Consider the following 134,344-nt stretch of genomic DNA (forward strand, 5'->3'; position numbering starts at 1 on the left):
ACTGGCAGGTTCACTTGGGCTCCAGCAGCCCGGGTAGCCAGCCACCCGAGTCGCCTACCTTAAATCCAGCCCTGATGAAGGAAAAGCACTCTTTACATGCTCTAAGGAAAGCTGAATTTGATTGCTGCATCCTGAAACCAGTGTCTCTGTGTTCCTGGGAAGGTTTTTAAATCACAGTTGTTCTTGGGTCTGTCAACATCCAACATTCAGTATCTGACTGGCTTGTTCCCAGGCTGCTAGTACCTGATGTTCCTCACCATGGCTTCATTCCAGAACTTCTTGCCATTGGCTAGTTCTGGAGACTTTTAGACCTGGCCCAAGGACACCTCTTGCCCTGCTTCACGGGCAATGCGGGCTTGCTGCTTGCAGAATTGTTGCTAAAAGTTGTTTGTGGTGCTTTCCCTTCCCCGATAACCTCCAGAGAGGATGGGAGCTGTAGGTGGGGGAAGGTGTCAAACGGCATTCCAAGTTAGCATAGCAAAACTAGGGCTATGGGCTGGAAGGAGGCTTGGGTGGTTACAGTGGGATCGGGAGCCCCTGAAAATGCTCCACAGAGGGGCTGCGGAGGAGGGGGAGCCCTAGTGAGCTCAGGATGGGGTATGGGTTGAGGGGGGTGAACTCCCTGACGATTGCATGGCGGCACGTTCTGCAAGCAGAGAGCTGTTCCATCCATGGCAGCAGACTCTGGATCCGACCACCCCACTTCCCCACTGCGTGCATGAGCTTTCTGCAGGAATGCAGACCAGGCCTCTTCAGCGTTACAGCTTTCCACCTGACCACTCACAATTTCCATACTACCCATCTCTATAGGGAAGTTATGTCATGGATCAGACAGGCTCCACAGCAAACAGTGTTGCTGCAAGACTTGTGCCATATTGCAATTTAGGTATGTCTACTCAAAGGAAAGGCTTAGTGACTCCGATGGGGCCCGATTCCAAGGGAATCACGGCTTTGGGATGCATCTTAGGTTTGTTTAGCCAGAAAAAAGCCCTGCTGGGAGTGCCACCAGTTGTAAGATTCTTTTCCCGTCTCACCACTCACAGAGCGGTGCTCTTAGCCCTTAACTTGAGGATGGGATGTGGAGTCATTGTTGGACTGCAACCTTCATTATCCGTCCACCAGGTTCTTCAGGTTAGGGCTAAAGCGAGTGACTTTCCCAAAGATGCAGAGGAACACACATTCCTCCTGAAATAAGATTCTTGCTTGTGTGTGCTGCAGAAGACAAGCGAACTGCCCCTCTGAAATTTATCAGATAGGCCAACAAATGAAGTCCGTTGTTTTTCTCGTGCAAATGCATTCCTCTGCTCATCGTGGGACACGGGAAAGAAGCTGCCAAGCAATCAGACCTCTTCCCAGTTTCCAAATCGATCCCCATGCCACTTTTTAAACTAGGCCCATCAGACTATTTTTCAAAAATCCTGCAGGCATTTTTTTTATCATGGAAGCTTTGACCATGATTTTGGTTCTACTCTGACCCTAGATCATATGGAAATTTTGAGTCTGCTTTCACAGCCTTAAGGATTACAGACTCATGGTGCTAAGTGACAGAATTCTCCAGATGTAGAATTCTGTGCCCATTACCAAACTCCACAGCTTTGGGATGCTTTTGCAGAACAAAGTGCCAGCTTTACCACCATTTCTGGGACAGGAACGGAGAGGCAGAAGTAGACGGACGACTAAGAAAGTCACCTTGGATCATCTGTACTGATGCAACCAAGTCTGCATTTAAGCTTTCTTTTATTAATAAAGTTTAATTTCAAGATCTGTAAAAAGAAACCGTCCAAACAGAAACAAAACCAAAACATCAAATTAAAAAATAACCCAACTTCAATTCTTGCTAATATACATAACTCCTCATATATATATCTTCCATATATAATTATAGGCATTTTCTTCACCCAGGTGGGAGGGGAAGAGACATGTTCTCGCCCTCGCATACTGTAACAATGCCAGGCACCTTGGGAGTATGAAAGACATGGGCGGGGGGCACGGGGAGCAGAGAGAAAGGGTTTACACTGGAAGTGAGGGACACCCTGACTGGAGATGAAATGGGCCCACTTACCAGATGAGAACGACCGCTTACGTCAGATCACCAAACAGGCCAGATCTCCTGTGTTATAACAGAACCACCCTCCTGCTTCCTACTCGGCTCCCTCCAACATGCAGAGAAGGGAGAAGCTGCAGGGAAAAATGTGGGCCCACCTCCAAGAGGACCACTGTGCAGACTCTTCCCCTCCTATTCTGGAGGGATCAGTTTTAACCTCTGTCCCCAGGACAGAGCCCTAGTGGGAAGGCTCCAGGGAGCCTTCCCTAGCCTGGAGCTCTCCAAATGTGTTGGATTACAAGGCCCAACATATTTGGGGCTCCCAGCAAACTCTCTTCCAGGTTCAGGATCCTGGAAAGGGAGAAACCCAAGAGCAGGACCAGCTGTTGGGCCAACTTGACCCGGTGAGGCCGGCCCTGCCGGTCCTTCTACGGATCAGGGTGTGGTTGTTTTTTAATTTGCATTTTGACATGAACGGTTGGAATCTGTCACTCATTTGCTTAAGAGGTCTAAAAGAAGTGAATCAAGGTGGGAAAGGCTTCACAGCTTTGATATGCTCGCCAAAGGAAGCAACTCTTTTCTTTTTGAGAGGAAAGGCTGGCTGCTTCCGTAAGTCTGGCTTTCGTCAACTGGCCAGACTGCAGGGCCAAGAGGACGAGGGCCTCTCCACTCACCGGTCACATTTCAACTACTGAAAAGAGAGTAATACGCTGTTGCTCTCACTCCAGTGCAAAAATATGGTTTTGACCAATTTAAAGAGGAGGAGGAGGAGGAGGAGGAGAGAGAACTCTGTATAGCAGTGTTTACTAACTGGCTAGATTTACATGGCTCACTGATTGGCTGGTTGCCCTGACCAACAGGAGTATACAGCTTACAGTTCCCCCAATTCCAGACAATAAAGCAAGCACTGCTGTGGTGAACTGGGGAGCTCTCAGGCAAGTCCAGCCAACAGAGAGATTGGTCATCAGCAGCCCAAGTTCTCAGGGCTGAGCTGAGATCCCAGTCCATGGGGCAAGAACATCTCGCGCTATGCCTAGGCTAGCCAATTGCTGAGGGAACTCCTTAATGGAAGGTACCCCTTTGAGTCTCACCCATCCCAGCCAACAGGAAAGCAGAGCATCGTTGCAGCCCCAGCCCATGAGAGCAGAGGAGGGGTTCCTCAGTCCATCTTGAGGTTGACGTAGATGTAGCGGATGAATTTGAGGGAGGCGAAGAAGGAGATGGTCCCCAGCATCAGGAAGAAGACATAGCCCGTGAGCAAGGAGTAGCCGAAAAACTCCACCGTCTGCACCACGCCCGACATGTTGGAGCGCCGCGAGTAGTAGAAGACCGAGTAGAGGAAGATGAAGAGGCCGGTGGAGCCGGCGCTCAGCACGGAGCGCCACCACCACCGGTAGTCCTCGCCCGAGAGCTGGAAGTAGGTGAGGGCGATGGAGATGCAGGCGCCGACGCTGAGCAGGATGGCAAACACGAAGAAGAGGATCCCGTAGAGCGTGTACTGCTCCCGGCCCCACACCGTAGCAAAGATGTAGTACAGTTCCACAGAAATGGCACTGCCGGGAGAGGAACACACCGGGAGTCACGCAGCTTCCAAATCAATTCACCCGCCAGCCTCAGAACAACGGAAGACTCTCTTCTGCCATCCCTTTTCTAAAAAAGCAAGGCTTGTTCTCATTATGGTTTTGCGAAGCAGGTTGCTCTCGGCAACTGTAATGATACGGGGATTTTTTACATCCAGCTTTCAAGGGCTCGCAAAGCAAATGGTATCACTAAGAAAATGCGAGGGGGTGATTATAACTACACCCGACGCACAGCAGCAAGAGGAAAAAGCTTTGCAGCACTACATGCAAACTGGAATAAAAGTGTCTCCGGGGCTTTGTTTTGCTTTTTTTAAAGCCGGCAATGATGGAGCTGTGTGTATCTCTCACTTGGGAGACAGAGCCAAAGGAATGGGGCCACCACCGAGAAAGCCCTGCCCTACTGCCTGGCAGCACAGCCGTTCTTGCTATGGGCTGAAGGTTGGGAGGCTCTGACATGCTTCTTCGTGCTGTGACAACCTCAGGTAATTTATTTATTTATTTATTTTTCAATTTATATCCTGCCTTTTTCCTGCAAAGGGCTCAAGGCAGCTTACATCAGTCTCCTCCTCCATGTTATCCCCGCAACAACAACAGCCCTGTGAGGTAGGTTGGGCTGAGAGGCTGTGACTGGCCCAAAGTCACCCAGGTGGCTCCATGGCTGAGCGGGGACTCGAACCCGGATCCCCTGAGTCCCAGTCCCGTGCCCTTCACCACTACACCACACGGGCTCTAATGTGACCAAAAAGAGGGCATTCAAAGCGAGCATCTCAAACAGGCCCAGAAACGTCACCAGGAAGCCAAGGGAAGTGACACACTATAGGAATGACAAGATCTGAAGGCCCAGAGTTCTAGTTCCACCTTCTCTACCAGCTGAATAGTCTTCAAGGGCAGCCCTGTGAAGAGCACTCTGTAGTACTCTAATCTGGATGTAACCAAAGCACAAGTCCCTGTGGTTAGGCTAGTTTCCCTGGATCGGGCTGTGATGGCCACCAGCTTCATCAGATTAGCATCAGGATTACACCTGCTGTGAATGTAAAGGAGCAAGGAAGCCCACAGCTTCCATGACTGATGTCAACTCGCCACGGCTGCTTTCTAGAGAAATGGGGACGTGAGGCTGCTTCCTAAAAAAACAGGAAGCTGCCAGCTCAATTAGGTTTGGAATCTTGCGACAGATCAGAAGTATCAACGGACAGGAAACCAGAAGTATTACTGGGCACAAGAAAGGTAGTGAGATCCATGAGCATGTCTCCCATCACAAGTGGGTGGATACGAATTAGAGATAAAAGCCTAGGGTGAAAGAAACAGAACATTTGGCGGGGGAGGGCGAGTTTCTTGACATTTTCTTTAGAATCTGACTTGCTGTTCCTCCTGCCCTCTGTATTTTTCTCAAGCCTCCATATTTATCATCTCGTATCTCTCTCTTGTTGTAAACCACCCAGAGAGCTTCAGCTATGGAGTGGTATAGAGATGAAATAAGAAGAGCCAAGGGGGGTGGGAGGGAGGGGCCAGAATGACAGGCAGCCAGTCCCACCCGGCCTCCCTGCTGTCGCTCACCTGAAGGGCAGGAAGCCCCCGATGGTCATGTGCACCAGCGTCGACTTGTACCAGGGCTGGGGCGGGATTTCGCGGGCGATGTTCTTGGTGCGGCAGGGCGCGTCGAAGGGGCCGGCCCGGTTCTTGCCGAAGATGCCCCCGATGACGGTGAGGGGGAAGCCCACCAGGAGCCAAACCGTCAGCAGCAGCAGGATGGTGGTGGCCGGAAGGGCCTGGGTTGACCCATTCGCCCAGTGGACTGAGTTGACCACACTCCACGTCAGGAAGAAGGGAGCTGAGCGGAGAGACAGAGAGTCAGCAAGCAAGTGCGGGGCTGGTGGGCTGAAGAGACCCCCCCCCCCCGCCCGCAGTTGAAACGGCGGAGACTCAACTGCATGGACAGCGACCCTGACGGTCTCCACACCCTTGTCCTCCTGAGTGGCACATGGCTTCTATGACGGCCTTTGAGAAAGCCACTTTCGTTTTACAAATCAATTGCTACTTTAGCCTTCCTGGGCACATAAATGACTCCCCACCTGGAAGGCAACATTCCCCAGTGTGTTTCTCTGTGACAAATCAGCTGCCTGGAGGTGCCACGGAGATTTCCCCAGAGTGTGTGGGGTGCACAGGCCACAGAGATGACCTGCCGGACTGCTAGAAGGGGAGGCAAAGGATAGCGAGCAGCTTGCACTGCCCTCCCACAGATTTCAGGTATTCCAAGTCGCTTTGCTCAAAAAGTCATGGAAAGCTGATCGATCCTTCCTATGAGCAAAGTGCAGAGATCCTAATCCTCCAATGGACCAGAGCACACTAGCTCAACGGTTGCCCCCAGCATGGATGGCTAAGGCCCCTCTGTCACGGAGGAAGCCAGAGGGAAGACCATACCACAGAGATGCTGGAGCAAAGAGGGGCCAGAGTGTCCCGACGGGAGGGCCGCTCACCAGAGAAAAGGCTGGTGGTGAGGAGGATGTTCCAGACCCAGCGCTCGCCACCGATCTGGCGGTAGAAGTTGCTGGACACGTAGCCAGAGATGCAGCAGGTGAGGGCGTAGAGGAGGATGGCGGCCGAGTTGATGGCGCCGTGCCGGTGGACGTTGAACATGCCCATCAGGGCCATGACGATGATGCCCGTGCCCAAGGCCAGGAACTGGCTGCCCACGCCCAGCACGGCGCAGAGGAGGCTGCGGCACACTGGGAAGCGGAAGACGTCCGTGTGGATGATCTTCCACCCATTGTCCCCTTGGTCAAAGTCATCGCCCGAAGACGACGAAGAGGCCTCCTCGTCCAGGTTGTAGCGGGCCAGGTCGTTCTTGAGGACCCGCATGAGGATGACGACCACAAAGCCCACCAGGAGGAACACCAGCACCATGGAGTTGATGATAGACAGCCAGTGGATCTCCAGGGTGCGAGGGAAGAAGCCGTTGTCCCCGCTGCGGCTCCCCCGGCGCTCACCTCGCTGCTCCGAGCTGGTCTCAGACCAGCGGACGCTGTAGGTGTGGGTGACGGAAAGGACACCCTGAACGTCGTCCAGGCTGGTGGGCTTGACGTTGCGGATGCTGACGTTGGCATAGATGATGCGGTCCCCGTTCCACTCCAGGTGGAAATCCAGGTGGGTCCAGAGGCCGATCTTGTGCGTGTGCGGCAAGAACCCGCTCTCTTCCATGTAGCCCACGAAGCCACGAAGTGGCAGGTCATCCACCACAAACTCGAAGTAGTAGAGCTCCTCAATGGCTTGACGCAGGTGCTCCACCTACCAGAGAGAAAAGCGCCATCACCCCAGAACTCGGGGAGAGAGTGAGGGCCCAGGCTGTTGCGCTTCCTGACTGCTTTCATCCCCAGGGAAAAGCACCAAAAAAGTGAGTCCAGGAGACTTTTCCTCCCCTCTGCTTACCTCCCAATTTAGCCCACCAGCTTCCCCTTCCCTCCCAGAGCTGAGAAAAACACCCACATACCCACATTCCAGCCTGATACGCTGTCACTCTCTAGAGCTTGTGCCCAATATTAGAGTAGCTTCACTGAAAGGAATTGAACTTATGTTAGACATGATTAAGACTTAACAATCCTGCAGTGAGAAAGTGAGACTCCAAAAACCGGTTTTAAAATTTGAAAGCCAAGCAGGGCATCCCCCAAAGGAAATATTTTATTTATTTAAAATAGTTCTATACTGTCCTTCATCCATATAGGATCTCAGGATGGTTTCCCAGAAACATGGATAATATGGAGAACACACTCCACCCCTAAGTCCAGAAGTGATATTGCAATCAAGACGTTCTGCCGGGATTTACCTTCTCTGGTGAGAGCTCCATTTCGCAGAGGATCTTCTTGTCGACATTCTCGCGGAAGTGGATTTCGTACATGGATTCGGCCATGCGGTCTCCATCCAGAACTTCCCCCAGTGTAAGGCTTTTGTGGCGGATATTAGGCGGGGAGCACACGGGAAGCTGGTAGTAATGGTACGTTTCCTGTGGGTTGTGGTAGGGCCCAACTTTGTTGACGTACAACATCACCTTTTCCCCACGCTGATAGTGAGACTCCGAAGAAGCCACGGACAAGAGGGAAAGGAGGGAAAAAAGAAGGGCTTGGGACAAATGCTGGGCCATTATAGGGTGGTAGTGGGATAAGGGAGGGGGTGGGAGCTGGGCTGCAGTTTGGGAGAAAGAAAAAGAAATATTTCTTCAGTGAGGTATTAGTTGCATGAATATTCACAATTTATCTGGGGTTTTAAACTGTCATTAAAACTAGTGCTAGCTTGGTAGTTAAGTGCTCCTCGTTAGGTAACTCTTCTCTTACCCTAGTGACTGTCCAGTTACTCCCCGATTAGGAACATAAGAATTTAATAAGCCAGAGAGCAAATGCACCTAGTCCACAGTTATCAACAGATCCTGGCGGCTGCTCTCTCTGAGATTTCAGGCAGACTTTTCCAGCTCTATTTGGAGACACCAAGCATTGAACCTGGAATGGTCTTCATGCAAAACAGGGACTCTAACACCAAATTAAGGCCTCCCTCTTGCTTAAGGATATGATGCTATTCCATTCACTTAGGTTCTTTCACCCCAAAATCAGGCATCCATCCGGATATCATTGCAGACATCATTGAAAGACAAATAATATCTTTAAAAAGCAATGATGCCATACACAGAGACATTGCGTTGTATCTATTGGTTTGGGCCACTTCCAACTCACAGGCTTTGGTGCTCCAACATCAGTGCCCAACACATCCCCACCTGTGACTTCAGAGAGGGCGAATCAAGGGTTGCCCAGGGAATGAACGACGTTTCAGAGAGATCAATTTGACCAGGGGAAAGTGTCAAACCACAGACATCCACCCACAGCGAGCTTGACCATTTGGGCACTGCCAACCAGGGATCCTCGCTTAAGGCTCAGCACCGCGGTTGGGTAGCCATTGCTGTAAGCCATGCCAAGCAGAGGAGGTGGAATTATTTAATGCCCGGGCCTTTACTTTGGCGGTGCTCTGCGTGTGCGTGTGTATGTGGGGGGGCGCTTTTGCGGGGGGGACCCCCTCTCTGCCCCTTCCCATGCCTTCAGCCACTGCCCACCCTGGAAACCCGTGACGTGGCTGAGCACTGCAACTTCCTCGCCCCCGCCCTCTTAGGCAGGCCAGCGCCCCACGCCGCTGCCTCGCCTCCCCAGCCCCCAGGACGCCCCCAGACCACGGTGGCACCAGCCCCCTCCTCCCCCAGAGCCCCCTCCTCCCCACTCACCTGCCTTCCTAGGGCTGCCCGAGGCGCTGCCTGCAGGTCTTGCAACTCCTTTCGCCCAGGTGGGGTGGGGATAATTAAAAATAAAAATAAAAAGAGGAGGGTCGCCCTGAGCAGCAAACCGGGCTGCAAAGAGAAGGAGAAGAGTGGGCTCTCGCTTAACCCCAGAGGCCGCCCATCGCAATGCCTGATCTCACCGCCGCGCTCAATCTCACTCCCGGCCCTTTTCCTTCTCGAAGCCGACGTTCTCCGGATCCCGACCGCTAAGGCTGCGCGATTCGTAAAGGTGGGGATGACTCCTGCGAGGAGCCGCGGCCTCACTACTGCTCGGGGTCCTTCAGGCGATCGGGGAGAACAGCCTCGGCCACGTCCGTCACCTACTTCCGCCCTCACTCGAGTGCGGGGGCTTCACTGCTCACGTAGAGACGTACTTCCGGGCGCGGGGCTTGGAGAACTCCATAGAGACAGAAAAACAGAAGAGCCGCTTCTGCCCTCGCCCCGCCCACTTCTTAAAGGGACAGGGGCGGGCTCAAGCCAGAGTCTCGCAAAGGGGGTCAGGGCTTTATTTTCAGGAGGGGAAACTGAGGCAGGGAATGGAGAAAGCATGCAGGAGGACTCACCCATGAAGCGATTCTGTCCGGAAGCACTTGCAATCACAGGAGTGTGCTGTGGCTCATATTCGTACCTTGACATCCCAAAGACTGACCTTACCGTGGCCTGAATTAACCTCACATTTGACCGTATCCTGGAAATTACTGACATATTCTCCATGGGGCACAATCCAAGCGGGTTTAGGTGCAGAAAAGTCCTGCATTGCTTAGGACTGGGTTTGATAAGGGAGACGGCACCCCTTAGCCATTATTTCAGAACAGATCCACAAGCTGAACAGCATGGGGCAACAGCAGGAACGGTGCATGGGGGAAGGCAGGCGGGAGAAGCACAGGTAGAGTGGATGCTTGCAATCAGCTCAGCCGCTTGCGAAGCCTTGGCCACAGCATTTACAATTCCCTCTTCCAGGTTTTTTAGGGCCCTTCCACAAGACACCCTCCTACTTTCTCACTACCCGTCACCACTCCTCATCCTCATTCGAATATGGCTGCCGCTTGCTTGCCTTCCCCTCCTCCGGCAGCTTCCCCTCCTCCTCCTCCTCCCTACCCTTTCCAAGGGCTTTTTATGTATACTATTGCTAGCCCCACTGCCGAATTCAAGGTGGCTCCATGCAGTTCCAGGGTGGTCTCCCTTCCAAGCTCAGGCCGGCCTCAGACTTGCTTAGCTGGCCCAGGGTGGACACCTGATGTGCCTTCAGACCAGCCTCCGGGCCTCTTCAGTGAGCCCCTGCTGGGGCTCCATCACAGACGCCCAACCGGGCCTACCCTCCATCGTGGCCCCGCTATCGAGCACCCATTCATGCGTCCTGTACCTCCCTTTCCTACCCACTGTGGAGAGGTGTGTAAAGTTCAAAAGTGGCAACCAAGCCCTCTTTGGTTTCACGAGCCTCATTTGCTCAAGGTGATGAACCTCCACCAAGTCGCCTGGAATTCTGACTCTGGCTGCGTCCTTTGACATAAGACAATCCCCATTACCTCCACAGAAGTATCCCTGCGGTAACTGGAACCCCACCGGCCAATGGGTGTGGGCAGAATGGTGGGCGTCATCAGAGGCTGGGGGGTGGGGATCCAGGGGGTGGGGGATTCCAGTCCAGGCCGTGGGGGTCCAGATGGCTGGGTCCCATTACTTCCTCCAACGCCATTACCAGAAGGACATCGGTTTGGATTCTCCCATCTTGGACTCAAGTAGAGCGAGAGAGGCAGCTTCCAACTGGATCTGCCCACCCTCGGAAAACCGACAGAGACGCCCATCTGCCAGATCCGTGAGAACCGGGATGCATGGTGGGAAAAATTGACCATACCTTCCTCGCCGGATCGGTTACGGGGTTCTTGCTGGCTTCCCCCTTGGCGGTACCTGCCTGACTTTGGCAGCACGTCCTATCCAACACTTCTGGGAGCCGAAACCAACCCGCACCCCCTCCACAAAGCCCACCACCGCATCGAAGGAGGGTCAACGCAATCAACTGGACTTCCACCATGGTGGAGCGCTCTTCCTCTACACCATACGTGTCGGTGATGGACCAGTACGGTTACCAAATCGGCAAAGTGATTGGACACGGCTCATACGGCACAGTCTACGAGGCATACTTTGCCAAACAGAAGAGTATGGTGGCCATTAAGATTATCTCCAAGAAGAAGGCCTCGGAGGACTACCTCACAAAATTCCTCCCAAGGGAAATTCAGGTCGTAACCTCCGTGGTGGTGCACACGCATGCCTTTCCTTTGGCCAGGAAGAGGGTTTTGAACCTACTGGAATTGTTAGCTTTGTGTAACTCTTCATTCCTAAAATAGCCTTGTTCATTTATGTTGGGCAACAATTGGCTGGTTGGGGGGATGCTGGGACTTGGACTTTTCCCTGCTGAAACATTTCTTTACTCTCCGTTACTCTTGTTTGAAATTCTTTAGACATTCAGTCTTTTCAAGTAGTTATTGCCCATGTCTTCCACTCACCAAGCTGCATTTTAGCACATCTCAAAAGCTGCGCATTCTTGGATACCTTTGTGTTAGTTTAATGAAGGTGTTACCCTAATATGGCTTTTGGAATCTGCTTGTGGCCATGAGAATAAAAGTGAAAATATGGCACATGGCACTTCCTTCACCCACCGATAAACTAACTCAATAAAGAGCAGCAGAAACTAGTTTAATCCAAAGCGGGATAGAGAAAGGTGCATTTTTAGGCAGAAAAAAGAACGTTGAGCACTCCCTGGCTGGGAAACATTAAAAACTGCGGAACACTTTTTTGTCTAAAACATATATTTGATTGTGTCTAAAAGGGGTTTAAAGAAAATCGAGGGCAGCTCCTGGATCCGCAGTACCTCCCCTGGTCCCGTCTGAACAGGAAAGCAAGAGGTCCAAACCTCTTGCGTTTCACAGCTTTTGACTCTCTCCGCCTGCAATTCACCTGCCATTCTTTTTCCGTACTGATGTCACGACATGCTCCAGATGGGTTCTAATCCCAAAAAGGCTTGGTGAGGACAGTCAAATATTGGGCCTGTTTACTCAAGAGTAAGACCTGATGACTCCAGAGTGGTCACCACCAAGGGGAGCAGAGCACACTCGGGCAGGAAAAAAAGCCCCACGATCCCCAGCATGCCCCAGTCAGGCCGAGATGGGGCATGCTGGGAATTGTCCGGCTGTCTTCGGTGTACACATGCACGGGACGGCGCGATTTGAAGGGCAACACACGTGGGAAGGTGCGCGCACACCCCGCCGGGCCCAGGAAAGTCTGACCTGCTGCTCTGCCCGTTGCTCTCCAGGTGATGAAAAGTCTGCGCCACAAGTACGTGATCAGTTTCTACCAGGCCATAGAGACGACCTCCCGGCACTACATCATCATGGAGCTGGCGCCCAGCGGCGACGTCCTGGAATGGATCCAGAAGTCCGGCGCGTGCACTGAGTCCCTCGCGGGCAAGTGGTTCTCTCAGCTGGCTCTGGGCATCGCCTACCTGCACGGCAAAGGCATCGTCCACCGGTGAGCGAGCAAGCGAGCAAGCGTGCGAGGCAACTGTGGGACGGGGCTGTCGGGCCCAGGCCCCCGTGCCGCGCTTTCGCCATCGCGGGCAGCCTTCCAGGCAAGAAAGCTCAAAAGCCGACCCAAGGACCGCTTGGGCTTCCACCACCGTTGGGTTCTTTGTTTCGGCGCCTTGCAGGCCAGGCTGCCATGCAGCGGAGCCAGCGTTCTCCCATCGTTGCATCTCCTCGCCTGGGAAGGCTTCACCTACTGGTTTTCTGCCTGCCCGTTAGGCCTGGGGAGGGCCCAGAAGCGGGGCTAGGGAGGAGAGGCGGTACCCTCAGCTCTGAAACGCCAAACTGCAACTCACTCAGGGGAATGGTGACGTCCAGCCCTGCTTGTGGCCTCTGTGGTCAGGATCCGTGCTTTCGCCGCCCCTGCCGTGTCTCTTGCATCGATTTGGCACTCGCCCCACCCAGGGACTTCTGAGCAGAGAGGGGATGCAGCCTATACAGAGCGGTTTTAACCAGGCCGGATTTGGATGAGGCTGCCCGCAAACAGCAGCGTTCGGAGAGAGCGGCCCGCTCTGCTTGGAGCCCCGGGCCCTTCCTGTGGAGCCCCGACTCTCTCGGAGACCACCTGGCCCACAGTCTCGTGCAGATACGGTCACAGGTCATCTGTCACCTCTCCTCTCCGCAAGATCAGCATCTCCTGCTGCTCTGTCCCCTGAAATGAAGGGTCCCCCCTGACATGTCCTCCCCATCCTGTTTTACACCTGGGGGCGTCTCTACGGGCTCCTTTGGACACGCAGACTCTGCAGCACGTGTAAATTGCCCCATGTGTCATCTGTGTGTCGTTTCCTCCCCGTGAACTCACCCCGTCCGTCCCTCCTTCCCCTTTCCTCCAATGCCAATGCCTTGCGGGTTTTCTGCCTTGCATGGGCAGGTGTGCTCCTTCCTAGCCACGTTGGGCCTTAAGAAAGGAGGGGAGTTTCTGGCAGTAAAATTAAAACATGCTCATTTTTTCGTTTTTGCCTGGGCAATGGATCCCTGAAGGCTTCGTCAGAACTGAATTTGCCCCCTTCAGGTGGAAGAGTTCTGTCATCCTTGCTCAAGCCCTTCTGGGTGAGCAGCCGAAATTACCTGGTGGTACTTTTCTAGGGGGAGCAGTGAGGGGGGAAGCTGCACCGGTTGAGCATCTGCCTCGTGCAGTGGCCGGAGGCCCACGAGTTGCTAAAAAGAAACTAAGGTCGGGAGGAGAGGGAACGGGACCACCCAAAGTGGTGCTCCTTGGCTTTCTTCTGCTCGCGGTGGAGCCCTTTGAGTCTCCCAGGATCCATTCAGCCAACCTCCGAGCAACCCAGCACTCTCCCAGCCTCACCCTGGCCTTCCCGCCGCCCCGGTTCATCCCCACAGGGACCTCAAACTGGAAAACCTCCTCCTGGACAAGCGGGAAAACATCAAGATCTCCGACTTCGGCTTCTCCAAGATGGTGTCGGGCCAGACGCAGCCGGCCACCACGGCTTCGTACCGCATGATGAGCTGTTTCTCCCACCTCAGCCAGACCTACTGCGGCAGCTTCGCCTATGCTTGCCCGGAGATCCTGCTGGGCCTGCCATACAACCCCTTCCTCTCCGACATCTGGAGCATGGGCGTCATCCTCTACACCTTGGTGGTGGCCCACCTGCCCTTTGATGACAGCAACCTCAAGAAGCTGCTCCGGGAGACCCAGAAAGAGGTGACCTTCCCGGCGCATCTCCAGATCAATGAGGAGATCAAGGCAAGCATGCTTGTTGGGAGGCCGGGCCAGGCGTCCCTCGACCCTACGACGTGGGGAGGTTGGCGGTGGAGCGACGCTTCGGTGGCTTGGCTTCTTCCGGGCAAGAACCCGGAGAGAGCAAAACCGGGGGTTGAGCAGTCCGTTTTCTTCTGGCCAGGCTTCCCCTGGGAAAAGCAAAGCTGGCTGAAGAAAAGCAGCTTTTCTCTCCCTGCTTAGCTGGAGTTCTGCTGATGCTTTGCAGGAGTACAGGATAGTGCCGGGGTTAGTGGTGCAGATCTTATGTTGCAGGCGCCCGATATCCTTGGGTGCCCAAGCAGATTAATCTGCCATGCGATTAGTCTGCTTGAAAAAGTCCTTGTAGCCTTGGAAGGGGCTGAGTAACACAATCACACACCCTTGCAGGCTGAGTGCAGGTTGTCGCCGATCCCTGGATGGTTGTATTGTCTGCACCCAGCAGAGGCCACAAACCGTGGCTTCTCTCCCAGGGTTGTTCATGGCCCACGGGCCATGGCTCGGTAGCACAGCTTGGTTCGGACAACACCCACAGGTCCTGCAATCCACACACCACCTGTGACTGTGGGTTATTGTGCTGTCTAAACTCAGTCATTGCTTAAGGCTCGTGTGATTCAGGGCCGTGTCCCCCCTAAGGGGGCTGGGTGCGTCCAGCTACATTCCTCTTTGCTTGGGCAGCCCAAATTTTAGTTTGCAGAAAAAGCCATGGGTCTTCTAAAGCAGGAAAATAGCCAGCCAGGTTGGATCTCCACACCATTTCCCACTGAAAACCTGCCACGGCTTGGCAGCTCTTATTTTTGAAGGTGTTGTTAGCTACTTGCCTCACTTCTGAAAAACCGACTAATGTTCGGCAGGCCCTGCTTAGATCACCCCGATTCTCCGAAGGTCCTTCAGGGCAGACCTATGGGGTGGCGGGATCCAGCAACACCCAAATCCCAGGGACTCTCAGCCCCCTTCAGTACTCTCCTCCTCCTCCTCACCCCCTTGGCATCTCCTTTGCTGTGGGTCGCCTTCGCCCTTAACAAGGTGTTATCCAAACGGACGGGAAAGAGGGAAGCATCCAACACCAGGATAGTTCAAGGAGCGTGAAGACCCTACAGCTGAGAGTTAAAAGTGGACAGGCGCAGAGGAAACGAGGGCAAGGAGCTGTATTTAAGCTGCGACCCCCCCCTCTTGTCCCCCGCAGGACTTGATACACCGCATCCTGCGCCCAGCCTCAAAGCGCCTCAACATTTTGGAAGTGCTGAAGGTCTCCTGGGTGCTGAAGTTTCTGGTAGAGAAGCCCACCACCGAGATCAAAGCCCTGGAGGCCATCTGTGGCCCGCGCACCACCGAGGGCGCCAAGCACAACACGCCCAGCACCAAGTCGCGCTCCCTCACCTTTACGCCGGACAAAAAGAAGGCCGTCAGCCGCACCCGCAGCACCGGCCAGATTAAGGGAAACAAGAACCCGGACAAGCCCAGCTGAGGGCTGCCGTGACATGGGCGACCGCAAAGTCGAAGGTGTGGCTAGGCCTGCCTGTGCTCAGCCCGACCCCTCCTCTGTGACGGCTGATTTCTGGATTTCCTGGTGGGGGCAGACGGCGGAACACGCACCTCCACAAAGGACGGCGGGGAAAACCCAGAGAGCTTGTTCAGACAACCATCTTTATAAGCAGCCAGAGCACATTTTGGGACGTTCCACTTGGTATGCACAACTGTCCAGGAGGCAGAATCTGAACTGGAAAATTATTAAATCCGAGCGAGATCGTTAGTTTACAGGCGTTCCCGGTGGGGTGCCGGCAGGACACAGAACTCCCGGCGTGCAGCGGTCGACTAAGGGGCAGGGCCAGTCCGGGGCTGGTGTGGCCTTCCCCAATCCTGATGTCCCCTAAATGTTTTGGACCTCAACCCCCATCATCCTCAGTCACTGGCCAGGATGATGGGAGATGTAGTCCAACACACCCAGCAGGCACCAGGTTGGCTAGGGCCTTGGGAATGTTACTAGCAGCTCATACACGTGGAACGCTCTTGAATATACCATACAATAATTAAGCAGCATTATTCGTACCAAAACCAAGGATCCAAACCCCCTTCCTGCACGTCACCCTCATTTTGGATCTCCATTTCTTTAGGAAAAGGGTGGGGAGAAATTAGCAAGCAGCCTTCCCCAAGCTGGTGTCCCCCATATACATTGGATTCCAGCTCCCAGAAGCCCTGACCACCGGCTGTCCGGAGCGGGTGGCACGATCTGAACCAAATGGAGGACACCGGCCCGGATTCCACTAGCCTGAGATTTGGGGGCTATTTCACTGGGGGCAAAGGAGTGCTGAAGCGCAACTGAGGTTTATAAAATAACGCATTGTGGAGGGAGGGAGCAGTTCTTTTTCTAAAAGACTAGATCTTAATGGGCCCAAGGGCTGCTGGGTAAGATTGGGCAAGCGACTGCCCTTCTGCACACAGAACAGCATTTCTTAAAATCAGCTGCCATGGTAGGAGGTCAGGAAGACCAACTGGGCTGGTTTTGGGAGGGGATGACCCATCTTCCTGGAGGAGGAGGTGGAGGAAGAGGAGAAGGGCTCTCTTAAAAGGGAGAATCACTCAATCCAGGCTCCACCTTCCTGGACAGTCTGTCTCTCTCTCTCTCTGCCTACCAGAGGCTAGGCCTGAGCTATGGACAACAACTCCCATCCAGCCAGTGCTGCCAGTTTCAAGGCACAATGGTCCAACCACATCTTGGGGGCTGCTGTTCCCCATTCCTTCGCTGGCCACATTTTCTCTCTCTTGGCAACAGAAGAGCGCTGCCAGCTGACTTTACATGACCGGGCAGAGAGAAGAATGGCATTAAAGCCCACGAGGGCAGGGGTGTGGGTGTGTGGGTGGGTGTGGGTGTGTGTGTGTGTTGGGGGGGATTCCCTCTCCACTCCTGACCACAAGGAGACACAAAGAGAAAGAGAAAGACAGAGAGAAATCTTTTAAAAAATTAGCGGATTAGCAGAAGCCAAGTGTAAAAAGAGAAAACATGGAAACGTCAACCCAGGACAAATCGACACGCCGCCAAGAGAGGAGAGAAAGACAATAGGTGTCACACACACACACACGCACACACACACAAACCTTGCAGCTCCACATGCATCGTCGTCGCCCCCCCCCCCCCCCCAAGAATCCCCCTTTTTGGCACAGTTCTGCCCCTGAGCCCTTTGGTGCTGCCTGTGTCCACTTCAGTCGCATGCTGGACTCTGGCGGGAAGAGGATCTGCTTCCTCGGAACAGTTGGGGCAAAGAGAAACACGGGGGGACTCTAGGAAGGGTGTACCCCAAACTGCCATATTTTAGAGCCCCCCACTCCACTCAGCAGGCACAAGGGCGCAGCAAATCTCAGCAAAGCCGGCAAGCTTTGTTTTGGGGGAGTCCCACCCATGCCTTTGCCACGGAATGGGGTTATCCTCAGTTTTGCTGGAAAAGGGGGCAAGAACTAGGATTTGGCCCCTGCTGGGGGGAGCTGCTTTTGAGCGCCCAACACGCCTCCCCCCACAATACAATCTGTTCTTATATATTTATATATATATAGAAATCTGTCTATAAAACTCTTTACATTCGGCACGTAAGGTCATCTTCAGGCAGGACGTGCATGTACGCTGCCCCTCCCTGGCCTCTGGGATGGAAGGGGGGATGGATCCCCCTCTGGCTCCACTCCCCCCACGATAGGAAAGGGAGGCAGGAGGGCATGTTCCCACAATGCATCACGACACCCAGGCGGCGAGCTGCTTCATTTCTTCGTCATCCTCGTCTTCCACAGCAGTGGCCAAGGCCGGGACTTTGGAGGCTGTTGGAAGAGGTGGCAGGTGAGAGAGGGAAAGGTGATCCCATGCCCCCGGGCTTGAGTGGTGGCCCCAGCTGTCCAATGGCTGTGCTGGCTGGGAAGGCTTGGACTGCCTCCCACACAACTGGAAGGGGCCACGCTGGAGAAGGCCCCGCTCAAGGCAGCGTTCCCATGACTGGCCCCCGGATCTCCACATACCTGGCACACGGGGGATCTGAGAGGCAGGCACGCTGGGAAGCTCTGGGGTTGGCTCCCCGACATTCAGCAGCTCCTTGTCCAGGTCCTCCTGCTCCATCTCTTCCAACTCGGCCAGCAACTCATCCTAACATGAGCAAAAGGCCAGATGGGAAAGGGCAAGCGCAGCGTCTGGGGCCACAGGGAGCACGATCCTGACCCCCCACCCTGCTCTTGGGAATGGCCCGGCCCTTTGGTACCTCATCCACGTCGTCCCCAAAGCCGACAGGCTTGGAGATGGCGTCCGAGATCTGCTGAGCGATGTCCTGCTGCTCCGTGATCTCGGCCATCAGGTCGTCCACCTTGTCGATGTCCCTGCAAAGGAAGCAGGATGCCTTTCAGCCACATCCGAAGCGATAAAAGGGGGAGCCCGAGGGTGGCCGCCCTGCCTCTTGGAGCAGGGGCTCCACAAGTCAAAACTGCAGTGTTGGCACTTTGTAATAAATAAGAAGGTTTTGGGTTGCAGTTTGGGCACTCGGTCTCTAAAAGGTTCACCATCACTGCATTAGGGTTAGAAAAACGAGGTGTCCTGGGATGATTTTGATGGTTGGGATGTGTTAAGCATGGGCAGAAGTGATGAGCTGCACAGAAAAAGCTACTCAAGGAAGGCTTTTTCAAAATCGCCCTATTCTCAATGGACCTTTAGCCCTCTATTAGGGTTAGGGGTGTGCACCAGGGTAGGGTTAGGGTTAGGAAAACGAGGTGTCCTGGCATGACTTTGATGGTTGGAATGTGTTTAGCATTGGCAGAAATGATGAGCTGCGCAGAAAAAGCTACTCAAGGAAGGCTTTTTCAAAATCGCCCTCTTTTCAATGGAACATTAGCCCTATATTAGGGTAAGGGGTGTGCACCAGGGTAGGGTTAGGGTTAGGAAAACGAGGTGCCCTGGCAGGATTTTGATGTTTGGAATGCGTTTAGCATGGGCAGAAATGATGAGCTGTGCAGAAAAAGCTACTCAAGGAAGGCTTTTTCAAAATTGCCCTCTTTTCAATGGAACTTTTGCCCTGTATTAGGGTTAGGGGTGTGCACCAGGGCAGGATTAGGGCAGTGGAGGTGAACCTCTGGCATGCGTATCACAGTGGGCATGCAGAGCCCTCTCTGTCGGCACGCGAGCCATGTCGGCCCAGCATCGCCCCAGCAGCCGAGCATCGGATAACGAGGCGCATAGGGGCCATGTGCGTGCTCGGAAAGGAACAGCGGCGCCAGGCAATGATGTCATGAGGTGAGACTCATTAGCTGCGACTTGTCCGAGCTTTCGCATGGCCGGTTAGTGCACTGCCAAGGATGTATATAAATTTGTGTGGACTGGCTGTGAGTTTTTTCTAAACTAAAACCTCACTTTTCAGGTTTCATCACAGCATTGGCACTTTGTGATGAATAAGTGGGTTTTGAGTTGCAGTTTGGGCACTCGGCCTCTAAAAGGTTCACCATCGCTGGTCTAGACAGACCTTTTTCTCCCTCTTATAATGTTTGAGCCCAAAGGGGTCATCCATAAAGCGGATGGGTGGGAGATTTGGAACAGATCCAAGGAAGGCCTTCTTTGTACAACACAAAATACAGGATTCAGAAAAGGTTGTGGAGGATGGCTTGAAAAGGGGGTTCAAAAATTCCTGGAGGGGGCTGTACTCCCTCCTGGATCAGAAGGAGGATGCCTGTATGCACCAGTTGCTGGGGAACATGGGCAGGGGTGGTGGCATCCTTGGGTCCAGCTTGTGGGCTGCCCAGAGACACTGGGCCAGCTGTCATGGAGGCAGAATGCTGGACTCGAACGGCCTTGTGTCTGATCCGGCAGGGAAAGGGAGTTCCTCTCTGGTCATGGGTCCCCCAGTCTGTTCAGTTTGACCCATATTAAAAATGTTTAAATAAATAAATAAAATTCTGGCACTTCCCTCCCACCGGGGCCGGGAACATCCTCCTGGAAAAGCTGCAGCTGCCGCCGTGGCCACCCCCCCCCCCCAGAGGGACCCACATGTGCTGATGGGCCTCTTTCATGGCGCGAGCGGCATCCGACATGGTCTTGAGCACTTCGGTGTTGGTGGTGGCGTTCTCAAGGGCCTCCCGCTGGAACTCGATGGTGGAGAGAGTCCCGTCGATCTGGGACAGCTGTTGCTCGTAGCGCTTCTTGCGTTTGAGGGCCTGCAGGGCCGCTAAAGGGAGAGGGACCGAGGTCATCGGTTACTCAGCTGCCAGACGAGCAACGCGGTCAGAGACCGTCTCAGCTTTTGTGCAAGAAACAAACAGAGCTTCAAGTTTCTAGTCCTTATGAATACAAACATGCATGCAGAAGCACGCAGTGGTTGTACTGACAAAGACTTGCAATGCAAGAAAGGCAGACGAGTCACACACACACACACACACTTAAAGGGGAGGTCAGTGAGAAGCACCGAGTAATCAAGAAACCTTGACAAAAGGGGAACGCAAGCAGCCACAAATAGTGAAAAATAACTTAAGTCGTCATATCACATGTGCAAATATGAGAATGGCGTCAGCCCCACACAAGGGCTAAAGCCACAGGCCAGCCTTCCCCAACCTGGTGCCTTCCAGATCTGCTGGACTGCAGCATCCATCACGGACCATAACCAAGCCAGATGGGAGTGATGGGTGTTGTAGTTCAGTCCTTGTGGAAGGCGGTGAAAGTGTTGTAATCAATGCAAGAAGAACTTGCCAAATGTTTTGAGAAAGCCAGAGGCAACGTGAATCACTCCTGTACTTCAGTCTTGTTCTCACAGCTTTGAGCCACACACAAGAAGTGGAAATTCGTAGCTAGCAAAATCTATCTGCATCTCTTAAATGCCACCTGACAGGTCAACGGCAAAGTAACCGAGAAACCCTGACAGAAGGGGAGCCGAGGGGGGTGGTTCACCCAGTTCTCCTCCTGCTCTTGGTTTGTCCTGACGACAGCCCTGCGAGGCAGGATGCTGCCACCACATCACGGCACACCAGTGCCCCAACTCTTGGAGCCCCCACGCAATTGCCTCCACTTCCCACCCCCAAAGTGGGGGTCCTGCAGTGGCTGGAAGACCAGATCACCCTAGCTGAGTTTAGGCAGAAGGCATCTTCATGATCTGGGGCCCTTCAGCCCCCAAGCAGCACGCCCCCTCCGGCCAGCCCGGCCCTCCCACCCAGGCGCTCTGCCTCACCTCTTTTGTTCTTGGTCCCATGCTTCTTGGCCGACTGGAGCTCCTGCTGAATCTTTTGCTCCAGGAATTCCTGCTTCTTGACCAGAACCTCTTCCGTCTCCCGCAGTTTCTGGATGGCTTCCTGCGGGGTGGGTGCTTTGGGTTTCTTGCCTGCAAAGGGCCAGCGGAGGGGGGCAGGAGACAAAACAAAGAGGAACAACATGGGGGGTGGGGGAGGCACGTTGCGAGACCCCGACTAGCAGCAGCCCCCCATCAAGCCTCCCGCTCTAACTTAAAACCAGGCGACAGAGGCACGCCCTGAAAACGACTACGGGAAAGGAAGATCTATCACTCCCCGAAATCAAACCACCAATGCCCAGGTGCATTATGGGCTACTCCCACCATCCGTACCCCGCCCCCCGCCTCTTCACCTGGTCAATCCTCTCCCCTACTGCAAAATGGAGGAATAATGCAGCCCTTCACCCAGAAGCTGAGCACTTGGGAGAAAGAAACACACACACACACACACACACACACACATTTTAAAACCCGTGTAGCACTCTCCAAAAGGTATTCTGAAACACGGCCCAATGCAGTTTCCCTCTCAAGGAAAAAAGAAATCTGGAACACACCCTTCTCCTTATTTAAATGTGTGTTTTTCCTCCTCCATCAGGGTAAATTGCCCTTTTCTCTTCTTGCCTCCCCCCACGCAACGCTTGGTCGCTCCCAGCTCGTCATGATGGTCTATAACAATTGGGCGATACCACCCGCGTCTTTGGGGGGAAAAAAGAAAAATAGGCTCACCCTTTCCGAAGAGCTTCCCTAAGCCACTCATCTCGGCTGATTGGGAATTCTCTGGGTTTCCTCTTCCGGCTTCAACCACCTACCTACCCGGCCCCACCTCCATCACATGACAATAAGGAAATCCATTCCAAAGGGCTGTAGGCCCTTAGTTGCCCAAGCTCACCTACATGTTCCCAATAGTAGGCTTTATCTATTTATTTTCAAATGTACAGACCCCGACAGGTCTCTCTAAGCAGGGGACAATATTAAAAAACAACAACAACAACAACAGGCCACCAGTACAATTTTAAGGGGAGAAAGAGAGAGAGCGAGAGAGAGAGAAAAAAACGTGCTGGTAGCAGAGTGGTAAAATCAGATCTTGAAATATCTTCAGAAGAGGAGAGATTTTGCCTGGTGCTGAAATGAAAGCAGAGGCGGCGCCAGGTGATGCCTGTTCCAAGGGCGGGTGGGGGGGGGGGTGAGAGGGGGCTGCCACAGAGAAGGCCCTTCTTCTGAATCCATCCCTTTTACTTCCTTTAGAGATTGCTTTCTCAGAAGGACCTCAATTCCCAGATTTCAATGGGAGAGTAGGAATATATGGGAAAAGGCCATCCTTCAAGGTCCCAAGCTTGATATAGGGTTTTATATGTTGAAACGAGCCCGGGCTTCACCTGGCAACCAGTGGAACTTATACAGAACAAGTGTTACATGGACATGTGAACTGACACCCGACACCGGATGAGCGGCCCTATTTGAACCCGTTGACACCTCCGGGCCGTCTTCGCAGGCAGCCTTAGGTAGAGCCCATTACGGTAATCCAGTCGGGGTGTGAGGAGGAGGCCGCAAGTTGGTCTTTGCTGCGTTCAGCCGTCGAAGCGAGGCGCCCTTTGGAGGGGCGAGTTCCGATTCGGGTCAGGATTAGGCCAAGAGAGCGCCGCAGACACGCCTCTGCCGACCCCTATTGCCCCGCATAGGACTCTCAATGGAACCCGGATGTGAGTGTTGCACGCCCTTTGGTCAACTCTAGAGATACGGGAAAAGGATTTCTGGAGCCAGAGCATCATATGACCTACGGCCGCTCTCGCTCCTTCCCCCTCCGCCCCTCTTAAAGGAGCCGCGTCCCTAAATCCCAATTTTCTCCCTACCGTTCCTGAGCGCTCCCGCTGCTTCGCACCCATTTTGAAAAGCCACACACACCTCTCCGGGCAGTTTTCACCCCGGCCCGCGGGGCGCAGTGACTTCAGTCCCCATCATTCCTTTCTTGGGGATTTATAAGTCTTCCTTCCTCCAAATATATCCTTCTCCCTTGGTGGTACTCCTTCCTTCTTAAAAGACTGTGGAAGATCCAGAAATCCAACAGGTACAGCTTTCCACTTACCCCCCCCAGGCCAGGGCCTATGCGATGTGCAGGACTACAAATCCCATCACCACAGCGTGCTGGGAATTGTAGTCCATGGTATTTAATGGACGCCTGCTGGAAGGACTCGTGAGGATGCAAAAGGTTCGCCTGAGCAGGGGGATTACTGAAATGACAAACCGCTCTGAAACTGGGAAAGAATGGCAGGCCAGCGGATCACCTCTCAGATGCAGACTGCATCCCTCCTGCCCCCAGAAGGTGCAGCCACTGGACAGGACCCCCGGCCTGCCTCTGCGGTTTTTATTTTCCGGAACAAGATTCCCAAGGACCATCCGGTGCCCAGCTGCCAACGAAATCACTGCACAGGCTGAAGTCAAAATCCAGTCTTAGGGAACACTGGGAGCGTCATCCCACCCATGGAACGGTCGGCTTGTGCGCATGATGTCGGCTTAGGATGCCATAATGCAGAAGAGCAAGCTTGCCTGCCCCTTGGGGCGATGCCCGAGCCTGCAGGGAGCTGCAAGCCACCCACCTCCGTGGGGTGCTGTTCCTGGGCTAGGAAAGCGCTCAGTGCAAAGAACAGCTGGGGCCGCGGTCCTGTCCCAGGAGGCACTGTGGAGAGCAGCCGTGCCGACAGCCTTTCCATGGTGGCCTCCCAGACACGCCATGTGGGCCTTACACACATCAGGACACTGTGAGGGGAGACATGGAGGGTTTATTTATAACGCAGACATGCCTCGGTGCGTCCCTCACGTACGAGAGAGGAGAAGGGATGCCCGGCTTCTGCAGTCCAGCGGTGTAGCAAGAGGCAGCCCTCAGGAGTGAGCAAAGGCCTCTAGGCCCTGGTTGAGAACGGCGAGGTTCATGCCACTGGGGACCAGGACACATGTGACTCCTAAAGTGGAAGCAAAAGCGGGGAAATTAATGCGACATCCCTTTGAAATGATGGGAAGCTGCCCCAGAGAGACCAGTGGTCCCAGTCAAGGGGATGCCTTGACTCCGAGGCTCCGTTTCTCCAAGGGTGACGGGCTGAGGTGTTCCTCGGCTCTGAAGAAGGGGGAGAAGCCAAGGCCCGAGGCCTGGGGCTGCTGGCATGCTACGGGGGCTTTCCACCCTGGAGGTATGACCCTGCTGCTCAGGCACAGGGCTGAGAAATGGAAAAGCACTTCCAATCATCACCGGAGTGAGCAGCATTCTCTTGGAAGGTTTTGATCCTGGAGGCAGAGCTGGCTCGGGGAACCTCAGAGAGGCTGTTTGCCCAGACAAAAATCTTCCCCAGGAATCATGTCAGCTAAGAGCCCTGTGAGGGAAGATCAAAGGTCTGTCTAGCCCTCTGTGCGGATCACAGGATGGGGAGTCAGCTGCCCATGGAAACCCAGCAGCAGCACCTCCCCACCCATGTTCCCCAGCAACGGAGGCACATAACACGTCCAAGAGGGTGGCCAGCGCTGCTGCTTCTGGAAGCAATCTGAACTCTGTGCCAAAGCCTTCCTTTGATCTCTCCTGAGCCTCCCACCCGCCGGCTCCTTTGGCAGATGCCAGTGGAAAAAATAAATTGTGTGTACGTGCTTGTGTAGAATGTGTTGGAAGAGTTCGGAGGGGTGGTTCACACAACATGAAAACCCATACTCAGCGGTTGGGTATGGGTTATCTTGGAACCATGGCTTGGTGTTGAAACATGGGTTAATGTATCATCTGAACCCAGCAATGCAAACAAGCCGTGGCTTGTTAACCATGAACAACCCATGAAGAGAACCCATGGCTTACTGCTGGGTTGTAAACTCTGGGTTGTACACCATGTTTCTTTTAAATTTCAGCTGGGTTTAGTTAAGTAGGATGACCTACGTTTCAGCAACAACGCACAGTTCAACAACCTGTTGTCCAAACTCAGAGGATGCCACCCTTGGCTGTTAGCTGGAAACATCTGGGTGAGCAGCCTCTTTCAGAGGTCATTGGTTCAAGTCCCTCCAGTTTGGACTAGACTGGGGGGAACCTCTTCAAAACTGGGACTGCCCCAGAGGATTCAGGGGAGGGGTGAAAAGTCACACACACACGTCTCTGGGTACCTAATTTGCTAACGTCATGGATGTTGCGGCTTTCGTCGTCAAAGAAGAGCATCTGGCAAAGAGGAATGCCGCTCTGCTGACTCAACCTGAGAAGCAGACAGAGAAGGGGTAAGAGCTCCTTCCTGCCGCCTCGGCCTGGACTGCGGTTTCAAGCACCACATGTTTCCATGTGCACCTTGCCTTGGGGGCCAGGTTCATTCCAACTGTACCCACATTAATGACTGTGGATGCCAGAACCAAGGCGGGAAGACTTATTTTGGTGGAACTCTTGCTACTTACTCTTGATTCGATAGCCGACAGCAGCTAACTGATAGAAGCCCACATATCGGTAGACTAATGGTCAGTGGATTTGTTTTTAAATGTAAAGATCAGGAGAGAGCCCGTGTGGTGTGATGGTTAAGAGCACGGGACTGGGACTCAGACGATCTGGGTTCTAGTCCCCGCTTAGCCGTGGAGCCAACTGGGTGACTTTGGGCCAGTCACAGACTCTCAGCCCAACCTACCTCACAGGGTTGCTGTTGTGGGGATAAGATGGAGGAGGAGATGTAAGCTGCCTTGAGCCCTTTGTAGGAAAAAGGCAGGATATAAATCGCAATATAAATAAATAAATAAATAAATAAATAATAAAACCCTCAATGGAGACTCAACATCCATTTTCTAAGCAACCTGCTTATCTATACACAACTTCTAAATTTAAGAACGACCTAGGATGCAATTCTATGCATGTCTGGACAGGAAAAATCCTCCAATTCCCAGTAATTGCCAGCCAGAAGAGGATTACAATTTGAAGCATTCTTTGTGCTTCGAAACGATCGAGACAAAGGCAACAAGAAGTTTTGTGGTGCTATGAAGAGGAACAACTTGATTACAATATAAGTTTTCCCCAAGCTGGTGCTGTCCAGCTATGTTGGACTGTAACTACCATCATGCACGTTACCTGGGAATGATAGAAATTGCAGTCTAACGCCTCTGGCTTCCATAGACTAGACTCCCACTTTATAATATATGTTAAATATTATCCTATGTTTGCTTGTGTGTGTGTGCATATATAAGCCACAATAAAAAGAACAAAAAGAGAAAAGGAAATACAAAAAAATAGAGTGACATTAGTGTTGAGATGTAAAGATAAATACAGTGATGAAGACAGCAAACTTCCTGGCATTCGTGACCGAATTTATGCTTGTAGTGGGGAAAACAACTATTTATTTAGGTCACCTGTGAAATAGTTGAATTTTGTAACAAGTTGCAATTTGGTGGGTTCTTACTGGAGATTCTATGGTTATTGCCTTCGAAGGCCACAATCTCATGTGGGCTTAGACAAAAAGAAAGATGTCTATAGCTTCCTATGCATGCTATAGGCCTCTTTTCTGTCTAAACTCATACAGAAGTGTGCCTTAAGTTTTTAAAATCAAGGTGACCAAGGTATGAAGATGGTTACTGTACAGGGAGCAGCAGGAGAGAGCGAGCTGGAAAACTGGGATTGTACATGAGATGGGGTGCCCTGTTAAAGCAGTTCAGGCTTGGCTTACCTCTGGAAGTGGGAGACTTTGCTTCCGGGGTAAATCTCGGTGTAGCGGAAATAGCGCTTCATGCCAAAGAGATCCAAGAGTTGAGTGGCCCCCTGGATCTCACCTGTCCTGGGAGGGTAGACAGAGAGGGTGGGAGGGAGGGAGGGAGGGAGGGAAGAAGCCAATTAAGGAATGCAGCTTGAGTTGAATTAATATGGACTGCAGCATTCATTAGCACCGGCTGTTGTTCAGAGCATCTCTAAGGGTGCCATCCGATCGTCTTGAGATGGAAAAGCCCTGCAGATTCGGTGGGCTCTTGAGTTCATCCAGCAGCGATGCTTCAGAAGGGTGGGGGGGATAGGCTGGAGGATGCTTAGGGCAATTCCGCTGCAAAGGGGGGTGAGGGTGAGGGACGGGGTTGGATCTCGGACCCCGTCCCCTCACCCAGAGGGGAGATCCCCGCAGGCAACGTCGAGGGATCCTTGGATCTCATCCTAAAAAGTTTGCAAGAAAATTTAGACATTTATGATACACGTTAAAACAGCATCAAAATACATGCGCATTGCTCCATTTTTTTCCAGCATTCTAAAACCGGCAACCCCAGTATTGCAAGCAAACTGGTTAGCAGACGCAACTCAGGGGAAGCCTGGTGAGAGACAAGTCTTGAACTGGCACCTTCCTGGGTTCCAGGACTTGGCCAGAAAACACGTGTAGCTGCCACTTTACCCCCTGAATTCCAGGGGCAAAGTCCTTCCGCAAGGCGGGTGCCAACACGGGGAAGGCCCTGCTGCTAGGTCGCCACAGGTCACGATGCAGCTACGACGCTCCTTTGGCTGATCCAGATGTTTGCACAGGTCTGTATTCAAGCGGGCAATCCTGCCCCAGGCAGCTGATGGCTTCCCAGGGCAAAAGCAAGACTGCTTACTTGGGCTCAGTAGCCAACGGAACCGGGGCACTCGGTCTCGCTCTCGGATGGGTATCCTGCCTCTTTACCCCTTGCGAGGCATCCAGGGTGGCTGTGGATTTCCCCCTCTCTAGGGAGCTCTCAACTGATCAGCAAGGTGGACCCAGTGGCCTGACTGGCCCCTTCCCACTCTGCTGGGCTATAACTTTGTCCTCACAACAACCCTTGGAGGTGGGTTAGGCAGAGAGTGAGCAACAGGCTCACAGCTGAGCGGGGATGGGAACCCGGGTCTCCTGAGTCCCAGGCCAGCTCTCTGTGGCAGGTTTTCTGTTTTTTTTAATGGTTGTACCCCGCTTGGCAGAGAAGGCAGAACGATTAGTGTAATCATAAAATCAAAAGGATACAGCATTTTTTATATGCATGCTCAGGGGGACGGGCAGGTATCAGACCGGTACGGATTTCCCGTATCCTGTTGCTTCCAGGCAGGTTTACATGAAGCCTGGGAATGGTGAGTGGGGAATCGGGGCGAATGGAGAGGATGGGGGGGCGAGTGGCCTCGGGAGGGGGCGAGACTCACCGTGAGGCAGCGGCCATGGGGATGCCTTCGCGATGCAGTCGCTCCAACACAGCGAGGGCTTCAGGGTACAGCTGCACCAGTCGCCTCTTACGGTCCCGTACTGAGCCATCACTGGGAAGAATATGGACAAGCATCATGGGCTTGGGCGCTGCTTACCTTTTTTTTTTTTTTTTTTTTGGTGGGATGGGGAGGAGCAGGTAGGAGATATTTATGAATTTTTCTGTTTATTTTATTAAAAGCTTTTCTATCCCGTCCCCTACAGAACGTCTCGGGACAGCTTAGAATAAACAAGAACAAAAGAAACCCCACGCAGGATTTAACGCAGGGGTGCAGAACCAAGCGCTGAACTCCGTTTTGGAGATGCTCTCGGGGGCCGCACGGCAGTGGTGGGCGGGGTCAAAGGCAAAAGGGGCGGAGCCAGAGAAACCAGCACTTTTCGCTTAAAGCGCTTTCTGCCAATAAGCAGATCCTGGGGAGGCTGGTCAGCCTTTCAGTGGGGAAAAACCGCTGTACAAAATGATTGGTGGTCAGGGAAAGGTGTCTCGGGGGACCTCAGTGGGACTGATACGGCCTCCAGACTTTAATGTCATGGGACCCATCCAATAGGTACACCTCTGCCCAAAGGAAAAGGTACCCATTCTGTGTCCTTCCAACCTCCCAGTCCAAACCTGTTGCTTGTGCGCCAATCCATGAGATTGGCTCACCCCATCCTCTTTCCTACTCCCGCTCCACACTCTCCTTTCCCCTCTCTTAAAACAGGAACAAAACCCCATGCATCCACAAACACACAAATGCGATGCAGATTAGCAGGGTCTCTACTAATCTCCCAGTGAAACAGAAGCGATTGCGCTCAGCCAGGACAGATAGATGCAGCCTGGATAATGATTGAAGGCCAAGTTGCTGTCTGAGAAGATGGAAAACACAGTCTTAATTTTTGCTGTTTTAATATGACTGTATTTTCAAATGCTGTCAGCAGCTTCACGAATCTTGAGACGGAGAGGTGAGACAACATTTTTCAATAAGGTAAATTAAGGCAAGAGTGCCTCTGAGCATGGACAGAGCTTCTTTCCCTCACCACTGCATAACTGCACAGAATCCCTTGCACTGGAGCTCAGGGGGAAAGGGCTTCCTTCCTTCTAGAACGTATTAGGCAGCATCCTTATGAGATTTCTTGGACTTGGATGGTCCCCCGTTTCTTTTGAGGACTAAACCATCTCTCTCTCTCTCTCATCCATCTCGCAACCACCTCGCTGCATCCTTTCACATCCTACCTGTATTTGCTTCCCTTTGGCTCACCTGTCTCGTTGGAAAGGGGGGTCCACATGAGTGTCAACCCAGAAGGGCCACAGGGTGTAATCTGCAAGGGAGAGAGGGAATGGATTCACCCGGAATGTCGCTTCCCCCATGCCCTTATTGCACTTGGGCACAGGAATGGGCCTTGCAAGTACAGGTTAGGGGACGAGGGGCTGGAGAGCAGCACTTGCGAAAGGAACCTCGGGGTGCTGGTTGACTGCAGGCTAAGCGTGAGCTAGCAGTGTGATGCAGTGGTCAAGAGGGCGAACGCCACCCTTGGGTGCATAGCCAGAAGTGTGGCTTCTAGATCGAGAGAGGCATTACTACCACTCTGCACGACTCTGGTGCACCCGCAACTGGAGTATTGTGCTCGGTTTTGGGCCCCTCATTACAGGAAGGATATAGCCAGGTTGGAGTCAGTGCAGCGCAGGGCCACAAGGTTGGTGGCCGGTTTGCAGGGGAGGCCGAATGAGGCGAGACTGAGGGAACTGGGTCTCTTCAGCTTGGAGAAGAGGAGACTCAGAGGGGGTCTGTTGGCGACATACAGGTATGTGAGGGGGTGTCACATGGAGGTGGGGAGAGACCTGTTCTCCCCTGCAGAGGAAGGCAGGACGCGCTTCAGCGGAGCAAAGCTCAGGGAGCCAAGGTTGCATTTAGATGCCAGGAAGCACTTCCTGACAGTCAGGACCCCGAGGGTGTGGAATGGGCTTCCCCGGGAGGTGGTTGAGGCCCCATCGGTGCGGGTGTTCAAGGACACGCTGGACGTCCACATGGTGGGCATGTCGTGAGCGGAGCTGGCTGGTGCCGGAGGTCAGACTAGATGGCCCGGGAGACCCCTTCTGACTCGCTCTGTTTCTATATTTAGACCCAAGTGATTGCTTGGAAGGTGACTTCAGCAGCCCTGCTAAAAAAAATTAAAAAGCACTGGAGCCGCGTCCCTCATGCCCTGGTCCCATATACCGCAGCTTCCTTCTCAGTGGCCACCCTGGCTGGGGATGCTGGGAGCTGCAGTTGAAGATGTCCTTTATAAGCCGTCCAGAGACTTTCAGTAATGGGACGTCATAGAAAAACTTTAAATAAATATAATAAATGTCTTGGAGAAGGCTGGTGGGAAGTGGGCCTACAGATGTTTCAGACATCAGTTCCCAGCATGCCTGAACATGGGCCATGGGGGTGGGGGCTACTGGGAGCTGAAGTCCAAGGATTCTATACTTTTTCTGTCAGGGTCTGCTCTTTTCACCTAAGTTTGGCGAACCTCCGAAGTATCTCTGATGTGGGATTAACCCGATGGAATCAGACCGATTCAGAAGTCAGTCCTGTGGAGTTCAGGGGGAACAAACTGCTTCTGGTTCAGTGGGTACCAGGTGGAAGCCCTAAACTGCCCTACTCTTAAAAATTGAACCTCTCGCCCTCTGCAGAACAGGTACCTAGGTCAAACACCACCAGCGAAGGCCGTTTGCACATCTTCTGTATACTCGGCAAAAGAAAATCACACAGGAAGAGGCTGGCGGCAGAGCACTGCTTCCTAGAAACGAGAAATGTTATTTTAAAAAAAAAACCAGGGCAAGACTTTGGGGCAGAGGTCTAGGCTCCCACCCAGCAAAGGGGGCTCCCAAAAGAGTCCTCCAGGTGGGAAATCCCCAGCGGGCCACCCCCGCCGAGAAGTTCCCTCCCTGTGCGCCCCTGCCTCATCTCACCCGTGCGCGATGCAGCCCGAGGGTCTCGATCTCCACTTGGGGAAAGCGGCTTAGCCGCGCCGACGGCCACCCAGGCTGCAGAGCCCCTTTGCACGGGGGCGACAGGTCACCTGTCCGTGCCGCGGGCCGGGGATCGAGGCGCCCACCAGCTCGCTTCCCGCCGGTGCCCAGCGCTGCGCCAACGGGTCCTCCAGGGACGAAGGAGCGATGCCAAGCACCCGCTTTCTGCTCGCCTGCTTTCTTTCTGGCTTGCTGCTCCCGACGAACCACGTGCCGCCGGTTGTCGCCAGACGGTTCCGGGCCCCGCCGGTTAACTCCTTCTGCCCCGCACGGGATCTCTCTCTCCTGCAGCCGCTGCGGCGCTCTGCAGCTCCCTGCGCGTGGAAAACTGAAACGCATCCAAGGGACGGTGGCTTGCGCAGGAAAATCGCCCCACAGGCGCCGAGATCCAAGGGGCTCACGCATCTCGGGAGTGTTAAAATCCGAACGCGGGCTATGCACACGTGCAAATTTGAAATCTAAAGTTACCCGCGCTGCTGAACAGGCATGGAATTCGGTTCACACCGGAGCGCTGCGGATAAGAGCAAGAACCGCTTGCAACTTTTAGTTGATTAAGTATGTGCTACTTAGAGTTCTGTTTGTTGTTCGTCTCGACCTGCGCAAATATTTTTAAACTGCAGCAGCTAAAAGGCAGAGAAATTGGGCGGTTTAAAAAATGTGGAGGAGGACCACATATGAAGAGTCAGCAGGAAGCAAGGAGGTCCTGTTCCACTGTCTAAAGGTGCCTTCCCCAACCAGGTGTCCTTCTCCAGATGTATTGGATTGCAGCTCCCATGATCCCCAAACAGTATGGCTGCTGCTGGGTGAGGGTGATGCGCACTGTAGTCCAACACATGTGAAGCACACCTACCCAAGGAAGGCAGGCAGGCCTAGAAATTCAAGTTAGGAAGAGGAAAATTAATGTTAACGCTAATTGGTATGCGTCATTGATAGTACTGCATGAATAATGCATCATATAATTTAAAATCAATTAAGTGCATTTATTTATTTACTGAATTTTATTCTATTGCATGAATTTTTATTGTATGAATTTTACGGTTGGTTCTTTTTAACTGTTGTATTGTACCGCTCAGAGAGCCCTGGAGGGCTATAGGAGCGGTATATAAATGTAATCAATAAATAGAAAGGAAAAAAAAGAACCTAATTTCCACCTGGTGGGAGTTTTGCAATTGGAGTGCCACCACAGAGAAGCCCATGCCCTTGAGCTCACCTGTTTCTTCCCACCTGTGGGTGACAGTTTGAGCACCTTCTGTCCATTCTTGCTTTTATTTTTCCCTCCCAAGTCCTGCAGTGACACACCTGATTCTCCTCCCTTTAATCTTGGCACCCTCAAGCGCTCCTCCTTCTGTATCCTAAACCTCCCACCAAACAGCTCCATGGAATGAACCCAAGTCCTAAGCACTGTGGAAGTTAAGAAAAATCTCTCTCCAATTTCTCCACACCGTGCGTTGTTTTAAGCACCTCTCTCATCTTTCCCCTTGCTCACTGTTTTTCTAAGCTGAACAGTCCAGGTTGCTCCGGCCGCCTGATCATTTCCGTTGCCCCTTTCTGTACTTTTTCTCCAACTCAATGTCATTTTTCAGGTAAGTCAACCAGAGCTGAACACAATATCCCAAGTGCAGTTTCCACCAAAGATGAATATGAGGGAGGGAAGGTTTTGGCAGTCTGTTCTGTTGTTTCTAATTTGGCGTTTGCCTGCAGCGCAGCAGCTGCCAACATTTTCCTCGAGCTTCCTCCATGCTCCCAAGATCTCCTTCTTGGTCGGTTGCTGCCAGCTCCAATCCCATCAGACTTCAAGCTGGGAATTTTTGCCTCGCAAGGGCAAGACTCTGCACTTGCTCACGCTGAGCAGCATCTGCCCTTTTGATGCCCTTTTCCCCAGCTTGGAGAGATTCCTTTGCAGCCCCTTGCAATCCCTTTTGGACCTGACGGCACACAAGTGTTTGTAAAGTTCGGCTTTACATTTGGCTTTTAAATGTTGTATTGTCTTGACCTTTTTATCATCTTGTTTTGTGTTTTACCCGCTGTTGCAAACCACACAGAGCGCCTCAGCTTTTGGTTTGCAGACAAATAACCAGCTGTCCAGAGGAAACCCACAAATAGTTATGAGTAACACCACCCTCTTGCCCATGTTCCTCAGCAACTGGTGGCACAGACACATTGCCTCTGATCCTGGAGGTAGCACAGAGCCATCAGGACTTGCAGCCTTCTCCCAAGAATTTGACAATCCCCTTCTAAAGCCCTCCAAATATCCAGTTAGCAAATTCCAATTGTTTCCCTTTGTCCTGTCCTTCTGCCCTAAATCTCCCACCAGATTCATGGATAAGCCCCAGGGGTCTTGTCTTATGGGGCAGAGAGAAAAGGCTCGTCTTTCCACCTTATTCACTCCGAGCATAATTTTGTACGCCTCAATCACACCTGCTCTTGCTCACCCTTTTCTCAGATGAGCAATTTCGGTGCTTTCAAGTTTCAGGTCAACCATGTTCTGGCACCCAACTTGCTAACTGCCCCAGAGAAAACCAACCTGTAACTGCCAATAGTAGCTGAGAGATACCTCCAAAGCCCCCTTCCCAAGCCCAAGGATACAGAAATCCAGAGTCAACGCATCTCACGAGAAACCATGAAGGTCCTTAAACACGTTTATTTCAACATTCCACCATTCCAAAGGAGGGGAAGGGACACACCAACAGGGGGAGACGAAGGGACAACACAGCCAAAGAGCAGAGAGCTTTTAGAAGCCGGCAGGAAATGCGGGAAAACTGGGGAGAACGGGGCACTGCACCACCCCATGAAGTTAACTGAAGATGCCTGCTCCTAAGCTGCGTCTCTCTTAAATGAGAATGTGCTCTCGGAAGCTGCTGGAAGGCAGCAGCCGTGCTTCCCGGAACGAGGCACGGGGAAGCCGGTGGCAGCGCCGCAACGTACAGCCAATTGCTTCTCGCACATCAGAGGTTCGGTCTGTCCTCTGTGGGGCGTGGGGGAGGGCGAGGGATGAGGGGCACGCTGGGGGCAGACGCTCCATCATCGCAGGCCTCCACCGCGTAGCGCCAGAACCAGGTGAAGCACGGAGCCGCCCTGTATCTTGTAGTCCGCGGCGGTTTTCTCATCGTTCCTGGGGAGACACAAAGGCAGGCGTGAGGGTCCCGGAACATCAGCACAGTGTTTCATACCGACTGCGAAGGGGGTCCTTGCAAAAGGCGAGCCCCTGGCCCACGAAGGGCTGGAGCGGGGCGCCCTCCCCTCCGGGGGTCCCTCAACGGATTGCGTGCGGCTCCCACAACGCCCTCCCAGCGACTCACATCTGCTTTCCGCTGTAGATGAGCCGCTGCTGCTGAGGCGGGATGCCTTCCTTCTCCTCCACGCGCTCCTTTATTCTTTCCACCTTGGGGAGGGGAGAGGGGAAGAGACACAGAAGTCACAGGTCATCCACAGCTGCTTGAAGTTTCAACCTGTCGGGTTCGGCTAACGCACTCCTGGGGCCTCAAGTCTGTGTTCTGCGACCACCTGGCCGGCTCAGAACGGCTGGGAAAGGGCAGCTCTTCAGTGAGCTTTCCAAGTGAGAAGAATCACCCTCCTAGTCTGCCTTTCTGGCCTCTTCACTGCCCTCGGGGCAGCTGTCGAACCTCCGGGGCTTCCCCTTCGCATGGGCACAGTTCAGTCCTCCCTACCCAGAGCCCTAGCGGCTGGGGGAGCCTTAGAGGCAGGCGGCCAAGCGGACTGAGGCGGCCTGCAAAGGTGGGTGCTCAGCCGCCCAGGTGACAGAAATGCAGCGGCTATCTAGGAGATGCAAGGACCAAGCAAAGATGTACAACCCAGTTCCCTCCAGAGGCTTAGTACTGCAGCTCCCACAATCCCCAATGGCTGACCGTGCTGGCCAGGGAGGATGGGAGCTGTGGGACACATCTGGAGGAGGCCAGATTGGGTAAGGCTGGCTGAGGCCAAACAGGATGGTGCCAATACAGGGTGGTCCATTTCATCAGGCACGTTCCATTCCTGAGAACATCCTTCGGTTGAATGTGTATCTAAGTTAGATTGCACGAAGCCAAATGTTTGTCTAGGTATGTGTATATATTTTACCTTTCTGTGCATATAAAATACTCAAAAAATACTTCCATATGCACTAATATAGTGAATTCAATCATTCACTAGGGCAAGATAGCCCACTGCCTATGTATTACATTCAAAACACTTTAATCCCTGGTGAATTAGTCTCAATGGGTCCCTGTGCAGGGGCAGACCTGGCTGAACATTTGTTGACCTTCCAGGTCCTGTTGGAGTGGGGGGTAAACATGTTCTCTGAGGTGTTGAAGAGCTTGTTAGAGGGTAAAACCATTTGGTCCAAGGAAATGGGTTTCTGTGACTATCTCTAGGGAACTATGCAGCCACAGAGAGACATGCTGAATATCTCTAGGGAACTACGCATGGCTTTTCACTATAGAGATTTGCTAGAGATATTCAGAGCTTTTTGCCAGAGACATTCATATAGGGTTTATACAAGTGTTTATAAGTACAGGCTGTTAATAATTCAGGAATTACCCTTACTGCCTAAACTCTTCCCCTTCCACAACAGTGAGCAGCTCACCCTTCTTCCCTTTGCACCTGAAGCGATCCAGGGGCTGGGAGAACAGAGCACACCCATGGTTCTGTGTACTAGCCCAATACCAAGGAAGCAAACATGGCTCCTGCTTGGCACCAGAAGGAGAAACAAGGTAGTGGCCATCTTGTAGAAGCAAAGGCTCTTTGAAGGAGATGCATGTTTAGAGAAAGGCAGGGCAGGTAATATGCATCACCCGCTGCATGTTTTCCTGAGAATTTACCTTGTCTGTGGGTTCTATGTCGATCTCAATTTCTTTCCCAGTTAGTGTCTGCAACAAAAGAGAGATGCCTAAGCCCATGCACTCTGCCAGCGCTCAGGGGACTTCATGCTTGCTATGGCCCTTGGCCCAGCACCCCAACCTGTACCATGCCCTTGACCCAAGCTCCCCCTGAGCAGCACAGTCCGCAACCCTTCCTCAAGGGATCAGGGAAAGTTTCACCACAGGCCTATAGACTCTCCACCATGATGAGCTTCTCCTTGGGGCATCAAGGCTCAGAAATTTTTTCCTCCCCTGCTCAGGAAGAAAGGTGGGCCTGAATGCCCCTCAGGTTCCACTGATTCTTCCTTATAGCCTTTCATAAGCTCCCAGTAAGTCTCCCCTTAGGTTTCCCATTCTGCTCCAGGACTTAAGAGCAGAAGCCTAATTCATTCCAACCCCTCCCCCTGATCCCACCCTCAACTAGAATGCGTGGCTCTGCCTCCCACCTTGCTTTTGTCGGCAACAGGAACATTCCTGGCTCATTCTGGTTTTGCTGTGGGACAGGCCCTGATCTGGGTGCTGCGACAGCCCTCTTGCTTGTTGCCACAGCAGCTGCCTCAGCTAGGGTGGCTCCACCCCCCCCCCAAACAAGCCAAGCTGCAGCACCTCTGGGCCCTTCTCTTCTCTTGCCACCTCCAGCGAACTGCATGCCACCCACCCACGGTGGGTGAGGCCCAACAGCCAGCAAGGTGCTGGGGAAGAGGGGCAAGAAGCCCCCGCTGACCTGGACCAGTGCTTGCCAGGTGCGGACGGCAGTCCCTGGGTGCTGCTGTTCGCCACCCTGCCCTACTCACAGGGGCTGGGTGGGGCCATTCTTGCTGGAAGCTCAAGAGTAAACCCTTCCAGCCCCCAGCAAAGTCCCCCCCCCCCCCCCCCCGATGAGGAGGCAGGAGGCCCCATGCCGTGAAGCAGAGACCCTTGCTAAAGCAGGAGGCTGGAGTCCACGCTGAGCTGCCGTGCCCTCTGTGCTGTGCTTTGGAGCTCTTCTTGCACTATCAGCACAAAGCTTTAAAAAAATATATTCTTTGTCCTGGTAGCACAACCAAGGCTCCTGCCCTGAACTGCAGTTGAGTCCAATTTCCAGTCTTGACTAGGGTAATGCTCAGAGCCCCAAGTGAGGCTGAATGTGAAACTGTGGGGACTTTGACAGCTCCTCTCCCGTCACAGGGTGGAAAATTGATAATATTCCTTGCAGTGTCCCTTAAGGTTCTACTTGGAGGAATGAGGGGTAGGAAGGGAGATGTACCCAAAATGACCCTTGATCATCATGGGTGTTTCACAAGGCGACTGGTCCACCTCGGCTTATTGCTGGAGTGGGTTGTTGTGTTGTGTGAACTGTCACTGTGTTTGGATAACCCTCAAGGTGTGGGGCTGTCAATGAAACATGGGCTACCTTGGTGCATGAAGTCAGCCCAAATAACCACAGTAAAACCCTGGGATTTCTTCTATGCATGGCCTGATGTCTGGATTCAGACAAGACAGTGACCCGAGCAACCCACACTGACCCCCCTGCAAGTGGGTGATCGTGTTGCCTAAATCCGGTCAGTGCCCCACGGGATTTGGTGGGGTCCATCAGAGCGACGTGTGCGCTGCCACAGGCTCCCTGGAGGAGAGGCAAGACGCAGGCGCAAAGGGGTGAATGAACAGCACAGACGCAGGGCAGCCGCTCTGGTATGTCTTTGCAAATGGGCGCCTCGTTTTGGCAGAGGCCTTTTGGCGGAACCGAGTCAGCCAGGGGAGCCCGTCCTGCCAGCTCGGGGGGCGCTTCCAGGCTGCAACTCGGCAGGTGAAGCACGCACAGCACGACAGCAGGCAGAGCTCTACCGGTTTAATTCCGGCCTGCCGGTGACGGGACAGCACTTATCTCGGGCGAAGGGAGGCAGGAAGAGGCCGGACCCGGAGGGCGGGGGCTGGATGGGGGGTGCCCGCGGACGCCCCACAATGCACAGGGAGAGGCAGGGCGCCCTCCCATCACGCCCTGCGACCCAGGGGGCTCGCGTGAGGGGTCGCCCGGTAGGGGCCTTCCCTTACCTTCACTTTGATCAGCATCGTGACCAGCTTCTTCCCTCCGCGGCCGACCTCTGACCCCGGAAGCAGAACAGAGAAACGATCTGGACCAGAGGAACGCGCTCATTCACTAGCTCCCTTTTCTCACCCGGTCCTTGTGACGTCACTTCCGGCGGGCCGCCCAACCCGCTCCGCTGGACTCGCTACGTGGGAAACGGCTCGGCGCCTATGGAAGGGAGGCCGACCCACCCGCGGGGAAGGAGTGCAGAGCTCAAAGTAACGATGTCGGTCTTCTGCGCGCCCTCGCTGTCTGCCCGCCTGAACAGTGCAGACGCCTTTTTCTCTCACCGGTCCCCTGCCGCAGTGCATTATGGGCGATGCAGTCTGTTTCCGCACAGGCAAGCATTTGTTATTGAGGACGATGGACTACGTTTCCCGTGAGCCCTCGAGACTCCTCTCGCTCTTTTCTTGCATGCCCTGGAAATTCAACTCCATAACACACGCAGATGCCGGCACCGCATATTTCCATACATTTCCTAATGGCTTGTAAATATTTTTCAAATACTTTGCCTTCAGCGAATTGGCCGTCAGGCATAACAGCACAGAAGTCTATCGAAGACATCGCCGCGCGCTGGCCGCTGGGAACGGTAGTTTTTCCTACCGTAATTCTTAAGATGTGATTGGTTAGCTGGTTCGCGGGTTTCACGTGATGCCTCAGGTAATAACTTTCAGTCGCGCTGCTTTATGGGAGTTGTGGTCATAGTTGTGTTCTTACCTTTACAAGGAGGTGGATCAAGACTACATTTTCCATAAGGCACTGCTCCCTATAAAGGCGCAGGAGTGGAATGCATAACATCCGCTTGGGGAAGGGGGCTATTTTTCTCCGCATATCAGGTAGCCACGTACAGCTGGAAGGGTGCGCAGCAGGGAAAGAGTGAACTGGAAGTGGAGTTCAGTCAGGCCCTCTCGCCTTAGCCCCCCGAAACGAATCCAGCATTTCTGATGTGAACGGCCCCATTTTGGTGACGAGTGGATGGACAGCACTGCAAGGTTGGCGTGATTTGGGCTAACATCACAGTGCCCTGCGGCCAAAGCGGGCATGCAATGGGGTTGATGTGCATCATTCCCCACGTGTGGTGGCTAACACCTCCAATCCCAGTTATTTGGGACCACATCCGGTTGCTGGCTTCAAACACTGAAGTTGTACCGGTGTTTACGTAGGAGTACTTAGTGTGACATTAGAGCCAGAAGAGAGCTTTAGGAATTAGGAACCAAAACCAAGCAAGGCCAGAGGTCACTGCTAAACTCTGCACTTTCTTTGGGCTGGGCTAAGAACTGTTGGCAGATTTAGACAATTTACTTCAGTCAAATGCTGCCTAAAGGCGCCAGATGTGTAATAAGCCAAGAGCCGATGATGGAGAACAGTGACAGTCTGGTGTTTGTAGTGATGTCTTTTAACCTCATGGGAACGGAGACAGGAGACTGGGTGGCAGGTTTATAAATAGTGATAGAGGTGGGATACAGCTGTTGATTGGGAGCAGAGGTGCAAGTATGATGTGAGGACTGGAGAGGAAAGGTATAATACGGAGTGTTTTTCCAGATTGGCCTGAGATGAAGCACTGCAAGGTAGCTGGAGGCTGAGCATGAACAGCTGCTAGCAAACTGATTTTGGGAACAAGAGAGCTCACCGGAGGTAAGAGAACAAAACCTGCCACTGGTTGCTATGAGAAAAGCTAACCTCAAACCTTTGCTTTTTAAAAATTCCCTGCTATACTAACAACAGGCTTTCAAAGAATCAGTCAGTGTGCCTTTTGTTACCTTTGCAGATTACCTGTCATTTGCAGGCAGGTGCTCCTCCCAAGGAATCCTCTGTCCTGCCCAACTTTTTTACTCCTGGCCACTGCAAGTCCTCCCCATTCAATTGACAAGGGTGAGGATTGAGTGACTCAAAGAAACTGAGAATCAAGATGCCGTTGAAAGCTTCTTTGGGGACACACCATTATAACACTGCAGGTGTGAGCAGTCCGTATGAGGCGGCAAGTCCAACAGGCAAGCGAGGGTGTTGTGCCAACGGGTTCCCTGAGGCGGCAGCTTTTGGGCTAAGGCGATCTGAGGGCTTTGGGCCGCCTCTGGCAGAGGTAGATCCTTTAAATCGGTCAACAGCTCTTGCCCCATCCCAAGCCAAGCGAGGACTTGAGGACTTGAGCTGTGCTCCAGTAACGGGCGAGGCCAAAATACTGGCAACTTTTAGTGTAATACTCTACACGTCTGTCTCTTTAGAACAGGTGGGAAAATGCACAGAATCTGGGTGGTCATCAAACAGTGGTTGAGGGAAGGCAGTGAGCCAGGAGAGGGGCTTCTGCACAGCACGGCCGCACTGGGACCCCAAAGGGTCGAATTTGGCCCCTGGACTTGGGATTCTGCACCCTGCAGTTGCAGCTAGTGGGTAAGCCAAGGGGTAGCATTCACTTATAGAACAGTAACATACATCCAAGGGTGGCGCGCTTATTGCAGGGGCTGTAAGGTATGTATCCTCTGCAGTCAACAGATGTTTAGCAGCCCTCAACATCTGTTCACCGCAGCCTGTGACTTTCTGAAACATTTGTCCTAAGCAAACTCATCCTATAGACAACCCCATTCATTGTTTAGTCACAAAGTCATGCCGACCCTTCATGACCCCATGGACAACATTCCTCCAGGCTCTCCTGTCCTCCACCATCCCTAGAGTCCACCCAAGCTCACACCCACTGCCCCAGAGACCCCATCCAGCCACCTCACCCTCTGCCGTCCCCTTCTCCTTTTGCCGTCAATTGTTCCCAGCATCAGGCTCTTCTCCAGGGAGTCCTTCCTTCTCATTAGGTGGCCAAAGTATTTGAGCTTCACCTTCAGAAACTGGCCTTCTCAAGAGCAGTCAGGGTTGATCTCCTCTAGGACCGACCGGTTTGATCGCTTTGCGGTCCAAGGGACTCTCCGGAGTCTCCTCCAGCACCACAATGCAAAGGCCTCAATTCTTCGGCACTCCTGCAATGCAAAAGACCCCCGATGGATTTAGATCAAAGCAAGCGGTGCGGATTCGTGTCCTAAGGGGAAAAAATCCGTAATGGTGGTCCTGATAGCAACACCATCCCCAGGCGTTGTTACATGTTCTCTTCTCATAGTCTACCGGGCAAAAGGATTGGCTGTCCTGGAGTGAGGTATCCACAGTGACAGTCAGCAAAGCTGCATCTCCGGACCCTCCTCATTAGCACAGAACAAAGAGGCCTCGTGCTTTAGGTGGCTGGTCTTCCTGGCAAGAATGGGCCCACGTAGGTGTGCTTGGCACCTGCTTCGGCATTCCGAGGGCTGATCCTTTGCTTTCCTTCCAGGGATCCAAGATGCCACACATCGATAACGACGTTAAGTTGGACTTCAAGGACGTGCTTCTGCGGCCCAAGCGAAGCACGCTCAAGTCCCGCAGCGAGGTGAGGAGACCCTCAGCGGATCCTCTCTTGTGCTTCCTTGGGTTTTCTCTCTCCGAGAATGGCCTGTCTTTTCCTGCCCCTTCGTACTGCCGCAGTGAGAAAGGGAGCATCAAAAGCTCTTGGGGAACAGGGGGCGATTTAGGGGCCGTCCGCTTGCAGCATCCAGACATTTTGGCTCATCACTCCCATCGGCCCCAGCCAGCACACCCGCGGGCGAGGGCTCATGGGTGTTGTAGGCTTGGAGTTGCTGAGCTTGGAGCTTGTGGGCAAGCTTTGAGTCTTCACCGTCGCTTCTGCGCAGTGCTTGTTTGTGGAGTGTATGTTGTGCTCTTGGATGATAAAATCCAAATTGGAAACAAGCTTAATTAGAATGCGACTTAGATAAATTTCAAGCTTTTTTAATGCAAGAAAGGAACAACCTTCTTTAGCCGCAGGTCCGCTGTTCGGCTAAAGAGATGGCTGAAGAAAAATCTCTTGGCCTGATGTGGGAATGATGGGGGGGGGGGTTGAACCAGCCTCGCTCAGCAGGTGGCCCCCGAAGCTGCTCTTGTGATGGCGGTAGTCACAAGCCCCCCATGAGAGATTATACAACCTGGGCACACCTGGGTGAGAGAGAGGAGTCCCAGGAGCCGTGCCTAGCAGTAGCCCTTCGCATCTCTTACGGAGGCCAGGACCTTAGGCTAGTTCTTGCTCTGCTGTGGGCCATTTTGAAGCTTGTTTGGCCCTTTCAGCACACCGTAGCAGATGCAGAACATGAAAAGGATCACTAAGGGCTTGAGGACGATCTAACTTGGACCCTTTTGGTATTCCATGCCTGCTGCATATGGCATTTTAAAGAACTCTATTTTTAATCTTTTGCTGGCCCAAGCAGAGGGTGGGAAACGCATCGCATGGAGAGAGGGGATCCAGAGGCGGAAGTGGCCCACCCAGGACCCCTAAGCCTGCACTCGGGCAGGGGACTGCTGGGCTCTGGGGCCTTCTGAATTTTGCCCCCTTCTCTTAGGTGGATCTCTTGCGGTCCTTCGTATTCCGTAACTCCAAGCAGACGTACACTGGCATTCCCATCATTGCTGCCAACATGGACACCGTGGGGACGTTTGAGATGGCCAAGGCTCTTTGCCAGGTAGGGGGCTGGCCGGGACATCCTGGATCCCTGGGCAGACCCCAAGGACTTCCTTATGTGGCCAGCCCTATAAGAGGAGGAGCCATTTGCTGCCATTCGTGCCCCCAAGTTCAGCTTCTTGGCCAAACGTAACGCGGAGTTCCGTCTCCCCTTTTGTAGCAGAGAAGTCACAGGGCTGGAACGACGCTCAGTACCAAAACCAACCCATACTTTCCTGTCTTCTTGTATCGCCAGTCTCTCTCCATTCTCTCAGCCTCTGTTTTCAGTTTATAGCATTTATATATGTTTGTGAGCAGTTGAGGGCATGGGTCCTCAAACTATGGCCCACGGGCCGTGTCCGGCCCGCCATGCCCATTTGTCTGGCCCCCATAGAGGTTTTGGACTTGCTCGTTGTTTTGGACTTTGCTCGTGCAAAGATCGTTTTGGACTCACTCGGAGAAAACGCTCTCTGTGCACGCTCGCTCCTGCCTTGCCGGGCCCACTTGAGGGGCTCCCCCCCCCCCGGCCTGCACCCATCGCGGCACCTTTCAACTGGCCCCCTTTTGAAAAAGTTTGAGGACCCCTGGGTTAGGGACTGAATTCTAGCCCATGATTTATAATCCTACAAACCCAAGCATCTCCAGCGTTTTCATGGCGGTCTTTGGTCTCGCCTCCCAGTTCTCGCTCTTCACGGCTGTCCATAAGCACTACAGCCTGGACCAGTGGAAAGAGTTTGCGGCTCAGAACCCCGACTGCCTCCAGGTGAGCGGGCGCAATCGGCGTCACCTGCCTTTGGGGGAGCACATGGCGTCTCCCGGGGATAGCACCTCTCCCCCACACCGGCCCTGCGCCAGCCCCTCACCAGCCCGCCTCCCCTCTCGCCAACCTTCTCCAGAACGTGGCGGCCAGTTCGGGCATGGGGCCCTCGGACTTCGAGCTGCTGGAGCAGATCCTGGAGACGGTGCCGCAGGTGCGCTACATTTGCCTGGACGTGGCCAACGGCTACTCGGAGCACTTCGTCCAGTTTGTGAAGGACGTGCGCAAACGCTTCCCCGATCACACGATCATGGTAGGCGCTGGGGGTCCCCGGCCGGCCCCGTCCTCCTGCACCGAGTCACCGCCGAGTGCATTTTTTGCTCCCCGTCGTGATGGGGCCCCACAGTACTGCCACCCCACGGCAAGGTGGGGTCTTCACTTTCCTCTGGGTGTCCCTCTAGGGCCCGCCAGACCTCTGACCATATGGGGGGACCCTTTTGTCCCCACAGGCCGGGAATGTCGTGACAGGGGAGATGGTGGAAGAACTCATCCTGTCGGGAGCTGACATCATCAAAGTGGGGATCGGACCAGGTGACGAGGGCAGCCACGTCTTTTGCGGAGGGGGATGCAAAGGGGGGTGAGGGGCCACCCCAGCCTGCAGGCTGGCTAACGGGGGCCGCTCCATCTTGGCTCCTTCCAGGCTCGGTGTGCACCACGCGGAAGAAGACCGGGGTGGGCTACCCTCAGCTCAGCGCCGTCATGGAATGTGCCGACGCGGCTCACGGCCTCAATGGGCACATCATTTCGGTGAGAGGCTCCGTACCCAAGGGCCAATTTCAGACTTGAGTGGAGCCCCCGACTGCATGGGAACCCTTTCAAACGGCCTTTCCCAATCCTGACAGTGGCACGGAGTTTGGAAGTGGCGTAGGGTTTGGGAGAGAAATGCCCTTCCCTTCTGGTGTCAGTCTTAGATTTTCCAGCTTGAGGACTAGCTGCATGCCGCTTGCTTGGCTGCCCTGCCAGCGAAGATTAAGAGAAAATTAACATGGGCAGCAGATTATCTCTTCTTTTACAGGATGGAGGGTGTAGCTGTCCAGGGGACGTGGCAAAAGCTTTTGGTAAAATCCCTTCTTCTTTCTCTTGCTACATTTGTATGTGGTTTGTACTGTTGCTTCTCACACAGAGCCGCTACTTAACTGCTTTCCTCACAGCTCTCCTCTTGCATTGTGGGCGCAGGTGCTGGTGCAGACTTTGTCATGCTGGGGGGAATGCTGGCTGGCCACACCGAGTCTGGCGGAGATCTCATCGAGAAAGGGGGCAAGAAATACCGGCTTTTCTACGGCATGAGCTCCGAGGTGTCCATGCGGAAGTACGCGGGGGGTGTTGCCGAGTACAGGTATGGCGGGAGGATTAATGCTCCCCCCTCGTACTCAACACACAGGCCTCCCCTGCTCGTTATAAAGCAGGTGCCGCCTGCAACGAAATGTTGAAGTGCAGAGCCTCAGGAAACGGGTGGAATAAAACCTTGCCCTGTGGAATGCCGCTTTTTGTAGGAAGTGGCCTTCTGTTTCCTGCCCAGGAGGCAGTGTTTGGTGGCCCCCGAGTTGGCCAGCTTTCCTCAGACTGTTTTGGGTCTCCCCCCTTGGTTTTCCTCACTTTTGGTGGGGTATTGCTGGGGTTCTGCTGAGCCAGCCCTGCATGGCCGAGGCCGCGGAAAGGACCACGCTGGGGCTCACCAGAATTCTGCACGAAGGGGGAGACGGCTCCACCCTTGCCTGGAAGCACTTTGGCCACAGGTGAGTCTTGCGAGGTCTCATGAAATGCTCACAGTGACAGCACATGGAAGAGCAGCTTTTATGGGGGAGGAGGGAGGGCCCGTTTGGGCAGGGAGAAAAACCTACACAGCCTAGCAGGGGGTTCGGAACGAAGACCGCGGAAGGCAACGGGAGGGTGGGTCAGGCAGCCTGGCGGGCCGAGGCGAACATCTGAAATGTGCATCCGCGCTTCAAGGAACAGCCCTGGCTGTTGACGGCCGTGGCCAGTCCGGTCCAGCCATATCTGTGCTCGGATGAGATGCAAGAGGTGGCGGCGGTGAGCCAAAACCTTGCGGATCTAATGCCGATGGGGGGTGCAAAGCCCTCTTCTCTAAGCGCTCCCCTCCCCTGCAGGGCTTCAGAGGGGAAAGTGGTCGAAGTGCCGTTCAAGGGGGACGTGGAACACACCTTGAGGGACATCCTGGGCGGGATCCGCTCCACCTGCACCTACGTGGGGGCCGCCAAGCTGAAGGAGCTGAGCTGCAGGACCACCTTCATCCGGGTCACCCAGCAGGCCAACCCCATCTTCGGGGAAGCGAGCCAGCCCTGACCCTCCTCTCCCCAAAGGGTCGCCCCTGCTTCTCACACGATGTCGAGCACTGGGGTTTGCAGTGGGCCAGCGGGTCCTGTGGGGCGGCCGAGCCTTCCAGGGTCTCCCCGGCCTGCACCGGCCATTCCTCGACACAGACCTGGTCACTGCCACCCTCGTCCACGTTCCTTTCGCCTCGGAACATTCCCTGCTCATTCCGGCAGGCTGATTCCACACATTCCCGTTGGGCAGGGTGGGAAAGGGGGGGGGTGCTGCACCAACGTTACTTTCCTGTATTTGTACAGTGCTTTTTAAAGGACGTGCCTCTCAGAGGGGAGTCGGTGTGGCCCTGCTCCACCTTGTTTTGTGAGACCAGCTCCAAGGGAAGCCAGGAGGGTGGGGAGCGGACGCAGTGCCCGAGCTTGGAGGCCAAGTGGAAAAGACGACAGAGGACTCTGTGGGAAAGTTTTATGGCATTTACTAAATAAAGCTCTGGCGTGACTCATGGGAGCGGCTTTGTGTTCTTCATGCTTCAGAAGTCTTTGAAGAGCTCCCGCACCTGCAGGGGGGGAGGGAGGGAGGGGTCTGGATCAGGGGGGCCCGTGAGGCCTGCCCATCCCAGCCGCAGAGACCCCGCCCCTTTCCTAAGGCTCCACCCTCCGGGAAAGGCAGCGTTGGCAGGGCGTCCCTGCATCCATTGGGGCTGTGGGAGCATCTGAAGGGGCGGTCCGCGCCATCCCCACAGGCAGGGCAGAGGGACGGCCCCGGAGAGCTGCCTTCGCCCGCTCTGGGTGTCCAAGGGGGTGGGCTCCCCGAGGAAGTGGCGGGGCAGCCGCAGCTCTCGTGGGAACGGCCACCCCCCGCCGCCGCCGCCTTCTCGGCATCCTGCATGCAGGCCCAGCACTGCGCTGGGAAGCACTCTTTCCTGACGGAGTCGGGCCAGGCAAGATGATTAAAGACCTGCACACATCACGCAGGTGCACCTTTGCCCCCCTGGATTATCCCGGAAGAGGCTATTAAACTGCTGAGACTTGCTTCCACAGGATTGGGCTGCAAAGCGCCACAGAAGTGAAGCTTGGCAGTGTGCCATTTACGGCGAAGCGGGCCGAGATAGCAACTAAAGGGGCATTTTTCTGTGTTCTGCTTGGGACACCTGCATGGATTGGGGGTGGGGGAATGTGAGAGAAGGGGGGAGGTGTGTAGGCACACGTGGGGATGCTGCCCTGGTCCTGCACACCTCCGGCAGGCTGACCCTGGCCATTTGCCATGAGGAGCTGTGTCCCCAGAGACGGAAGACCCAGACCTGGGTCGGGTATCCATCCCTGGCGGGCGAGGAAGGGGGCCACTGGTCACTCACTGACTCCTGATGCCGCGGAGGTGCTCCTGGAATGTGGGGATGAGGGTGCTGTGCCGGGTGCACTGGTATTCACCCTGTCGGGGGGACGGGGAGGGAAAGGGAGGCGTGGTCATGGCTGCTCGAGACTCTCCGAGCCCCTTCAGCCAGAGAGGGTCAGGCGGCGGCACCAGACTCGGCCCACCTTCCCTTGGGACTGTGTTGCGGTTGCTAGAATTACCGCTGTGGCACCAGGGGTGCCTGCGGCATTTTATGGGACTAAAGTGTGAAGACTGCAAGCTGGCAAACGGCACAGGGGGAAACCAGGAAGACCCCGACCAGGCGGGGGTTGGGAATGGGCCTGATTACAGCGGGGGGGTTGGCTGGGGGGTGTGGGGAGGTACAGACCAACACACCTGGAGGGCCCCAGGTTGGCGGGGCATGGGTGCAAGGGGGGGCTGAGCTGAAGGCTTCGCAGAGGCCCCACTGCTGTGCCTTCAGCCCGCGCATAAACGTTTGTATCCCTGCTCCTGCCCTCGACTCCACCTCAGACCTGCGCACACTCCAGCCTCTTCTCTGCCTGCTGGACATCCTGGGGCCCCTCCTCACCTCCCTGAAGGGGGAGCTGTCCCCCTCGCTGCTGGAATCCAGCACCACATCTGCAGAGAGAGACGAGAGTGAATTATGCCCCCTTCTCTGCACTATTTCCCTGCTGACGCCCATGACCTGGCCTGCTTCTCCTTGTGGGGAGGGGGCAGGCGGGAGGGGCTGGGTCTCCGGCATCTTGATCTTTTGCTTATACAAGCAGCTTACCCTCTTTTGAAAAAAAAAATGAGAGGAATGCAGCAGCAGCAAAGGTTTGGCAGTTGGCAGCAGAACCATGTCAGTGCCCAGCCCAGTTCTGAAACCCTTTATTCTGATTTGGTATTGTTCCCTGGCCCAGCAGTCGCATCAGGCCCGTCTCCTCCCCTTGTCCAATTCCAGGCATTAATATCCCGATCTTCACCTCCGGCCCCACCCTGCCCTAACGGGCGGCCGCAGGCATTTTAGCAAGGAGGCGTGAGTTGAATGCAGAAGGGCAGGTGCGTGTTGGGAAAGTGGAGGTGGGAAAGGGCAAGTGGCACATGGGGACGAGGAAGCAGCCGTGGCACTGGGCCACGGGAGCCACTCCCCACCCTGCCACGGCCTGGCCAGCAACGCTGCTCTCCATCAGACATCCCACTGCCCCCGGAAACGGAACCGGTGCGGTGGCACGCGCACAAGGGAAGGACATTGTGGGTCAAGCTCGCAAACGGGCAACGACGCTTCTGCTCAGAGAGACCGCAGCCCTGCGTACCTGTCTCCTGGCTGTCTGTCTGGGGCCGGCGGGAATTCCTGAGGGTGGGAAAAGAGGACAGCATGTGGCGCCTAAGAACAGCACGGCTGGGAAAGCGGGGGGAGGCAGGGCAGGTGGGCACTTACTCCTCCCGAAAGCAGGGCGGCTGTCTCCGTGCCCTTCTGGTCCTCAGCGGGCTGGACTGCAGCTCAGGGTTCCTCAGCCCCTCCTCTTCTTCCTCCTCGTGGTCCTGAGGGCTGGGGCAGCGCAGAGTGGCGGGAGGCGCAGGAGGTTCTGGGAAAGGGAAAGCGGGTTGGAGGCGGGGAAGGCGATTCCTGGTGTCCCGCCTCGTGCCTCTTCCTGACGTACCTGCGCCCTGGTACCCCATGACCGTGAGGTACTGGGACAGGATGACGGAGTCTGGCTGTGGAGGCCGGCTGGGTCCTTGGATGCGGGCAGCCTCCAGCAACTGGGGAGCGAAAGGAAGAATTATGGCCGGGGCCGCAGCCTTCCATCAGAGCAGCGGTGCTGCAGTCCCACCTGGAGGAGCAAGTCTTGGGCCTGCAGAAGCTTCACCAGTCACTTCTGCAGAGGAGGCCAAAGGGTGTCTTCGGAGAGCTGCTTCCCACCGCATAAAAAAGCCTCTGCATGCAGGGACGGTGGGCACAGCTCCCTGCAGCACCTACAGCAACCCAAATCAAGGTTCCGTCTTTTAATTCTGGGTCCAGCGGCCACCGTTGACCCCTCACTTGTGAAAGACCGACCTGCTTCCCCCCAAATATCCCCACTGTTACTTTTCTTGTAGAGCGCCCTCTTCTCAGCACTTTCCAAAGCTGGCCAAGCCCTGATCCTAAAGCCCTTCCACACCCACAGCAGTTCCTCAGATCTTGGCAGACTGAGTTCAGATGACAGTGCCTGTGAGTGCGTCAGCCCAGAGGGTCTCTGCCAGCCCTGCTACCTCGGCCCTTTTGGGCCAGAGAAGCAAGGACTGAGCAAAACACACGACCCACCACCTGTACCTCCTGGAGGCAGGGTTCAGGGAGGGCGCTTTCCAGCTGCCACAGGTAATCGTGGAAAAGCTCTTCCACCACACGCATGAAGTCTTCCCCGTAATCGTGTTCCAGGTGCTCCTAGAGGCAAGGGAAAAATAAGGGCCAGGGCAAATCCTGCACTGGTCCTGTACACCTCCCTTCACGAGAGGAAGCGGCTTTTTCCAGCGAAGGATCCAGGAACTGAGCCCAGCCCCTTCTGCATGCAGAGCTGGGGTCCTTCTGTGGACCTGGGGGCTCCACCGGTAAACACTGCCCCATGCCCAGAACAAGCAAGCAAGGCCCTCCCAGTGCTGTTTCAGTCCTTCCTTCCCCGCATGCCAGTGTCCCTCCTCCCCGTTCTCACCTGCACATATTTCTCGAGCTGGTCAGGGTCGCTCAGCAAGCCCAGTACCAGGACCCGGAAGTTTTCCTGTGCGGTCTGCACCAGCTTCAGGTCCCGCGCGGTCTACAGTGGGAGAAGGGGATGGCAACGTAAGTGAGAGGGGCGCCTCTCTCGTAGGGACAGGCCCACAAGAGTCGCCGAGAGAGGGCGCATGGCAGGGCTGATTTGTGTTTCCGTTCCCAAGAGCACAGACACGCACAGCTTTGGGGTGGGGCTCGGGTTCCTTCTCTGGAAAGTAGGTATCCATGGCTTCGTAGATTTTCCAGTGCGGTTGCTTGTTCTGAAGCATTTCCATTACTATCTGAGGGGGGAAAATAAAAATCAAGGGAGGACCCTCGACCAGGTGGGCCCACCTCGGGCAGCGTGCAGGCGGGATGCAAAGCGTCATGGGAAGCCGGGCGAGTGCCAAAATGTGCTGCCTGCCGGCCCCCGCGGCCGACGGACTGGCTCCCTGCCTTCCCCAGAGGCGAGGCTTGGGGTGCTCTGTCGGCGAGCCGCTCACCTTGGCTTGCAGGCCGAGGCGCAGCTTCACGAAGTGCCGGAAGTGCACCAGGTTGGGCGCTGCGTCTGCCACGGCCTCCAGCAGGACCAGCACGCGGGGCAAGTTGTCCGCCTGGCGCTTCTGCACCACGTGCCAGGCCGCCGCGGCCACCAGCCGCAAAGCCACGCAAGGATCGGCGGCCTCCGTGGCCGCAGCCGCTCCCCTCTCCTCCTCGGCCGCGGCCGCCATCACCTGAGGAGGGAGACGCATGACAAGGAACCGTGAACGGATCACAGAGGGGATCAGCAGCTGCACCCGGATTCCTGGCAGGACCAGCCACCCTCAACCCAGGCCCCTCCCCCAACTGCAGGCCCCTCCCCTTGCTGGCCACACCCTCCTCCCTGCTGGCCACACCCCCCCCCCTAGCCCCCCCCTCACTCCATGGCCCCACCCACCTTCCAGGAAGGGATCACAGAGGGGATCAGCAGCTGCACCCGGATTCCTGGCCGGACCAGCCACTCCCAACCCAGGCCCCTCCCACAACCGCAGGCCCCTCCTCCTGCTGGCCACACCCCTCCCTATGGCCCCACCCACCCTCCACACCGCAGGCCCGCTCGCTCCCCTCTGCCTCAAGGCCCCGCCCCTTCCCAACGTTCCGGGCATCCGACTTCACCCCCAGCCCCGCCCCTTCCCGGCATGCCCTCATCCTCCAATAGGCGACTGCAGCCCTCTTCCCCCCCCACCGACCACACCCCTTCTTTTCAACGGCCCCCCGCTGCTCTTAGCAACCTCACTTCCGGTTGGGCATGCAGCCTCGGTCTCTTTCCCGGCTTTTCAAGCCCGCGGGGAGAGGAGGGCGCTCTGTGCCGGGGCGGGACTCCTGCTCCCCGCTCGACCCGCAGCCGTCACGGCGTCCCGGGCTTCGTTTTATTTATTGCCGCGGTTCCGCTGCGTTTCTATGGGAACGCGCGCCCCGCCTCGCGCTAGAAACGTCACTTCCGCTCAGAGCCGAGCCGCAGCTGGCTCACTTCCCCAGTGTCGCAGCGGCCCCGTGTGGCTGCAGCAGGAATTTCCCCGCCAGGTGAAGAGGGAGGAGTTTATGCAAATCGCCGCGTTCGCGCGCATGTTGCGAGCCGCGGGGCGGGGCGCTCCGGCAGCCGGAAAACGTTTCACGACAGCCCTGTAGTGTCGTCCGCTCTACTTATCATATCGCAGCGCAATGAAATCTGGTGTCATTCTCCCTTCCTTCCTTCATATATTTATTTATTTATTGCATTTGTATGCCGCCCCATAGCATAAGGCAGGTTGGAGTGGGTTAGGGATCTCTGTGTTGTAGGAAATGGCATGTATGTCGCCTAATCATTCCTGTGTCACTTTCAAAGGCATTGGGACTCAGTCCTTGCTCTTGGCAGAGGTGAGAATTCAAGGGATACAGACAGCTGAGTGGCTTAGGACAGCCCTGCAGTGTTGTCCACGCCAGTGTTGGGGGTCAGGGGCTGAGGCTAGTTTGGTTTGGCTTTGCAGTCCAAGACAACCTCCAGGATGTAGCGGCCTCCCTCACTGCTCCATCAGACCCCTTTCCGAGCTTAAAGGCTGCATCCGCTCACTGCAGGATGCACTTTTTGAAAAAGCTGAAAACTCAGTGTACTCCCCAGACGAAGCCCAGATTAGACCGAGAGCTAAGAAACATGTGAAGTGATAAGGGGCAGCTTGCCAGAGTTCTCCTCCAACATCGCTTCCATTCTCAAGTGCATTCAGGAACCCAGGCTCAACACTAGGACTTTCACAGCCTGACACGCTCCAGCTGTGGTTGGGACTACACCCCCATTGGTCATGTGGACTGGGGCTGATGGGAGACGGAATTCCCGCATCACAGAGTGCCACATTTCCCCCGCTCCTGCACCATGCAGTGTGTGCGAGAGAGCCCTGTGGGGTGTGAACATCTGTGCAGTGTACCAGACGCCCAGCATCACTTGCCCACGAGGCACAGAAATCAGAGAGAAGAACCATACAGAAAAGATAAGGAAGGTGCACGCAGTAATCCTGTGTTGTTGTTAGTCGCGAAGCCGTGTCCGACCCATCGCGACCCCACGGACAACACTCCTCCAGGCCTTCCTGTCCTCCACCATTCCCCAGAGTCCACCCAAGCTCACACTCACTCCATCCAGCCACCTCATCCTCTGCCGTCCCCTTATTCTTTTGCCATCTATTGTTCCCAGCATTAGGCTCCTCTCCAGGGAGTCCTTCCTTCTCATTAGGTGGCCAAAGTATCTGAGTTTCATCCTCAGGATCTGGCCTTCCAAAGAGCACTCAGGGCTGATCTCTAGGACTGACTGGTTTGATCGCCTTGCAGTCCAAGGGACTCGCAGGAGTCTCCTCTAGTGCCACAATTCAAAGGCCTCAATCCTTCAGCGCTCAGCCTTCCCTATTGTCCAGCTTTCACAGCCATACATTGCAACTGGGAAGACCATAGCCTTGACTATACGCACTTTTATTGGTAGGGTGATGTCTCTGCTTTTTAGTATGCTGCCTAGATTTGCCCTAGCATACTAAATTTATCTAGGATTACACAGTAATCCTGTAGGCAAAGATAAATTTCCACAAAGCAGAGTATCTCTGAATTAGGGGTGCAGGACCTCTCTCAGCCAGCCGGAGGACCAAAGGGCATTTCAAAGAAGTTCTTGAAGGCCACAAAACCAAACATGTCAGCATGTTGCAGCTTCACTCTTCTAGCCTTCCCTAAGACTTAAGGGAAGCATTTCAGCCTTTCACAAGAGGGAGGAAAGCTGCACAGAAGTTGAGAAAACCCCCTGAGATTCATGGCTGGGGAAAAGGGGTGAGGCTTTCTGGATCAGTTTGGAGGACTGGATTTGTCCCCAGGGTGTCTGGCTCCAGTTTAACACACACTCCCCTAATATGCAACCTAGCATCTGTCCCTCTGAGTTGTACATTTGAACACTCTCACAAGAAAAGAAATTCACATGCCTCTTTCAGAAAGCTTGCTTTGAGTTAAAAACCATTTATTATCAAATAAATACCTATATTAGTACGCAGGAAAAAAAATCACAAGATTATTTGGCTTCGTTCCATCGTTTAAATATAGCACAATTCGCTTAATCTCACAATCAGGACGGTTGGGTGGCTGGTTCCAAACATTTCCTTTGGGCTTTTGTCTCTTAAGTTGGCTTCTAAGGAAAACAGCTTTGCAGTCTTGCTAATTAAGGAAGATAATGGCCATTTTCTAAGTGCATATATTTAAGAAATGAGGAAAGGCAAACTGACATAGGCCAAAATCAATACACTTTTATATGAATTTGTCTTCCTCGTGCAGCTCCCTGCCCCAAGTTGCATTTCTTAGGGTGTTTCCTTTATTTTTTTTAAACCCCTCTGTCAAGCTTATACAAATTAATTTCCCAAAGCAGGGACCGAAATAAGTGGAAAGGGTCCGGAGGAAGACGTCTGGGTAACTCTCGTGGATACACCCCAGATTGGGAGTGGGTTTGCTCAAGTGAGGTTCAGTGTAGATTTTTTAAAAAGAGTCACAGTGGAAAAAAAAAAAAAAGCAAGCTATAAAAAAAATTAGGGGACCCCAAGAATCAGGAGGGGGTGGTTGTGGGTGGTGTTGGGGGTGCAGGGTGGTGAAGGTGGTGGTGTAACCGTTTGCTGGTGGAACTACGGAGGGGACACAACTCGGTGAGACTACGCTGTGGGAAGGGTGGCAAACAGAATTGGTGGGAAGGGGGGGTCACACGTGGACGGATGGACAGTCAGAGGGAAGCAGCCAGAAGTCCGGATGTGGATGGGCAGAGACCCCAAGCGCTTGTGGGGAGACTGGGATACAGAAGGGATGTCAGAGCAGAGGAATGGCATAAGGCGAGTGGAGGTGACGGGAAGGTGGAAAACAGAAGGGGCGGACGGACATGAGGATGCTCCTCAGGGACGGGCGGACGGACGGACGGAGGGGCTACATGCCTTATTATTCGTTTTCACCGACACCCCCTCTCCACTGCCATGGCTCCGTGTCTCACGCAGATCCTCCCCACACTCCGTTTTGCCCTCCCAGTTCTGCCAGCACTGTAGCAAAATTACACAGTAGGTGATCACTAAGATTTGGCTCACACCGGACGCCCTGTTCGCCCGGCCCTGTTCGCCCCAGGCGAGCCACGGGTGTTGGGAGATGCTCGGGGATCCGGCTGGCGCGAGGGGGAGCCCCGGCCGGGGGATCGGCGTGCGTTCGCTGGGCTGCTGCGGCCGGCCGGCTGCCTCGCGGGAGAGGCCCGGTTGAGGCCGGGGGAAGCTCTGGCAGGGGTGGGTGACCCCCGGGCAGGGGTGGGCGACCCCCGGGCAGGGGCTGAAGATGCTGATGGACCGGGCGGGGGGCCCTGCGTCACATTGACCGTCAGCACGCCGTGGACCTGGGAGAGCTGTGGGCTGTCCAGGCTGGCCACCAGCTGGCGTTGGCCCGCGCGCAGCGGCGTGAAAGTCTGGCGGAGCGTCACCGTTTGGTGCGGGCCGATATTCCTGCAGAAGAAGGACAGAAAGTCAGTATTTCCAGGTTGCACTTTCAGAGGAAAGGGGAGGAAAGGGATTGTAAGACAGGGTGGTGGGGGCAGAGGTAGAGGGAAATGAGTCAGGGGTTAAAACGTCTACAAGCGATGCTAAAGCGGGGAAAGAAACCTGCATTCTGCACCTGTACAGAAGAACGAATTATTCCTATCCCTATTTATGACTGGATGCAACACTTGATCGTGGAACCTCCGGCAGTGCCTCATTGTCCTCCTTCCTCATTTCTATCCTGCAGTGTTTTGCTCTTGCAAAGATCCGGAAGGGGCTCACAAGGTCTTGCTCACTCCTCTGCGTTTTAACCTTAAGCACTGTCTGTGACTGGCCCAAAGTCACCCCGTGAGCTTCACAGGCTAGTGGGGACAAGAGGCTGGATCTCTCGAGTCCCAGTCCAGTGCTCTAACCACTAGACTACACTGGCTCTCCCATGATGCTTTTAGGACCTTTTTATTCATGCAGGATGTTGGCAGACTTGTAAAAACCCCATGAGCTGTGCTGTGGTGATTAAATGCGCTGCAGCGTCATTTTATATTTATATTGTATTTTTTTCTAATGTATATATTTTAATTTTTATTTATGTGGATTTAATTTATTGTTGTAAGCTGCCCCGAGGCTTTGGCGAATGGGGCGGCATAAAAATGTTTTAATAAATAAATAAATAATAAATAAATTTTTACTGCTTTTATATTTATCCAGAAGCTGCCTTCTAAGGCAGGGTGCTAAAAAGTAGGGTATTAATTTGTAGATTCAAATAAAAGATGAAGGTGGCCGATAGAGACATGTGATCTTTCCCTGCATACCCCAGCTTTGTTTCAAAGCTTAGATTGCATACCCCTTGGGGCAGAGACTCATGCTCTTTGTAAAGCACCACGCAGAAAGCTTGCATGCTCACACATAATAAGTCACTTGACCAAGATGAGTTTTAGTGTTGCTACTGCTTTTACAACAGTCTTATTGTGGCGTGCTGGAGAGGAAAGTGAGGGAAGGATTAATGTTCTCCCAGAATGTGAGGAAAGAACTGGGCAGGCATAATTCCCGTGTGTGTGTTCATGTCTGCTGAGGATCTTTTGGCAGACCTGAGTCTTGTGAACTGCATCCCAGGGAGGAAGAGGGGCATTTTGGAGGGATTCCAGCCCATGCCTGGGGTGTCCCATGGGATCCAGGGGGGCAGGAGAAGGCTGGGGGGTGCTCAGCACTCAGGAGGGGCTGGGTTTCAAAGGCTGACTCACCCCACAGTCATTGTCTTGGGGGTGGAAAGCCCCGATCCCTCCATGTGGAAGATGGCGCCAGTCAGGGTCACGGGAAGCGGGTTCTTGAAAACGATCTGCACTTGGGTCTCCTGGCCGACAATCGCAGGGCCCAGCAGCTGTGGAGGTGGGGAAAGGGGAGAGAGGAAGTGAGCACAAGAAATCCAGATGTTTGCAGGTGAGGCATCCAGGAGTTCCCTCCTGCGTCCTTGAGCCAAGCCAAGCTGGAAACCTTCTGAGGGCCCCGTGTTGGGAAGGATGTGCCAGGGTGTATTCCCCGGAGAGCCGGTCACCCACGTGCCTGGCCACCTAGCATCCATTCCCATTTAAATTATAACGACGACTCTGAAGTGGCATCGGGCAAATTAGCATATGTAAATTACATGCACATCGCCCTCTTTTTTCCCCCGCAGTTATTTCCGCTTGTTGGCAATATGTGCGTGCCCACCATACATGGAGTAGTCCTGCGGGGTCACTCAAGAGGCGTGGTGCACATCCGAAATATTTGTAGAGGTATCCTACGAATGGGAAAATACGCCCCGCTTTCTCTGACAGAGCGAGAGGCCATTTTCGGAGAAGTCTGGGGGAGGATAAGCCACGGTGTCTCCTTCCCCCACTTTGGAGATACAGGAAAGTGCGTCTCTGCCATTGTTTTTGAAATGCATTCTGGGAGGTGACTGCATCCTTCCTCGGGGTCCACAGGAAGGAGTCCCCGTTTCTTTGGTTGCGCCAGGCGTTCAGCAGGAGTTAAATGAAGCCGCTCTGTGGGGGTCTGAGAAGGGGTGTTGGGACCTGGATCTATGGACCACCATGGATTTCGGGCCTTCCAGCCTCCTGCTCCCCGTGCCAAGACCGCCCATCTCCTAGGCCTACTCTTTCCAGCCAGGTGTGCTGGGCTTCAACTCCCACCATCCCCAGCCAGCATGGCCAGTGATGGGCACTGCAGTCCAGCACACCTGCTTGGGAAGGGCTGGCCCTCCCCGCAGCGTCCATGTCGTACCGTCAGGGTGAGGTCGGGCGTGCGCAGACGGAAGGTGTGTTCCTTCGCGAGGACCTGCCCGGTTTCGGCCACCTTGCCGGAGATGCTGAGCTTCATGGCCCCCTGGTCCACCAGGTGAGGCTTGTACTCAAGGTAGGAGACCACCATGGGAACTGCCTGGGCTGCACGGGGGCAAGGAAGACCGGGAGGGTTAACGCAAGCCAGGACGGCTCCGTCCAGCCAGCACAGCCGCAAATAAGCCATGGCAGCGTGGCATCCCGATTAGGGCTACCTCTAGCCCCGCATTTCGTCGTTTATATACCATACGCTTAGCCAGAGGCTGCCCAAATGGTTTGCCACAAAAAAGGAAGACAAGTACCAAAAAATGCAATCAAAACAAGACATAAATTAACTCAACAAACAATAAGCAATCTCAGGAGTTAGAATACAATATAAAAGGAGATAGAACTTTTTCTATTTAACAATTAAAATACAGGAAAAATGAGAAGGGGTTTGGATGGCACCGAAAAGCACTTAAACGTGGCACCGGGCACATCTCTCTAGGACCTGGGTCACCACAGCCAAGAAGGGCCTTCCCCTTGTAGCCTGTGGTGGCACACCGGAAGAGAGGGTACGGTGCACCGTTTCACACCCTCCACGCTATCCTCGCAACAACCCTGCGAGGTAGGTAAGTCTAAGTCTAAGGGAGTTTTCTCCAGGTGCGGACGGGGCTCCCCAAATGTTTGGCCCCTCTGTGCACATGTCCTGTGAGCACTCTTACAAAATGGCTGCTGTGCTCGCCCATTCATGTGGTGGGCACACCTGGTCAAGAATACACCTTTCCCAGAAGGCAAGCTGGTGGGACCAAGGGAAACACAGCTCGAGAACTGGTGTGTGTGTGTAGTGGGGTCTAGTGCCAAACCGGAAAACTCCTTTTCGGGACCCAAATAACGATGGCACCAGAGGGCAGCCCTCTGCTTCACAAAAGCAGCAGCATCCCAGTGAAAACGATATTTAATTTTCTAAATCCGCAGAAGCTGGAGAGACAGGGCGCCTGGGAGGGTTAAGTCTGCAGGGTGAAGGCATCGCAGGGGGCTTGGGGTGAGGGCCGACGTACCTCCACCTGCTGGGACCTGGACTTGGCGCTGCTCCTCTTTGAAGTTGCGGCCAGTGACACCTGTGTAGTACATGACGGCCACGAAGAGGTTGAGAGAGACGCTGCGGGGCATGGAGCAGCGGTTCTTCAGGTTGACCCGCAAGGAGATGTTCTGGCCCGTGTAGGCCTCCTTGGTGTCCACCGTCAGGGAGATGTCCTCTCCCCACTCCTTGTTGGTGTAGATGTGGGCTTTGGTGCCGTGCTTGGCTGCCGTTTCTACTGCCTTGCGCTCGGCCTCGGAGCCTGGAGAAGTACGGGGCGGAGAGAGAGGGCAGGTGGGTTGGGGTGCCTAGAAGTGCAGCCGCTCCTAAATTGCCAAATTATGGGAGTTTGACTGCCAAAGGGTAGGCAAATGCCTGTAAGGTTTTCGGGCACAGGCAGAGAAATAATCTGGGGGGACCTGGGGACAGATGGCAGTGGAAGGGGAGGGGGAAAGATCCCAATTTGTTCTGCTCTGGATTGTCTCGACTTGGCCCTGCAAGTCGGCTTCACTGGAGAACCGATTTGGTCATTGTTCTCAAAACAGGCTTCCCAAAACATGCGAGCTTTTTTTGAAAAGGGTGGAAACCTCCAAAGAAACCCTACTGTTTTGTGCTACAAAGCACCTCAGCTTGAGTTTTAAAAATATCTTGAATCCCTCTTCTAAGCAGTGGCATAGAAAGCGTGCAGACACGTGTATTTCTAAAAGTGGGAATGGTCCTGTTGACCTGCTATGCTGCATTTAAGAGAGGGGGAAACCCCGTAGGAGCATCGATGAGGCTTGATTTAGCCTGGCATGCTAAATCAGCCTTCTCTGATCTGGTGCCCTCCTTAGCTGGCTGGGGGTGATGGGAGTGGGAGTCAGACACATCTGCAGGGCGTCAGGTTGTGGAGGGCTCTGCGAAATTGTTTGTGAAATCCGGAATTCAAAGGGAGACGAACTGAAGTGGTGTTAGGAGCCAGGAAGAAAGAGCTCTGAGGGCATCCACGCCTTCCTAAAGCAAGATGGCCCTCGGTGGCCAAGGGTCCAGATTCGGCGTGTGCGCCCCCCCCCCACCAGCCGCGTCACAAACACCGCTGAGTTCCTCTCCCACCGTACCTTCGGGGTGCTTGTAAAGCTCAGTGATGTCGTGGCGCCTGTCTGAGCCCACCGCCTTGGTGCTGATGAGGTGCCCGATGGCCTTTTCCTCCACATAGACGATCTTGAAGCTCCCGTCCGACTGGCGTTGCCAGTACACCTTGTCGCTGTTCACCTGCGGAGGGAAGCGAGAGATGCTCGTGATCCAGGGCGGGAGCCAAACGGCATCGCTCGGTGCCCTGGCACGGCAGTGGCGAAGAGGCACAATCTTCCGGCCTGAAGGCCAGATCCAGCTGCCCGGGTTCCCCAGGTGGTCATGCCCCCTGCCCCTTCCACCACCAAACATCTGGTGGTGTTCCAGCTTTGGCCCATTTCCTTTTGAAAGGCCTTCCCTATGGCTTCATTAGTGGCAGCAAGAACTCTAGGCTAAACTTTGCTGGCATTTTCGGTCATCTGGCCCTGCTTCCTGGCCCGACGTCCTACGGGTTGGAAACGCAAGCCAAGAACCAGTGAGAGCCCAGAAGCACGGACAAGGCCTGTGGAGTTTTCTATCCCTTTCTGTCCCCCTGGCCGGAGCAACGCCGGCTTTCCCTGGGAGCTGTCCCAGGTCCTGAGCACGGTGGACCTGAGGCTGAGACCGGGAGCCGGGCCACGCCGGGAAGGGCCTCATTCTGGCAACATTAACGTCCACGGAACCGTTCGGAAGCACGCACCTCGGCAAAGCAGAAAGAGGCGTCGTATTTCATGTAGACCAAACCGTTCTTGATGGCCTCCACGGAGCAAGGTCCACAGCAGAAGATGCCTGCGGGGAAGCGGAGAAGGTGGAGATGGAGAGGGGGAGGGGGAAGGTGCACTGGGTCGGACTTCCCCAACTGAGGGCTTTCCGGAGCACACTTTCGATCATCCCCAGCCGGATGGAGTGGATGGGAGTTGTAATCCAAATTTTCTGGAAGGCACCAGGTCGAGGAAGGCTGCCATCTACCATGCCGGACACCTTGCATCAGTCCACGTGATTCCTCGCAGCAAGAATTCCAGGAGTGACGGAGTTCACCCCGTGGCACAGGCTGGGAATTACTCTAATCACTTTGGGGGGCGCCTTCAGGCAGGGGTGGAAAACCTGTAGCCCCCCAGAAGCCGAACCGCCATCCCCATTGTCAGCACTGGCTGCTGTTGTGAGCCGAGGTTTCTCCGTCGAGCAGTCGAAAGCCACAGACCGTTTTCCTTGCAAAATGTGCTTTCTTGCTCCTGAGCACTAATCACCCAGAACAAAACTCTGAGCATGCACAGAGTGGTCTGTCGAACCAGTCTAGTGTTCCCCTTCGGGAACTCTCCTTATGAGCATGCCTAGGCCCCATCCACGCTGGGAACAATAGATGGCAAAAGAAGGAGGGGGCGGCAGAGGATGAGGTGGCTGGATGGAGTCACTGGGACAGTGGGTGTGAGCTTGGGTGGACTCCGGGGGATGGTGGGGGGCAGGAAGGCCTGGAGGAGTGTTGTCCATGGGGTCGCGATGGGTCACATACAACTTCACGACTAATCACCACAACAAGGCCCCATCCCTTTGGGAGCGGCTTTCTGAGCGCTCGCTCGCTCGCTCGCTCGCCTCCTCTCTGCGCGCTGCTTGCTCCGTCGGCCCTCCCGCCTCTCCCTTCTCTGTGGTTGAGAGCAGGGGGGTCCCGGCCCGTGTCTGAGCATCTCTCCTCCTCAGAGGCCCCTTCCCCTGGCTGGACTTCTTGGCCATTCCCGGGAACTTTCCCAGGCAAAACCCTGATGACCATGGGGGCTCCGCTAAGTTGTCCCAGCAACACCCGCTTTGCACGAGAGCATTGAGCTGAAATAAGCCGTTAGGTTTGGGGCCCGCTGCTTTGGCGCTCAGCCCTTTTTGACTTAGCCACAACTGGGATGCCGCCCCTAGAGGAGGGGACGGGGGTCAGCCTCTGCTTGAGTGGGGCTCAGCACCCCCACAACCGGAGAACCCCGGCTTACCACTGCTGGACTCCTGCGGGGTGGCATCCACCACCTGCCACCCATCATATCCAGACGGTAGATCCGGCCGTTTCATCCAGCAGTCGTTCCAGACATGGAAATTCCTGCGCCGGAAGGAGAAGGGAAACGGTCTTTTTGGTGGCGGCAGCTGCCCCGGCCCAGCTCCCAGTCCCCGCACAGGGGACAGCCTTCTGGGGAGAGGAGGGGGCAGCCCAGTTTCCTCACCAGACGGAGTCCGCATTGAGGTTTTCCAGCGGCTTCATGTTCTCATCAAAATAGATGTCCATGGTCAGGCTGACGTCCGTGTCGTGTGCCGAGTTGTAGTTGGTGACTGTCCGCGTGGCGATGCCCAGGCACCGCAGCACTGGCAGGGGAGGCAGGGGAGGGGAAGATCAGCGGGGGGACCACCTCTCATTTCTAGTACTGCCCCAAACCCCATGAGAATCTGTAGCCCCTGCTGGCTTTGTGTCACACGCAGATCTGAGAAATCTACGTGGGGCGAAGGCACGTGCTGGGCGGGGAGCTAAATTGGCAGGTGAGGAAGGGGAAGATCTGGGAGCCAAAGAGCTCCAGGAGGTGTTTCCCCAGGAAATGCCCAGGTGTAGGTAGGTGTATTCCTCGCCTGTGATTCACGGGAACCTTCCTGTTTCACGACTCTTCCTTTGCTTATTAACTGTCTATGCAACCGATCAACAGATGCTGACAGGACGGTTTGCATTCGCAAAACCCAGGAATTAAGGTAACAGTCAAAACAAAGCCCACAATGCAAAAAGTATCAAAACATTAAACATGTTTGGAGACTGGCAGTGATGTTTGGAGAATAAAGACTAAATGCTTGTTAGAAGAGGAAGGCCTTAACCTGGAAGGCCTAAGTACAGCCAAGAGGCTAGAAGGGTCTCTCTGGGAAGGGCATTCTGCAGACTGGGGCTACCACTGAGAGCACCCAGACAGGAGGCTCTGAAGATGATGTTAGCATCTGGGCAGGAACATCTGGGAGAGGGTGTCCCTTCAGAAGTCCCCCCCAACCCTCTGCATGTCCTTCCTCCCCACAAAGGGCAGCTACCTGTGGTCACGACTCCAGCAAACACCCAGCACTGGCCGTAAAGAACAGGATATCCCGATTTGTGGTACTGCAAGAGGATGTCGCGGCTGCCCACCCAGGCTGAAGGGTTGGTGCCGCGGGAATAGTCGCCTGTCCAGTTGCCCACCAGCACCCCGTTGTCATCCAGGGAGTTCACCTGTGGGGGAGAACGAAGCGGCGGAGTTGGTGATTGCCCAGATGGATGGAGGCGAAAATGCCCACGGGGATAGAAACTTTCATTTCACCAGGAAATGTTGTTTGCAAGCCAAGATTGCTTTTTAAAACAAAGAGAAACAGGGAGGGCTGGGATTGATGGCAGCTTCCTGCTCCTTAATCCTAATGGAGACATGGATTTGAGAGGGTAGAAACATGAGGAAAAGATGGTGAAGCTGAGGGATGTATCAGGAGCCACAGGGAAAAGATCATCAGGGACCACACGAAAATATCCCAACCTATCAGGGATAACTACCCTCTTACTTCACACTGAAAGGTGGTGGCTGTAATCACTGGGTGGCAAACTGGAAGCAAACCTTGTCGTGACATGTATGCACCTGCTACTACATCAACACATGTCCTTTCCATCTGCGGAACTCCCTGCCGCAGAAGTGTTGCAAAGGGGCAACAGCCCAGCTGGTTGAGCTGGTTGTACAAGGGCAGGTTCTCCTTGAAAGAGTTGCATCCGTCAGCTCACTTGGGCAAATCCGGCCGGAGTGCAAGAGTGCTTTGAGGCTGGGATTTGTCCTTGGGGAAAAAGCTCCTCTGATCTCTGCTGAACTCATTTCTGGATGAGTTTAGATCTGATTGGTTCATCTGCACCATTCCTAATCTTCATTGGAATGGATTCAGCACAAGTAATCTGCTTGTGCAAATGAAATACCCCAATAGAGCCAGGATTTATCCACGGCAGGGACCCAGCGGGCCAATAAGTGTGGGAATGCCTCTCTTTGTCCAACGCTTTCTCAGGACTTTGGGCTGATTTTGCTGCTGGATTTCCGCCCCTGTCAGAGCAAAGTGGGGCAGCCATCGGAGAGGATTGATTCAGCCACATCTGGAGGGGCACAAGTTGTCCACCCCCCCGAGTTACAAAAGAGAGGGTGCTGAGGGAAAGAGAAGAGGAAGGTTCTCAAGAAGAAGTAGATCCTGTGCATGAACAGAGAGTGGGGGGGGGGGAATGGGAGGATGCGGAAGGGGCAAGATAGAATGTCTTGAAAAGCAAAGAGGACTGGAAAGGGATGGGTGTTTTGATAAGGAAGGAGAGCAATCCTGACAAACACATATCTCTCGTTGCTAATCGTGCAACCAACGAATGCACATTTTTTACCCTTTCATGCCACGCCTGATGCCCCTCATGCATTCTCTTTCTTGGCTGAAAACTACCTCACAGGGTTGTTGTGAGGGAGCTGCTATCAGGCTCCCCAGAGAGGTCTGCCTGGCGCCGTGGTTATTTGTTTTTCGGTGCCAGGCCAAGACCTTTTTATTTAAATGTTATTTTAATTAATTGTTTATCTATTGGTTTTATTTATTGCCTGGATGTATCCAATTTTTATATTTTTGTATTGTTATTTATTTGATGGAAGCCGCCCCGAGGCTTATGCGAATGGAGTGGCATACAAGTTTCCCAAATAAATACATAAAAAAGTAGCAAGGGGGGTGTTTAAGAGGCAGAAGGGTGTGGGGGAGAAGATGAGGAAGGGGCCGTCTCAGCGGAAGGGTGGGCTGTGCCCGGTCCGGGGCTCACCATGGCAGACACGACGCGGGAGACCATAATCGGGTCCCCCCGACTCGCATGGGGCATCCCACGCCGGTCCAGCATGTACAGGCAGGCGTCGAGGATGCCTTGGTCGAACTGTGGGGAGAAGAGAAAGCCGTTCAGTTGCTGCCCCACTGATCTGGTCGCAGGATCAAGCCCTCCCTCCGCGTTGGCGTTCCTCCCGCCCGTTTTGCAAGGACCAGACGCTGCTGAACACGCAGACACGGAAACAGCCACACGAGATATTCTGTTACCTCCGTGGCTTGTGGTACCTTCCAAACCAAACGGAAACGGCTCCAAAGGCAGGCATGGAGGAAGCTCACAATTCGATGCCAAAACGGACACCCCGGGACGGTGGCAAAGCGAGAAACCAGGCGAAAAGGAGCCCCCGAGAGCCCGTTGTGTTGATTGCGTTACTGCTCGGGCACCCTGATAGCGCTGAACAGCCTCATGCCCAATGGCGGCCCTCCAGAGGTGGTGGACTTCAAGTCCCATCATCCTCGTGCTGGCAGGGAATGATGGGAGCGGCAACCCAACACCTCTGGAGGGCGCAAGTCTGGGGAAAGCTGCCCAAAGAGCTCTCTAAAATGATTTCCATTTTGATTCGAACCCTCTGTACCCTTTGGCACCCCCCCAAATACCCACAAGCGACTCACCTGAGCATAGTTCCATGTTCTTTCCCCAATCTGGCTTTCAGTCCCGTAGTAGATTCTTCCGGTCTCATTCAGGACATATTCCTCTAAGGACCTGGTCTGCTCCAGATACACGGGATCCTCTGAGGGTGTGAGGGAGGAGGAGCGTTTAGGGGAAGTGTCCACGATGCTTAAGCAGTAAGGGGATATTCTGGCCCATGTTTTAGAACGTGCTCTTAACTTTGTTATGTTATTCCGCTGTCATTAGATTGCCGTTTTCTTATCATTAACACCTTGTGCAATTTTATATTGCTTTGTTAAGCACTCTGTGGAAAGCTTTGTGAAAACACGGTGTCATGGAAGCCTATTAAAGACGGATTTCTTAAGACAGGCTGAACTTTAACAGGTGGAACTTTTAACAGTGATTCCACAGAGTCATTTTCTATCTGTTTAGCTGCAAACTCAGTCCTATTTTTCATCTTGCCTTCCATCCAGGAACTCGGGACACCTGATCCACACAACAACCCTGCGAGGTGGTATAATTGGAGTGCACGTGAATGATCCATAACCTGTGCATTTCAGAGGCTGATGGGTGTTTTGACCTGGGACTTTTCTGGCCGACATTCGACACTCTTACCCACCCCACTCTACTCTGCCTTGATGTGTTTTCAGGCCAGAAGAGTTCAATGGCGTTGAATTTCACTCAGCCATTCAAGTTTTAAGATGGAGATCTTCATATCCCACCCCTGGAAGGAGGCAGCGTCTCACAAGGGGTTTACAAATAAAATAGGAGAGAACCATGAAAGAAAAGAATAGCCAAGGCAACATTTGGTGTTCTGGACACCCCCCGCCACTCCCAGAAGTCCCTGCCAACATGGCCGAGCGCCAGGAATTCTGGGAGTGGGATGCAAACACCAGGAGGGCTGCTGCCTGCCTAGCCTTGGTCTAGATGGCTGCCGCAGGGCAAGCCCAAAGAACATTATCTCCTTCTCTCTCTTTCCCTGGCCACGGGCTGTATTTTCTTTGGTGCCTTCCCCACATATTCCATGCAAGATAAAAAATTTCCTTTCCCCACCCAACATTTCCTCTGCTTTCCTACCTCTGTTCGAGGTCAGGAATAAAAACAGCAGTGGGGGTGTGAGACAGGAATAGCAGACCCCCACAGGAGGGGAACTCTTGGCGCACTGCTGCCCCTGATCTCGTCTCGCTCTGATCACTAGTTCGCATTACCCGAAGCAAACTAAGTTCATCTCCAGTTTCAATAAGGGGAGGGCTCTTTGGGGTTTGATTTGCACTACTTTCTGCCCTGCAATGGGTCTCTCCGCATGCAAACAAAGAATCAGGACAGGAGCATGTGAGAATCACTGTCTTTACATGATGGGCTTGTTGTGAGTGGAGCCGGCTGGAGTCGGGGGTCAGACTAGATGGCCCGGGAGCCCCTTCTGACTCGCTCTGTTTCTATGTTTATCCGCATTTCTGCGGGCTTCTCCACTTCTAAAATGTTTCAGGCACAACCCAGCCAGAGTCAAACGTGTCTCAGTCCCATTGACTGTAGTCACATGCTCGTATCCTTCCCTTTGAAACTAGTGAGTTTCGATTTTCTCAATGTTATTGTCACAAATGTGAGCACCAGTTCATCCCAATCCAATCGTTTTGGTCAGGGGTCAGCAACCTGCGGCTCTGGAGCCGCATGTGGCCCTTGAATCCCTCTGCCGTGGCTCCGTCGCTCGCGTCACAGCCACTGCCGATCCGCGGCCCATGCCGGCTGATTTGCGGCCCTGTCGGCTGATCCACGGCCCGTGCCGGCATGGTGGTGCGGCCAGCACAGCGCTTGGATAAATCGAAGAAAAGAAAAGTTTCTGAATAAACCAAACGTTTAACGATACTTGGGCAGATTTACTGCTGACGAACTTATGGGGTTTGCTGTTTAATGCACGCAGCCCTTTAGCACTGACTTTGACTCTTCAGGAAGCTGTTCTCCTATTCAAAATATATGAAAGGAGTCCTACTAGTTTATAATTTAAGATTAAAAATAACAGTTTTTAGTGACTGAACAAGAGCTGCAGCTAAATCATAATGAAGATATACATAGCATTAAGGTAAAAAACGATATATGCAGCGTTATCTTCATTTTAGATGTCAAAAGGGTTTTGCGGCTCCCCGTGTTTTCTTTTGTGTGGGAAACGGGTCCAAATGGCTCTTTGAGTATTAAAGGTTGCTGACCCCTGGTTTTGGTGATAGTCATTCCCTGTCTGTTCTCAGACATGGACCCACATCTCCCAAAAACAGCTCGCTCTGCCCAGCCTTGTGCAAAGGGACAGAAAAGACGCCTTTTTTGAAATGGGGCCCGTCTGAAAACTCGCATTAAAAATAAGTGGTAAAAATCAAACTTGCTGCTTTTCTGTCGATCAACTCTTTTGGTTCGGTTACTGGCTAAAATTCCAACCCAAAAGCCTCTCGGGGGAAATGTTCCCCTCGGGTCGTGATACTCACCAGGGCACCAGGGGTTGAAAAGGATGTAGACCTCGTTGCGGGGGTCAAAGGGCGCCGGGTATTCGCCTGCCTTGCTCCGCGTCTTGACGCTGAACTGGTACTTGCCGATCACTGCGTTGGGGGATGTGCAGACCCGGAGGGATATGCTGTTGTTTCCGGTGTCGGTCACCTCCGCCGACCAGCCCATGCCGGAGAGGGAGCTGCCCACGGGGACCAGAATGTGGGTGCCCTTGGAGACTTGGGGTGAAGGACCTGCCAGAGGGAAGAGGCATCGGAGATGCTGAAGAGGAGTGGACTTGCCCTCTTTCATCTATAAACCGCTTCCATGCCAGGGGTGGGCATCCCTGGAGACTAAATTCTGGGTGCTTCTGGGGTGAAGGGAAGAACCACACCCCAGCTGGCCAGACGAAGGCTGCGTTCACACAGCTCAAGCGACCCTTTGTGGTTACCACAGTTCACAGTTTGTTACCGTGATCAGCCTGACAGACATCCGAGTGGTTTCCACTTTGTTGCGGTTACCATCCTCCTGCTGTTGGCATGTATCCCATCAGCCACTGTGCCTGAAGTTCAATCCCAAGGTGAATCACTCCCTGCCTATGTGGCCTGCCTCTTGCTCATTGGTCCACAAATAGATGGCTGCTTTTTCCAATGGACTCTGTGAAGTTGCCTACCAGGACCACGGAAAGCACGATCCTTGGTTCAGACAACACAACAAGCCAGGATGAGAAACAAACCATTGTTTCTTATCCTGGTTTCTAAAGACCAAAACTAACCATGGTGAATACAACACAAGATATAATCACTTGAAAGAAAGAAAGAAAGAAAGAAAGAAAGAAAGAAAGAAAGAAAGAAAGAAACCACGATGGCTTTGTCTTTGCCAGGGAAAGAATGCCACTTTTCTCCAGTTCCTTTTTAAAGCTGCCCACACTGGGGTCCGTGGCTGCATGCCAGGGAAGCAAATTCCCTGGCCGAACTCCCTCCATGCAGAAAAGCCCTTCCTTTCCTCTTCCCTGGACCTCGCACGCATCACCTTCCTGGGATGGCCCGTCTGAGATCTAGCACTGCAGGAGAGGGAGAAAAACAGCTCCACCTCTCCTTCACCCCAACCTGGCATCATTTTGCACACCTCCATTACAGCTTCCTGCACTTACCTTTTTTCTTGAGCTCAGGAACCCCAAAAGGTGTGGCGTTTCTCCACAGGGGAGCTGCCCCATAAGTGTCTGGTCTCAGTTGCTTTCCTAGTGAAGTCCAGCATGGAACGGGCCTTTCTCCCCACAATGTGGGACCAACATTTCTGGCTATCCTACACTGCCCTGCCTTCTCCCATGTCAACCCCAGGGACCATGTGTCTGGCCTACGGGACATCCCCTCCCTGGGTTGGCATGCCATGCCCAAACTGACGAGGTTCTCACGTCCCAGATCCCAGTCATAGGAACCTTAAACCTTCGCTCCTTCACCTTTATACGCTGTTTGCTGGAAACGATAAAGCATACGCTTGGTCACAGTCTGCGGCTACAGGGCCACCAGTTTCCAGTCCTACACACCAAGGGTGTTGTTCTCCCTTGGGCTAACCACAAACGAGTGCATAACGTGCTCCAAATTATGCCAACACTGTGCCTTATGTACCAAACCTGTTGAACCTTGCATTTCAAAAAAGGACAGATATCCAGGGAAGAAAAAGTCATAGAAATAATTGGATTCCACACTTGGACACCATTCCCCAGTCTGATATTAGACTACAGGTCCCAGCAAAGCTAGCTGGGGGATGCTGGGCCCTGTAATTCAGCACCTTCAGCACATGCCACACTGGGGAAGGCTGATGCAAGATAACCGAAAACAGACCTCAGTGTACTCCAGCTAACTCTCACGCCCAGCAAGCTCCGTGAAAGCTGTCTGGGGAGGGAAAGGGCTGGGCCGGCTTCTCCAGCTGAGCCTCGCTTGTTTGTTGATCTTGCAGGGGCATGCAAGGGGGAAGAAGCCAAGAAGAGGCTGCCTTCACCTCAGGTCGCCTGGGAGGGGTGGAGCGGAAAGGCCGGGCACAGGGAGGGGGTCTGGCCGGATGGGCTGAAGGCATCCTTGCCGTGAATGTTTGCTCGAATCGTGCTGAAACGTCTCGCAAAGGCCCTAAAAGCCAGGGAAGGGCACGTGGTCCTGCTGTGAGCTGCTTAAAAAAATAAATGCATCTCAGGCCACCAGGAAGCGTCTTGAACAGCAACTGGAAATGCAGGAAAAGGAGGTGGCCGTCGATGTATTGGCAGTCGCTGTTTGATGGCACAGGTGGGCACCTCATGGTCCTCCCGGCACTCTGCCAGCAGTTCCCAAAGAGGAAGCTCAAGATGTGGGTCATGACCTCCCCCCCCCCCACAGTGGAGGGCAGGACGTGCTCCAATGGAGCAAAGCTTGGGGAACCAAGATTCAATTTGGATGCCAGGAAGTACTTCCTGACGGTTAGGACCCCTGGGGTATGGAATGGGCTTCCACAGGAGGTGGTTGAGGCTCCATCGGTGTGGGTGTCCAAGGATAGGCTGGACATGCACATGGTGGGCATGTCGAGAGTGGAGCCGGCTGGAGCCGGGGGTCAGACTAGATGGCCTGGGAGGCCCCTTCTGACTCGCTCTGTTTCTATGTTTCTAAGATCTCTTCTTGCTGATGCCAGAGGGTAGGACACGAAATAGTTGCAACAACCCAGGTTCAGGCTGGACGTCAGGAAAAGCTTCCTCACTGGCAGAGCAATACAGCAGTGGAACCAGCTGCCTGGAGAGGCGGGGGGCTCTCCCACACTGGGGACATTCAAAAAGAAGCTGGACAGACACCTGAGTGGGGTGGTGTGACCTGATGTCCTGCAGCAGCAGCAGGGTGGAGCTGATGGCCTTCCTGGCCCCTTCCAATTCTATTATTCTATGATTCCCTTGCACCCCGGCCATTTGCAGGGCCAGCCAGGGTATGGTTGGCATTCGAACTTTCCGGTTCTCTTGCGCACCAGTTGCTCCATTCCTAGGCCAGAGGCTTGCCAGATGTCGCTTCCCCTGCCCGGGGCTGACGAGAGTCCGAAGTTAGACCGTGCCAGCCAGCCCCCGAGCCCGCCACGAGGGGCAGACGTGGCGAGAAGGCAGGGCTTGGCATGGGTGCCGGCGTGCCACAGGGGATGCGGGCGGCCGCCCCGGCGCTGTCGCAAGAGGATGCCGAACGCCTCCCCGTGCAGCCAGAGCCGCACATCCGCGGTGGAGAGCTGGCCTTTGGGGAGCCGGTTTTGCAGACCGGGATTGCAGCGCCTCTTGTTCAAGCCACCCTATATTCTTCCTCACCTGCCACTCTGAGGAACAGGTTAGGACAGGAACCAGCAAAAGAGGCTGCGCGCCCATGGGTGCGGCCCACAGCCCCGGCCTGACTCCTTTCGCTTCTTCCCTCCCACACTCGTGCGCCTGCCTGGCACAAGATTTTATTTTGTTTTATTTATTAATTTCATTGCTATACTGCCCGTAGCTAAAGCTCTCTGGGCAGTTTACAACTGAGTATAAACACAGTAAAGTACAATAGGTAAAACACTGAGCATTTTAAAAGAACATAAGAACGTTCAAAAATGATTTAAAAAGGGACCTCTCCAGGAGTGAATTATCAGCTCCATACCCTGTCCGGCCCCACAGGAAGGACTGGCTCTCCTCCTTTTTCCTGGCAGCCCCCAGAGAGGCAGAAATTTCTGCCACAGGCAGAAATTCAGTTCGCTGATGATGCTTTCCTCACCTACCATGGCAATGCAGCCGATGGAAGAAGCTGCACAGGTTGGATCGGGGCCTGCCGCACAGCTGTCAGAAGGGCCGAGGGGAGCCAGGAAAGGCTAAAAACAGGAGTGGGGAAACTGAGGCCCAGCTCCCATCATCCTTGGCCAACATTATGTGGATGAATGCAGCTGCTTCGCCCCGGTTTTGGGCCTTTGGGTTGTGGGAGAGGGAAAGGATGAAATGGAAACAAGCGCATGGAAACATTTTGTTTTCCTAACCAGGCTCCTTCAAGGTGGGCTGGAGCACAGATCCAAGCACCCCTGGCCACACCTGTCAGATCCCAGACAGGGGAAATCGATCAAAGTTTATCAAATTTTCCCTTCTCTCCCAGATCAGAATTTGGGGATTAGTGTAGGAGATTATCTGATATCACGTTTACGACGTAGAGCCTTCCGGCTTTTGGGAGGTATAAAAATGAAATAAATGAATGAATGAATGAATAGCTCATAGAACACAGCAATTCACAGAACATATAATTAACCTGGAGGATTCATTACCACAACATGGGACAATTGCCACGGGCTTAGATCCCTTCGAGCAAAGAGGATTGGAGACCTTGACAGACAAGGAGAGACCGACAGCTAATGGTGTGACGGCTGTCTGCACAATTGAGCTCTGAAAAGGCAATTTTGCGGGACAAAGAGCAGGAGGCGTGTTCCATTTGTGGACTTCCCCGAGGCACCAGGTTCGTCCCTGTGAAAAGCCCAAGCCTTGGCCTGAACCAGCAGAGTGCCTCTCTCTGCCCTAAAAGAAGCCATGCGGGGCAGCCTTTGTCCAGAAACAGTGGACAGGGGCAGGGGAAAGTCAGACTCTTCTCTTGCGGGGTTCCCACCTCAGGGCACGTTCCTAAATGCAGCGGAGCCTCACGGACCAGCACCGGCCAGACTGTTCCTGCTGAAGGCGAGAAGTTCAGCGGTCAAGTCTTGGCAAGCGGGGTTGCCAACTTCTTTAAAAAAACCCCAAGTGGCTTTTACTCCAGTTTCCAAGGGCTGCTCGAAATGCAGACTTGGCATTTGCGGTTGCGACAGAGCGACACACGGTTCAAAAAATCAGGGAGAAGGGCAGAGGACATGTGTGTTCTCATTTGCTTGCTCTGAGTAAGCCCCGGGCCATGTATGCGTGATTGTCAGGGAATTAATTACCCTTCCGCCCCTCTCCTAGTAATTGGGAAAATTAGAAAAAAATCATTATCTGTCCCACCTGCCCGTCCACTGCTTGGGAGCAGAGGGTCTGACAGGCCATTTGTGGGGCTCATGAGTCACTCTCCGCTTAATTAATTAGGCAGAGTGTTCCTCAAGGAACATGAGAACACAAGGAATTGGCCGGTGATCCTTTGTGCTCTTTCAGTAGCCGGCTAAGTAAGATTAGCCGAATAGGGTTGTCCTAGTGGGGTACTATGGCAAAAGTCCATCATCCCCAGCTTCAGTTTCTCTTTGATGCTGCTGGGGCCTTGGATGGATGCAGGGAAATGCCCAATTAAATGCTTTCCCACAGCTCAATTTTTAGAGAGCAAACGCAAGCAAGCAAGCTCAAAGCTTTGGTTTAGCTGGAAATGCCACGCTGTGGTTTGCAAGGCTCCCCCTCTCGTGGCGCATGGGACTCTCTCTTGGTTGGGGGGTCAGATGTTGCCATGCTGCAGTGTAGACCCCCTTGCTTGCCCAATTCGGAGGGGGGGTTGGGGTCAGTGCAGAACGAGGCCTCCAAACTACAGCAATTCAAATCGGGAGCTGGTGCTCTCCGGATGAGTTGCACCACAACACCCATCATACACTGATTGTGTGTCACTGTGTCAGAGTCTGGCCTCCCCCACCTCTACATTTTCTGTCCTGCCCTTCCAGACTGGCACATGGGTCCTCGCAGGGAGACTCGCTGGGGTCTGGGTGGCTGTCCTAGAGGACAGACTGTCTCCTGGTCGCAACCCCCAAACTGCAGAGTGAACCACTAATCAAAGGGTCGGATTCTGTCCTGGAGATCCGTGGCGGGTGGTGGGGGGTGAGGGAAGATATGTGTGTGCTTAATTGCCGGACTTGCTGGGATGGAAGCCAAGAGGACTGCCTGGCAAGCCCTGCCCTATTTCCAAACTCTTCCCCGGAATAAATTTAGCAACACATCTCAGCAACACTGACAGCAGAATTCCTCACCCACTTGAGCAGAGAGCGGCTGATAAGAATGAGTCGCAAGCACAGACCAGTTTCACCACTAAGCCAACTTAGCTCAGCCAACTCTTGGTACGTGACCCTGGGCAGACTTGGCTTAAACAAACAGAGATGCAGCCATTTTGCCTCATTTGCCCCTTCCCCATTTCCAAACATAATAGATCGGTCATGAGGACTAGAAACTTAGTGTTAGAGCAATGTAAAAGATTCTGAGTCTACTCACCAATGAGGAACTCGAGGCAAATGCGGTGCTCCTCGGGGTCATAGGGCTGCCGGAATTGGAGCTTCATATCAAAGGGTTGCCCACGGCGGATTATGAGGTTGTCGTACTCAAATTCATCTGTGTGGTGAGCGCGGCGGTTGCTCCCAGATCGACTGCTCATCAGATCAATCCCGCTGATTACCAGCATGCCCTCTGCCCATGGAAGAAAGAAGTAAGTCACCCACCGAGGACAATTCCATCCTCTGTCAGGCCGCGCATGGCAGCTTAGAATTAAAATGTTTCTGCATTTTAGGAAAAAAAGGCACGTGTGCTAAAAGGGGCGAGCTGCATAAATGGAACGGTGTTAGATTCTCTGGGTGCCAGGTATGTGCATCGTGGTTTGCAAAACACAGGAGGTCAGGTCTCTGCCCCGATGAAGCTGAAATCATAAAGCCGACAACAAGAAGGAAGAAGGAAAGAGCGGATGGACGCGCAGCGGAAACGCTTTTTGCATCACTGCTAGTCCTGCTGATTATAAAATATTTAGAATGATAAAAGAATGGTTTATATAATAGAAAGGATCAAATAATGTTAAAACACCAATTGCAAACCCCAGCAAAGCTCCAGAACGGGCACCTTGGGCGGCTGACCCAGAGCACCGAAATTTGGGGCTTTAATGCTGCCCCCCCGCTGGTTTGCCCTACAAGTCCGCCCCGCTGTGGCTGGCGCCTGCCCTGTTACCCCACAACTCACCCCGGACGACGGGATCCGTCCGCCGCGCCCCAGGCACCTCTCCGGGCGCAGGCCCCCAGCCGCCGTCGTCCCCCTGGCCCGAGCAGCATCGGCAGCATTTATGGAACCAGCCCCGCTTCTTCCTCCGGGGTGCGATCTCCGGCTGGCTGGGCTGCCGCACACGGTAGCTGACGTTGGCCCATCGTCCTGCGTCCCCTCGGGGATCCGGCACCGGCATGGCGTCTGCGGGAGTGGGAGAGGAGAGGCGGTGATCGTGGCCCCGTGCTGAGCCGTCCCGCGGGGGTGCGGAAGGGCCTGCGGGCCGCGTGGCAGCTTAGTTCAGTTTGGGCGCTCCAAGAGCCGGGCACGGCTTTGGCCCTGGACACCTCGTCCACAGGTGTGGTGTTTTGGGCTTGTGGGACAGGAAGGAGGCCAGGAGACTAGAGGGAGGTGTGGACGGGGAAAGGGGGCACGGCTGTCGGGACAGTCCCGGGAACCGGACTGGGATCGCGGCCCGGCCCGTGGCCGTGAGGTTCTGCCCCCCTCCAGCCGGGGCCCGGAGAGTCCAGGGCGGCACTGCCTTCTCCGCCCCAGAAGCGGTTGCTTTTTGGCTGCTCGGCCCCCTTCTGCTTCAGCCCTCCTGCTAGAAGGGGAGACCCACGCAAGGCCTCAGCTGACGATCGGAGAGGGGCTGGCACGGCTCTTGGGGGCGCGACCCACAGCTCCTCCAGGCTGGGTGAGTCCCCATCTCTGCCTGGCTGCGCTTGGTGGAGGCAGGAGCTGTCGCTCCGCAGCGTTTCTGGACGGGCCCGTTTCTCCACCCCAGCGGGGAACACCGGGCAAGCCCAGGATCCCAGCCTCCTCCGCCGGAGCCACGGAGCATCTCTTCCCTCCCAAGCCCTGCCCAGAAACAGTGAGCTGTAAAAACCGGCTCTGGGCCTCTTGACGCTGGTGCACCAGGCAGGCATTCAACAGGCAAAGCTTTCTTCAACGCCTGTTGAATTTCTGCCTGTTGGGCCTCACTGAACCCCACAACGAGCTAAAGAAGGCAGCTGCAGGCTGCCATCACCTCTGACTGCTCCAGACCACCTTCCTGGCCAGGGCCGGCTTGGGGGTTTGGAGGGTGCTTGGGCAGAACCCTTGGCAGGATCCCTGCCCTCAGTGAGTGACCGCCAGGGCCACTGCCCGCCATCCCACCTCCTCCTCCTCCTCCTCCTCCTCCTCCTCCTCCTCCTCCTCCTCCTGGTTGCTTGCTCACCAGGTGGAAGGTGAGCAGGTAGCATCACCTCTTGCTTGCCCTCCTCACCTCTGCAAAAGAACATGGGAGAAGAAGCTGATGCGAGTGGTGAAGAGGACAAGCAGGTCCCGGGGGTTCTCCTTCGAGGGCCCTTGGCAAGTGCCCAGTCGTGCCTACCTTCAACGCCAGCCCTGGCCAGGCAGCCCCCAGCTTCTGGGCTGAAGGCCGCTGCCCTAATGGCACCTGTGCCGGGGCCAACACTCCAGATGGTCACCTGCACAAGGTTTGCAGCCACCAGCCTCCCAGAGATTCCTGGGAAGTCTGCTCCTCGGCCTCAGAGAATCCAGGACCTTGTTTCCAGCCAGGCTGGGGCAGGTGAGGCATATCTGAAGGACCACTCCCGCTTTAAAGGGGCAGCTTCCCACTGGCTCTGCAGCAGAACATCTGACGAGCCCAGCTGGATCTGACCCGGGGCCCATCCAGCCTGGCCTCTGCTCACACAGCCGCCCCCGGGAAGCCCAGGAGCAGCACCCTCCTGGCCCGGTTCCCCAAGCAACCGGTGCACACAGGCAGGCTGCTTCTGATACCAGAGGCAGGGCGTCACCTTGAGGACTAGGAGCATGGATAGCCTTCTCCTCCATGGGTTTGCCATTCCCCCTTGAAAGCCATCCGAATGGACGGCTGCTGCTACATCTCATGGAAATGAACTGCAGAGCGTCACTATTCCCTGCTTTCATTTTTCTACCCGTGAGGTCACCTGTGCCAGCTCTGAATGCCTGTTCGGGGCCTTGATTCGACCTGCAGCAATCAGGGTGTCGCTCTTTCCTGGTTCCATCTAAAGCTGCGCTCCACCACCAGGAGCCCTTCCAGAGCACTGGAATGCAGCGTTCCCGGCTCTCTCAGAGGGCACCAGGTTGCAGAAGCCTGGTTTGGATGGGAGCTGGACACTGGGGACTGGGATTCCTGGCTGTTAGTGGGTCCAGTCCAGTGCCCTGGATGGTGCCAGGCTGGGGAAAGCTGATCTAAACCAGGAGGTGCAACGTGGCCCCGATCCCCCAGCTCAGAGCGCCCCTTTCTGCCTTCCGGTCCCTTCCAACTCTACTCTTCTCTGATTCCCATCCGCCCCTTCCATTGGCCATGCTGGCCGGGGTTGATGGGAGCCGGAATGGTACAATCTGGAGAGTCACAGCTTCCCCTCCCCTGACCTGCCCCCCCCCCCCGCAGCCTCCTGCAACCTGGATGGGCTGGAATACACCTTCCATCGTCCCCAGCCAGCACGACTGAGTCCTTCCCCCACGGCCTGCTTCTCCCTTCCCCTGGCTGAGGGGCAGAAGCAAAAGCAGGAGGGCCGAGCGTGGGAAGGGGGTGCCCCAGAACCCAACGGGGCCTCCTCCGCCCCTCGCCTTCTGCTCCCGGCGATCACTGGCTAGCAGCTGGCAGATGTTGGGAAACTGAGGACGGGCGGCCGGAAGGGGAGAGGGTCAGCGATGGGTGGAATCAGCCGGAGCAGTGTCGCCTCAAGAACGCAGAGAGGGAACGAAAGCGAGCACGCAAGAACCAAGCTTTCCCACACACGGCTGACAAAGGGGAGAACGGCCCTCCGCATTTTTACCTCCGGGGCAAAAAGAGCGCGGGATCCAGCCCCGCCTCCCATTATTTGCTTTTCGGCGCCAGGCCAAGACCTTTTTATTTAAACGTTATTTTAATGGTTAAGGTTATTTATTGATTTTAAACTCGCCAGGCTGTTTCCAATATTTTATGTATTTTATGTATGTATATGCTGTTTTTATTTATGATTGTAAGCCGCCCCGAGGCTTATGCGAAGGGGGCGGCATATAAGTTGTTTAAATAAATAAATAAAATGCCACGGAGGTGTCCTTCGGCTTCCATATCTGCCTCTCTTTTTACCTGTCATTTTGGCTATGCTTCGAGGGCAAGCTTGCCGCATCACCTGAAAACAATTTGGGCCACCCTTCTGCAGCCTGGCATCCTCCAGAGCTGCTGGATACAACTCCTACCATCCCCAGTCATGTTAATTGGGGATGATGGGGTTGCTGTCCCTTACCTCTGGAGGGCACTCAGTTGGGGAAGGCTGCCCCAGGCCTTTGACAAAGAGAACGGACTGCCCCAGTGCTGTACATGTTTACTTCATGGGGCACAGAGAAAGAATGCCGCTTGTGTATTTTAAACCCCCAAGTCCCTGCAAGGAGAAATCTAGTGAAGCAGGGAAGAGTCTGCTGGAAACTTTCCCTGAAGAGCTACATTGTGCTTGTGGGGACTTTGCGCTGTAGTTCAGGCCAGCTCCATCTCAGGGCTGCTGGGCAAGGCACCCTTCCCTGCTTCATTCCAGCGTCGTCTAGGGCAGGACCAGAGGTGGGTGAACACCCCACTGCAATGGGGGAAGCAGCTGCGGGGAGAAGCAACTTTCCCCGGTGTTGTGAGATTGTGGCAGGTGCCCAAGCAGGGCTACCCGAATCGCAGGGCCTAAAAGTGATGTTGCTTCCAGCCAAAACATTGTGGCGAGCTGAGCTGACGGAAGGGACAGCCGATGAGAAAAATGCGATAAAGAAAGCAGATGCTTCTGTGGGGAGAGACCAGTGAGAAAAGCTGGCTCAAAGCTGCTTCAGGGCTGGGGGTGGGGGGTATATGTGGGAGAGGTTGTGCCCCCAGGAGGCGATGGCTGTCTTTACTTGGCTGCGTGTCGTGTTCTCCGTGCCAAAACCATGAGGCTTGCATAAAAAGCAATGGTATGTTTTGACCCAGGGTTCGTCTCCTCCTTTGTTATTCTCTTGTTCCAAGGCTGACACCAAAAACATGTTCAGGCTGAGTCTTGGAGGCAAAGGAAAGACACGTGGCATATGGACAGAGAACTGCTGTTTGTTGCCATCGTTATTTCCATCCTAAATCCTCTGAGGGTACCTCTGAGCATATGCAGACTGCCTTTCACGCAGCACGAACTGCGATCGGGGATGGGCTTCTGCTTTCTTTGTTCCTAGTTCTCCAACATGGAGCTGGCCAGCTGTGTTGGACCACAAGCCATATCAGCCCCAACCAGCCTCTTGACAAAGGGAAGGCTGCCTTGCAAAATCCATTAAAAAAACTGCAACCGACAAAGCGATAAAGCTATTGACACATTAAGCTGCAACAGCCCATTAAAAGTGAATTAGCCGGAGACGGAATGAAACTACCAAACCTAGCGATGCATCAGGAACAAACAAAACCACACAAAAAAGCCCCTCTTTCCGCTGCCCCCCACCCCGTCTGAAGGCAACTGAAGAAGGGAAGTCAGGAACAACCTCGGCATGAATGACCTTGGTTTTGACTTGCTTAAGGCTGGGGTGGGGAAGCATTGGCCTCCCAGATGTTGTTGGAGCACAACTGCCATCATCCCCGCCTTTGGCTGGGTGTTGATGGAGTCCTGCCACATCTGGAGCAGCCACAGGTTCCCCATGAGTCCTGGATAATGAGCCCCAGTGATAATGAAAACGGCTTGATGGACAGCCGAGAGAGAAGACGGACGTGGGACTGCGACTGAGCGTTGCAGCGCAGAATATCGCCGAGGGCTCCAACTGCTCCCTTTGATTTGCCTTCCTCCCTAGTTTTCTGTCAGCTTCCCCCAGACAGCCCACTGGCATCCTGGGACCCCTGAGCAGGCCCCTTTCTCACTGAGGAAGATGGGTTAGAGTCCCCGTGAGCATCACTCAGACACCCGCAAATCTCAGGGTCTGAACATCTGCAAAACTTTAGGCTCCTCTGAGCCTGCCCATATTTTCTCCTTCTGTATGGATAGTACTGTTTTGATGGCATCTGGGGCAGCAGATGCCATTTGGCCAGTGTCTACAGGCTGGGGATGATGGGAGTTGTAGTCCAACACACTCCTGAGGGATCGTGCCCTTAACTGCAAAGCTGATGAAAAGGGTCCTTTTCCCTAGCTAATCATACATAGGATTGCACCCTAAGAGAACTGTCTCTAACTCGGCGCCTTCCCGATATGTTGGACTGCAACTCCTATCATCCCCAGCAAGGAGGTACTCTTATCAATTTTCTTATTACATCTATAGTCCCTGTTTTCCCCTTGCAAGGGACCCCAGGGGGCTTAAAAGTCCGCAGTATCTTCACAACAACCCTGCGCTGTAGGCGGCCAAGTGGGGACTCTAACCACTCCACCACACTGCCTCTCTCGAGCGCAACGGCCGTCTTCTCGCACGAGGAGGGCTGCTCGGTCCCCCCCCCGAAACAGGCCTTGTGTGGAGAGCAACCAAACTGCCTGAAGGGGCACCGCTTATCCACCCTGTGGCACAGAGAAGGAAAGTTAAAATAACTGGAAAGGCGGAGGTCTAACCCTGCGACCTTCTCCATGCTGGACGGGCCTAGAGCTTCGGCCCCTCCTGACACCCGCAGCTACTTAATAGCCCACACCACATGCCTATGCATATTTAAAGAGGAATGGTCAGTTTGCAGGAGACAGAGCTGCAGGGATACCGTGCTCCGGGGTGGGTGGGGCTGAGGCACGGGGGCGGGGCCACAGGCCAAAGGGGCGGGGCCACACACTTAGCCCAACCCACCGAGCACTCAGAGATGGGGGAAACGGGTGTCCCTGCGGGAAGGCAGTGTGGCCAGGCGTGGCCCAGGTCAGACCAGATTTGGCCATAGACCTGGGGTCCCACCGTCCGGATGCCAGGACTTCGCTGCAGAAGCGCTGCCCAGAGGACCACAGCACTGCAAGTCGTGCGGGCCGGATTCGGCCCCCGTGGGCCGAGCTTCCGCACGCCGGCTTTACAGCCCCTAGAGGCAGCTAGGAGGAAGTCAGAGCGTGCAAGGAAGTACGGACAGCCGGTGCGTACGTGCCGATACGTATATCCACATGTCCACACTTGATGCCTTTCAGGGAGAGCTTCCAGAAAGCTGACGTGTCCCCCAAAGTCAAAGCGGGGCCAGCTTTTGTGGGTAAGGTAAAGCTGTGCTCATGTGAGTTGCAGATGCTTAGCATTCTCACCGAAGTCTCTAGAAATGAAAGGACGCCGTGCGCATGGGGTGCTCCTATGCTCATTCCAACCTGTGAAAGCTGCAGGGTTCATTCTGTCTAAAACGCTGAGGACTTTAACCCAGTAGCGAGTCCCAGTTGGCACGGAGGGAACGGGCCCTGTGTGAACACTTTGCTTTGGATTGCATGCCTCGGAGGAGTGGATGCGTCCTTCTTTAAGTGTCTCGAAGAGGAGAGAAACTATTCTCGGTTGCCTGGAAAAACCCTTTCTATTACACTCAAGGAGTTTCAGCAAGAAGCAGCAATTGCTTTAATCGGAAGCCATCTGAATTAGAGGAAGCATTGAAAAAAAAATCCGTGACCTTTTTGGAGAGAGATAAGTGGCCCTGAGGACACAAAGTTCTTTCTGAAGGGCATTGGGCATGTTAAAAAGTATTTTTGGGCATCTGAGGATACATTCTGTTTTAGGACGCTTAAGAGCCACTGCATTCCCACATCTGCCTGAAACAGGTATTCCTTTACTGCACCCCAAACCAGGAACTAGTCTCAGATTATTGGCTTTCTGCTCTGCTTAACCCAGTTGTATTAACCTGTTGCGACCTATCAGCCAAAATAGCAGTTAATATTTTTAATATCTACATTTAATCTCTACGTTAAAAGGTTCATCACTGGCAGGTCAGCTTGCCCCTGCCAGGGTTAGGTATCCCTGCTTTTATAAGCATCATTTATCGATGGAGAGATAGTCCAGTTGCAAAATGGAAAAGGTGGTCAAGGTTTGGAACGAAGATGGTAGGAAATGTTTTATACTGCCCATCTGGACCTTGGTCCTAAACTGCTTCCCTCTGACACTAAACTTAAGTAAAGTCTTTGCTATTGTGTTCTTTTTCATGGCTTATATATTTTCCCGGATTCCCTGGACAGTCCCAGACTGGCTGAGCTGGCCACTTGACTAGGGGGGGCCAGCTGAGGAGGCAGAGTCCGGCAATTCAGAATATGCCGAACCTTCTGTCTGCAGCGAGTGAGTTGGAAACAAAGCAGTCAGTGTCTTTAATTTTTTTTTGAAGTTCTCTGGCGTTGGTTGGGTAATAAACTGTGAAAATGAACTTCTTCCAAGGGACTTTAAGGCTTGTGCCCAAAAAGGGGCTTGCGTTTCCCAGCATTCCCAAATCAGCCGTGCTGAATGGGAGACGGTGGGAATTGTTGGACATGTCTTCCTTCTGTGTGAGAAGGAACATGTTGGACATGTCTTCCTTCTGGATTGAGCCCTGCAAAATGCTTGCTTTTCCATTTCCACTTTCGTTTTTTTTGCACTCCAAGGGCAAAATTCCATTTCCAGCATCTGGATGGGTGCATTCCGGCAGTGAATGGGGTGCAGTCCAAAAAGGGTGGGGTTAAAGATATCAAAAATACACAAAATACCAACATATTTGACCTTCCAGCTATTCCTGCCAGGAATGAAGTCTTCAGAGAGGTATTTTCACCCTTGAGCAGCTTTGCGAAAGCTAGGAAGCCACAGAATAATGCCCAGTTTGGGGGAAGGGAAGGGTCGGGGCCCAAGGCAGGATGCATTGCGTCTGAGGTGGAACATTCATGTTCCTGATTTAAAGGATTGGCACAGTGTGGCTTAATCTGGGGCAGCATTACCAGAATTTGTAATATGTGCAGTTGTTTGTAAAGAAATATTTGTATGTACAATGCAAATAGGATGCACATCACACACACAGTTTTAATAGGCGTAGTTATTCTATTCTATTCTCAAAAAATTTTAAAAAAGAAGTGAGAAATGGATTTGGGGAGGCAATGAAAGTGTCCCTTGTTTTTATGGCCAGGCATCTTTCATCCAATAGCAGAAATGTGGGTACAGAGATGGGTTCATAAAATCACTGCTGAAGTTATCTTTATTTTTTAGAAAGGGGCTTAAGGACTCCCACATATCACATTTTTAGCTTGGACCTCCTTCCTGGGCCGACTGCAAAATGTTAGGGATTGCTGCTGCAGTTTGCAGTTCCTCAGCCTGGGAAGGAATGCACTCTGCACATGCTCAGAGGGCGAAGAGACTCTTCAGTAGCTTGCGATTGGTTCCAGAGGCCTTTCTTAGACTAAGACTTGCGCGGATGGATGGTGGGTGGGAGGGAGGGAGGGAGGCCATCCGGGCCTGGCTGAGGTTTGGGGCAGGAGGCTGCTCGCGAGTAGGGAGTGGAGAAGATTTCTGAGAATATCCTTGCCCAGGAAAAAGTGACTCATGCTCTCGAGTAGCCCACTGATGCACGACCGGTTCCATAGAAGCAATGCCCAGGCGCGCACGGCACAAGCCGCGCCGGTTCGGCTGGGTGGTTTGGAATTTCTGGCTGGGCCATCCGGCATAATGAGGCAAGAGCAAGCCCTGGGGGCCCCCAACATGGAAAGCAGGAACCTGGGATCCCCAGACCTGACACAGCGTCCTGGGGTTGCCAGCGCTTCCTCCCGACAACCTTATCCGGCCCTCTGCTTTTTCACCGTGACTTGGCAGACGGAAGTCTAACCGGCAACGTTTCCTCTGCATTGAGAAAGGCACCCCTGTTCAGTGTCTGCCCATCGCACAGGTCTTCAAAGGCAGAGCGGGTTTAAAACCTTTCCCTCACACACGCTAGGACTGAACTTGGGGGGTCCTCTGGGGGAGAATGGGAAAAGGGGGGCAGTACAAGTGAAGGGAGCAATTTTCCGGGGCCTGCAATATTTGGGGGAAATGGGGCAGGGAAAGTTTCGCCCAAGGTAGCAATCAGACTTGCGGATGGTTTGGGATGATCGTGGGCACACGGACTCTGAAGGATGCATTTCACCTGAGATAATTTGGATGAGCAATGAATCAGCCAGCTTGGCCTCCTATGGAATTTAGATAACCCCCAGATATAATTTCTTTGCTGGCATCTATAGATATACTTTTTAAAAAATATGCAAGTTTTATGCAAGCTGGTGTCCTATGGACTGGAAACCTGACTCTTTTAAGGTGCTGCGTGTGTTTGGACAGGGAAAAAAGGCATACAGCTTGCACTGTAGGAGTCTTTTGTGTCCAAGCACACAGGATCACATCCGTAAGTGCAGAGTGGCTCTCTGGGATCCACGGACAGGAGCCACCATCCCATGATCCAGAGGGAGGGATTAGCAGTCTCAGGGGAACTCCAAGTTTTGCAGAAGTTAAAAACATCTTCTGGGAAAAGGAAACTAAGCAGGGGAGAGGGAAATCCATAGCAGGGTTCTGAGGGCTGAGCTGGCTCAGTGGCAGTTCTTGGAGGAAGCGGGTGGCAGTGGAAGGAAATGGGGAAAAAAATCAGGGGGAACTGCAACGGAGTTCCCTGAAAGAACACATGGCTGCAAAATTCTGCTGCCGCTGCCCACGCTGCAAAATTTTGTTGCCGTTCTCACTTGCCTATAATGTTATCCCTGCTTTCATCCAGGAAATGTTGCTAACCCACAGAGAAAGGGCATGGGCTTCATCTGATCTCTGATCTCATCGCTATCCCTGCAGAGCCTGTTCTGGGTTAGTGTGTTTCTGAGCATGTGCAAAGAAATTTCCTTTGCTGCTGTGTAAGCAAAGCAGTGTGACCCCCAGGGCTTCCAGGCCCAGATATGCTGACCAAATTGACACACATCCATGCAATGATCAACTGCAAGAAAAATGACTTTTTTTTCTTTTCTTTTTTTGCAGAATGCAGGTCTACTTGCCTGCTCCTCCTCCTCCACAAGCCTCCGAAACGAGCCCCAAGCACTATTCCTGCTCTGCAATGATGCCCAACATCTCAGGAGTTGTGTGTTTTCACCATATCTCTCAGTTCACACCCCCCTGTGATGAGCTTTCCCTTGCCTCTGCCGCGCACTCCCTGGTCACTCGGCCGTGATTTCTAGCGTGCCCTTCATGTCCCGCTTTGCACCAAAGGCTCCCGGATAGTCCTAATTCTGCACTCGATTCCTTCACCCCAAGAAACATCTACGGGCAGCAGAACCTCCAGGATGGCAGACCGCATCTGGCCCCCCCCGGGGTCCCAAGTGGCAAAATGTCCTGCAGAGAGTCACTCCCCTTTTCCTGGCTCCCGTCCGCTGCTCTGAGGCACCAATGCATTGGTTGGCTTCTGGCTCGGGCGCAATTTGTCCCATCCCACAGAGGAGCTTCAGGTGAAAAGGCGCTGGCATTTTTAGTGCACTGGCCCAGCCACTTCTGCCTTTGACTTGTTCCACTCGCCTTTTGCTCTGCTTGAGCCCCCAAAAGCTCCTCCGGAATTGAAAGTGGCCCTTGAGCTGAAGGGGTTCCACATCCCCGATAGACAACTGTTCGTTTTGGACTCAGGTCCCAAATCAGCCCTATTGCACATTCTCCAGAAAATATTTGGAGGGTCCTTGCTGAGCCAAAGCAGGACCCTCAAGGGGCCTCAGGTACCCGCCCTCTATCTTTTAGCCAGACCTGTCTCACAGGGTTGTTGTGAAATTAAAGGTTATTTGGTATCTTATCACTCGCTCTCTCTCACTGGGATTTTCAGACTGGAAAGAATTCCTTTTTGAAAAGGAAAGAGAAAGAGAAGGGGAGGGGATCTCTGCCCACATCTCTCAAGGCTGACGTGGCCTGCTAAAGCTTTCCACATCCCTCCCTCTCAGTAGCAGCACCTGCAGGTCTCACACACCCAGAGATCCATCCTGCTGCTTCCATGCTCAGCACCCCCACGAGGGAGGCGCCCTCCTGCAGGAGCAACCATTTTCGGCAACCCAGCCAGCTCCTTTGGTATCCACTTGCCAACTTGGCCAGCGCTGGCCTTGCCTAAGCGCCCTTGCCCCCGGAGCCGGGGGGCCCAAGTCTGGCAGCCCCTTCTTCCTGAGGTCCACCTCTGAGCTCCGAAGGCCAGGTCATGCCAGTCAAGCGGAGCCCAGGGATGTCATGCCCCGTGGCAACAGCAAGAGCGGGTCTGCCTACTCCGGGTTCAGGTTCAGAAGTCAAATGGGCTTTTTTGCTGGCCCAGTTCCAGTGCTGCCTCTGGGGGTGCTGAGGACCAGCCTCTTCCCCCCAACCATCAGCGGTTTGGTAGTTTCTAGGATTTTGCCTCATCCCACCTTCCCTTCTTCTAAGATGTTTGGATGCTTCTCCTAAGGTTTGTCTACCTGTGGAAAGCACTTGGACCTAAACGCTGCTAGGATTTTCTGCTCCACCCCTTGACTTTCTGCCATGCCCACTTCTGCCTTTGGTCCTGCCAGCTTGCAGAATCCCAGCCCGGAGAACTTCTCCAAACTTGGACATTGCCCTCAGCGCTGGAGTAGGGGCAGACTCTGACCATGGTGGGGCTGAGCCTAGCATGCTTCTTGTCTTGACTTCCCTTTCCAAATATTCCCATTATTCCCGAAGGCTCTAAAGTGGGGTTGCGTCCCCAGGACTCCTTGACACCCATCCTGGCCTGGCTGATTAAGGATGGATGGACCCTGAAGAAGGCCTTTCCAAAAGGGACTCATCCATGTAAATCTGCCACTCCAGAGATCTTGGATGAGAACAGAGATCTCAGTTCATACATTTGAGCCCAGTTCTTTGACAGCCCGAAAACCATCTGGTTCTGAACCACAAGCACCCCCTTCCTGGCCTATCTTCATTCCCAAAATCAGCATCTCAAAGGACTCTTGGATTAACTTCCAACACACACACACTTCCTGGAATTAAATTTCTCCTCCCAGTGCTGTGACCTCAAGCACCCCAGAACCCCCTTCCTGTCCCCTTTCCCATGTCTGCCTAACGTCAAGATTTCAAGCGCCTCCTCGCCGAATATTCCTTGCTCCTGCTGCACCGCGCAAAAAATTCTTTGAGGAGTTGTGCGTCTCCTTGTCTCTCTGACACGCCGCACCACTGATCCACCGCGACTCGTTTCCACCCTGCCTTCCCTCCGGGTCTTCCAGCGTCCCTCCGGTCCCGCAGAGCCTCTGCCTTCCCTCAAACCCCGCTCAGGACCCTGGCGGCGAACTTGTCAGGATGTCTCCCAGTTTCTAAAACTTCCATGCACTCCGTCCTCGAGTCCCTCCCCTTTCCGCCGTCTTTCTCGAGGATCCAGCCGCCCCACGCTCCACCTGGGCTCCTGGCATGGATGCCCACACGGACCCGCGTCTAGCCCACACACCTCCCAGTCCCGTGGCGTGATCCCCCTTCTCCCACGAAGCGCAGCCCTCCGCATCCCATGCTTCACGTGTGCCCCTTTGCGCCAATACGCACGGGGGCCCCCACGCCCTCCGCGCGCACCCAACTTCTTCGAGCGCTCCGGCACCTTGCCAAGGCTCGGGGGCTCTCGTCCCCGGCTGCTCTGCCCCTCTGGGGCTCCCGGGGGTCCCAGGGCCCCCTGCACAGACGCCCCCGCGCCCCTCCCCGCCCTCCGGCGCTCACCTGGCACTCACAGGAGCTGCGGCGGCGGAGCGTCTCGCCTCGGCCTCTCCGTCGGCTCTCTCTGGACCGCAGAGGTGCGCGCTCCTCTTCTGGCCCTCGTGGGGTGGAGCCGCCCTGAGTAGTGTCACAACTATGAGAAGCATCCGGGGAGGGGAGGGGCGGGGGCCAGGGGGAGAGCGCAGCTCTTGCTCCAGCGCCGCGCAACTTGCGCTTCCCGCGCAGCCGGCTGCCTCCCGGACAGGCGGTGACACAAGCCTCGCCGAGCGCGATGCGGTGCGTCAGGAGGGGGCGTGCGGGAAACCCCAGCCATGACGCAGGGGCAACCGTGGCGTGAACTTCCCGACCTGGCCGTGGGCCCGGAAGGGGGGCGATGTGCCAGGGCCGGGCTCGGGGGCCAAAGTCTGTCGGCCCCCCAGAAACGGCCTTCTCCGGGACTGGCTGGGGACGTGGCCGGCCGAACCCAACTCTGTTTTCTTGCTGTGCTAAGATTTCGGGGAGTTTACAATGAAAAACTTCACACACCCAGAAACGTGTTTGCTTGTGTTTTAATCAAGGTTGGGAAATAGTTTTATTCATTCTGGTTTACAGGATTTCTGTGTGACTCCACGTACAAGCACACTTTGAAACAAATAAAAGGGAAAAAAACTCAGTAAATTAAAAGCAAAATAATATTCAAGCCATGTCTGATCAGCAAAAAAAGGCTTCGCAGAATAAGATGATCTTTAGCAGGTGTGGAAAACAGTGCAGTGTCAGTGCCTTCCTGTCCTCCCGAGGTCAGGAATTCCATAGAAATGGGGTCACCATCCTGAAGCTCAGCTGGGGGATTCCAGGCTGGCTCAGGTCCACGTGGAACTACTTGGCATTGCTCCTGTGATGTCTTCTGTGACTGGGCAGGTCAATACCGGAAACTGACTTTTCCCCAGAATTGTGTTCCCAAGGTGTTTGTGGCTGTGTGTGCTAGAACCGGCACGTTATCTCTGGTCCAGGAGTGAATGGAGAACGGGGGCTGCTCCTTCAGCAAAGAAGATGCCAAGGAAAGAGGAAGCTTGCGACGGTGTTGGTGGTTCCGTCATACCAGCGACACGGAAGCAGGAAACAGTGGCTGGAGCCACGGAGGACGAAGTGCCCACTGCGTGACATTTCTCCCCTCTGTCATCCTGCTAGGTCCCCAAAGAGGCCATCCCATGAAGCTGATTGGTGGGAGATTCTGGGCAAATAAAAAGAGCTCATGGGGAATGTGGTTATTCCGTGGAATTCACCTCCACCAGGTGTGGGGATGAGCTGGCCACCAGTCTGGGTGTCTTTCAAAAGGGATTGGACAAATTCCTTGGCTATCCATGGCTGTTGGGCCTACGTACGCCTCTGTACACCCTTGCTGGGGAACATGGGTTGGAAGGTGTGCACCGATCCTACGGGTGGGTTTCCGTGGTCACCCACTGTGCAAACACAATGCTGGCCCCGATCCGGCGGGGCTCTTGCTGTCTGACGTGCTTCACGACTGTGAGCCCATGAAGTCTAAATCAACCCCCATGCAGCACAGGTAAGGAGGTGTGGACAGGTAGGAAGCCGCGAGGATGAAATGGCACAGGTAGGGTTGGCACAAGGCGGAATTGTAGTCCCACCCGCCCTCAAAGGAAGGTGCGTGCCTTTTTATGCATCCACAGAGGTATCTTAACAATAAAGAGGATCAGCACAGCGACAGCAAGGTGGGCTACTGGGGGGAGGGGGGACTCTGCCCTGAGAGGTGGCCAAGGAACATTTTGAATAAACAAACAGCAACTGTTAATGAAATCATGCTGCATCTTGATAATACCAGAGAACACAAACCATGTGGATCAGACCACGGAGATCCAGAGAGCCTCCGCCCGAGGGCATTTCTGTAAGATGTAAGAATGTCCTGCTTTTTTTCCTGCAAGGAACCTGTGGTAGCTGACACAGTTCTATCCTCCAGTTTGTCCTCACAACAACAACGCTGCAAGGCGGGGCAAGAGCCTGTGATTGGCCCAAATTCATCCAGTGAGCTTCATGGCTGAGTGGGGACTAGAACCCACAATGCCTGAGTCCCAGTCCAACCCTCTAACCACTCTGCCACATCGCTTTCATTACCTGGATTACCTAAATCCCAGCCTAACCACTACATAGTACTGTCTCACCACTGACAGATCTCTCAGTCTTTCTGTATAAATCTGTCTCATTGCCTTTTTGAAGTTGTGCAGTGGCCATTACCAGCTTATGCTGTACATTAATTACATGTTGTAGGTCTCTGCCCCAAGGAGCTTACAAACTAAGCTCTGCAAGAGTTGTGGGGTGCGGGGGAATTCCTGATTTGCCATACTTGGAGAAGGAAGCCACTGGGTTATACGCAATGTTAACTTCACTTAGAGTAGACCCAGTGAAATGACTTCAATGCGGACTAATGTTGGATACAACCAGTAATTAGCAGAGGGTCCGTTTTGCTCAAACGGCAAAGCGGATGCTTCATGGCTTTGTCACCCATGATGCACAGAATGTGTGTGTGGTTTCTTGGAAATAGTTTGGCGAGGATGCCTCTGCCTGGGTCAAGATCCTGGAGGTTAAACCTGTACAAGGTACCTGCCTCTCTTCCCAGCATCTCCAGGTAGACTCAGAATCTCTCTCACCTGCATCCAGGTGTGGTGCTCAGAAAAGAATTGAGGGCAAACAGCCAGTTCTTGGGGGAGGGGGGGAATCAGATGCCACGGGGATCCTCTGGGCCCCTGGACCTTGGTTTCAGCAAGTGCCCATGGACAGCAGGGTGTGGGGCAGGCAGAGGGCCTCCTAGAGATTTGAAGCTCCCCATGGAAGGTTTGGGGATCCAGCCCTCACAGACTGCCCCCTAACGCTGCCGGAACCCTGGAGTGCCACCATCTGGCTAGACATGGCCCATCCTTTTGGCCGGCGGGCCGCAGCTGTGGGAGACGTGGGCCTCTGGGATGAACGTGTGATTTCCCTGTGACTTGGCGTGATTTTGTGTCTTCTGAGTCTGGTGGGGAGCAGGCAGAATGCAAAAGTCGGGGCCCCTGAGGCCTGCGTGAGCCACTGGCCCCAACCTTCACCGCACAGGCCGGCCGGCCGGCCGTGTCCTCCACTGCCTTGAGAGCCAAGGAGGGCTCTGAGACGTCCTGGCAGGAATCCCGCGCCTCCGACAGCTGCGACAGGTGCCGTGAGGGGGCGGAAAGGAATGCTGGAGCTTGTGAAGTCATCCTTTTGCGTCCTGGGCTTCTCTTGGCGTGTGTTGGGGAAACTGGCTGGAAAAGCCCTCAGCTCCGAGAGCGAGAGCGGAGCACCAGCAGCGCTGACGCAAAATGCGGGGCGGTGGATCGGGGAGGTCCGCACTCTTGCATTTCACAACAGCCTCGCACAGCAAACCAGGCTATTCCTGTGCAGCTGGTTCTTCCCAGGGATGCGCCTCTCCGGGCGGGGTGGGGAAGCTCTCTGCACCAGTGAGTCGCCGCTGGGGATTCCTTGACCGAGGAGGTGCCACAGCCTGGCAATGGGACCCAGGAGTCCTGAGCCCCCAGCCCTCTCCCCAGTGGCTCTCGTCTGCTATTCTCATGCTGGAGCCAGGCGCGTCTGCCCCAGAGTCGCTGCCAGCAGGGCCCAGCAACTCTCCCGGAGCTGCTTTCGGGACCCAGGAGAGCTGGCCAGGTCCCAACGCTGAGCAGCATCTGAGCGAGGCAGAGGTGTTGCCCTGCAGAAGGGTGCGTGTCGGGACAGGTTGCGGGAAGGACGGGGGAGCATCACAAGGGGGGAAAAGGGCAGAGAAGGGTGACAACTCCATGCTGAACGATCTGCCAGGCCCTGACTGACAACTGCCTCCTTTGAGTTCCCCGTGAAGCACCTGGCTTCTTGAAGCACAGTGCAGCAGACAAACATTCAACCGGTGCAGCTTTCCTTAAGATGGCTATTTAATGCTACCTATTTTTTCCTGATTGCATTTTTATCCTGCATTTCACTCAGGGAACTTGGGTGGTTCTTTTCCGTGCCCTGCACAACAACCCTGTGAAGTAGGTTAGGCTGAGAAATAGAAATTAACTTTGTAGTTAAGCAATCGGAAGGCTTCACTTGTTTGCCAAACACACCCGGAGGTGGCTGGGATGGAAAAGGCGACATTTTTTGTCTCCGCTTTCAGAAGCTTTCTTCAGCCTCTCAAAGGGGCCTGGTGTTTGTTTGTTTTTTAAGTTTAAAGTGCAGAAATGCTGGGGTTTAGGCCTGGATTAGCGCCTGGGGAGCTATTTTCTGCAGGGGCTCCAAGGTGCTTTCTCTCCTTTATTCCTTGGTGCCCTCCGGGAGCTCCAGGCCGGTGCTCCAGGATTGAGTGGTGGTGAAACCACATGGCTGGCATGCAAGAAAGGGGACCCGATTTGTCTCACAACTTTGTTTGGCACAGGCTGGTCTGGGCACAAATCGGACCATCTCCCTTTTCTCTCTTGGCAGGCCATTCGCTCTCCCAGTGCGCAGGGCCTTTTGGCAGCGACCCTTGGCCAGAACGGTTCCTGACAACCAATTCTGCTTTCCCCAAAGGTCTCCATGTTCAGATCTGTGCCTAGAGACGTCTGGCAACTGTAGGAAGAAATAAAGTCTCTCTCCCTGCCAGTAGCCACAGTTCTGGCCTGGAGCCTGGCCTTTTTGGGAAATCTAGAAGTTGCAACACAAGAAAGTCGCCTGGACCCAGGCCCTGTAATCTCGGGCGATTTGGCTGGGACAACTGCGATTTGGGCAGATTCCAGCCTGTGCCAATCATTCTGAGTCGAGCGGAAGGGGGCGAATTCCCTCAAGGCAACCGTATTGCTCAGAACAGGTTCTGCAGCGGAACAGGGCTGCACTGGGCGCCTGAGGTTGGGAGAAGGATGGGTGGTGCCGGTTGGGGGGGGGGGGGGGAAGGAACATAACCTCTTGGATCTCCGGCACGATGCACCCGAGGGTGCCCCACCCGAGCGGTGCAAGCCGGGGAGTTAATCAGCCAGTGGAACTGGAATGGTGGCGGTGGCAAGAGGGAGAAGCGGCTGGTGGGATGGAGGGGCCTGGCTGGTGAGGACCAGAGGATGTGGCCCAGGCCGAGGGACGGGAGCCCAGCCCGAAGAGCATGCCTCTCTGCCCCCTAGCCTATTTGACATATTTAGCTCCTGCGAGAGAGAGCGTGGGGCAGCCTTGGCCCCGGGCTGCGACTCTCTCCATGCAGTTAGATTGCAGCTCGCATCAGCCCCAGCCATCGTGCCCAGTGGCAGAGGGTGATGGGAGCTGTAGTCCAGCCGGATGTAGGGTGCCCCCCTCACCCAACCCTAAGCCTGGGTTGGATCGGTTTTTCAAGACGAGGTTTGCGGAGGCCCCGTTTCAGCCACAAAGCTCATCACGGGCCACATATGTCTTTGTGCAGCGTCACACGTGGGGCAGGGTGAAGGGGATACCGGGACATCACGGATGCTGCTTCAGCCCTGAGGCAGGGGGGTGCACCCTCAGAGGGCCGAGGGGTGAATTCCCAGGCCCCACCAGGCGCCCAAGACATCGCTCCAGAACGTCTCTGCAGCTAGAAAGCGACGTCTTCTCTGAACCCGGCGTGCGCTCCCTGGCCGCCGCTTGGCTTGTCCCGAGGGCCACCGTCCCCGAGTCCCACACTTGCCCGGGTGGCCCATCAGCAGCCCCGCAACATGCCCAGTCAGTGCCCACAGCGGTGCTTCACCCTGCTCTGGGGGGAACCGCGTCGCAGACACACACGCGCAACGGATTTCGGCTGTGTAACAGCGCAGTGTCTGCGGGGGGTGCATCAAAGAAGCCGGGGGGTGCATGCTGCCCCCCCCCCCCGATATAGGAACCTGCTCTGTGTGCCTGAAGAAGTTGGTTCTAGCCCATAAAATCTGGTGCTTCCATAGAGGTGTTCATCTGTGGTACCACAGGGCTCACTCCCGGGCCCAGGGCTCTTCAGCATTTTTATTAATGACTTGGATGAGGAAGAACAGGGACGATTACCAGATTTGCAGATGACACACAACTGGGTGGGATAAGCTGATACCCTGGAGGGCAGAGAGAAGAGTCAAGGTGACCTGGGTAGGTTGGAGGGCTGGGCTGGAAACAAAAGAATGAAATTCGGTCAGGACAAGTGCCAAGTTCTGCACCCAGGAAAAAGAAACCAAATGCTTCTTTACAAGAAAGGGAAAGCCAGGCTCAACAATTCCGCAAGTTGAGGAGGATCCTGGAACTGTTGTAGATGAAAGCTGAATTATGAGTCAGCTGTGTGATGGGGCTGCACAGAGGGCAAGTGCTATTTTAGGCTGCATTAATAGAAGTATCACTTCCAAATCCTGCGAAATTCTAGTTCCCCTTTGCTTAGCGCTGATTAGGCTTCCTCTGGAGTCCAGTTCTGGGCACCAAAGTTGAAGAACGATGCAGATCAGCTGAAAAGGGTTCAGAGGAGGGCGACAAGGGTGATCCGCGACTGGAAACGAAGCCCTACAAGGAGAGATGGAAAGAACTGGGCATGTTCAAGCCTCGAGAAGAGAAGATGGAGGGGAGATAGACGAGCACTCAACAAATCCTAGAAAGGCTGTCACGAAGAAGGTGGCCAGGATCTCTTCTCAGTCTAGGACTAGTGGGCTGAAGTTCCAGGGAGACAGATTCTGGCTAGCTATCAGGAAAAATTTCCTGACTGTTAGAGCAGTGGGACAGTGGAACCCCAGACCAAGGAGGAGGTGGACTCTCTGCTCCCGGTGGGAGTCTGGCATTGAGCAGCGGGCTCGATCCGACGGCCCCCTGGCCCCTCCTAGCTCTGCTGCTCTATGCAACCATTGCCTTTTCTTTTAGGCTTCACAATCATTGCCCATGCTGACTGTGGATGATGGAAGTTGCGGTCCTACACATCCAAGGTCAGCGGGTGGGAAAGACTGCAGTGGAGACCAGTGTTCTGGACTGCATCTCCCAGCATGCCAATCAGCCAGGCTGGGTGGAACATTGGGGCCTGTAGTCCTAACCTGTCAGGAAGGCACTGTGTGTGGATACCAGGCAGGGTGGCGGAGACCCAGGGGGGTTTTAGTATTTAGGAGACAACCCTACACGTTTCCTTCTTTCCTGGCTAAATAAGCATGGGGCACACCCCTAACGCAGTTCAAGAGACAGCTCTGCTCAGCAGCTGTAGCTTTTACTGGGGGGAATATGTGCTTTGCACCTTTGAACCAAAAAGCTGACTGTGTGAGCATTCAGAAGTGCCAAAGATTTGGAGAATAGCTGCTGCTTGAAAGGAGACCATTGCAGCCAGCAGGGACTGAAGGTCTGACATTGCAAAAGTGCCTTCACAGGGTCAGCAGGTTCCAGACATGGTTTTGTTTTCGGTTCCGCTGGGGGGAATGTCCCGAGAAAAACCTGAAAAATGACAGGACCATGTGTCCAAACTGGGAGAATGATCCACAGCATATCCCTGTTTCAGACCAAGTGGCTTGTGCAACCATGTCCACTTCCACCCAGAAATAAAGATGAGCAGCATTACAATGTATTGGGAATAATGGGTAAATGTTATTTTTTTTTTTGGCAGCCTTGCAGATATGAGCAGAATCCTATGGCTGGCTTAGAAATGCTGCACATTGTAGGGCTTGTTCCTGTCCAAACATGCATAGAATTGTCTCCTAAGTGATCACTCCAAAACAAAATTTATCTACAGGCACGGTTAGTATTGTGTGGCCTGCAAAGCCCCCAAAAGCAAAACATGACCCTTCCTTCCTCTCATAGGTTGCCACGCTTCCTAGTCTGGTTTCCTGGCGAAGATCTTTAAGCACCACGGGTGGCAAGGAAATGCTCCAGGAAGGGTGGCACCTGAGCAGGAATGCTTGAAGAGGCAGGCAGAGTGTTTTGATCAGTAGATTAATCAACTAAAGCTTGCCTTGATTAATTTGGAAGATGGCGGTTTTGAGCGGTGGAGCCAAAGGACTGTCCTGCTAGGAATCAAATCCTATCCGTTCTGTGATGGGCACATGTAGAGATTCGCTAAGTGACTACCAATGAAAGAGCCTGGCTTTGATATGAGTTTGTGGGAAGAGGAGAAACCTGAGGCTGATGCAGGAGAGGCAGGACAGGATGTGCTCTTGGTGCCACGGAGTGAACGCCCTTCGGGAGACGAGAACGCCGGGCTCGGGCGCTGTTGTGAGTGTGCGTGTCTGGGCTGCCGGCAGGCGTGAGAGAAAAACAGAATGGTTGCATAAGGCAGGAAAATGATTTTACGGATCTGGGTGCTGCCACCGGGGACCTGAGTTGCCGTCCCTGTGGAATGTGGGAACGGCGGCCAACTCGCCGAGGCTGCGGCGGTGCTCGCGGCTCCCTCCTGGGTGCTCGCATGCCCGAGCAGAACCCTTTGGCGCAGGGCGCGGAGGCTGCGTGATACAGGAAGCGATGGGTGGAGCAGCCCCAAATTATGTGTAAATGCGCATGGCGTGCCCGGGAAGGTGAACCGGATTCTAATGTTTCGGGAGCAAGGAGAGCCAGCCACTGGGAACCCTATGCCAGTTACGGAAATAGGGACTGGCCGCCAGAGAAGCCCTTCCTGCCCCCGGTCTCTTGCAGATGTTTTGGACTACAACTCCAATCAGCCCCAGCCTGCATGCCTGGTGGCCAAGGATGAGGGGGATTGTAGTCCGAGACCTCTGGAAAGCGTCGCTTTGGAGGAGACTGCCCTAGGAGACCCTCATCTCTCTTGGCTAAGAAGCAAGGTCAGGATAGGGTCCCAGGCAAGGAGCACAGCCCTCTGGGACACAGTTTCTCCTCCAGATGTGCCCAGGTGTTGGAGAGGTCTTGGAAGAACGTGCCGAGAGCCAGCGTGGCACAGCGGTTAAGAGCACAGGGCTGGGACTCCGGCGAGCCGGGTTCTAGCCCCCCGCTCAGCTGCGGGGCTCACTGGGTGACTTTGGGCCAGTCACACCCTGGCAGCCCAACGTACCTCGCAGGGTTGTTGTTGTGGGGATAAGTCTGAGAGGAGGAGGGGAATTTTGCGAGCTGCCTTGAGTTCCCCCGAAGGAAAAAAGGTGGGGTGTACGTATGATAAACACACACACAATCCTCCAGCATTTCAGGAAATGCTGAAAGTTCGGGGTTCCCCGGAGGGGTGGGAGAAGTGAGGGATGCTTGAGGAGTGCGTGTGTTTTGGGGGGACGGGGGTGATTGGGGGTGCAGCAATAAGATGCTCCTCTGGAAGGAGGTCTGTTATACTTCTGAAAGCGCGTGACGTGTGTCTACACAAGTCGGGGGGAGTGTGCACTTAGGCAGACGAGGATTTTTCCTGCCACTTTGGCTTCAGCCACCCGGGCAAGCAGTCCTTGCAGAGTTAACCGCAAGAGAATCTGGGGTAAGAAGAGTCGTTTAAACTCTTCAGACATTGTAGGGCTGTTTCAATCGCTGCTGAGGGGAGACCCACACAATTATACTGCATGTAGCCCCCCATAGGGTGTAGAGGTTCAGAGCTGGGACTGGGACTCAGACGACCCGGGTTCGAGTCCCCGCTCAGCCATGGAGCCAACTGGGCGACTTTGGGCCAGTCACAGACTCCCAGCCCAGCCTACCTCACAGGATTGTTGTTGTGGGGATAGGATGGAGGAGGAGAATGGTGTAAGCTGCCTTGAGCCCTTTGTAGGAAAAAGGCAGCATATAAGTCAAAAAATAAATGAATGAATGAATATCCTCTTGCCAGCAAGCCGAGGCAGCTTTCCAGGGTTTCCTCCTCCCCATTTTATCCTCACAACAACCCTGCGAGGTAGGTCAGGCTGAGTCAGTGCCTGGCCCAAAGTCATGCAGGGAGCTTCATGGCTCACTGGAGACTAGAACCCGGGTCTCCTGAGTCCCAAGAGAGTCCACACTCTGTGCCACGCTGGCTTCTCAGCTTTCCTTGGTGGGCATGTCGTGAGTGGAGCTGGGGGTTAGACTAGATGGCCCGGGAGACCCCTTCTGACCTGCTCTGCTTCTATGTTTCCTTCTTTAATTGTGCTATAGTACTGTTTTTAAAGGGCAATTTTTTCATCGATTTTGCAATTTTAAATTGAGATCTCCTTGCCCCCAGAATGTCAGCTTGTGTATCACTGAAACAGAGCAAGTAAATAAATGAATAAACTTTTAATCTGTAACATCCTCACAAAGCTGTTGTGAGGATGAGAGGAAGGGGAGGAAGGATGCAGTAAAAATGTAATAAAGTGGAGAAAAAGGGAGGTTTTACAAGGCAAAGAAACTCAGAATTCACTGTCAGTAATGGGAAAAATGGAAGGGGGAAATTTCCTCCATCCACCATAAGTCTTTGCTGAGACCTGCTGAAGAAATTTTGATATTAATAAAAATCATACACACTTTCATCCCCTTGACTCTGGTTTCTCTTCCTTCCATCACCTTGCCTTCACTGCTGAATTCAGACTGTAAGCTCACTGGGGCAGGGGCTTGGGAGCTGGGTTTTTGCTTGCATGGATACTACTTTTATGAATTAATCAGTGAGGAAAATAAGGCAAAGGATCTGAGAGCCACAAAAATGTCTCCTCCTGCAGAACCGAGCACAGAAATGGCACAAGCGCTTTGGGGAATGTGTGTTGTAAGCAGAGGATAAAACAGAGGCCTTGTTTTCACACTCGGCTGTCTGTGTGTGTGTGTGTGGAGGGGGACCAAGATCTGCAGCCCAATTATTTTCTGGTGCAGGGAGAAGCACCAACAGGAAACGGCGGCTCGTGTGTGCAGATCCGATGACGGCAGTGAACAAAGGACTCGAGACGCCAGCCCACGTTCTGTTTAATTTCCTCATGCCAATAAATTAAAGGTGTCGGTGCAGCAGGGAGGGGAGGTCTTGAGAAGGGGGGGGCGAGTCCCTGATGTGCCGATCAGGTGAGGATGGTGGCCACGTTTGGCAGCAGCGCCGCGAGCTCAGCCTGGACCCCCGGGACCTGGCACAGCGGGTTACCTTGCAGGTTGAGGGAAGTGAGTTTGGGGAAGGAGGCCAGCGCAAGGAGGTCCGAGGGCTGCCGGAGGCCTGCAGGAGGGTGGCGGCGTTAAGGAGAAATGCCAGACTGTGGCTCCCGGCCCCAAAGGGAGCCGCTTTGCCCCCCACAGGCGGAGCTCCCCAGCCTTGCCAAGTTTAAGGATACGGTTGTTGCAGAGGGAGAGCTCCTCCAGGCGAGGGAGAGGCGGGAGCCCTTCGAGGGTTTCGATCCAGTTGTCGTCAGCCTCCAGCACCTGGAGGAAGAGAGGAGAGCTGGGAGCACCTGTGCAGCCCCCTGGCTAAGCTGACCAAACCCTCCCTGTGCCCTGGAGGACAAAGAGGCAGAGGGATTCCGCAAGGTCGAATTGTTGTCCAAAGAGCAAAGGGAGGCTCGTCCCTTTGGCGCTCACACCGGGGAGCTCTTAAATCATCCTTGGAATGCAAGTTTCTAGCCCTCATGGAGGCAAAGCGGAGCGCGGAGGGCTGAGCGAAGCCATTAGAGGGGTGTGTGGGGAGGAAGGCACCCTTACCTCCAGGCAGCGCATCATGGCCAGGGTTGGGGGTAAGGTGCGGAGGTGGTTGTCCGACAGGTTCATGTGTGTGACCAGCAGGAGGAGTTCCAAGTGGCACAGCAAAGTGAGGCCCTGGGGGAAAAGGTGGCAGGAAACATTTGCCGGGGGCCTGTATTCATCGCAGGGATAGGTGCCCATCTAGCTTCCATTAGCCACTAGACCAGCTGCTGGGCTCACGGCTGAAGCTTCCTGGGCTACTTTTCCCTGCCCTGCTGGGTAGTTCCCCAGTTCTGCTGACACAGACCCTGTGCAAAATCCTGGGCCCTCAACACCCTACCCGCTGGGAGAGGTCCACGACCCGGGACTCTGCATACTCCATCTTGAGGATGCTGTTCTCGATCAGGAACTTGCTGCGCAGGTCATCCAAGTAGGCCGAGCGCATGGGGTCGGCAGCCTGTGGGGGCGCGGGGAGAAACGGAGACAGAGAATGGGAAGCAAAGAGCAGCAGGCGCTGGCGAAAAGGCTCCTCGCAAGCTCTGCCTCTTTGTCGGTACTTGTACACTGCTTAGCACAGAAACCTTGCTAAGCAGTTTACGATCAAGCATGCGACGTCCACAGAAGTGTTCTGGTCTCCCAATTCAAGTGTCTTGTTTTTCTGAAGAGAGAGTGAAGGGGGAACCGGCGGAAGACCACTGAGGAAGCAAGCACATTTTCTCCACATGCTCAGAGGCACTGTTACCACCAGGTCGCCTTTGTATGGGGACATGCCCAGTGAATCTGCACGGCAAGCAATTCAGGATCTGGGGCACCCAACGTCTTCCATGTCAGGAAACGGCTGACATCAGCCTGCCTCCTCCCAGCTTACCTTCAGTGTCGTAAAGTAGCTCAGGGTCCCTTGTTCATACACCAGGGGGTCTAAGGCTCTCATGAGGAGGATGATGGTCAGAAGGCACCCTAGGAAGCAAAAAGGGGCAGACTCACCCCAGCCTCCACGCAGGCCAAGGTGCGCTCTGTGACCAGGACCGGGTACGGCTAGTTCCTCAGCCGTATCCTGCCCTAACTTACTTGGCATGAGCTATTCTGCTTCAATTAGTCACAGGAAGGAAAGCCAGGTTCCTCAGCTCCCTCGCACCTGTACTTGATCCCAGATCCAGCTTCAGCCCATGCACTTCGAAGCCAATCACCCCAGCCTCAGGTACGATCAGTAACGTTCCTAGTCCTTAAGGCTGTGATGACACGCTGGGTGGGAATGTTTTTATTTGGATTTTAATTTTGTATTGCTAACCTTTATGATGGTTTAATATATTTTAATGGGGTGTGCGTGTGTATTAAATAGGCTGATGTGAACTGCCCAGATTGCTTTGGCTGTTGGGCAGCATAGAAAATGAATGAATGAAATGGATGGAATGAATGGATGGAATGAACGAACGAATCTCTCCTGCAGCTCTTTTATACAGCAATTTTTGCAGTTACTATACGGGTTGCAGCTGAGCTCAGAGGGATGGCCGGAGCGCAGGGATGCGAGGCCAGTGCTGCCCACCTCTCCTGCTCATCAGAACACCCTGGCGCCTCGACCTGGTGGCTCCTGGCTCCACTAGCCCGCCGCCACCGCATGCCGGCCCACGCCCGCTCCCCTCCTCTGGGTGCCAGCCCCGGGACTTACACTTGTTCTCGGGCTCCAGGGCCTGAAGTTCTTTGCAGGATTCCAATTCGGACTGGAGCACGGCCGACTTCTCGATGGATAGCTCACACCTGCGGCAGAAGGGGGAAGAGAAGGAAGAAGCAGGGTTGTTGGGGGTCCACATGTATTTATTGGGTGTTTGATTTGGAAGCCGTCCAGAGACACGCAATGGGATTGGATGGGATAAAAATACCCAAATGAATACATAAATAGAGGCAATGGCAAACTCCTGGAAGAGAACGCGAGTACAGCAACAAGCACCATCCAGCCGCCAACCTTGAACACACGCTAGGGGAAAGACAGACGAGAGACATGCACATGGTGGGCATGTTGTGAGTGGAGCCGGCTGGTGCCGGGGGTCAGACTAGATGGCCCGGGAGACCCCTTCTGACTCGCTCTGTTTCTATGTTTCTAAGTTTGGGGCAGTTAACAAACTCCGGAGAAACGCAGTTTTGCATTTTAATTCCTGGCTTCAGGCTAGGGCTAGGTCCAATTGTCACAAGCAAGAAATCTGGTGACAAACCCAGATCTGGACAGCCAAGTGAAGTTCACTTTCTCTCGCAAACACCCTTGGCAGAGGCGGCCAGTCCGAAGAAGCCAAGTCAGGGCCTCTCCCCTGACAAGCTAACTTTCTATGAGCAGAGAACTTGGTGTGTGCTTGGGCATTGTCGCATGCGTGCCTCCACCTGCAATCTTTTCGCCCGCTCCTGCTGCTGGGACAAGATTAGGACCCATGTGTGGAAACGACAAGGAAGCGGATCCTGGCAGAACACCCGCAGGAACGTCCGAATGCTCTGAGCAGAGGGGAGATGCAGCGGCTTCTCTCGGCTTTCCCGGTCTGGAGGTATTTAAGGGGAGGGATCAGGGATGCTGTGTGGGCACGCAGCAGCGGGGGGGCTGGACTGGCCCATCTCTCAGAACCCATCCAGGGCTAAGGTTCTCGGGGCCACGCCGTCCTCACCAGATTCTCGTCCACGAGGCCTCAGTGGTGGCGCAACACCAGCATTCAAAGCCCTTCCCAAGCCTGTTTCTGAGCGCCTGGGTGCCACCCCGAGCGGGGCAAGCCGGAGGTTCGTGACGGAGATCACCAAGTGCGCCGCTCGGCATGACCCGGCTGATCCTCCTCTGCGCCCTTTCACTCGGGTGAAGCAACTGAACGAATCACACGAGTCCTGGACTAGTTCTTAGGAAACTTCCTCCCCTCCCACCGTCTCATGTTCATTTGGTTTTACAGGAAATCAGGCCTCGTGGTCCTCACCGCTTCTCATGCTGGGCTTACCAGGAAACGTGTTGCAAGCCACAGCCCTTGGCCACCCTCAGACGCACGGGATGACCTCAGCTGCCGGGAGGGAGGCCTGGAAGTGGCTCCTGGATGCACTTTCACTGAGATGTTCTCAGAACTGAGGAAGTTTAAACTTGCTTAAACGGAAGATGCTTTTAGCAATCTACTGTTTTCCTGGCCCCTAGTCCCAAGACCTCAACAGCTCATGATCACGTGAAGGCCTCCATAACCCAAATGGAGGCTGGCTAACAGGGACAGTGCTGGGCAGGCCACGTTCCACAGCCTGCACCCCAAGTCCTAGCTTGGGCTACCTGGAAGCATGAGGCCCCATGACTGAGTATCTTTTATGTGGAGCACTGCTAATTTGCAAGGACGCTGTGGTCTCTGTATTGCTCAGCCTCACAACCCTGCATGGTCAATTGCTGTTATTCCCATTTCACGGATGGGAAACTGAGGATGACTGACAGTATGGCCCGAAAAATACCATCTGGGAATTTCAGGCATGGACTTGAAGCGGTAGTTTCTAAATGCAAGCGGAGCTTCTAGACTGCCATCAGCTCTGCAGATTTGGGGAACCTTATTGGCCACCTAATGAGAAGGAAGGACTCCCTGGAGAAGAGCCTGATGCTGGGAACGATTGACGGCAAAAGGAGAGGGGATGGCAGAGGGTGAGGTGGCTGGATGGGGTCACTGGGGTGGTGGGTGTGAGCCTGAGTGGACCCTGGGGGATGGTGGAGGGCAGGAAGGCCTGGAGGAATGTTGTCCATGAGGTCGCAGTGGGTCGGACATGACTTTGCGACTAACAACAACAAAGCAACAAATTTGTAAAAGTTGTTTAAGCGAGCTGCCAGAGAGCCTCGGCTATTGGGTGGTATAACCATGAAAGAAATAAAGAAGTAGCCAGTGTCGTGTTGGATTTGCCATGGGGGCAGATTCTTTTAAGAGTCTCCTTGCGTTGGAAGTCCTTGCTGTACTGGCCTCGCCCATCCGCCCGTCCCTTCCCCTTCTCACCTGAACACTTGCTCCTCGGTGACCGAATCTTGGCTCCAACAATCCCGGTGCCCTGTGAGAGCAGAGGGGACAGGAGTCGGCTTGAGGGGGTGAGGGAGCCACGGGGAGAGCAAAAGAGAAGCGGAGCGAGGGATGGAGAGCGGCCACATTACCTTTGAAAAGGACGCACTCTTTCTGGACCTGCCCCTCTGCCCAGAGAACCCGGAAGGTGTGCTGGGGCCAGTGGTCATTCAGGGCCGACGCCGGCAAGTCGCACAGCTGGGGGACGGGGTCCAAGAATTAAGGAAAATCAAGTGCTGGAAGAGGGCAGAGCACTCTGCCCATTTCCCTGCAGAAGGCAAAGATGCCCGGCTCCCGCAGCCCCTTCTCCAATCTCAGCCAGCCCTCGTCTTCCTCGTCCCTCAGCGCTGGTCCTGAGCCACCCCAAAACTTGCTTTCAGTGCAACGTTTCAGGGGAATGACAGTGGCGATCTAAGCATGTGCAGAGTTCTTTCAGCAGGCACTGTACGTGTGATTAAGGACGGAGGTGGGGTTTGCTTTGCGAGGGTTTTTTTAAACGATGGCCAGATGGCGCTCCGATCATGAGGCGGAGATCCATCCGCTCTCCCACTCTGAATCCCGTCCAGAGCAAACTGGGCAGCTGGTCCAGATGTTGCGGGAAAGGGGTAACCAGATTCCTCGTCACCGTGTTCTGGACTGGCTGCAGCTTGTGAAGATTCTCCTGGGATACAGCATGAGGTACACACAGAATTTCCAACACTGTGGTGCTTCTAGGTCGCACGATGCCCCGACACAACGCATCCAAGGAGGGCCTCCTGTGTGCACTTAAACATACGGAAGCCAGTGCCCTCACCTCCGTGGCTCCTCGACTGATTTTCCGCTTTTTGCATTGTTACCATTTCCTTCGTATGCTCTTTGCGTCTTTCCATTAAGCTCCCTGCGTTCAGCCCCTTCAGGGCTTTGCTCCCTGCTCGCTCTCGGCTCCTCCGTCGATGCTTTGCTTGAAATTTATTTATCTTTCGATTTATATCCTGCCTTTTTCCTACAGGGCTCAAGGCAGCTTACATCTCCTCCTCCATCTTATCCCCACAACAACAATCCTGTGAGGTAGGTTGGGCTGAGAGGCTGTGACTGGCCCAAAGTCACCCAGTTGGCTCCATGGCTGAGTGGGGACTAGAACCCAGATTGTCTGAGTCCCAGTCCCATGCTCTTAACCACTACGCCACACCGGCTCTCCAGTGTGACCATCTTCCTGTTAAAAACTGACCATCTTCCTGTTAAAATCAAGATTAGCCTCCCCGTTCCCAGCACAACTCTGCTGCTGGACTAGATTGGAGCCCTCCTCTGGACGTCTGACCCTCTGCTTTTGTTTTCACACCAAAATGCCGCATTAACCTCTCCTCATCTTGGCTTAGTCCCTTTTGATTTCCTTTCCCATCCGGCTGAACATCCTAGCACCAGGCATCTTCAGCCTGGTGCGCTCCAGATGCACTGGAGCACAACTCCCATCATTCCCAGCAGCAGGGCCAGCACATCTGGAAGGCACCAGCTTAGGAGTGACTGCAACCCTGCTCCATTTTGAATCGCAGTGTGGAGAAGGCACATTTTACGCGCATCCATGTACAAAGCAAATCCTTTTCTCTCCCCAAAAGGTCACTTCCCCCAAGTTGGATACATTCTCCTTACAAAACCAACACTGAGCATCCTGGACCATAATAAACCCCGTTTCCAACCCATAATATCTGCGCTTTCCAAAGGGACTCTGGATGTTTGTGGTCTACGCGGTGGCAGGAGGATACCCACATAAACCCGGGCCTGTTCCTTCCATCTGGTGTGCGCCAGCGGACGACCAGCGGGGACTCATCTCCAAACACGATCAGGTCGTGAGAGGCAGGAGCCACCTGAAGCCGAGAGAAGGAAGATGTCCGGAGTGCCAGGGGACCTTCCTGCCGTGCCTGGCGGCTCGACAGAGACGTCACCTCACGAGAAAGAGTCAACCGTTCAAAATGAGAATCAGACATTAGAGCAAGATGACTTATACTTGGGGCCCGGTAGCCAAACGGCCCCTCCACAGCCCGACTCTGGAACGACTGAACAAATAGCTCCCCCACATCCTGACCCTTTGTCCTCAGAACAAACAGCCCCGTCATGGCCTGATCATGAGGCTTCTGAACGGGAGGTTTCTCCTCATTTTGCCTCTCAGGAGCACAAGCAAGATACCCCCCCACCTCCTGACGCTGCGACTCCTGGACAGGGTCCAGGAGATACAGGAGGCGTGATGTCTTTAGTTAATGCTAGTCTTAGACGTAGCCTAAGACGACTGGAACAAAAGGGGACACAAGACAGAGGTTTGTCCCGCCCAAGAGCGGAAAGACATGACAGGAAAAGCTGATACCAGGTGGGCTCCCCAGAATCTTCACAAAGGGGAAGGCAACTGACCCGTTAAGACCATCATCAGCGCTTATCTGTTGTATCGTAAATCTTGTAGAAAGAAGCGATAAAAGACTTTAGTTTTATTGCCTGCTGCTGTGTGAGTTAATTGGATACGTGAGTTACGGCCTCACAACACTTCCCGAACAGCCTCTCTCCCTCCCATTTCTGGGACTTACCGCCACGGGGTGCGAGAAGGCGACCACGAGCGAAGTATCCTCCCTGCTAACATAGATGCAGCGAATCGTCGGTTCTGGATCAGCTGAGGATGCGGCGGCAGCGGCGGCAGGAGAGCAAAGATGCCCCGAAGGAGGGAGGTATGATTTAAGGCCGAGCCCAGAAACGACTCAATCTGACCCACCTATGGTCCCAGGCTGCCCTGCTGGCACTCAGATCTTCGCGTGGTTCCCGCACCCCCTTTCAAAAAGGCCGGGAAGGTTCCCCATGGCTTTGTTCCCGGCAGTGCGAGAGTTAAGCTAAAAGATGCCTGTGTTCTGGTGTTTTGGCCCTGGGTATTTTGCCCACCGCTGAAAAGGACCCCTGGGCACATCTCTGAAGTGGAATTTGCCACCCAGGCTGAAATGGGCACCCCCTGCCCTGCTGATTCAGCCCCATCCACCTCAGCATTCCGCTCCCCATCATGCTCGGGAGGTGCTTCCGCGAAGCCCAAAGACTGGACTGGAAGGCAGAACCGTGCCTGCTGTTCCACTTCGTTTTCAGTCTTAAATGCGCTCAGGGGTGTCCAGAAAAGATCCGGAGCGCATGCCCCGGGTTCTCCTCTTAGGGAGGTCCTCCAGCCCTGTCCCATCTCCTGTAGAAGGTTGAGCCTTCGGCCCTTACCTCTGCCCAAGAGCCAGCGATGGTAGAACCAGGCGCTTTGGTCATTCGGGTCGGTGAAGAAGGCGTTCTGTACCAGCTCCAGCTCTGGGAGGGAGAAGGCAGAGTCAAGAGTGGGGTGGGGGACATTTTCACACAAGAACTGCATTGGCCCCTGGGAAGCAGGTCAGGGGGCTGAGTTTTCGGAGCCTCCCCCACATGACTCAGGCTCCAAGTGTAAAGAATATGGCATTAGGGCCAGAGTTTCAAGGTCTCAGCATCTCCGTCTGTTTGTGCAGGGAAAAGCGGGGAAAAAAGCATAAGGTTTCTAGTCCTTAAGATACTTCAGGCTAACACACATGGACCAGGCGTGGGCCGTTCATTATTAATAAACGCACTGTTCTCAATTTATTTTCATATGCATACATAAGCTTTGTTCCATACTGCTTTGTCGGGAATTATTTCCAACACCCTGTGTGGAAAACCAGTATACTATTTGGGGATGATGCGTGTTTGAATCCAACACATGTGGAGTGCATCAGGGTGAAGAAGCCTGCTCTGGCGATCGAGGCGTGTAATTTAGGAGCCTGAGATTAAATCAGGGATTAATTCTCTAAGATAGAATGAGAGATGAATTGCAAAAGCTGTTTTAGAAGAATGACATCTTATTTACTGGAGTGTGCCAGCAAGTTTGTTTATTGTTGTAAGCCGCCCCGAGGCTTCGGCGAATGGGGCGGCATAAAAATGTTTTAATAAATAAATAATAAATAAATAAATAAATAAATAAATAAATGTACCTCAAGCTTATGTGAAATGACCCACCTCGTGGGGTGTTCAAAAAAGCCCCAAGCATAACTTTCTCCACCCCGACACGCCGGCCTTCAAAGCGAGTCCTGGCTGCCCTTCCATGGCGGAACTTCCCTTCCCCGTCACAACACCGAAACTTCCCCAGCTGAAACCACCCGAAGTTTCAGCGCTTTGTTGGCTCATGACAAAGCCAAAACCGCACGGTACAAGGTGGTTTGGCTCTCATTCATCTCTTGCTCCTTGCGGAGGACAATGCGAAAGGCCAGCCAAAAACACCAAGGTGTGGAGAAGGCGGGTTCAGAGCGGAAACTGAGTGCCTGAGAAAGCCGCACCGTCTCTCTGCACAGGGCGGAGATGGATGGCGCGTCTCTGAGCAGCTCAGGGCAAGAGACCTCGTTCTTTCCCCCGCCTCACTTGATCCTCACAACGACCCTGCCAGGGAGGCAGGCAGGTGAGCGAGCAAGGGGGGGGGTACGAAAGTGGTGCCGAAAGAGAGACCGTCTGGATTTCGTTCAGTGGCCCTTGTGATAATTGTTACTTTTGTTATGAATCCTTCCCTGACACTCTTCACTACAGCTTAACCACAACTACGAAACGGTATTTCCCCACCCTGACTTTGGGAGTCTCAGCTGTTGTTTTAATCCAAATTTATTTCAATGCACGGGGCGCTTTAGGGAGTTTCAAAAGCAAAACAAGTCAGTCCCCTGCCTGCAAGGAGCTTACACTCTAAACTTCTGAAAAGACAACAGAGGCCAGGAGAGACAAGGGTAACCAGGAGACAAAAGTGGGGAAACGCACAGCAAGGTGCTGGCCCTCATGGTCTACGACCCCAAGGGAGCCCTCCCACCTGTTGCTTGGCCACCGAGTGTTGGTCATCTCGGACATGTCTGCATTTCTACAGGGGAGAAATGCCCCCCGCCCAGGTTCAAATTGCTCGCATGAGGGGCTTGATATTAAAACTGCAGGCATTTTGGCTTTGCCTGGTTTGCCTTTGACTCCCTCGTTGTAGGGACTGAGTCCCCTCACATCCTCCGGAGCTTCTCTGGAACAGAATTTGACCCCTGGGCTGAAAGAGACGGAACACCTCTGTGATGGGAAGGACGGGGGGTCAGTTCTTCAAACCCCTCTTGGAAAAGATGGGCTTTCAGGAGAGGTCTCAAGGGAGGGGCAGGGAGGCCCTTCTGGGGATCCTGATCCGGGCGCAAGAGACAGTGGGAGCAGCCGGGCGTAGTCAGTCATGGGGGTTTGTCTGGGTGCAGGAGTGATGATAAATCAGTTCCCAAGGAAAGGGCAAGCTTGCGGGGGCCCCGCTTTGGTGGGGTGGCTTTGGGGCTCCTCTGCAGGGAAGGCATGGCTTCCACCAGCTCAGCTTTCTCGCTCCCCCTGTGCAATCAGGCGTCTTTGTCTGGGCCTGCATGGAATTCCATTAATTCTACTTCCAGGGAAAACGGCGCAACCTTCCAGAGTACACGTGGCCTGGGAGGTGGTTCTGTGGTTAGCAAAATTCCACAGGTGACTGTCTGCAAAACCTCAAGGCCTCTCATCTTGGGAAGGCTGCAGAAGAGCAGGGCTCAAGAAAGGGGTTTTGGAAGTTGCCCTTTTTCCATCCCGGCTGTAGTCAAGGCGCATCCCCTGGGAAGAATTCTGCACCCTGCTAGCGAAGCCTACAGAGGAGGAAGGCAGTACAGTGCAGTGGGAAGTGCAGAGCCCAGGCGTGGAGGCAGCTGAGTGGTCCCGGGTCAGACCATTCATGTACCCTGACCAGCTGCAGTGCGCCAAGATTTCAAGTTTTCAGGGGTCTCCCATTAGCATTACTAATACTAGATTTCTTCAAAGCTGCCTTTCCCAAGTCTGGCACCCTGCAGGTGTGTTGGATTACAGCTCCCATCGTCCTAGCCAGCAAGGGGTAACTGGCAAGGGACACTGGGCATTGTAATCCATCACACGTTGAGGGCCCAGGTAGGGGAAGTCTGCTTGAATTATGTGACAGATTCACCCCCCCTCCCCACACTGGGGAACTTTGGGAAGAGTTTTCCAGAATCCCACAGACTGGTTTTGTATGAGCCCCCCCCAACCCTCCCCCCCAAGAAAACAAACCCTTCACCCAAGGGTGGCTATACCACTGAATCAGCCCGTTGTCTACGAAGACCATTAAGAGATGAAAACTGACAATATTTTCTAAACAGTTTGCCCTGTGCTTAAACAAAAACCACATTTTTATTTATTTAATACATTTCTAATCCGCCCAGTAACTGACACTTTAATAGCAACAGCACAGACACACCCAACATTGCACCCTGGACTGAGGTTAACCAAAGTCTATGCTACGCAAAACCAGATAATTTCACCTGACCAAATTTATCTGAGTTTACAGCCTGTTTAATTTTAATCCTGTTTGCCCCATGGAAAAGACACCTTGAAAGGCTTCAGCCTGTGCTGAGCGCCAGGGCAGGAGGTGGGCGGGGCAGGGGGAGAAGAGAAGGAATGGTGCCAAGGGGTCCCAATCCTGCCCCAGGTTCCCAGAACTCCTACCCAGCTGACATTCCCCCAACCCAGACCCCACCTTCTGAGTTTTTGCCAGAAATGGCTCACACTCTCTCCAGCCACCCTCTGCAACCTGAAGGACTAGAAAGTTGCTTTTGGTGGGAAAGAAGAGCTGTGGAACAAGGAACGGATTGCACCGTGTGCTGCAGGGGCTTGTTTTGAGATGGCAGGGAACGGCTCCGGGGAGGGCAAGCTGAAGGCCGTGCCAAAAAAGCACTTTACTAGCCGGTTCTCCCTCGGTGTGAATGACAAGAAGAGTGAGCCTGGCAGATGGGCTGAGGAGAGAAGAACGGGAGCTGCTCCGTACGTGACTTCTCTTTCCAAATCCCTCCTTGTCAGCCGCAGGGCGCTGCCCTCAGGCAGGGATGGCTCTTGGGCAGGTTCCCACGCTGCGGCTCTCGGAGGAATCCAGGTACCCGGCAGCGGTGCAGAGCCTCAGCAGTTCACCTGGTCAGGTACAGGGCTGGGCCTCTGGGAAGCGATTTCCTTGGCAAGACTTTACTCACAGCTCAACTATTTCCCTCCCGCCAGCTGGGCTTAGGTGTCCAGAATCAGGGAGTGCCGCCACGGTGATTCACACCTGGGAGAGAGACTTCCAGAGTCCTAGCTCACTACTCCACTTTAACCCACCTTTCTTGGAACCGGCTGCAAAACCTCAGGCTTACGCACACGGTGGCCCACCCACCGTTCCTCTCCGACCCACCGGGATGTCCAGGACGGCCATGTCTTTCCCTCCTGCTTCCTCCTTTCCTTGGGCTTTTGACTAAAATATGCAGCCGCTGCCTTGCTCCCTTAGGCTTCACCCGACAAGGGAATGTGCCCCCCCACCCCACAAACTTCTCAGAAATGGAACTTGTCCTTGCAGTAGAGAGAGGTGGGACACCCCTGTGCTAAAGGATTTGATAGTAGCTCCCTCCTTTGCCTGCAGATGGCTCCGGGTGCAACACTCTCATCTCCAGTTAAAAGCACTCAGAGAGGCAGGCTAGGAAAGTAATTTTCCTGAAAGTTGGATGAGGCAGGACTGGAGTCAAGTGGGGGATACCTCAGTGGCCAGTCAGTTGTTTGGCCAAGAGAAAGTCGCAGATTTTGTTTCTGATTAAGAGTGATGAGAGCTGGAGGGGAGCAGCAGTTGTGTGAAAGGCACATGGGGGTTCTGGTCCTTGCATGGCCAAGCAGCTCTCTGGGCAACTTTGGGCCGGTCGCTGCCTCTCTGTCTAACTTACCCCACAGGGTTGGTGTGAGGATAATACGGAGAACACAGAGAAGGGGAAGATCAGGAAAGCTTCCTTGCAGGAGGGGAAAAGGGTGGATATGAATGCAACTAATAGAAGCAAAATAAATCTAGAAGATGCATGGGACCAGAGGACGAGCACAGGGGGCCAGTTAACCATGCAGTGGTGGGTGGACTCGCGGCGTAAACAGCTCTTGCTTTCTTGGCTGGGTGGGGAAGAAGAGCCAAGACACGGCCTTGCAGCTCGATCTGAAATCCACGGGGGCAGCAAGGATGCTCAGAACAGGAGGCAAGCTTCGTTAGGGAAGGTGTCACGAGAATTCTTCCGGCTTCTGCCGAGAGGGCAAGGAAATGGAGCAGCCCCCGGTCTTGAGCATTCCTACCAGGAAGAAAGCCCTGCCACCATCCCAGGCCCTCTGTGGTCATGTGCCCTCATCCCCAACTGATGGTGACCCTAAGAAGGAACATCCACCAAAATATCCTATCTTTTCCCTGGCACTTACTCCCCAGTAAATGCACTTAGGATGGTGGCTTAGGGGAGAAACTGCCTCGGTTCTCCTCCTGCAGAACTGACAACTCAGTGACTTAATCATTGAAGTTTTAGGAAGCTGTGTGCAGCGCTTTCTAAGCTTAGTGATCTAAAGTCTTCCTTGCCCGGGTCCACCCAGCTCTTGGACTGCCTGCAATCCACGCTAGTTTGTCACCTGAAAGCTGCCACTCCGTTTCATCAGGACTGGCTTGGGTGAGCTGGGCTTTAGAAGGCTGGGCTTTAGAGAGCCCGTGTGGTGCAGTGGTTAAGAGCACGGGACTGGGACTCAGAGGATCTGGGTTCGAGTCCCCGCTCAGCCATGGAGCCAGCTGGGTGACTTTGGGCCAGTCACAGACTCCCAGCCCAGCCTACCTCACAGGGTCGTTGTTGTGGGGATAAGATGGAGGAGGAGAATGATGTAAGCTGCCTTGAGCCCTTTGCAGGAAACAGGCAGGATATAAACGGCAATATAAATAAATAAATTAAATAATTCTTCATAAGAAGAGCACTGGTGGATCAGGCCCACGGTGTGGCTTGTCTAGCATTTGGGTCATGGAGTAGCCAAGGAGATGCTCCAGTGGGATGCTGACGAGGAGGGCGTGAGAACAAGAGCACTCTCCTGCCCATGCTCCCCAGCAACTGGTCTTGAGAACTGTACTGCCTGCAATATTAGGCTACCCTGGTCTCTATGTTCCAAGGGGGAGGCTCTGCGTACTGTATCCTGACCATGTTTAGCCATGGCAGGGCCTTCTCCGTGGTAGCACCCACGTGCAGAATCATTTTCCTACTGAGCTGAGGTGGGCTCCCACCACCGAGGCCTATTTCTGCTGCCAACACACTGGTTTGCCCAGACAATCCCCAACTGCTAATGCTGTCAGACTCACCTAGTCATTTTAATGAGACATAATTCTTTCAGTTTAGTTTTACTGCATTTTATCTGGATTTTATCCTGTGCACCACTTTGGGATTTATTTTTTAAATGAAAAGTAGCATAGAAATCTCCTGAAAAAAGGAAAAGATTTTTTTTTTAAATATGCCCATGAGGACTAGCAGAAAGTGAGAGCCTTACTCTCCATGAGTTGGTCTAATCCTGTTTAAAGCTGACCAAATTGATGCCCATCACTACATCCTGTAGGAAGGGATTCCACAGTGCGACTGCAAGACTACAGAATACTATGAACTTACTTCAAATTTATCCTGAAAACATCTTTTGCTATGAAAACTTTCACACAGTCCATCTGTCTCCATCCCCCCTTGCAGCCGAGTACCCTCCAGTTGACTCCATCTCCCAGCATCCACCCAGGCTGGGAAGTTTACTTTTTCCTGGACGCTGCAAAACCTTAGTGCAGAATCTCAAGCAGTTCCGGGCAAGCAGTTCTGAGGATACAGCCAATTTGGGGCTGTTAATGATCTTCACACACATTCCAGGGCAATGGAATTTCGTTTCATGCCATGGGTGAAGGTTTGGGCTGACCATCGCTTGAAGACAGGCAACTGGGTTAAAGCAGCCTCTCCCAACCCAGCCCCTCAAGATGCGTTGGAGTACAACTCCCATGTCTGTCCTGCTGTAACTAAGCCCAAGGCCTCTCCTTCCTATTACCTCATCTGCCATTTTCCTCCCTTTCTCTGCCACCTTGCCTGTAAGCTCCTTGGGGCAGGGACCTGTCTCCATACGGTCTGCGAAATGCCATACATACTGATGGCACTCAGACACATGGGAACGGTTTGCATCCTGAAAGGCTGTGTCTCCCCCACTCCTCATTTGACAAGCATGAAATTATTTTGCCTTCATGGGGCCGTGCAGCTTGGTTCTCGGGTCAGGCATTCCCACATCCACCCCACGCCCCCTTCCCCCGGGCGACAACCTTTCAGTAGGACCTCCTCCGTGATCTGGCCCTGCTGCTGGGAATCGGGGTAGAGCTGCGGCAGGAGGCGGCTGCGGTAATGCCAGGAGGAGTAGTTGGAGAAGTTCCGGGTGATGAGGCTGTCGCTGAAGGCCAGCTCGTCCTCGGGAGGGACCTGCGACCGCTGCACCACGAAGCGCCGGTAGTCCCAGCAGTGAACTGGAGGGCACGGCATGGGGAAAGAGGAGTGTGCAGATCAGTGCTCAGCCCCAGGAACCACTGAGCGGGATCAACGGATTCACCCCACCACCCCTGGGATCCGTCCACTTGTGGCTCCCCAGCAACTTTTCACAAATTCGACTCCCCTTTGGCAAACACACGGGGCATCCCACTCCCCTTCCTCCGCAGGCCTTGACCCTTCTCTCTTCAACTCCATGCAGGGGCTCCTGCTCTTATCTCTGGATCACTGGAGATAAGAGCTGGGTTTTCCCCAAGACTGGTGACAGCAGCTCTTTGAAAGCATCTGGACTTTAAAGCTGGCAGAAATAGCAACTTCTTCTTCCTTCTCTTTTCTCCTCCTATATTATTTATTTACTTATTTTATACTGATAATTTTAATTTTATATTATTATGTTTGTAACTCAGTGTATTTTTTGTATTTTTGTATTTAATGGTAATTTATTATGTTCTATTGTATTTCAATGTATTTTATTGTGCTGTAAGCTGCCCCGAGGTTTTGGCAAGGGGCGGCATAGAAATGTTATAATAATAATAATAATAATAATAATAATAATAATAATAATAATAATAGAATCTCATTACATTTTAGGTGGGATTTGCATGCCTGGAAGGGGCTTGCTTTGAAGCCGAGACAGACAGACAGATTTTCAGAATTCACAGCTGCATGATGCCCATGGACTTCGACGGCTTTGAAAAAGGGTTAAGCAAATGTATGGAAAAGGAGAGCAGCTTGGGCAACGGGCACCAGACACGGTTGCTCAACAGAACTTGCGCATTCATGGACAAGTTCACCTCTGGATGCAGGAGCGGGAACAAGAACGGGAGGGAGTGAGGGCCTGCACGCCCCACTTCGGGTCATTCTGGCTGGCCCTGGGGAGGGAGCGGGGAAGCAGGCGGATGCTTGGCCAGACCCTACTGGCCTCTGTTACAGCCATATATTATAGGGGGAGCCACCCTTCCCCAGGGACTGGTCTGGGGGCCTCTGGCAAGCACAAAGGGGCCCTCCACGGAGCTGTGGTCCTAGGAAGGGGTGAGACAGGAAAGGGAAGACGAAGGAAAACACCTACAGTTGCGCTCGTCGATCTCCAGGAATTTCCCACACAGCTCCAGCTCACGGGCCCAGTCCGGCTCAGGGATGTGCTCCATCACCCAGCAGCGATGGTGCCATGTCCCGTAGGATTTGGGGTTCACGCGCAGGCAGGACTCCAGGAAGGAGAGCTCCGCCTTGCACAGGGCTTGCATCTCTTCTGGGGTCCTGCCACACACAAGGGGAGGCGCCCGGTGAAGGGGGGCAACGGTGCCGCCTCGCACCCAGAGGCACCCACCCTCGCCCTGCCCGCTCTGGCCGGCAGCACTCACTCCTCCTGCAGGTGAAGGAAGATCTCCCGCCGGAAGTTCCAGAGGGTGGCGAAGTCTGGGTTGACCCCCAGGACCTGGCTGGTCAGCTCGAGGGCTTCCTTGTCCAGCTGGCCCGATTTCCTCTGGAGGAGAAAAGTTACTTCAGGGAGGTGCATGTGCCCACGTCCACTTCCACGCCTGCCCTCGTCGTTATTTTCCGGGAACAGAGGATGCACAGGCTCCCGTCATGCAAAGCTGCTGCAGTATGGAAGGTGCAGCCCACCTCTGCACTGTGGCCTCGTGGGAATGACACTCCATTCAAGGCGTGACAAATGGCAACGGGTCAAAATCCCCCTAAGCAACACATTTTGGCTTTGGCCCGGACTGGAAAGAATTCAGGAACTAAACTTTGCCCTATTGCTTGACTTATTCATGCAGCAAACGTCAGAGGTTTAAGACTAATAAATCAGAATAACATCTTAGGACATCTTAGGTCATATCAGATAGACTCAGAATATCATCTTAGGACAAAGCGAAACACAAAGTTAGCCTGTTTAAATGGCAAGAAGTCAACAATTGTTATTTTACTTATTTGAGGCTTATGGGAATGGGGCAGCATATAAGTTGTCCAAATAAATAAATAAGGCACAATCTGATGCATGTGTAGACAGAACACATGGACACTCCAAGAATGACCCAGTCACCCTTTCTTCTGTCGACGCAAGCACAGGATTGCACTCTTGGTTACTTGCAGCCTTTATAAGCAGCTCCGTACCTACATTTAAAAAGGTCAGAATTCAAGCTATCCCTGTAAAACTGTGGCTGATATCGCGATCAAACTTGTCGAACTAAAAATGGCTTCGGCCAATGCCAGAAACAGAGCAAGGTGGGCACCTCCTTGACGTCGATTGGCAGCGGGTGCTGGAGCAGGTGAGTCGATCTACCCAGAGCTCATCGGGGAACACTGCGTTCTGGCAGGCCAAGGAGAGGTCCTGCCCTGGCCCGGTCCTCCCCTGTCCTTTTTACCTTCTCAAAGATGGCTTTGGTGGCAGTCACATATTGGCACAGCTTCTTCTCCCGCTCGACACGTTTGGTCTCTGCTTGCTCCTCCGTCGTCTTTACCTTCAGCCTGCCATGCTGTTGGGTGACAGGACGTTGGACCAAAGCGAAAAGAAGAAAGGACCATGAGGGTGAATGAACTCCTCCGTGCAGGGCCCTCCTTTGGGGAATTGCACGGTTGTCAAAATTGGGAAAGGGAGGAAGAGCAGCTATTATTGTATTTATTTATATCCTGCCTATTCCCAGAGATTGGGACTCTAGGAGGCTCCCATCAGCTCAGATATAAAAGCCTCATGATGGAGAACAACTGGCACGGATCATCATCAAAGGGGCGTGAAGGCAGAGGGCCCCCGCTCCCTACTCACCATGTTGACTGGCGCTGCAAAAACGGTTCCAAGGGTGATGAAGAATTAATTATGTATCCTAGAAGATTAAAAAAATAAGCAAGATGAGCAGCAATACTGAAGGCATTTTATAATGCAAAGCCCAGCTTTAGAATGATTTTTAAAATTTATTTATTTATTTAGCATATTTGTATGCCGTCCTTTGCAAGAGCCTCAGGATGGCTTACACAACACAAATATCTAACATAACATAAATAAATTAACAACCCACTCTGGCTGCAATTAAAATATGATGATAATATTCAATATTAAAACTTATTAAAATATTAAATAAAAAGGTCTTAACATGGTGCCGAAAAACATATAATGACGGCGCCAGGCGGACCTCTCTGGAGAGCGCATTCCATAATTTTAATAAAAATTAAAATTATTTTTCCATTTTCAAGAGCTTAACATGGCATTCATAATTCTCTGGGCCCTCTCTTTTTATAAGTGGCTTGGGGATGCTGGAAATTGTAGTTTAACAAATCTGGAGGGATCCAGGATGGGGAAGACAGCAGTACAATTGCATCACCACTGATACTTTTGAGCCTTGCTCCGGTTTTATTGTAAGGTGACGAAGCAACTGAATCTCACATTCTTGCATCCCTGTGAGCCAAGCCGGGTGAGTCGGCTTGCTCAAGGCCTCTCATGCGCTGAGCTCACGGGCCTCTGCATGCAATGTCGCCCACAACAGGCAGCGTGCACGTGTTAGCCGACAGGGCTGCTGCTGGACCAGCCCAAGCCTCCTCTGCGATTTCCAGCACCCCCAAAACTTGTCCCTCTTTCCCCATAGTGTTTCCCCCCTCGCTTTCTGGCCTGCATCCAAGTAGTACCAGGCTATTGAGTCTAGGACGTTTTGATTTCCCACAATGCTCTTGGGTTGGCATCACTGAGGTATTATGGGAAATTAAAATGGCAGCTAGACCCTGCAATGCAGAATGCACTGATCCTGCTAGTTAAGCCTTTCAGGGCCCACAAATGGACTCGGGAACCACTGGAGATTACCTTGCTGGGGTGGGCTGGGGTGGGGGGGGGGTCAAACCTGGAGCAGGCCCTGTCCAACATGTTCTCCTCAGCCTGGTTATCTCTGGGTGTTTTGGGCTTTAGTTCCCATCAGCGTCAACTAGCGCAGCCACTGGTCAGGATGCTGGGATTTGTAGTCCAACACCTCTGGAGGGCACCAGGCCAGGGAAAGCAAGTCGTTTTTCCCTCGTTTTCAAATACCCTCTTGCATTTCTTAACCCCGGTGCTTTGCAGACACGTTAGACTGCGACACCCATAATTCCCTGCCAGCATGGATGATGGGTGCTGCAGTCCAACACATCTGCAGGGCATCAGCCTGATGAACGATGCATTATGGGATGGAGCACACTGTTCATCTAGGGACAGATTTCTGAGCATCTCCTCCCAACAAATGGGAGCATCTTCCCGAATAACGCACGACTAAGCAATCCGCCAAATCAATCAACACCCACTCCCTCACTCTCCCCCCTCATGCAGGGATGAAATGGTCTCTTCCGCAAAAAACTGGCCAAGCTCCCAAAGGGCGAGACCATCCCAAAAAGGGCCATGGGGGTGGGGATGAGAAAAGGAAACTGCTGGGCTAATCCACGAAGCCTCTAGGGGGCGATACCAACCAGCCCGCAGAAAACGGGGGATCCTCGCGGGATATGGAACCGTCCCGAGCCGAGTGGTCTCGTCCGCAGCCTCGGCTGTGTAAGTGAACACGGAAGCCTGTGGGAGTCTAACTGGGGTCGGGCAGAAGGGATGCGAAAGGAACCTATCACGGCCGCGCGAAGATCGACGAGTTGAGACCTCCATTGGGGACAGAGCGTCTCCCATTCTTAAAGGCGTAGGTTCCAGGATTCTTAAAGGGGCAGCTTTTTTCCTCTTTCTTAAAGGGTGGGCGGCGGTGAAAAGAAACTCAGAATGACTTATCTATTGATTCGAATTGTTACATAAGTTTCACAGTAACTATTCAGAGAAACTGTCTTTTATCCTAAGCTAAATGCAGGTGGGGTGGACCAGGACGCCTGGGTTCTTTGCAAGGTAGTGACAGCTAGTGGTTAAAGCGAGTTAGTGATATCCAGGACTCTTCACTGCGAATATTAATAATAATTTAGAAGAGCTAAGCCAGGCTGTGTTGGTCGGGATATCTTGGAGGGCTTTCATTCCAACAGCAACAAATCCACTCTCTTTTTCTTTCGAACAGCCTCCCCTTCCCTGGATGCTGCCAGATGTGTTGAACTACAAGTCCTATCATCCCTACGAATGGGACCTACATCTGGAGCTGATGGGAGTGGATGTCCAAAACCCTGCAGGCTGACCAGTTGGGGAAAGGTGCTTCACGTGATTGCTGCAGCTTGATACTGCCAGCAGGGTTCGAGAGACTGGGAAGGAAAAGGAGGAATAGGATCCAAGGCACAGTTTGGAAAAGGAAGTGCTCCTTTTTGGCTGCTGTTTCCCTGCACAATTCATTCCTGCTTTTTCGGATGCAGTCCTCACTGGGTTCAACGGTGCTTATTCCCAGAAAAGCTGGGTGGAAGTTGTGCAAGAGGAAATACCCTACCTTTAACAGTTGTTGCATGCTTTCCGGTTTTCCCTGCAGTTGGGGAATCTCGGAAAAAACACAATGGCCCTGAGCTCCCTTGCTTTGGATGAGGTCTTTCTGTGATTTGCTTTAGGGTGTAATCCTATGCCTGGTTGGGCCAGAAAAATGTCCTGTAACTCCTAGTATAAAGAATATGTGTTTAAACATATTCAATTTGGTCGACTCAAATTGTATTGTTTTTATATTGTGTTTATTTATTTATTATTGTGAGCTGCCCCGAGGCTTCGGCAAATAGGGCGGCATAGAAGCCTCCTAAATAAATAAATAAATAAATAAATAAATAAACAGGCATACAATTGTTTACAGATCTACATGCAGTACATTGTGGGGAACAAACAAGTATTTCGTAGAAGAGATAGATAACTCGACCACTGGCCTCACATCAGATTCCTTTCTAAAATTTATATTATTATTACACTGGATTTATATCTTGCATGGGATCTAAGGTGGTTACTCTTTTTCATTTTATTCTTACAACAACCCTGTGTGGCGGGTTTGGCTGGGAGATGGTGCTTGGCCCAAATGGGCTTCATGGCTGAGGGGGAAATGAGAAACTGCGTGCCTTTTCAGTACTCTTAACCACTCCGCCACACTGGCTCTGTAAAACATCTGAGGTGGCTTAGGAATAGGAAATGGGAAATACATTATGACAGAAAAATTACAATATTTTTCTTGCTAAAAATAATAGCAAAATAAAGGTTTGATTTTTTTCTGTAAATAAACTCTGCACAAGCTCAGAGACATTGCATTTTCCAGGATATTTTGGTGTTCCAGAAGCAAGCCTTCTTATTGACAAAATATTCAGTGGCTAATCATGGTTGAAATTCAGAAAGGTTGGAGGAAAAGCAGGTATTCTCTTCTCTGAAATCCAAGTTCTTTCCAGCTGGTCTGGGTTTCTCTTGTCCTCATTTTAACCCCAAGCTCACTCACCATCTCTGCCACGGTACGTTGATGTGACATGGTCATGATTCATAATTGCTGGTTTCAGTGGGTGGATGCGGGTGTCAAAGTTATCATAAAAATACTGAGTCAACCACAAAACTCTACACTATAAACTCTCTTTTGTCTTCCTCCTTGATCTCTTCAGAGAAGGAACTGTGATGCATACACTCACTGAAGAAAAGAAGCATTCACACTTCCACATGGCTTAGTTTTAGGAAAAATCAGGAGTACACGTTTCCAAGTTAAACAGCATCTTCTTCAGAAGTTGTTCTTCCGGGATGAAAAGGTATTCTGTGACTCCTGGAAACTTGCTACCTCTGTTCCCATAACATCTGCGTGGTCTAATCTTGTGCCCCTTCCTTGTGATTGAACTCCGTGGGACTGTCTTCTGAGCAGAGGATGTTGCCCTAACATTTCTGTGTATTTAGACAGAAAATGTTTATAACTGGGACCTGCTGGGGGTTGTAGGCACGCACAGCACGTACATCTCAGTTTAAACGTGCATGGGACTCCACCCTATATCACCCTGAGAAAACATGACTGGGGATTATGATAGGACTACTATTAAAAGGCTTCCCGCCCCATGGATGGGGGCCCTGGGCTTCACAAACTCTGCTTTTGCTTGGTAATAAAACAGAGGGAAGAGCGGTGCTGTTGGCGTGGCAGCAGGCACACCCGTAGGCAGCCAGAATTTCCCAGTCCAGGGAAATCTGACTCAGGTCTAGGCCAGGAGGTGTCACCTGGACATGAATTAGTTTTCTTCGGCTAGGAACGCCTGGTAGCCAGACCTGTCCGAGCCCTTTTACTGAAGGTGGAACCTGACAGTCTGCAATTATATATCATATTAATTTGTCCTGGTTGTGACACTGACATTGGGAGAAGACCTTCACATGCCTAGATTTGATCTTTCTCTGAAGTGTTCTGGGGCTGGAAGGGAGAAGTGTGGGGTACATCCAGGGCTCAGGCCCAGAAATTCAGGGTCAGAGCCCAGCTGAAGGACATGGGGTCTGGGGCTCATATAAAGCTATTTAAAATAGTTCTCTCCTGCACCTCAGTCAAAAATGAAAAGGGAGAAAAGGGCTCTTGGAGTGGCATAAGCAAAAAATTAAGTCCCTGATCGCAGCAGATGTGTACTCTAAAAAAGGGGGGGAGGGCTTACTTGGTGGTGCTCCCCTGGCCGGAGGTGAATGCACCATCTTTTCAGCACCAGGTGAAGCTAGCTCTATTTTCCAGGGCCTTTAAAGATCTTGGCCACCCTGGGGCTTGAGGGGGTGTTTTGCAGAATCGTGTTTTGCTATTGCCTGTTTTAGGTGTTTAAAACTTTTTAATGGTTTTTGTTTTGTTTTTATGATATTTTTATTGTTTGCTTTTACTGACAGTTGTAAACTGCCTTGCTCTGTGGGGTGGTGTAGAAATTAAATAAATGGTTAACAACAACACACATTATGCAAGGAAATGGGGCCAGGAAAGGAAAAGATGAAGTCGTTTCAGTGGGGCTGGTGGAAAGTGCTTCTCTCATGTCCCAGTGGTATGGGGGGAACGTGGGGTGGAGACAGCCCAATGGGAACAGTCCCTGGTATTTCTCTGAATGCTACCCTAGGCGCCCTCATACGGCCTGGCCATTGGTATGGTGGCTGGGACTTATGGGAGTTGGAGTCCCCAAAATCGCTTATGCAGACCCCCCCATGAGCTCATGAATAAAGGCTGCTGCCTTGCACGGGCACGCATCGCCTGCCTCAACTCTGGGCCCAGGAAATGCAAATCCCATCATCCCCCATGACAAACGCCATCCAGCAAAGGTAGAGTTCACCAGCTGAGAAAGAGTTAACGGAGGGAAGAGAAGGAAGCACGCCGCTCGCAAAGCATGCTGGACTGGCAGTAGATACCGCCGCGCGTTGCATGCCGGGATGCGGAGTGGCAAGATGGTTCTGACGCTCGCAATGCGTCGTGAAGGCGCGCGCGCGATGCATGGTGGGACGGGGCGGAGTCGCCGGGGGTTGCTAGGCGCCGTTCCCAAGCGCGGCCTTCGGGCGAGAGCGCGGGGTGGCGCCTGCTTCGTTGGGCCGCCTTACTTACTTATTTATTTAAAACATTTCTGCTTCGTTGGGCCGCCTTGTTTGTTTGTTTGTTTATTTAAAACATTTCTATGCCGCCCCCATCGCAACAAAGCCTCGGGGCGGCTCACAACATACATAAAATACAAGCAATAATTGAAAAACTGGTACCATCTCGGCTATATATTAAAATCTATAAATACAATAATAATAAATTAACAGTTAAAATAACTTTTAAATAAAAAGGTCTTTGCCTGGCGCCGAAAAGCAAATAATGACGGCGCCTTTGCCCTCACCGCACTGGCTGGGCCGCGGAGCGTGCTCCCCAGTGATGCGAGTGCAAGCCCCACAGCCATCAGGGCTCGTGGCAGGCAGTACGAATTCGTCCAGTCCTCAGGCCTGACCCTCCAAGCTCCAGGCCTCTGGAATGGCAGTGGAGGCAGCTGCCCAGGGAGGCACTGGGCTCTTCACTTGTCATTTATGCTTTAAATCAGATTCCTGCATTGGGCCCAAATTTCCAACTCTGCAATTTTATCAGGCACCCTCCTCCACCGCTTTACTTCAGGGAATCCGACTTTATCCGACTTCATTCCATTCCATCTACTAGTGTTCCTTGACTCAGGATAATTTATATTCAGTATCATTTTTTAAAGTTTTTTCCCACAATGCTGATGCATTTTTGGAAGGATTTTTTGGTGGCAATACAAACTATGGTATTTGGGCTTGTTTGCCGAGGTCTAGACAGTCCTATTGCTTGTCATCGCAGACTTTATGCTGAGAAAGAGAAAACTACTCATCAGACACTTCTTGATAACTTGTTCAACAAAACCTGTAATAATATAAGTACATTTAATAAAACATTTACTTTGCAATCATATTGTCTTTTTTAAAACACTACCACATGGACGAATTCTAAATGTTTGTGACGTGCACAATGCCAGGTGTGCGCATGCACACGCACACATTTTCTCTGTATGTGTGTGCATGCACGTGCACACGCGCCTTTGTGCAAATATTCGTTAAACACCTCTTGCAGGTGCAGGAACGTGATGGTGCAGTTGAGGTCGCATCAGCCTTGGCCCCAGGTTTAGGCCACAGTTCAGGGACTCTGCTCTTACCTACTGTTGGGCGGCACTTTATTGTTTCTTGTTAGTATTGCTCCTTCATCTGTGAGGTGAATCGACTGCATTTGCACTTTTATCATTCAGCCAGAAGCCTCACCAACCCCAGTGTGCAAGGCAAGCTGGAAATACTTCAATCCTTCAGTGCACGTGTGTGTTTAGAAGCGCCACCACGTGTCTTGCATACTGTGCCGCTTCTCATGGCGCAAGGGGCCTTCCGGGCGGTCAAGCCTTGCCACGGGGGAAGGAGCCCCCACTGGGGTGGGAGCTCGAGCCTGGCCCCCCGTCCCCACAAACGCATGACTACAGGCACCCTCACAGGAGTCCTCCCCTGCCCCAGACTGTGCCCGCCAGGTATGTTGGACTGCGACTCCCATCATCCCCCAGCAGCCATGACCAAGGGCCATCCGACCCAACTCGAGGGCGCCAGCTGGCAAAGCCCAAACGGGCAGCCGAAGCAGCGCGCGGCCGCAATGCATGCTGGGCGGGGAGGTCTGCGCCCGCGCGGTGCACGGCGGGAAGCGGCGCGCCGGGGCCCTGCTGCGCTCGCGGTGCACCATGGGCCGGCGCGCGGTGCACGGCGGGACGCGTGGCTCGGTGGGGTCGCCGGGCGCGGTGGCGGCGGCTGCTCTGGCCCTTCCGGTGAGGGAGCGCGGGGCGCGGAGCTGTTGGGCTGCGTGGCGCGTCTTGTGCGCCGCAGGCAGAAATGCGACAGGCGAGGCTCTGCAGGTGGAAGTTCAACAGGCGAGACGTAGGGAAGTAGCTCGTTCTTGGAGAGGAGCGCACGGTGACACGTGTGTGTGCGTGACGCTGTATTTATAGCCTTTTTTCCCTCTTCGAGGGGCCTCGCCTAGTTCTCTTCCTCCTCTCCATTTTATCCTCACAGCAACCCTGTGAGGTAGGCTAGGCGGAGGGTCTGTTACTGGCCCAAAGTCACCCAGTTGGCTCCATGGCTGAGTGGGGAGTGGAACCTGCATCTCCCAAGTCCCAGCCCAGCAGTGTTCCAGCCACACCACGCTGGGTTTGGTACCAGGCTTACACAGAGCGGCTCCTTTGAAATAAATGGGAATTTAACTTCGACTGAGATTGGTGGATATCTCTGCTTAACTATCCAGGCATCTGTGGAGGTGCACCTCTGATCCCGTGCTATGGGAGAGAAATGGGAAATGGCTGTATTATGTTTGCTGTTTTTTGTCCAGCATTATAAGAAGCATTTTGGTGTATTGAGATGGTTTTTTAATTCATTCTAAATTAATTTTAAATTTGCTTGTACTCTAGTTCATGTTTGTTGTCTAGTTTTCCTATTATGTTGTTTTAGAGTTACACGTATGCCACTTTGGGCATGCTTCTGTAGACAAATGGACGGGAGAAAGAGGTTAAAATAAAATGATATAAACAAAAATAGCAGTCAGGGTGTGTGTGTGGAATGGCTCTTTAAGGCACAAGGATCCTTTGGGGTGAGCTTCAGCTCTGTGGGTGCCAGCAGCTTGTGCTGTGCCTCTTCTTGTGTTCACATTATCCCCACAGCAACCCTATGAGGAAGATAGGCTAGTCGGGGCTCATCTGAGAGCTGCTGATGATCCAGGTTCACTTGGTGAATTTTGTGGCTGAATGCAGGGATTGGAAACGTGGTTGGCTGAATTTTTGTATCAAACTTTCAAATGCTCTTGTGTGTTAAACTTTCACACGCTTACTTTTCTTTTCATCTCTGCTTCCCTTTCTTCTCCTAGATGCGGTCATATCACCGTGATGTCTGATAACTGCTGATTTCTTCACTGCAGGCTGCCACACATACTGAGCGACCCCCACTGTGTGCCCTCCATCCTGGGTGATGGGGGTCTCTTCCCAGCACCAGAAAGGCGCTAAAAGCAAGAAAAAACGGAGAAGGCAGGACTTGCCTGCCTCCTTACCCCAGCGAGGGGGTGCCAAGGAAAGCAAGGGGGCATCTTTCCCCAGATTGGAACCTGCAGCAGCTGAGTACTTCTGTCGGGCTCATGAGACCTTGAAATCTGGGTTTGACTCTGAGGAGGAAAAGGGTAAGACTCTTTGAAAGAAGTTGATGGGCAGTTACCCTGCCTTACATCCTACGTCTAACTGCCAGAGCAATCCGAACCTGACAGTTTGGCCCTTTGTGGCTCTGCCATCCCATGCGTTTGTAACTGTCTCCCGCCTTCTGCTTCCCTCCGGCAACCCCAGGGCTCTTCGTGAGCAATGTCTTGGAGGAGGCGGAAGCGGTGGCCCTGCCACTCGCCCTGGATGCCGCTGGTTCCCTGCTCCTCCAGGCCCTGGTTCCTTTTGCGGCGGCATCCAGCTTATGCAGTCTGCTGCGAGCCCTGGCCCCTTCGCTCCACCTGGTCGCCTGCCACCCCTGTGGGGCCCACATCCTGGAGGCTGCCTTGCTGAGGGCCCCCTTGCTGATTGCTGATGGAGCAGAGGAGGCTGGGGCGCTGGAGGACCTGGTTCTGGAGCTGGGACGGGCCATGCGGGAGGAGCTGTCGGTCTTTGCATTGGACGCTCATGCCAGCTTTGTGGTGCGGACACTGCTGCAGGCTCTTGGAGGAGTCCGAGTCGGGTCAGATGGAGGCCGGGCGCTGTCGGGCTTAGGTAAGCAATTATCTCTCTCATTTCTTTCAAGGACAGCCCTCTTCTTCTCCAAGGAACAGCCCTGTGCGTTAGGTTAGGCCGAGAGCCCGACCAGGCTCAAGACACCTGGCGAGCTGCGTGGCCAAGTGGGGTCTGAAACCGGCACCTTCTGCAGCCCTGGCGCAACCCTTTGGCCACTATGTGGCATTGTGGGGAGCATCTCATGTCTGGGGATACGGAAGGGCTTTGATAGACCGGTTATCTACGAGCTGGAGGGCTGGTTAACTGGGGGTATGCTTGGAGTTGTGATTCCTCCCCACGTGCCTGGCGAAGTGTCGGGGCTGAATCACATGCTTTCTCTGAACATCCCCACTGCTCCTGTACTTCCTCCATGTCCCCCTGTTAGCTCCCTTCGTTCTCCTGCAGGAGGCCGGGCAGCTCAGCTCAGCGGAAGCCTCCAGGTCCGCCTGGAGTTCCTTTCCTCCCCTCCTGCAGGAGGGAGCTCAGCATGCCTTGCATGAAGCAGGGAACGCCCCTTCTCTGCCCAGCACCCCGGGGAGTTCTTGCAGGTCAGGGTGGGAGTGGCTGAGCTAAGTGGAGAAAGTCTGGCCTTGGTATCGGGGAGGGATGTGTCTGCGTTTGTATGCCGAAGCCCGTACCTAGACTGTGTTGCCAAATGGCCAAGGATGGAGGAGACCATCCTCCTTGCAAAGATGTCCCCACCAGCCTTGTCCTTCTGTACAGATCTTAATTTTAGGTCGCTTTGGAGCCAGTTGTGACTGATGAGTGAGGTGAACATGCAACTATTTTAAGGGGGAAGCGGCCACAAAAGGGGGTCGTGCATTCTTGTCTCTGAATGGGAGTGATGCTCTCCAGGGTTCCAGCTGTGCCATGCTCTAATAGGCTGCTCCTTTCTCCGCCAGACCCTCTTTTCTGGGTTTATGTGTTCCTTCAGGCATCTCAGCCTTGTGGTTCTCCTGTCCGTGTGGACATCTCTTATTTCTCAGTGCCCTCCATTTTAACTACGGTCCTCTTGCAACTTCCTACTGGTGTTTGCTATTAGAAGAAGAGATGCAACCTCACCTTTGCTTGCTTCACTGGTGTCATTACTCTGTCTTGTTTCTGAGTAGCTTTGGCAAGTTCAGAGCTTACCTGGGTGCACAGATTGTTGTTGTTGTTAGTTGCAAAGTCGTGTCTGACCCATTGTGACCCCATGGACAACACTCCTTCAGGCCTTCCTGTCCTCCACCACTCCATCTAATCACCTCATCCTCTGCCGTCCCCTCCTTCTTTCGCCATCTATTGTTCCCAGCATCAGGCTCTTCTCCAGGGAGTCCTTCCTTCTCATTAGGTGGCCAAAGTACTTGAGTTTCTTCTTCAGTATCTGGCCTTCTAAAGAGCAGTCGGGGTTGATCTCCTCTGGGACTGACCAGTTGGATCGCCTTGCGGTCCAAGGGACTCGCAGGAATCTCCTCCAGCACCACTATTCAAAGGCCTCAGTTCTTCCATGCTCAGCCTTCCTTATAGTCCAGCTTTCACAGCCATACATTGCAACTTGGGAAAACCATAGCTTTGACTATACGCACTTTTGTCAGCAGGGTGATGTCTCTGCTTTTTAGTATGCTGTCTAGATTTGTCATAGCTTTCCTTTCCAGGAGCAAGCGTCTTCTAATTTCTTGGTTGTAGTCCCCATCTGCAGTGATCTTGGGAGCCAAGGAAAATAAAATCTGTCACTACCTCCATTTCTTCTCCATCTATTTGCCAGGAAGTGAAATATCTCTGAGATATTTGTCAGTGTGTCCTTGAATGCAGGCATCTCTGATTTAAGCATGGTACCTCCAGAGAGCACTGCATCATTTATCCATGGCAGGAAGTCCAGTTCTGGCTGTAATGAGGCAAGTTCTCTTCTTTTATCTTCTCATTTCTTGTCTTTCCAGGAACATCCCATTCCAGAGCCAAGAAAGCTAAGTTGGTGAGCGATGGGCCCAAGGAGTTTGAGGTCCCAGACTCTTTTCTCGCTCTGCTGCGTGAATTCAGCCAGTGCCTTCAGGAGCACATTTCCGGTGAGGCGTTGCCTTCTGCTGGGGATGTGGAGTGGGCCACTCAATCTTCAGATTCCTTGAAACCAAAGGGCCACCCTGCCCGATCCACATGTGCGACAGAATGATGCATTGCGACAGGGGTGCCCTACAGGTGTTTTGAAGTATAGCTCCCATCTGCCCCAGCCAGTGCCGAGTGGCTGGGGGTTCTGGGGGTTGTCATTCCCAGCCGCTGAAGGGCACCAGGTTCTTTTATCCCTCTAGCAGGAATTTTCCAGCCTCTGGAAAACCTTCCCCTTGTGCAGTCTGGGAGGTGTGTGCAGCTCCCCTTGAAAACACACGTACTTCCAAATATTTCCAATTAACCATATGCCGTCCCATCTTTCTCAGGATCTTTTGGTATTATTGTACTTTGAAATTGTGCTTAATAGCATGTTTAAATGCGATTTATAATACTTGTGTGAGAACAGCTTAGACATTAAGTGGCATAGAAATATTGTTAATAAATCAACCAGGGTGGTGTGGATTGTATCATTTTGTACTGTGGGTAGTGTGTATTTGTGCTGTATTGCATTATAAAGCAATGCAGTTAAATTAAAATTCAATTTGATTCTAGCTCTCCTCTTGATAACCTCTTCTGTGTGTTCTGCATTCACACCTTTTTAAAAAAGGAATATCTTTATTCCAGAAAGTGATTTTTCTGCAGTAACAGTGTGATGTATGGGCTGTTATGGCAGCATATAAATTGAATAAAATGAATAGTATTTGCCACGTCAGGCATCCCTTGTCTGTGGATAACTGCAGAATGCAGCAAGGACAGATGCATTCTTGTGTTACCTGAAACCAGTTGAGATAGCAAGCCATGGGCTGCTAATCATGAACATCTGATGAAGAGAACCTCTGACTAATTGTTGGGTTGAGAACAGTGGGTTATTTACCATGGTTTTATTAACTTGATCAGGTTCAGGCAACCAGAAAACCCACAGTTCCGGTACAGTCCATGTTCAACACTTGAATGTGGGTTCTTGTGCTAACTGAAAACAGTCTCTCTCTCTCTCTCTCTTTCTAGATTTCATTACAAACAAATGTTTCAGCCTCTGTCTCCAGGTATCCCTGGAGGTCTTGCACCGGAAGCTTCCGGAAGAATGTGCAGAGCTGTGCCATGCAGTGATTGGCTACTTGAGCTCCTGCAACCCTTCTGCTGGGCAAAGGTGAAATACCTGATTGGCTGCAGGGCTTGGGGCAGGGGAGGTGGGAGGGGGCCTGTATCTGCTCAGAGTTGAGGGGCCTTTTGGATTTAATCCTCCCTCCAAAACACAGCACAGCCAGTCAAATGTAGAACATCTGTTCTCTGCTGGGCTGGGACCGTTCACCCACTTTTGGTTAACTTCTGCCAAGCTGGCGTGGCCAGTGGACACGGGTGCCTCTTGTAGGGGCTGCATTTTAAGAACCCTTAAATATCTTAAAATTTAAGATTTTTCTGGAGATACAGGAGAAAGGAGGAGAATTAGTGTGGGTGGATAGACTTGAGGCCTGATCCAGCACTGCTTTTACGTGCTTGGAGGGATACCTGGCTGACCACAGAGGTGTAACTCAGCCAAATCTCCCCTAACGAACACAGAGAGAGCCCTGCAGGGTCAGACTGAGGGGCCGTCTGGTCTAGCAGCCAGCCAGCTGTCCACATGAGCAGCACAGGAGCATGACAGCAACTCTCCACCCATGTTCCCCAGCAAGGTCCTGGGGGTGCCATAGAGCCGACCAGATTAGGAACCATGGATGGTTTTCTCCAGGCATCTGTCGATCCTTTTTTAAAGGCATCTGAATTGGAGGAGACCTTCTTGCCTCCAGTTTCATCCCGCCTCCTGCAAAGAAGCACCTCCTCTTGTCTGCCCAGCCCTTATCAGCCGTTGCTGCTTCGGTGGCATTTTTGCCTTCTGGGCGCCATGCAATGGGGTTTTGAGAGCTGCTGGGAAGCAGGAGCATATTTGGATGCGAGATCTTCCCTGACTGGATCGTTCTCTCTCCCCAGCACCCTCCTGGTGTTTCTGAAGGACGTGACATGCAGCCGGGTGCTGGACAAGGTCCTGGAAGTGTCTGCGCCGAAGGCCCTGCGCGCCTTCTACAAAGCTCACGTGAAGGGGCAGCTGCGGGTGCTGGCTGTACACGAGGTGGCCAACTTCACCCTGCAGCGGCTCATCCAGGCGGCCTCCCGCAAGCTGGTGAGTGAGGGCCCTCAGGTGGCCCGCGGGAGCTGGCCCCAGGCCGAGCGTTGCCGGCCAGCTGCGCTCTGGATGGGTTCGGCAGCGGCTCTGGAGCCCTTGCCAGCGTGGCTCTTGCCAGGAGTAGCAGGCGTCGAAAGTCGAAGACGTCTGGCGATCTGGAAGAGAGCCAGCACGATACGTGGCTTCCGCACTTATTTCGCTGGATTGCGATCCTGCCTTTTTCCCTGATGTGAAGAACCCAAGGTGTCCTCAGAACAAGAGCCCTGTGAGGTAGGGCAGGCTGAAGCGACTCACTGCTCCAAAGCCTCCTGGGGAGCTTCATGGGCAAGTGGGAACTGGAACTCGGATCTCCTGGATCCCCGTCCAAGTGGCTCTCCGTGGTTACGAATACGGTGGCGAAGAGCACCGGACGGGGACCCAGGTGATCCAGAATCTAGTCCCCACTCAGCCGTGAAGTCTGCTGGGCGGCTTCAGGCATGTCACTGCCTCTCAGCCTGGCCTACCTCACAGGGCTGCTGTTGTGGGCATGAGATGAGGATAAACTTGTCAGCCTCTGTGGCTTCCTTGCAAGAGGAGGAAAGGCGGAATGCAAATGGGACAGAATAATAGCGGTGACCACCAGAGGACAATGATTTGCCGGTTGCCCGTGCCCCTAAATTGTGGTGGCTGTCCTTTTGTGGCCTCCGTCGGGCACGTGGACCTGCCTATGGTGATCGTTCCATTCTGAGAGCAGGAGCGGTGGGGCTCCCGGCTGTCGTGGGCCTGCACGGGGAACACAAGGGAAGCCTGGCTGCGGCTCAGCATTAGCTATTTGTTGCCAAACGTCAGGAGGGCGACAACTGGTCTCCCTCTGAGCCTGAACCACCACAGTGCTGGCTTTTGTTCTGGGCAGCTGCCCTTTTTCCTCCAAACGATTCTTGCAAGGTAACGGCTTAGCTGAGATCTGCGTGCGCCCTTCGATGGGAGCCATTCAGCTGCTGCGGTTAGGTCCTGTCGTGTCGCTGGCTTGGCTTGCAGATCGGATGCCGCCTGGGAGAAGCAGCCAGTGTTTCTTGGTTAGATCTAGTGGGCAGATGTTAGCTCTTTAGGAAAAGGAAAACTTGGAGTACTCCATTTGTAAGCAATATTCCAGGACTGCCTGCTTAGCGAAATAAAAGGAGTGAGAGCAAAAGGGGGACACGGGGAAGGAGGGGGGCACGGTACAGGAACATAAACCATGCCTTTCTTGTACAGGAGGTGCTGGTGGGTGGGCAAGCTGCCATTCTTCAGCTGAGGATGCCCCTCACAGGTGGCCGTCTCTGGCCCACTCTCTGCCTGGGCCGTCCCTCGGCCCGACGAAGCTGGTCAAGGGAAGAGGCAGCGGAGGGGTGTGAGTGCTGCTCGCCCTAATGGTGTCCTCGTTTCTCCCCATCTCTCTCGCAGCTGGGGCAACTGTTTGAAGAGCTGGCCCCAGGGGTGGAAGAGATCATGGCCCACGAGCACCTGGGCGTGGTTACAGCGCTGCTGGGGGCCTGCAGAAGACATGGGGCTCACCAGCAGGAGGTGCTGCAGACCCTCCTGGAGGTAAGAGGCCTCTGCTTCGCCCTCTCTGTGGCCAGCATTGATTTGCGTGCTCCGAAGTCACCGCGGTCTCCTCTTTGGCCTCCCTCAGGCATTCCACTGCTGGGAGCCTCCGCCGCGCCAGCTGGCGTGTGTCCCTCTGATTGCTTCTGTGCTGGCTTATGAGGTGTACTACGGCGAGGAGGGAGAGGAGAACCCACCAGCCCGCCAGGTAAGCCGCTGGTGGCGGAGAAGTGGGATGATGGGGAAGTAGAGGCCACTCTCCCAGCGGGTTCCATGCGAGCTGGTGATTATTATGCAGTGCTCAAGGACTTGGTGCCTGAGTTTGCGAGTATTCCTCTTCCTTCCCCCTTTTCTTCCTCTTGTGATGAGCCATTTCAACGGGTTGATCTGGGCGTGGAAGAGCTTGAAGCAGCAGGATTCTGTTTTGTGTTCCTCAGCAGCGGCTTAATTTCTCCTGCCCTCCATGGTCCTCTAGAGTCAACACAAGCCTCCCCCCCCCGCCGCCCCTTCTGTCCACTCCTCCCTTATCAGGGTGTCTCCACTTCTCATGAGGAGCAGGGCCTTGCGTTGTTTCTAAGATGGAAGCAGAGATTTCTCATTGTGTCCCAATGTTTACGCATGGGGTTGTGTTTAAAAGCACAGCCCGTCCTTTGCAGAGCGGCAGCGGCAGCGAAGTGGGGCGCATACACGTGCACTGACTCTCGCTGTCTGACCGCGTTGCGTGCGCCTCTCTCCCGCGTCCCCAGGCCGGCGCGGCGCGGCCCCTGAGCTCGGTCTCCTACCACGGCTCCCTGATGCTGCAGCACCTGCTCCACTTCGCTGACCCCTCCGCCGTGCTGCGCAGCCTGGCCGCCCTGGGCCCTGAGGATCTGGTGACCCTGGCCTGTGACCCGGCGGGCAGCCACGTCTTCGACGCCCTCCTGGCCAGCCCCTCCGTGCCCGAGAAGCAGAGGCGCAAAGTGTTGCGTCGGCTCAAGGTGAGTGCCGGGGCCCCACAGCGTGGGATCCTGCTCGGGCGCTCCTGCTCCCCCTCCCCCTCGGATGCGTTTGGGGCAGAGGGTGGCAGCCCCGCGTCCGAGCTGTCCTCCACCCAGGAGGGCCCGTGCGACCGCCTCCCCTTCCTTATCCCCAGGGCTGCTACGTGTCCGTGGCCTGCAGCAAGCATGGGAGCCGCGTCCTGGATGCGATCTGGAGCAGGGCCACTCTGCCGGCCAAGCAGGAGATGGCGCAGGAGCTGGGTAGGCAGCCCCCTTCCCCCCGTCTCCTTGGGTGGAGGTGCAGAGTCCCACAGGACGCAGGCGCCAAAGGGTCGTGGAACCAGCCATTCACCGAGGGCCAGATGAATGTTGCCGCTCAGCCTGCGAGCAGCTCCTCAGTTTCGCACCACGGACGCGATGTCGGTGGTTCTCTTTCCCAGCTGCTCCCTCCCACCTCAGGAAACGTCCCCCTCGCCATTTTAATTTACGTGCTGCTTTTGTGCGCAGCGTAAACAAGGCTCCTCACATCGCAGCATGTTGCCCCGAGGCCCACTTGACAAGGTGCGCGAGCCCCTCCTTGCCCCGAGCGCCCGCACCTGCATCAGCAGGTGCCCCTTTCTGGCCCTGTGGGAAGCACAGGTGTGTCAGTGTACCTGCTTTTCTGACAGGTGGTCCAAGGAAGGGCCCCTGCATCAGCGGCTGTCTGGCCCTCGTGAGCTTGTGAAGCTGTCTTCACTCTGAGGCACAGCTGGGATGCCTCTAGCTGCCTGTCAGTGGAGAAGTGGTGGCTGCGGGCCTGAGCCCAGCCTCCTGGGCGTCACCTGGTAGCTACACCACCGTGCACCCAAACACCCATCACTTGGTGGCTTCCTTGTCGTACAATGTGTGGTCAGAAAGTCGACGCCTGGATGTTTTGGAATTCATCTCCCAGCATTGCAGGCCGTTGGCGAGGCTGGGAGGAGCTTCCGGGCGCTCAAGCGGAAGCGTCCGGAGAAGTGCCTCCTCCGCCTCGGTTCAAGAGGCCGGACTGCCTGGTGGCTGGCAGTGAGGGCTGTGACATAGGATGGGCTGGCATTGTGGGCTCCGCCTCTTTTGCCTTAGGGCCCGCCCGCCACCAGAATGTGGTCCCCTGGAAGCTTCCCTGGGATGGGAGAGGAGGCAGAGAGGGCCTTTCTCTCCAGCTGCTTCCTGTGATGGCTCCCAGGAAAGCGCCGCCGCCCCCGCCCCCACCCTGGCTGGGCCCCTCCTTCGTTCCTGCCCTTGCCTTTAACCCGCCTCTGCTCCCCCTCCCCCATCCAGCGGCACAGGAGCCTCGGCTGCGGCACGACCCCTTCGGGCATCACCTGGTCCGGAACTTTGCCCTGACCCACTTCCTCAGCCGCCGGCGGGACTGGGACCGGCACCAGGAGGCGGAGAAGAAGCGGCGGGAGCTTTTTGCCGAGCTCTTGGACTGACCCAGGAGGGGGACGTACGCCCTGCGACTGCAGCGTGTTGCTGAGGGGTGAGAGCAGGGGGTGGATGCCTGTGCCCGGCCCATGCGCCCTAAGACTGTTCCTGCCCAGGGAAGCGGCGCACGTGGGGTGCAGCGGGCCCCCCTTCTGCTCCTGCTGCTCCAGATGGATGTAGTCTTGGCAGATGGAAGAATAGAAGAGACGCGTTTCTTTGCACGTGTCGTGCGACGGTTCCTTCAGAGCAGTCCTTGGTTGACCTGCTTCATTAAGACGCCTTCCTTGTCACGTGTGTGCAATATTTTTAATGAAACGTGGCGACAGGGGTGGGGAAGTTGCTGTTGTACTTCAGCGTGGCATCTGGGAGGTTGGTTGAGCACAGCGCCTTTCAGGATGGTCAGGCTCTGCCTCTGCAAAGCCCCAGATTCTGTTCTCATTCCCAGTGGAAGCGGGGCTGGGCAGCTTGGCTCCCTTGGGGTGTCTGGACCTGCAGCTCCCGACAGCCCAAGGCAGCCTAGCCAGTGTTGAGGGATCAGGGGAGCTGTCGGCCAAATACTGGGGGGATAGTTCATTTCCCATTTCTTGTTGAACGGATCTCTTGATAGCGGGACTGGAGGCGATTCCAGCTGGGCCGCCTGAGGATGCCAGGCTGACCCCGCCGGTGCCTCTGGGCTACCTGAGGGGGCTCAGTGACCTGCCTGAGAGATGAAGACGAGGGGGACCGGGTTCGCAAAACATGGCAACCCGCGGGCAACATGAGTGGCTGTTGAACGGTGCCCGGATCGAGCTGGCTTCTGAACCACGGGCGACACACAAAGGGAAGCCATGGGTGCTGTGAGGGGCGAGGGGCAGGGTTCAGGCCGCCCGGTAACGCATGTTTCAACAACCCATGGTTTAGTGAGAGCCCATACTCAGCCCTCGGGGGTGGATTATCTTGGCTGGACCCAGTCACTGGGCCACGGGCCTTGCTGTCGTACTCTTGGTACTCGGGAAATGGAGGGC

At 53.8% G+C, this 134,344-nt stretch overlaps 9 protein-coding genes across 22 annotated transcripts; 3 read left to right on the plus strand and 6 right to left on the minus strand.

Annotated features, from left to right (window-relative positions):
* Positions 1–1,720: 1,720 nt before the first annotated feature.
* TM9SF1 (transmembrane 9 superfamily member 1) lies at positions 1,721–22,404 on the minus strand. The gene is made up of 14 exons (XM_044420893.1): positions 22,183–22,404; positions 21,400–21,549; positions 20,229–20,406; positions 18,460–18,574; positions 18,224–18,347; positions 17,949–18,028; positions 15,421–15,604; positions 13,814–14,376; positions 12,267–12,428; positions 8,879–9,062; positions 7,442–7,797; positions 6,099–6,906; positions 5,179–5,452; positions 1,721–3,597 (listed from the first exon to the last, which is right to left on the minus strand). The coding sequence occupies exons 1-14, from the start codon at positions 22,211–22,213 to the stop codon at positions 3,204–3,206; spliced, it is 3,603 nt and encodes a 1,200-aa protein (XP_044276828.1). The 5' UTR covers positions 22,214–22,404; the 3' UTR covers positions 1,721–3,203.
* Positions 10,960–15,692, plus strand: TSSK4 (testis specific serine kinase 4). The gene is made up of 4 exons (XM_044420957.1): positions 10,960–11,166; positions 12,240–12,454; positions 13,849–14,212; positions 15,411–15,692. Exons 1-4 carry the CDS (start codon positions 10,960–10,962, stop codon positions 15,690–15,692), a joined length of 1,068 nt encoding a protein of 355 aa, XP_044276892.1.
* Positions 22,405–24,182: 1,778 nt separating the features above from the next.
* On the minus strand, positions 24,183–31,713 carry MDP1 (magnesium dependent phosphatase 1). Of its 2 annotated transcripts, XM_044420969.1 has the most exons (7): positions 31,564–31,713; positions 31,294–31,391; positions 29,870–29,930; positions 28,574–28,684; positions 27,114–27,221; positions 25,585–25,670; positions 24,214–24,413 (listed from the first exon to the last, which is right to left on the minus strand). In XM_044420969.1, exons 2-7 carry the CDS (start codon positions 31,328–31,330, stop codon positions 24,334–24,336), a joined length of 483 nt encoding a protein of 160 aa, XP_044276904.1. In that variant the 5' UTR covers positions 31,331–31,391; positions 31,564–31,713; the 3' UTR covers positions 24,214–24,333. The 2 variants fall into 2 exon arrangements, with proteins under 2 accessions (XP_044276903.1, XP_044276904.1); XM_044420968.1 differs by lacking the exon at positions 25,585–25,670 and having other exon boundaries at positions 24,183–24,413.
* A 2,518-nt stretch (positions 31,714–34,231) lies between these two features.
* Positions 34,232–38,650, minus strand: NEDD8 (NEDD8 ubiquitin like modifier). The gene is made up of 4 exons (XM_044420970.1): positions 38,511–38,650; positions 36,441–36,488; positions 34,923–35,005; positions 34,232–34,735 (listed from the first exon to the last, which is right to left on the minus strand). The coding sequence occupies exons 1-4, from the start codon at positions 38,526–38,528 to the stop codon at positions 34,645–34,647; spliced, it is 240 nt and encodes a 79-aa protein (XP_044276905.1). The 5' UTR covers positions 38,529–38,650; the 3' UTR covers positions 34,232–34,644.
* A 253-nt stretch (positions 38,651–38,903) lies between these two features.
* On the plus strand, positions 38,904–46,653 carry GMPR2 (guanosine monophosphate reductase 2). Of its 3 annotated transcripts, none has more exons than XM_044420966.1 (11): positions 38,904–39,204; positions 40,087–40,179; positions 41,852–41,947; positions 42,951–43,070; positions 43,728–43,811; positions 43,945–44,118; positions 44,315–44,396; positions 44,506–44,612; positions 44,881–44,923; positions 45,042–45,201; positions 45,974–46,653. In XM_044420966.1, the coding sequence occupies exons 3-11, from the start codon at positions 41,861–41,863 to the stop codon at positions 46,167–46,169; spliced, it is 1,053 nt and encodes a 350-aa protein (XP_044276901.1). In that variant the 5' UTR covers positions 38,904–39,204; positions 40,087–40,179; positions 41,852–41,860; the 3' UTR covers positions 46,170–46,653. The 3 variants fall into 3 exon arrangements, with proteins under 3 accessions (XP_044276901.1, XP_044276900.1, XP_044276902.1); XM_044420965.1 differs by lacking the exon at positions 38,904–39,204 and adding an exon at positions 39,285–39,536; XM_044420967.1 differs by lacking the exons at positions 38,904–39,204; positions 45,974–46,653 and adding an exon at positions 39,285–39,536 and having other exon boundaries at positions 45,042–45,347.
* On the minus strand, positions 46,611–51,629 carry TINF2 (TERF1 interacting nuclear factor 2). 6 transcript variants are annotated; one of them, XM_044420961.1, is made up of 11 exons: positions 51,501–51,628; positions 50,733–50,963; positions 50,430–50,531; positions 50,192–50,293; positions 49,816–49,926; positions 49,166–49,265; positions 48,943–49,090; positions 48,818–48,855; positions 48,091–48,140; positions 47,506–47,579; positions 46,611–46,707 (listed from the first exon to the last, which is right to left on the minus strand). In XM_044420961.1, the coding sequence occupies exons 2-11, from the start codon at positions 50,958–50,960 to the stop codon at positions 46,674–46,676; spliced, it is 987 nt and encodes a 328-aa protein (XP_044276896.1). In that variant the 5' UTR covers positions 50,961–50,963; positions 51,501–51,628; the 3' UTR covers positions 46,611–46,673. The 6 variants fall into 6 exon arrangements, with proteins under 6 accessions (XP_044276896.1, XP_044276899.1, XP_044276898.1 ...); XM_044420964.1 differs by lacking the exon at positions 47,506–47,579 and having other exon boundaries at positions 51,501–51,627; XM_044420963.1 differs by lacking the exon at positions 47,506–47,579 and having other exon boundaries at positions 48,035–48,140; positions 51,501–51,627.
* A 2,081-nt stretch (positions 51,630–53,710) lies between these two features.
* TGM1 (transglutaminase 1) lies at positions 53,711–87,266 on the minus strand. Of its 2 annotated transcripts, none has more exons than XM_044420971.1 (15): positions 87,128–87,266; positions 74,546–74,767; positions 73,814–74,005; positions 67,656–67,907; positions 65,187–65,305; positions 64,519–64,626; positions 62,763–62,937; positions 61,925–62,063; positions 61,700–61,803; positions 60,427–60,515; positions 59,735–59,888; positions 58,618–58,899; positions 57,522–57,682; positions 56,504–56,640; positions 53,711–55,232 (listed from the first exon to the last, which is right to left on the minus strand). In XM_044420971.1, the coding sequence occupies exons 2-15, from the start codon at positions 74,760–74,762 to the stop codon at positions 54,827–54,829; spliced, it is 2,535 nt and encodes an 844-aa protein (XP_044276906.1). In that variant the 5' UTR covers positions 74,763–74,767; positions 87,128–87,266; the 3' UTR covers positions 53,711–54,826. The 2 variants fall into 2 exon arrangements, with proteins under 2 accessions (XP_044276906.1, XP_044276907.1); XM_044420972.1 differs by having other exon boundaries at positions 87,139–87,248.
* Positions 87,267–97,869: 10,603 nt separating this feature from the next.
* On the minus strand, positions 97,870–117,551 carry RABGGTA (Rab geranylgeranyltransferase subunit alpha). Its single transcript, XM_044420973.1, has 17 exons — positions 117,420–117,551; positions 115,762–115,819; positions 115,364–115,474; positions 114,359–114,480; positions 114,067–114,254; positions 112,781–112,978; positions 105,829–105,912; positions 105,168–105,250; positions 104,358–104,459; positions 102,711–102,816; positions 102,559–102,610; positions 100,248–100,336; positions 99,450–99,538; positions 98,922–99,038; positions 98,603–98,716; positions 98,239–98,326; positions 97,870–98,123 (listed from the first exon to the last, which is right to left on the minus strand). Exons 2-17 carry the CDS (start codon positions 115,762–115,764, stop codon positions 97,975–97,977), a joined length of 1,695 nt encoding a protein of 564 aa, XP_044276908.1. The 5' UTR covers positions 115,765–115,819; positions 117,420–117,551; the 3' UTR covers positions 97,870–97,974.
* A 5,552-nt stretch (positions 117,552–123,103) lies between these two features.
* Positions 123,104–133,630, plus strand: NOP9 (NOP9 nucleolar protein). 5 transcript variants are annotated; one of them, XM_044420974.1, is made up of 11 exons: positions 123,104–123,152; positions 124,241–124,546; positions 124,707–125,114; positions 127,031–127,156; positions 128,202–128,343; positions 129,162–129,351; positions 130,777–130,917; positions 131,006–131,125; positions 131,664–131,894; positions 132,050–132,155; positions 133,194–133,630. In XM_044420974.1, exons 2-11 carry the CDS (start codon positions 124,342–124,344, stop codon positions 133,346–133,348), a joined length of 1,824 nt encoding a protein of 607 aa, XP_044276909.1. In that variant the 5' UTR covers positions 123,104–123,152; positions 124,241–124,341; the 3' UTR covers positions 133,349–133,630. The 5 variants fall into 5 exon arrangements, with proteins under 5 accessions (XP_044276909.1, XP_044276913.1, XP_044276914.1 ...); XM_044420978.1 differs by having other exon boundaries at positions 123,134–123,152; positions 124,292–124,546; XM_044420979.1 differs by lacking the exon at positions 123,104–123,152 and adding an exon at positions 123,223–123,239 and having other exon boundaries at positions 124,292–124,546.
* Positions 133,631–134,344: the final 714 nt, after the last annotated feature.

Source organism: Varanus komodoensis, unplaced genomic scaffold (assembly GCF_004798865.1).
Source record: "Varanus komodoensis strain SLA01 unplaced genomic scaffold, ASM479886v1 scaffold112, whole genome shotgun sequence".
Taxonomy (NCBI): domain Eukaryota; kingdom Metazoa; phylum Chordata; class Lepidosauria; order Squamata; family Varanidae; genus Varanus; species Varanus komodoensis.

What these genes read in the sequence shown, in the direction of transcription:
- TSSK4 (XM_044420957.1), top strand. Translation starts at nt 10,960, where the DNA reads ATGGTGGAGCGCTCTTCCTCTACACCATACGTGTCGGTGATGGACCAG. An exon ending in GGCAAAGGCATCGTCCACCG is followed by an intron (nt 12,455 to 13,848) that starts GTGAGCGAGCAA and finishes TCATCCCCACAG; the next exon opens with GGACCTCAAACTGGAAAACC. An exon ending in AGATCAATGAGGAGATCAAG is followed by an intron (nt 14,213 to 15,410) that starts GCAAGCATGCTT and finishes TGTCCCCCGCAG; the next exon opens with GACTTGATACACCGCATCCT.
- TM9SF1 (XM_044420893.1), bottom strand. Translation starts at nt 22,213, where the DNA reads ATGAGTGGCTTAGGGAAGCTCTTCGGAAAGG. An exon ending in TCAGATCCCCCGTGTGCCAG is followed by an intron (nt 18,029 to 18,223) that starts GTATGTGGAGAT and finishes CTCTTCCAACAG; the next exon opens with CCTCCAAAGTCCCGGCCTTG. An exon ending in GGGCAGCCCTAGGAAGGCAG is followed by an intron (nt 7,798 to 8,878) that starts GTGAGTGGGGAG and finishes CCCAAACTGCAG; the next exon opens with CCCAGCTCCCACCCCCTCCC.
- MDP1 (XM_044420968.1), bottom strand. Translation starts at nt 31,330, where the DNA reads ATGTGCAAACGGCCTTCGCTGGTGGTGTTTGACCTAG. An exon ending in GCTGGTGGTGTTTGACCTAG is followed by an intron (nt 29,931 to 31,293) that starts GTACCTGTTCTG and finishes TCTCCCTTGCAG; the next exon opens with ATTACACCCTGTGGCCCTTC. An exon ending in CCCCCTTTCCAACGAGACAG is followed by an intron (nt 28,685 to 29,869) that starts GTGAGCCAAAGG and finishes TATTCTTCCCAG; the next exon opens with TGATGGCTCAGTACGGGACC.
- NEDD8 (XM_044420970.1), bottom strand. An exon ending in ACATAGAACCCACAGACAAG is followed by an intron (nt 35,006 to 36,440) that starts GTAAATTCTCAG and finishes CCCCTCCCCAAG; the next exon opens with GTGGAAAGAATAAAGGAGCG. An exon ending in ATCTACAGCGGAAAGCAGAT is followed by an intron (nt 34,736 to 34,922) that starts GTGAGTCGCTGG and finishes GTGTCTCCCCAG; the next exon opens with GAACGATGAGAAAACCGCCG.
- GMPR2 (XM_044420966.1), top strand. Translation starts at nt 41,861, where the DNA reads ATGCCACACATCGATAACGACGTTAAGTTGGACTTCAAGGACGTGCTT. An exon ending in TCCCCGATCACACGATCATG is followed by an intron (nt 44,119 to 44,314) that starts GTAGGCGCTGGG and finishes TTGTCCCCACAG; the next exon opens with GCCGGGAATGTCGTGACAGG. An exon ending in GGACGTGGCAAAAGCTTTTG is followed by an intron (nt 44,924 to 45,041) that starts GTAAAATCCCTT and finishes TTGTGGGCGCAG; the next exon opens with GTGCTGGTGCAGACTTTGTC.
- TINF2 (XM_044420959.1), bottom strand. Translation starts at nt 50,960, where the DNA reads ATGGCGGCCGCGGCCGAGGAGGAGAGGGGAGCGGCTGCGGCCACGGAG. An exon ending in CTGAACCCTGCCTCCAGGAG is followed by an intron (nt 49,266 to 49,815) that starts GTACAGGTGGTG and finishes TTCGCTCCCCAG; the next exon opens with TTGCTGGAGGCTGCCCGCAT. An exon ending in CCGCCCTGCTTTCGGGAGGA is followed by an intron (nt 48,856 to 48,942) that starts GTAAGTGCCCAC and finishes TCCCACCCTCAG; the next exon opens with GAATTCCCGCCGGCCCCAGA.
- TGM1 (XM_044420971.1), bottom strand. Translation starts at nt 74,762, where the DNA reads ATGCCGGTGCCGGATCCCCGAGGGGACGCAGGACGATGGGCCAACGTC. An exon ending in GAACATGGAACTATGCTCAG is followed by an intron (nt 64,627 to 65,186) that starts GTGAGTCGCTTG and finishes TTCTCCCCACAG; the next exon opens with TTCGACCAAGGCATCCTCGA. An exon ending in CCCGCGTCGTGTCTGCCATG is followed by an intron (nt 62,938 to 64,518) that starts GTGAGCCCCGGA and finishes TCTCCCCCACAG; the next exon opens with GTGAACTCCCTGGATGACAA.
- RABGGTA (XM_044420973.1), bottom strand. An exon ending in CCAAAGCCATCTTTGAGAAG is followed by an intron (nt 114,481 to 115,363) that starts GTAAAAAGGACA and finishes TTTCTCCTCCAG; the next exon opens with AGGAAATCGGGCCAGCTGGA. An exon ending in TCGCTGGCTCTTGGGCAGAG is followed by an intron (nt 105,251 to 105,828) that starts GTAAGGGCCGAA and finishes CCGCATCCTCAG; the next exon opens with CTGATCCAGAACCGACGATT.
- NOP9 (XM_044420974.1), top strand. Translation starts at nt 124,342, where the DNA reads ATGGGGGTCTCTTCCCAGCACCAGAAAGGCGCTAAAAGCAAGAAAAAA. An exon ending in TGACTCTGAGGAGGAAAAGG is followed by an intron (nt 124,547 to 124,706) that starts GTAAGACTCTTT and finishes CGGCAACCCCAG; the next exon opens with GGCTCTTCGTGAGCAATGTC. An exon ending in AGAACCCACCAGCCCGCCAG is followed by an intron (nt 131,126 to 131,663) that starts GTAAGCCGCTGG and finishes CCGCGTCCCCAG; the next exon opens with GCCGGCGCGGCGCGGCCCCT.